Source organism: Protopterus annectens, chromosome 7.part0 (genome assembly GCF_019279795.1).
Source record: "Protopterus annectens isolate FY-2018-M chromosome 7.part0, PAN1.0, whole genome shotgun sequence".
Taxonomy (NCBI): Eukaryota; Metazoa; Chordata; order Ceratodontiformes; family Protopteridae; genus Protopterus; species Protopterus annectens.
The window spans coordinates 211,820,270-211,964,448 of record NC_056739.1 but is presented as its reverse complement, the minus strand read 5'-3'; the positions used below and the strand labels follow the sequence as shown (position 1 = coordinate 211,964,448).

Genomic DNA, 144,179 nt, shown 5'->3' with positions numbered 1-144,179 from the left:
ACGCATCTATAACCACACCTATGACATTAGAAAGAAAGACCCGAAAAGTGCTCTAACTAAACATATTTTGATTAACCCAGAGCACAGTTTTAGGTTTAGAACACTGCAACTGATACATCCTAATGACAGGAAAGGTGACGTTTTTAATGAACTGGAAAGTATAGAGTTACAATGGATTCTAAAGTTTAAAGCACATTATACTCCAGGTCTTAATCAATATGTCAGTGTTAGATCAGTTCTGAAGAAAAGGAGCCTGAAATAACTTACAGTACCTGTTTCTCACACATAAGCAGTCCTTGGACACCCTTTGCTAAACACATTATTCGGGTCTCTCTTTTTGAGGCTATCTACACCTTAATTTAATTATTTTAGTCATTTCAACTTGCTACAGTGAGTTTTACATCCTTATGTCCTATATATACTAGGGTTATACTTATACCTATATAGATAGCTATATATAGTGTTACAAATATTAATAATATCTCTTAATAATATTAAGATCATATTCATATTGCCTAATTTATATGTGACATTGTTGTTCTTTATTAATTATTAATGATTAAACATGTAATTATTTAAACATATTTATATATTTCTTTATATTCATACATATTTTCACTTTTATCTTTATCTATATGATTAGTACCTATTCTATTATAACATATGATATTCTACTCCATATATTGATTAATTATATTATATTTATATACTTTGATATGTATTTCATAAACATATCTGTAAACATCTGGTTGCCATATATCCCCCTTTTTCCTTTTTCTTTTTATATACTTATACATCTATATAATATTCTTAGGATGTTTTTATTATGCGATTGGAATTTTTAATACAATTTTTAATACAACTTCAAGCTGCACGATTTTATACATCTAGGATATGGTTCATCTAAAAATTCTCAACCATTGACACTAAATACCTAATTAATTAATAAACAAATATTTAAACAATCTCTACAAGTAATATCTTATAGAGTTTGTTGTTTCTAGGTAGTTTTATTCTATATGCACTCTAGCTAATATACCTCTTTACCACTAATAGATATTATTTTATAACATGTCCCATAGTTCCTTTTATCAGTGTTCTTTAGAATCTGTGTTTTTTAATGTTCCATGACAAATCGGAGTAGCATTAGCTTTATCGCACACAGACCCTTAGCTCCAACTAGTGCTAGAAACTATGATTTTTTAACAGTCTTGGTCTAGTGAGCTTTATGTGGTTTTTTGAGTCAGGTTATTGTTGTTCTCCAGTAGCGATATAAGTTTTCAACAGCGTTAAGTGATTCCATGATGACATTTCACATTGCTCTGTTTATTTAGCGTACATTGGCTACTGTTTAGTGAAACTTTTATGAAAAGAGCCTATAGAGAGCTGTATGGTATTTATTTATTGCACATGAATTGTCATTTCATTATTGATTTTCTCTACTATGTACACGCACTTTATTAGATGCATTGTTTTTCATATGGTTGTTTTTAGTAGTGGATCAAATTCTGTATAATTCTTGTGTTTAGTTTTTATCAATATGAGATATTATAACCCCTTACCATTGTATTGTGTTTTAAAATAGCTTAGCATATCCCTGTATCTGGTTTTAAGCATAATGCTGCTGTTACAACAACAGGAAATGTTTTTAACGGTCTCATTGAGTAAGCAGCTATCGCTTGAGACAATCAATTTTACATCTTGACTAATTAATTAAGATACTAATTGCTTAATGGACGATTAGAAGCACTATATAAGGTTTGCTCTATTTTATATGAACTAGATCTGAAGAAGCGTACAGTGTGTACGAGAAAGCGCTCATCTTCCTTGTTCTTTGTACTAATAAAGACGAATTTTGTTGCTGCATCATCGTGGTGTTCCTCATCCTTGTTTTTTCAATACTTTTGCCTACCTATATTTTGGAGGTGAGGATCTCTGGAGGTTTATTGCTGGGATTGTGATACACACGTTTGTTTTTGCATTTTATCCTCGGCTAACCACACGCGATGGATGCTATCGCAATAGAGCTGGATTATGCTCCGAACAAGTCAAAAAGGCAATGGAACGGTCTATTGGAATCTAAGGAGAATCCGCTGCTGAATATCAACATGGAACATACAGCTACAACACCAAATACTGATAAAGGTAACATTGACAGAATGAAAGACTTTAATGTTACCTTCCGTGAACTGGAAAACACATTGTATAAACTATATAGACTAATTTGGCAAAGACGCCACTTAGAGGCATGTCTTCACTTTAAATTGATTCCTAGAGGCATGAGGGTTTTAGTTATGCCCTCGTACGGTGAAACTCACCCTGAGCTACTTCGGAAGTGGCAGCAACTAAACCTTGATTTGGGGTTTAGTTATATAAAACTATTGATTGAACATTTTCTCCCCTTAGAGAAAGATCTTCATTCACGAGCTGAATCTCTGAGTAAAAACATCTCTACTAATTATAAGGAGGAAAGTTTTCAGCAGAGACTGGATAATATGTTCAGTCAACTTTTTGCCTATGGTGATAAATTGCAACAAATAAAAACGCGTAAACTACATAGGGATCATATTGACTTTGCCAATAATAATGTCTTTTCCTGGCCAAGATATAGTGAAACCAATACCAATGCGAATGCGTTCCCTACCAGCACAGATTCTAATCAAGGACTTTTTATAAATCAGAGTTATGCCTCAGCAGTAACGAATATCGGTTCCACCTTAAGGGAATCAGCTGATACAACTGCAATACCTTTGGCGTCTTCTTCTCTGACGCATACGCAAAACAACATTATTAGAGACACTCCCCCTTGTAACCAGCAAGCTTTTGCCCAACAAGATGAAAATACACGAGGAGCTAAACCGAAGATTAAACATGGAAATATAGAGGGTTTTTTACCTCTTCCGCTGAAGTTTCGGCGGAATTTTCAAAGCAGGTCAAGAAGCAGAGGTCGTACCAAGAGGAAGTTCTCAGGAGAAGAGATGACTTCAAACAACGGACATCGAAAAAGGGAACAGAGGATTTAGTTTTTAACCTTTCTCAACGGACCCTTACAGAGATTGACTGTAACCTATTAAATAAAGGATTATCCTTTATTCCAGCCCAGGTTAGTAATATAAGTGAAGTGCTTACTGACCTGCGGCTTTTTACTCGCAAAGTTAATTTAAAATGTATGTTTAAGAACAAAGTACAATGCAGTGGTGCTAGTAAAGAACAAAATAAGAATTTTAGAAAGAAAAGTGTTTTTACACCATCACAAACACCTGTCACAGAATGTTTTATTAAGGCCTGCGAAACAGACTTTTATAGATACTTTAACAGTGCGAGAAAAGATAATCTATATACTAATTTGTCACATATTGAATGGGAAGCCCTTTATGCACTACAACATGATAAAAGAATAGTTATTAAGCCTGCAGATAAAGGGGGTGGGATAGTAGTTTTAGACTACACTACTTATAACACATTAATGCTCACTATGCTCAGAGAAACTGATACTTACAAAGAGATCCTTTTTAATGACCTTACTAAAGTTATTTTCTCTGTACATCAAGAATTATATGATTTTTTAATGTGCAGACAGATAGATCAAGATCTATACCAATATTTTTTGATAGAGCAACCGAAGATTCCCTACATAAAAGGATTGCCGAAGGTACATAAAGGGGTAATCCCACCACCACTACGACCTATAGTAGTAGGCGAAGGGTGGGTTACTGAAACAATGTCAGTTTTTGTCGAACAGAAGGTTAGACCAATTATTAATAAAATTAGTTCGATCCTGAAGGATACATACCAATTACTAGAGGTCTTAGCAAGTTTTAAAGAGGGCATCTCTAAGGATACCATTCTCATTACTATGGATATGAGAAACCTCTTTACATCTATCCCTAATGGGTATGGTTCAGAAGCCATTAGACATATTCTGCACAACACTGATTGTTATAGTAATGATGAAAAAATTTTACTGAACGCTGTTTTAGACCTTGTATTAAATAACAATGTTTTTATGTATGACAAAAGGCTATATTTGCAACAATGGGGAGTTGCCATGGGCACTCCCTGCGCAAACACCTATGCAAATCTTGTTGTCTACTACTGGGAATGTATGCATCTGTTTAAACATGCCTATTTTGATAAAATGCTACTATATAAAAGATTTGTAGACGACATTATAATCTTTTGGAATGGTACCCTACAAGAGTTCTTAGACTTGATGGAAGATTTAGAAACCACAACATCCTTTTTTAGATTCACCTTTGAACATTCTATGACTGAAATTAATTTTTTGGATGTCACCATTACTAAAGATGAATATGGCAAATTGAGTCATACTATTTATAGGAAACCGTGCTGGAAGAACACATTATTAGAATTTACCAGCATGCATCCTAGACATATATTCCAGAACATTGTTAAAAGTCAATACATGAGAGTCAATAAATTATGTATTAAACAGGTTGATAAAACAGAACAACTAATGAAACTAGAAAATATGTTCATAGAAAGGAATTATGATAAACGATTGATTCAGCGAGTGAAATCACAAACTGAAAGTATCCCCACCCCCTCTACATCTAGGAAGGGATCCCAGAGGACTTATAATGCACCTAAGTCATACAAGGAAGCTTTACCCTTCCAAACTAGGTACACCAGTGACAATAGCAATATTAACAAAATTATTCGTAAAAATTGGGGTATATTACTCACTAATGATGAGGTGAAGGACATTATAGGTACTAAACCTAACTTTCTATATACTAACAGTAAGAACCTCAAAAGATTGCTATGCATAGAAAAATTAGAACAAGAGACATACAGGACTATTGCCAAGATACAGAAAAATATAGAAGGAGAATCATCTCACTTGATTGAGACAGGCACCTTTCCATGTAATAGATGCAACATGTGCATTTACATTTCAGAAGATATAGAATTTACGCATCCCAGGCTAAATATTAAATTTAAACCAAGATTTAGATCAACCGGCACCAGTTCAAACCTGATATATTTAGCCAACTGTTTGGACTGTGATGCGTTCTACATTGGGATGACTACAAGATCTTTAAAGGAACGCATCTACAACCACACCTATGACATTAGAAAGAAAGACCCGAAAAGTGCTCTAACTAAACATATTTTGATTAACCCAGAGCACAGTTTTAGGTTTAGAACACTGCAACTGATACATCCTAACGACAGGAAAGGTGACGTTTTTAATGAACTGGAAAGTATAGAGTTACAATGGATTCTAAAGTTTAAAGCACATTATACTCCAGGTCTTAATCAATATGTCAGTGTTAGATCAGTTCTGAAGAAAAGGAGCCTGAAATAACTTACAGTACCTGTTTCTCACACATAAGCAGTCCTTGGACACCCTTTGCTAAACACATTATTCGGGTCTCTCTTTTTGAGGCTATCTACACCTTAATTTAATTATTTTAGTCATTTCAACTTGCTACAGTGAGTTTTACATCCTTATGTCCTATATATACTAGGGTTATACTTATACCTATATAGATAGCTATATATAGTGTTACAAATATTAATAATATCTCTTAATAATATTAAGATCATATTCATATTGCCTAATTTATATGTGACATTGTTGTTCTTTATTAATTATTAATGATTAAACATGTAATTATTTAAACATATTTATATATTTCTTTATATTCATACATATTTTCATTTTTATCTTTATCTATATGATTAGTACCTATTCTATTATAACATATGATATTCTACTCCATATATTGATTAATTATATTATATTTATATACTTTGATATGTATTTCATAAACATATCTGTAAACATCTGGTTGCCATATATCCCCCTTTTCCTTTTTCTTTTTATATACTTATACATCTATATAATATTCTTAGGATGTTTTTATTATGCGATTGGAATTTTTAATACAATTTTTAATACAACTTCAAGCTGCACGATTTTATACATCTAGGATATGGTTCATCTAAAAATTCTCAACCATTGACACTAAATACCTAATTAATTAATAAACAAATATTTAAACAATCTCTACAAGTAATATCTTATAGAGTTCGTTGTTTCTAGGTAGTTTTATTCTATATGCACTCTAGCTAATATACCTCTTTACCACTAATAGATATTATTTTATAACATGTCCCATAGTTCCTTTTATCAGTGTTCTTTAGAATCTGTGTTTTTTAATGTTCCATGACAAATCGGAGTAGCATTAGCTTTATCGCACACAGACCCTTAGCTCCAACTAGTGCTAGAAACTATGATTTTTTAACAGTCTTGGTCTAGTGAGCTTTATGTGGTTTTTTGAGTCGGGTTATTGTTGTTCTCCAGTAGCGATATAAGTTTTCAACAGCGTTAAGTGATTCTATGATGACATTTCATATTGCTCTGTTTATTTAGCGTACATTGGCTACTGTTTAGTGAAACTTTTATGAAAAGAGCCTATAGAGAGCTGTATGGTATTTATTTATTGCACATGAATTGTCATTTCATTATTGATTTTCTCTACTATGTACACGCACTTTATTAGATGCATTGTTTTTCATATGGTTGTTTTTAGTAGTGGATCAAATTCTGTATAATTCTTGTGTTTAGTTTTTATCAATATGAGATATTATAACCCCTTACCATTGTATTGTGTTTTAAAATAGCTTAGCATATCCCTGTATCTGGTTTTAAGCATAATGCTGCTGTTACAACAACAGGAAATGTTTTTAACGGTCTCATTGAGTAAGCAGCTATCGCTTGAGACAATCAATTTTACATCTTGACTAATTAATTAAGATACTAATTGCTTAATGGACGATTAGAAGCACTATATAAGGTTTGCTCTATTTTATATGAACTAGATCTGAAGAAGCGTACAGTGTGTACGAGAAAGCGCTCATCTTCCTTGTTCTTTGTACTAATAAAGACGAATTTTGTTGCTGCATCATCGTGGTGTTCCTCATCCTTGTTTTTTCAATACATTTTGTAAAGTGACACATTTCACTGACAACATAACAAAGTACTGTTCCTTGTTAGTGCTTACACACTGGTTATATGATTACAGGGTAACACATGTTCATAAGTGATTTCAAGGTGAACAACCGTAAAGGTCCTTTTTAAGCCTAGCCATGATTCCCAAATGCATTGTACAGTTTATGATACCACTCGACTTATATGGTATATAACTTAAGTAAGAGTGGTTGGACATTGACATGCTTCTTTTCCAGTTGGACATAGGTGACAGACCTGGGGTAAATTTATACTTCCCCATTCACCTATCCAAGCTGTGATTGAATAAGTGCATGGACAATTTCTGCTTCACATGGCAGAGAAGTAGTAGTATCTGAGACACATACCTCTCCCTCTAACATGCCATTTATGTTGCAGATGAGTTATTGGTCCCTATATTGACTGTTTCTGATGCTGTTTGTTTTGTGGATGTACAATATAGGTCCATAAGGGCTGGATCAGATGAATCCTTGGTAGGCCATAGAGAGATCACCTCTCAACAGTCTGTAGGAGGCAGAGTGTAATATATAACTTGTCACAGCACTGTAGTGCAGAAGATGTCTGCCAATTGTTGTACAGAAATTGTTGCAAAGCATTAACGCAACCAAAAGGCAATATGGTTTCCTTTACGCTTGACTGCCACCTTTTACAGAGTGGGTGCCATATTTATCCTTTGTGTACAACTTGCACATTATGGCCAGATGAAGTACTTCCCTTATGATTTCAGTGTTTGTATGATATAATCTCATTACTCTGACAGAATACTGGCATGGGATAGTCACTCTGATCATCACAATTCATAAATAGCAGCATATGAAGCAGAAATGATGACCCGCATGCTGTTGTCATCAGCAACAGTAATTTGTCTGTATGAGCCCTTCCTGGAGGATGTTAAAATCTTGGAGGGATTCGATGACTGCTCCCAGTTTCCAAACTGCAAACTTTAGTCAACCAGATGCCTTTGATATTGGTCTTGACTTCAAAGAAGTACATGCCACTACTGACCAACCTCTTTGTAGAGGTGGACTCCTCTATCCTAACTTTCTAGGTCCTATAGTTGCATAGGTGTATACTAGGATAACAAATACTAGGGCCCTTATAAGCCTAGCCATGCAATCCAAATGTGTGACACAAATTTGATTCATATAGGTGCTGATTTATTGACTGTCCCTGTCCATCAGATATATAGGAGCTAGATGAGGGATGATTTCCAATTGCCCATCCATGGTCCAAGTTGTGCTTAAATAGGGATATGGAGAAAGTCAGCTTCACTTGGATAGGGGACCTTGTTGCAGGGAATGGGAATTCTCTGAGAAACATATCTACCTCTCCAGCATGTCCTGTTTATGTCAAAACCTAAATTTAGGTTGTTTAATTTAGTAGTTCTGATGCTTTTTGAGTCCAGGGATGTCTTGTATGTTAGGCAAAGATCAGCCCTTTGAAGTCTGTATGATACCGAGTAAAGAGACAGGGCTTTGAGACAATCTCTGTGTTTATTCCCTGTATTCTTTTGTAAGGATCCTTTGTGGACATTCCATTTACTGTGTCTGGTCAGGTACATACTGAATGGGACATTATACTCTATGATGGGTCAGATGAGGGCAGAGTACAGTGGTCAGATGACCTCTCTGGACCTAAATGCCATGCCCTTGCTTATGAGCTAAGCAACTTAGATGGATTTTCTTACTACCTTGGACACATGTTGGTTGAAACCTAGGTTATTATCTACATGAGTTCCCTGATCCCTGACCAGTGAATCAACTTTTGTGGGTGTTTTATTGATGATGTAGTTTCCCAGGTGGAAGACTTCTAAAAGGTACAATAATGCATTTCTTGGTATTGAGTTTTAAGCTATGGCTTTGGCACCAAGCATTTGTCTGTATTAGACCTTCCTGAAGGGTGTGCTTATCTTGGTGGATTCAGTGTCTGCTCCCAGTTTGCAATCATCTGTGAACTTGATCAGCCAAAGACTTTTTGCATTTTATTTGACATCTGAGAACCAGATTGCAAAGAGCAGTGGACCCTGACACAGAGTCCAGTGGGCCTCCACTGGTGACTGAACGCTTTGTGAAGGTGGTTTCACCATTTCTAACCTCCTGTGTCCTTTCACTAAGCCAGTCAGCTATCCAGAATGTTAAAAAGGGGGTTTATACCACGTTCTGTAAGTTTGTTCACAATGCCCAAGTGTGAGTATTGTATCAAATGCTTTAACCAGATCTAGGTAGGCAGTATGCAGCATTTTCTCTTTATACATTGTCTTAATGACCTGTACAAAGAAGTCCACCAGATTCATTTAACATAACCTTCCTTTGACAAAGCCAAGCTGAGATGGATCCAGTGTCTGAAGGCTTCCTATGTCCTTGTTGATAATTTCCATGATAATTCTTTCCATGGCATTGCAAATAAGACTAGTCAGACTAAAGAGTGTGTAGTTTCCTGCAGCAGTTGAGGGTCCTCCCTTATTTATTTATTTTATTTACATTTGTTTACCAGGCAGTGCCCCCATTTTCAGTGGAGGCCTGGGAAGAAAAGCTTTATGGTACAGCAATTGAATACAGAAGAATAAACATGATGAGAATATACAAATTATCATATGACATGTTAACATATACAAGTTGTCATATGACTTGCTAAACATGCATGTTAAGAAAACAAAAAAATCACAAAAAGCATAAAACATTATAAATTTACATTTTAAGAAAAAATTCCGAAAGTAGACCCAGCATGTGATGTATGGTGGAAACATTGCTAAAAGAAAGGGAGCTGAAGTGGTGATATATAAAGCAAGGAGAAAGACAGAATTAACATTGCTACAGGTGATGAGGGAAAGAAGCAGATGTAATGGTGAGGGAAAAAAGCAAATACATTTGGAATTAATGCTTTTACAAATTCAATGGGATGTCACTGAATAACTTATAGCCTATGTAGTATGAGAGTGTTTGTGAATGTAGGAGCTGGGTAGGGGAATTGTAGAAGGGCATGTGAGGTTAGTTTAGCCAGGAGATTTGCAGGAACAAAGCCAGTGATTGATAAGGTGCTCCTTTAGTAGTAGCTCGGATTTATGAGCATTTGTGGTGTATAGAATGTGTTGGGGTATTGAGTTGCAGGTGTTAGATACTTTGTTAGAGAACAGAGAATAGAGAAAATAGAATAGCCAAAGGTGTTGGGTTTTGTCACTTTTAGTATAACTTTATTTGAGGACCTTAAGGTTCTGAAGTTGGTGTTTGTCTGAATTAGGCCTTTGAGTGTGGGGCAGTTTTCTGGTTGGTAGCTGATAGGGTGGGCAATGGTTAGTTGATACAGGGATAATAGGTTAGGAAGTTTGATCCAATGTAGTTCTTGTAGTGCAGTGCAGTGGTGTGATTTGTAAGGTTGGTTTCTGACAAATATGGCAATTTTATTGTAGCAGGCCTCTAGTTTACTTAAGTCTGATTTATGAAGGTTGGTAAAAATATGAGCAGAGTATAGGAGGGTGGATAGTAGGTGTGTTCTGGCTGTGGATAGTATGGTGTTGTCAGTAAGGTATGGTTTGGTTCTGTAGCCTGAGCCAAGTTTGATGTGTACATTTTTGATGGTAAGTCCTATGTGTTTATCGACTTTAAGACAGTTGTCAGTTGTGACCCCTAGAAGTTTAGTTTGTTCCACAGCTTCGATCTTAGTTTTGCTGGTAGAGTAGATGATGGGAGGGGAGATTGTTTTTTGGTTTGATGTTAGAGAAAACCATTTGTTTTGTTTTGTTTCGGTTGAGTATTAGCTGGTGGTTGGTGAGATAGTTTTCTATGTCATGGAGATTTTTGTTTTTTTCTTGAAGTTTGAAAAAGGTTGAGGCTAAGCAGATGAGGGAGGAATCATCTGCGTATTATACAATGAAGGCTAGTTGAATGGCAGTGTTGAACTTATTAGGAACTTTGAAAAAGCAGAGGTCCAAGGACAGACCCTTGAGGTACGATGACAGAGATGGGTAGGAGGGGGGAGAGATGGTTATCCCACTTGACTGACTGCTGTCTGTCAGATAGATAGCTGTGAAACCAAGATAATAAAGGATGGGACAGGTTATATGATGAAAGTTCTTTGAGTAGTTTTTGGTGGGATACTGTGTCAAAAGCTTTTGACATGTCAAGGAAAATGGATGAGATGAGTTGACCTTGATTTTTGAGAAGGTTAACAGTATTGGTAAAGCTAATTAGTGAGTTAGTGGTGCTGTGCTTTGGTCTGAAACCGTGTTGGGAATTGGATAAGAGGTTATTATTAAGCAAGTAGTCAAAGAGTTGTTTATGAATGCATTTTTCCAGAATTTTGGCTAGAGAAAGGAGAATAACAATAGGTCTGTAGTTAGAGAAGTCTGTAGAAGGGCCAGCTTTGTGTAGTGGGCTAATGTGAGATATTTTCTAGAGTTTAGGTACATATTGTTCATTAATAGAGTGGTTGATAAGAACTGAGATGGGATAAGAGATGGAGTCTGCAGCCAGTTTGAGAAATTTGTTGGGGAGTAGGTCAGTTGTAGGAGATGAGGGTTTTAATTTGTACAAGAGTTTTTATGTTACTAGTTTGTATGGGCTTGATAGATAATAACTTATGATTAGTTTCTAGGCTGTTTGGGATTGTTAGGGGGGAGATGGTATCACTGTTTATGAGTAATGTTATGGAGTTGATAAAATGAGTATTGAATTGAGATTCTAATCTCCCTGTGATATTTGAGGTGGTAGGTGATGGGGTAGAGGACCGCCCTGGATTAAGGAGTTGTTTGATATATAACCAAAATTTTTGCAGGTTGTTCTGGTGCTTTTGTTGGGTTGTATGGTAATATGACTTTTTATCATTCTCTATTTGCTTTTTGGCTAGGTTTTTTAATTCCTGATATGTGGTAAGGTTGTCTTTATTTTTAGTTCCTTGGTATAGTGACCAGGCTTTGTCTCTCTAATTTAGTAGCTTGGTGTCTTTTGAAAGCCATGGTAGCTGTTTAGCTTTAACACAAATTTTATTGGGAGAGCTAGCTTATTTAATGTATACAGAAATGTATTGTTGAAGTGTTGAACTGCTAGGTCTAACTGGAGATATTTTAGAGGAGACCAGTCACATTGTTGAAGGAGTGTGTTGATGGGGAGAAGTTTTTTTTTTGTTTGTTTCTGTGAATGTGTTTAACTATGATGTTATTTGGGGTACTATGTGCTGGCTAAATAGGAAGGTGGGTAAATGGTCACTTTGCCAGTCTGGAAGGCAGCTTGATTGGTAACCAAGGTTGGGCCTGTTTGTTTGTATCCAGTCGAGGATTGAATGTCTGTTGCTGGGTCTATCTATATGGGTGGATAGGAATATAGTTTGAAAGAAGTTGTAGAGGTTCAATAAGTTGGAGGGGTTTTCAGAGGAGTAGGTGAGCCAGTCAAAGTTAAAGTCACCTAAGATTATTGTTTCTTGGATGAAAGTGGAGAATGACCAGCAGAGGAGGTTTTCAATATTGGATTGGTTGTTTCCTGGAGGAAAGTAAGTTGTAAGATAATTATGATAGTTTTTTTGCGAGTTTATATGTAGATGTGTTATTAATATTTCTAAATCACTGATGGTTGGGGGTTTATACTCTAGTCGATCTAGTTTGAGTGTATTTTTGTACATGATTGCTATGCCACCATCATGCTTGTTGATCCTGTTACATATTATTATGCTATAGTCTTGGTTTAGAATCTCAGTATCTTTTATGTGGGGTTTCAGCTAGGTTTCAGTCAATATGATGATATCAGGTGAGTAAAGAGCAAGGGTAGCATGGAATTCATTTACTTTATTTAGGATACTTCAAAGTTTTATGTTTATTAAAAGATCAGAGTTGTTTAGTTTTGTAATGGGGCTACTGGATGTTGGGTTGCTATTGTGGTGGGATGTGCTGTTTATGAGAAGGGAAGCAGGGTGTTGGGACCTGGGTTAGGGTGTATATCATATTATGGGTGTGGTTAGGTCAAGTATAAATTTAGATGTAGTGGTGATGGGTGGGAATTGGGGATAGGTTAGGAGACTGGAGAAGGTAGACCCAGGCCTCAACATTGACAGCAAAGAGACCAAGAAACAAACATGAACTCATTCCTTCCAGTACAGCTCTTTTGAGTGTATACCTTTAACTCCCACTGCGTGTGGCTTGAGCATTTAAAAATTAAGTAAGTTCTAACAAATACTCATTGACAGAGGTCAAACATCAATACAGTCATGTTTGCCATCAGGTATCTTTCAAGATAAAATATTTTGATACATTGTATGTAAAATGGTTTTGGAATTATTAATGCAAACATAAATAAGCATTTTTGATGCCTAGAGGCAGCACAGTATTAGGTAACTGCAGAAATGCCTGGAGGCGCATTCGGCTATAATGAGCTTTTGCACAGACGTTTGTTTAACTTCTTATCTAACTTCTGAGTTCAATATTAAGGGACATATTATGGAAAAAGAAGAAATTATGTAGTTTTATTTTAGGAAGTATACTGTAAAAATACAAAGGGGTAGCTTAAACACTTTCTATGCAAGAGTCACAATTAGAGAAACCCGCAAGGATGAGTGAAAACAGATAGGCAGGTAATTTAGTATTACATGGTGTTCCTGGCTAGAGACTGTGAGGAATAAGGGTGGTGAGAGATTATAGATTGGTGGGGGTACTAGTAGGGGGGATGAGTTAAACAGCTGTTTCTCCTGGCAGGATACTCGCTGGTTCAACATGGGTTAGGAAAGCCCAGCAAAGGCAGTTGGCAATGGTTTTACATTGATTAATTTAATTCGCTTTTCAAATAAATTCAAATAACTTCACAGTATTATCTAGTCTGCAAAGTGGCCTAGAATTCAGGCACCTACAGAGTAATTCTCTTGGGTTCCTTCTCCTTGCAGACAGTGAGGGTGCCTGGTTCAGAATAAAGTTGTGGTTGGATCTTGGCAGTGCAGGAAGAGGTCTTAGATATGAGGGTGAAACCTGGAGCTTAAGACAAGATGGTTACCCTCTAAATAAAAAGAATAGAGAGAAATAGTAAAATGACATAGGATAACTGGTGGTTATTAGGCCAATATCAATTACTTCAGTTTAGTAGGTCAGCATTTCATGTATTGTTAAAATCAAGTTGCATCTATATAGCAGATTAAATAGCTAGCCAGCAGTTGCAAGTATAACCCTTTAAATTTAAAGAATATCAGACAGCTGAGAGCGTAACTACAGCAGGGCAAACAACAAGCAGTGCTCATACTAAGCAGAAGGATGGTAGTTGTGAGCAGTTAGTACTTTTATAAACACAAGCTAGAGCCATATAACAATAGGTAACAGCCAAGCATGTGGTTGTCTTGTTAAAATTCGATAATCCCCTAGTAGCATTTCTGCAAGTAATTACAGTGAAACAAGCAGGAAGCTTATAGCAAGTAATTAAAAACACTCCCTTACTAGCCTCAGTAAGAAACTGAGATGCCTCATAAAATCCTCCAAAGCTAGTTACGAAAATAAAATTGCCAAAGATTCCAAAGACAACCACAAAGCATTCTATAACTATTTCAAGAATCTAAATGGCAATGCTCAGATCTGCTCTGAGCTAAAACAGAATGGCATTAAATATACTGAGCCGAAGGATATTGCCAATATCCTGGCAGATCGATTCAGTGCCAACTTCACCCCCCTCTCACCCCCTAAATGGCCCATCTCAATACCGGAAAATTGCCAAATTCCAGTAATAATGGCCACACAGGTACAAAACGCACTCTCTAAAGCCAAGAATACAGCATCCATGGGACCAGATGACATCCCGGGCTGTGTACTACATGAACTACAATATGAACTGGCACCTCACCTATGTGTCATGTTTAATCATAGCCTCACCTCAGGTTTTGTGCCCACTGAGTGGTGTAGAGCTACAGTTATCCCAATCCACAAGGGGGGATCCACCTTGGATCCCAGAAACTACCATCCCATCAGTCTGACAAGCCTTATCTGCAAGGACATGGAGCGTATTATCATAGAACTTATAAACAAAGACATTGGCAACCTTCAAACACTGGACCCCACCCAGTTTGGGTTTATGAAGGGCCGATCTTGTCTCCTGAACCTGATTGACTTCTTTGAATCAGTCTCCAGAGCCATGGACAAGGGTAAGGTGGTCCACACAGCCTATCTAGACCTTGCCAAGGCCTTTGACACCATCCCCCACTCTGGAATCATAGATAAACTTACTAAGTTGGGCATTAATCCCTATGTCACCCAATGGGTTGCTAAATGGCTTACTGATAGAACCCACACTGTAAAAGTAGCCGACTCCAAATCCACCTCCAGACAAGTGACAAGTGGAGTACCTCAGGGTTCAGTCCTGGGGCCGCTCTTGTTTGGCATCTACTTCTCTGAAGTACAAGTCAACACTAAGGGACTCTGGCTAACAAAGTTTGCAGATGACTGCAAACTGGGAGCCATTATTGAATCCCCAAATGATGTGGATACTCTACAAAAGGGCCTTACAGAAACAGATGTTTGGTGCCAGAGCCATGGGCTCAAGCTCAATGCCAAGAAATGTATTGTTATCTCCTTTGGGAAAAAACATGTATCCATGAATTACCATATAGGTGGCAGTACACTAAACACAGAAAGTGTGATAAGAGACTTAGGGACACAGGTGGACAGTGGTCTCACCTTCGATAACCACATCGCCACAACAGTCAGGAAATCCTTCTATGTGGCACACCTCATCATGAAGGGCTTTTCATCCAGAAAAAGGAGGTCATTGTCCCACTGTACTCATCCCTCATTAGACCCATTATAGAATACAACGCCCCATTTGGTATGTACCTCTCAAGACATCTGCAACAACTGGAAAGGCCTCAGAAATACCTCACTAAAAGAATCACAGGCCTAAAGCAGATGCCCTACGCTGACCACCTTAAAAAACTCCAGCTATACTCTGTCGCATATCATCTACTCAGAGGCGATCTCTGCTTAACATACAAGGCCATGTCAAACCCAGAGCTGTTGGACATGCTACACTTAAAGAAATCCCAATCCCTCAGAGCTACACACTCCAGGGATCTAAACCTTGTCATCACAATAAACAAAACATGCTGGAGGGATAGGTTCCTGACCCAGAGACTCCCCAGACTCTGGAATAGATTGCCCATACATGTCAAGAAGAGTGCCTCTTTGGACCTCTTCAAGAGGAATCTTGGTGATTGGATGGGAGAAAGGAAATTCACCCCAGGGATCACATCAGTCGCCCTGCTAGACAGGGGTCCAGGAAAGTAAATAATGTGGAAAGAAATAGCCAGGGAATTGTTATGGCTAGGCTTGTATAGGCCCTAGGGCTGATAGCCTAGTACCAACCTATGAACCTATGAACCTATGAACACACTATATATTTATTGTGGATCACTGTGAAATAAACTAGGCAACTTATTGTAGTAGATAAATCTTAATAGGAAAAAATAATACAGTGCAGAGCATTCATTTAGCTCAAGCAGTTCATTCACAGTGGCAATAATAAACAGTTTGAGATTAACAGAAAACTGTGTAAAAAAAGACAGTTCTAAAAGGAAACTAAAAAAACAAGTTATGCCATAAAATCATAAAACACATATTCAATGGAAATTACTAGCTTAAGTAAAAAGGAAATAAAGATGTAGCTGCACTTAATTTGGGGCATGCACTCTGAGGGATACAAATAGCTGATGTGTTTTTTTAAAAATGGCACCCTTAGTTTAAGGAAAGCCGGGTAAGAATTTATTGGTTGAAGGCATGTGGGGGAGGGGCTATTAATACATGAGATTTGGGAGCTATAGTATCCTAGGGGCAAACTTCCCAGGTCTCAACATGGGCAGCAAAGACAAGAAGAATCAGTCATTAAAGCTTTTGCACAGACGTTTGTTTAACTTCTTATCTAACATCTGAGTTCAATATTAAGGGACAAGTTATAGCAGAAAGAAGAAATGGTGTCGTTTTATTCTGAGGAAGTATATTGTAAAAATACAAAGGGGCAGCTTAAGTACTTTTTGTGCGAGAGTCACAATTAGAGAAATCTGCAAGGACGAGTGAAAACAGAAAGGCAGGTAATTTACTATTACATGGTGTTCCTGGATAGAGACTGTGAGGAATAAGGGTGGTGAGAGATTATAGATTTGGGACGGAGTACTTGTGGGGGGGGTAAGCTAAGCAGCTGTCGCTCCTGTCAGAATGCTCAACATTTCAGCGAGGGTAAGGAAAACTCAGAAATGGCAGCTGGCAATGGTTTTACGGTAATTAATTTCATTAGCTTGTCATTAAATTGAAATAACTTCACTGTATTAAGTAGTCGACAAAGGGGCTTGGATTTCATGCACCTACAGTGTAATTCTCTAGGGTTCCTTCTCCTTGCAGACAGAGAGGGTGTCTGGTTCAGAATATAGTTGGGGATGGATCTTGGCAGTGCGGGAAGAGGTCTTAGATATGAGGAGGTTGAAAACCAGAACTTAAGACAAGATGGCTACCCTCTAAATAAAAAGAAGAATGGACAGAGATATTAAAATTATATAGGATAAGTGGTGGTTATTAGGCTACTATCAATTGCTTCAATTTAACATATCATAATTTCATGTATCACTAAAATCAACTTGTATCTAAATAGCAGGTTAAATAGCTAGCTAGCAGTTGCAAGTATAACCTTTTAAATTTAATGAATATCAGACAGCTGAGAGTGTAACTACAGCAGGGCAAACAAAAAGCAGTGCTCATACTAAGCAGAAGGTTGGTGGTCGTGAGTAGTTAGTATATTTAAAAACACAAGCTAAAGCTATATAACAACAGGTAACAGCCAAGCACATGGCTGTCTGATTAAAATTTGATAATCCTCTAGTGGCGTTTCTGCAAGTAACTACACTTAGGAGCTTAAGGCAAGATGGTTACCCTTTTGGGGCATGCATGCCGAGGGATACAAACAGCTGGTGCTTATGAAAAGGGATGACCATTGCAGTTCTCCATTCATGTGACACAAATCTGGTTTTAAGACTATAATGAAATAATGACTCCAGCTAACCTGACAAGTCATATTTTAAAATATTCAGAAGGCATCCTTTTGGGGAGCATTGATGACATTTTCTTGACTTTAGTGATTGCAGCCAGTATGTGCTCTCTAGTTATAGTTGGAGGAGGTTAGGTTTGAAGGTGCTTTTGAGGGGATGGTTAGGGTGAGAGGGAGTAAAGTTGGAACAACATTTATTTGCTAAGTTGGAACAACATTTATTTGCTAACAAGGTTGCTATATCAACATGCTCAGGAAATGTGGCACCATTGACCAGAAGTTCAGGACATTGCTGTCTGCTACCCTTGAGGTTTTCTGACATAGCTTTAAAAGGCCTTATAGTTATGTTTGATGTGGGAGGCTATCTTAGCCTCAAAACTGGCTTTGCTTGACCTAATTAGCACTCTTAGTTGCCTATTTACCTTGATGAACAAGTTTCTGTCTTTACGGGAATTAGTCTTCCTGAATTTTTCTATATATATATATATTTTTATATCCTGTTTAATTTAAGATGCCAAACTGGCAGGTTGTTTCTACAACTAGTCCTGGGCTTACTTCTGGTAGGTAAAGCAGCATCTATGCATCCACTGATATGGTCCTATACAACCTCTGAGAGCAATTCAACTTAGGCTGCTGTGTTCTCTGGGTTTGCAGGGGCAGGGAATTGTGACAATCCATCGTGTAATAAAAGATAATTTGCCTTGGAAAGGTTCCTAACTGTTACGGTTTCATAGTATTATGGAGTTGATTTTGATTTTGAAGGAGGCAGCTTTATGATCAGACCTTCTTCCTTATTAGTTAGCACAAGGTCCAGTATGTTGAATCCTCTATTGGGCATATTCAATATTTGGTCAAGGGTGTTTGTATTAAAGAAGTCTAGGAATCTCTATGCATGCAAATTTGAGGCCATGTTGGTTTCCCTGTCTACAGAGGAGTAATTAAAGTTTCCCGTTAGTCGGGTGTTAGGTTGGATGCAAGTGTCTCCAGTAGGTCCAGGTATGCATTGTGAGCTTTGTGGGACATGGAGGGTGACTGATAGTTGGCTAGGATATGATACGTGATTTTTTTCTATGGTGATCTGCATGTGGATGAACTCCGGCAAATCATCCTGTTTGACCACATTAGGACACCTCCTCCATTAGGCCATGTCTGTGAAGCTGCTAGTCTAAAAATCTGTAAAGCACCAAAAGCTTGCACTTCTGGGCTACTCTGTGCCACTTTAAAGCCATGACTCTGTAACTGCATAGATGTCTATATTCTTGAGTGTGAGACTGTATTTTTTTGGTCAGGGTCCTGCCATTGAGCAGTAACACCATGAGGTTCAGCTGAGTTGATTGTGCTATATCAGTTGGTTTGGCAGTTTGGCATTGCCTAAAGAGGCACTATGGGGGAGGGTGAAGTTTAGATTTTCGAATACTGGCTAAGAGTGGAAAGGAGCAGACCATTCTCTGCAAAGAAAACATGGTCTGTTAACTATGTTCTCCCAAGCTGTAAAATATTGCATCCCTATAGAATGGCACCAGAAAGGCAGTTGTTGAAAGCAATAAATGTTTGTTCATATTGTGGCATCATCCTCATTAATGGTAATGTGCTGCTCAGTGCTAGGCTCATACCATCTTATGACACATAGTCTGAAAGGTACATAATGTCTCTTTTCATATAGTCAAGGGTGTCCTATCTGAGAGCCATCTGCATGTAACAAAGGAAGTGTATGTCTAATTTTGTGACTTTTTTCACAATGCCTGAGTAGGTTATTGTATCAAATGCCTTGGCCAGGTCAAGATAGACAGTATGCACCATTTTGCCATTGTGCATTGCCTTGTTGACCTTTGAGATGAAGTCTAGCAGATTAAATAGTCATGAGCTTCCCTTGACAAAAACAAACTGGGCTAGATCCACTGTCTGGAGGTTTCCAGTGTCATTATTAATCATTTCCATGATAATTATTTTCAATGGCTTTGCATATGAGACTAGTTGGACTAATGGGCATGCAGTTTCTGGGGTCCATGGAAGGCCCACCCATATGCAGAGGGTTGACTAGTGCAGATTTCCATTCATGTGTTACATTGTCTGACTAGAGGCTATGGTTAAATAGTGACTCCAATGTCCTGAATGGCCATGTTCCATGCAATTTAAGAAGCATCCTGGAATTTTATCAGAGCTGAGTTATGCATTGTTCTTGGCCTAGGAGAGTGTGTTTAGGAATTGTTCCCCATTGTGGGTGGGTTGTATGCAGTGGTATTTCTTGGCAGTTGATTGGGGTGGAGTTAGAACTGAAACTGAATTTGTTTGTCATTAGTTTTTTGTATAACTTTTGGCTCCAGATAGGTGGATGAATTCACAATTCCCTCTGAACAGTGTTGTGCCGAGCTTTGAGGTTATGGGCATTGCTAAAGAAAGCCTTGTATTTATCCTTGCCTTGGGAGACTATTTTTATCTCAGAATTGTCTTTGATAGACCGGATTTGCTCTGAGTTGATTTTTTTTTTCTCCAAATCAATGGAACATATCTTCATATATTAATTGTTTTATTAATATGGATGCAGGAGAAGCCACCGGTTCAGCTGATATCTTTAAGAAATCTGTCTGAAGGGGTCAGCAGCTAGAGAGGTTGGTTTTAGTTTCATTCAAATTTCTTGTAAAGTAGAGGTGGAGACTGGGCGGAATGAGAATAAATGTGACTAATACGTCGATTATTGGCAGGGAGAGAGAGAGTGGCAAATTGTTGTTATTTGCAGGAGGTAGTGCTGTATAAAGTAGGGTTTGAACCAAGATATTATAACTCAATATTCTTACAAGTAGAAGGATAGGGTGTGGTGGTTTAGCCTGGGAATTAGGGAGAACATACAATAGAACTAGTTTAGAAAGGATAATCTACTACTGGGCATATGATATATGGTGCTAACATGAGCCAAGACTGCATGCAGAAGGGATGAAAGACCAGGGCCTTGTAATCCACATCCCCCAGTCAAGCTGTGCATCTCACATGTATCAGTTGCCTCAGTAGTATGGCCTCTGCCTCACCTCTCTAGGGTGCATTGTTTATTCTTGGGGTCCATTGACTACCTACTTAAAGTCTGCTTGTTCATCCAGTCTTTGTATCTCGTTGGTAAGATCTCGGCCTCACACTTCAAGGGTCTATATTAAAGTTGAAGGAAACAAGTATGATTGTGGTTGAGGAGGAATCGATAAAGTAGCTGCTGGAAATATGCTATCTGAAGCTCGAGTAATGTGAGATTCGCATGGCTTGATTTGTATTATGGATTTGGAGGAGTGATGGTACAGGTATATCTTGAACCATGCATTTCTTTAAAATGTCATCAAAATCACTGTAGTCTTAATACATAGCAAACAGAGGTCAGAAGAGCTTTGAATAACTGTTGCATATGATGCTGAAGTAACTTTAAAAGTGGAAGCATCCATGTATATTGTAAGTGTGCTATACATACAAAGCCACTGGTATAGGTATTGCGCTTATGACATATTTGAAGAAACTGTAAGTAAAATTGGCTATAATGATGTATTTAAATCTGTTTTTTTTTTTTTTAATGGGAAATGGTCATAGTAATGAATCTCAGCTTGTGACAGTATTACATGTGTTATTATAAACAGAACAGGTATATCACAGTTTATTTAAAAAAGGGCTAATTTATTACTATGCTTCTGATGCTTTTAAGTATATTTTTTGCTGTTAAAGTTGGTACTCTTACTAACTATTGTACACGTAGTACTGTTTTATCATATGGCACTCATCCCATGGTGCTAGGCTATACTAATCAGTTTGCCTGTTGTGCATTACTACTTAAAGTGATTTCACAGTGCCATTGAGAAGTCAACATCAATCAGCACTACTATAGTGGTGGTTGGTGGGATTTTTTCAATTTTCTGAGATGGAACAGTTGGTTTGTGTCTTGCATGTCCTACAAGTTGTTCTTCTAGAAGGCAAACCACCCTCTTCCAAAGATTATAACTCCTCTGGTCTGAACTGTTATCCACTTGTGCTATCTGTCAGGGCCTTCAGATCTTAAACTTATTTGTTAGCATTGTGGCTCCACTGCCTCTTCCCACAAAACCCTCTTTTGGGCAACTGACACATTCTTTCCCCATAAACTGGGGCAAGAGACAACCATGAAAAGACAGCATTTAGGCAGCTATCAGGAGTTGTTTTTTTTTCTCCATATAGCCTAAAGTCCATAGTGCATGGCCAGTACCTTGGGTTCAGCATACAGTGAGAAACAATGAGGGAAGGCTACTTATTGTTTCAGTTTAGATAACTTTTCAGGACAACTCTGCCCCTTTGAAGCCAGTGCACCCATGGGCTTTTCATAGTCCCCAATAGTTCCTGTAATGGGATACTGATACCCTAGTCATATAGTTCCATCACCCCAAGGAGAGGCAAGCTTGCAGTGCCATACCACTCCTCACCTCACCCATACCAGCAAGTGCCCAGATGGCTACTCAAACACTGGTAGCATGACACACAGTCAGGGATTTATGCCTCTGAGCCAGTGGCTCTGACTGCTTGTAGTATCCGAAACATTTTCTTTTCTTTATTATATTTTTTCTTAGCAGAGGAGTCCAAGTCTCTTGGATGGAGTGGAAAGCTATGTTGACTGCTTTCTTTTTTTAGATGGTATTCATGAATAGCAGTTGTGATAGTAATTGGCCTCATTCCAAGTTGCTTGGTTGCCACAACTACTGATGTTAGTCACCTAGATACTCCTGTCTTTCCATGGCTAGAATACCTTGTGACAGCCTTCTGCTGGGTATTCTTTCTGTCACAATATTGTTTTTTATGTCTTTATTTTAAACTCTTTTTGGGAACCCTTGCTGAATAGCAGATGTTTACAGGTTATGGCCAAGTACTAAACAGTCACATTTATAGCCACTCAGCCCTCCACTAAAAATAGTCCACAACCTAGTGAGACAGCCAGTCATCAAAACTGAAGGAACCATAGAGTCAGAATGAAAAGAGTTCTAATTCTAATAAGTATTAGACAATGGACAAACTGTACATCAATACCCTGATTGAAAAACGAATGTTCTCCAGCAAGGTATTAATGTAGTAGTAATGCCCACCGAGAAGAACGAGTCTGCCACTTCACAGCAGCTTATCAAGCCACTGTGGAGCTCGGACTGGGGAAATGAAATGGCTGCCATTATTTTATGCTCATTAAGCAGCGTTTTTGCTGTTTAAAAAAAAAAAAAAAAAAAAAAAAAAAAAGAAATGTGTGATGTGTGTAAGTGTAGAGAGAGAGAGTGTGTGTGTGTGTGTGTGTGTGTGTGTGTGTGTGTGTGTGTGTGTGTGTGTGTGTGTGTGTGTGTGTGTGTGTGTGTTTGTGTGTGTGTGTGAGATGGATGCAGAGAGAAAGAGAGAGTGATGTGTGAGTTAATGCATGTATGTAAGCAGAGGAGACTGCCTGTGAGAGAGATCGAGAGAGATTGAATGTGTGTATGAAAGCAGCTGGAGACTATGAGAGATTGAGAAAGAGGGTGAGACAGATCTTGTGTGAGTGAATGTGTGTATGAAAGCAGAGGAGACTCTGTGTATATGTATGTGTGAGAATGCAGACGAGAATGTGTATGTGTGTATGGGACAGAGAATGGGCTGTTTTGAAATTGTTGTTTCACTTGCTTATTTATTTATTTTTGTTTCACTTGCTTATTTTTTTAAGCACTATATTATTTTATATATATATTTGATGTAAACTGCATCCTCCAACACCATTAACATATACTACAGCAAGTTTGAAACAGTAGGAGGAAGAACTATTTTACATTAAAAATATATATAAAAAATAATCTAGTACTTAAAAAAATAAGCAAGTAAAACAAAAATAAATAAATAAGCAAGTAAAACACAGCAATTTTACAGTGACCCTATTGTCTAAGCACAATAATGCTCTCCAGGGCGTGTGTTAATGTGTAATTAATGCCCTTCCAGGGGTGTAGAACCCTAGGTTGCATTAATTACACATTAACACACACCCTGCCAGGCATTATTGCTTGTATAATGGAGGACTGTGACTTTCTGGCTTTAACTTTTGAAGTACTGTTTTGAAGCACACATGGGCAGAAGACATTCTCCAATGTGGAGTTAATCACAACAGTTTCAAGAAAGTTGTGAACCCCATTTTGTGTAGGCATGTGGAAGCCAACAGCAGTGAAGTAGTGTCATACTCTGTATTTGGCCCTTGCCAGCAAGGATGTGGTTAGAGAAATAGTATTTTATAATCCACTGGGTAACTATAATCATACCAGTACTGATAACAGTGCCTGAACTTTGAAATTATTGTACAAAATAGTGTAATGTCAAATACGTTTAAGAAAAACCCTGACTGTGGGGATTGACAACAGTTATGGTGGGGTAACATAGCCATTGTATGTGTTGCAGTCATGACTGTGGCTGCGATTCTTTAGCTGTCTGCATGCATGGCATTGATGCCTCTGTGGTGTATTAGTGCATAATAGTGAAATTTATTGATTACTGACCCACTTTCTTCTGTCAGAGATGTAGTGAAACAAAACATTACATCACATAATGCTTGTCACTACAGAACTGGTGGCAAAGAGCAGATGTGTTTGATCTAATGCCTGTAATTTAATCCACTTCCTTAGAAAGGAAAAGAAGTCGTATCTGCTCAAAATGTAATTAGAAAAGGTGAAGAAATGTAAGGCATTATTAGGCTGGGCTTACAACGGTTTTTAATCGTTGTATCAAGAAGTGATGGAGGAAATGTACTACGAAGAGGCACCTGCTTTTGTGAAAGAAAGATTTCAAGAAAATAGTAAAAAATATTATTTTTTAGGGTGGCAGAAGACCAGACACCACTGAAGCTAACTGCCTTAGGATGCTGGGGAAAAGGCAAAGGTCAAGTGGGCTATTCAGGATGACAGGGCGCATGTTCTTATTTTTGCTTCAAAAAAAAAAAAAAAAACAGACCATGGTGATGTCATAAATGAAAGCAATTTCTTGAAAATATATAGTGATTGGAGAAAAGTTTGAAAATATGCTCTGAATATTAGACACATGAGCTATGTCATATCATTTATCTGAAAAAGTACTTGGCCAATTGTCATTAGTGATTAAAGATCCTGTTGCAAGGTTGTTCCACATGAATTGATGGTCCTACAGTGGTATTGCAGAAGATAGGGGTTCCCAGTGGTGCTTTATACCTTGTTAGTTATGCATTACAGGTGTTCAGAATGCCCACATACACAGCAGTGGCTTGTCTTCTTCATCATGCTCCTGATAAATCATATAAGTCTGTTGGTGTATTCATCTTCTGGAAGATCAATTTCTCACTAGGTGTGCATATCTGGGGGATTACATTGTGTTTTAAACTGTATCTTGAAGTCAGAATGATACTTCTATGTGGTCTGATGCAGGGAGTGGGGTATTTTAATGACTGTACTTACATACTGTGAGCAATAGTCAGTGTCACCCATAATGCCTGCCTTCCATTTAGTGATGTGTTTTTTTTGACATGACTAGCATAAGCAGTCTGTATGGTACAAATGTAAGGAAACCAGTAATTGATAGATAGTACAACGTGTACGTATGGTACAAATGTAAGGAAACCAGTAATTGATAGTCGGATAGTACAATGTGTCCATATGGTACAAATGTAAGGAAACCAGTAACTGATAGTCAGATAGTACAATGTGATACTGTTATCAACTGTGTTCTTTACTCATTGCATTATGTTGTCTTGCAAGATATTCACATATAAAAAGTTGTTGATGTGGCCTCATCCCCTGTGCTGAATGTGCCAATGTTTTCTTTGCCAGTGAAATAGAGATTATACAAAAACCCATGTATATTTCTTTTGAACTACTTTCTGGTGTCCTGCCAGTGCTTGATGTAACAGTTTTGTGACACAAGCACCATGTGAATAGTATTGTGTATCTTCAGTTTAAAAACTGTTTTCCTCTGTAATACTTCTCATACCTCATCTGATGCTACTGTTAAGATGCCTGTAAACATGCTAAACCATTTTTCTCTGACTTAGGGTTCCCATGTGTATGCCTCACACCTCTTTCTTCATCATCTTTTGCTAGTCGATTGAAGTTATTCCCTGAGGAGTCATGATGTCTGCATAAATAATTCATCTCCTCAGCACCTGTTAGCTCAACTTGCCCCTTACTGTACTGAAAGCCAGGGTCATTGTTTTACATCAGGCTTCACAACTTATGCACTAGTAGCTGCTAAGATACCTAAAAGGTGTCTTATCTGCATAATTAATCTGTCTTTAACTTTAAAGAAACTCTTATAATCTCTGTATTTATTCAGTGTTGTTGCCATGGGCTGTTTGTACATTTGCTGGCATGCCTGTACATGGATGTTGCAGCTCAGCTGTTTAAAACCAAAACTTTGTCCTTTTTCACATGAATAAGTGCTCTACCCTTTTCTTTTTATGAACCCATAGCCCATCCCTGTAGTACATGAGTTGATGTTTGTGTATAATCCTGCTAAATTTTTTAATCACATTTGCTTTCTTGACATTCCTGTGCAAAATAGCCTTTCAGGCTTGATCGCTGCTGTAACAACTAAATTCACATGATAATAGAAATACAACATAGTCACAGTCACACAGTGCACAACTTTCTGCTCCAGTTTTGTCAGGCAACTGGGACTATGATGAACCTTCACTGATATTTCTGCCCATAGGTACAGATAACATCTGCCTTGCTACATGCAATAAAATGAGGTACTTGAGTGGCGTAGAGCTACAGTTATCCCAAGCCACAAGGGGGGATCCACCTTGGGTCCCAGAAACTACCGTCCCATCAGTCTGACAAGCCTTATCTGCAAGGACATGGAGCGTATTATCATAGAACTTATAAACAAAGACATTGGCAACCTTCAAACACTGGACCCCACCCAGTTTGGGTTTGTGAAGGGCCGATCTTGTCTCCTGAACCTGATTGACTTCTTTGAATCAGTCTCCAGAGCCATGGACAAGGGTAAGGTGGTCCACACAGCCTATCTAGACCTTGCCAAGGCCTTTGACACCATCCCCCACTCTGGAATCATAGATAAACTTACTAAGTTGGGCATTAATCCCTATGTCACCCAATGGGTTGCTAAATGGCTTACTGATAGAACCCACACTGTAAAAGTAGCCGACTCCAAATCCAGCTCCAGACAAGTGACAAGTGGAGTACCTCAGGGTTCAGTCCTGGGGCCGCTCTTGTTTGGCATCTACTTCTCTGAAGTACAAGTCAACACTAAGGGACTCTGGCTAACAAAGTTTGCAGATGACTGCAAACTGGGAGCCATTATTGAATTCCCAAATGATGTGGATACTCTACAAAAGGGCCTTACAGAAACAGATGTTTGGTGCCAGAGCCATGGGCTCAAGCTCAATGCCAAGAAATGTATTGTTATCCCTTTGGGAAAAACATGTATCCATGAATTACCATATAGGTGGCAGTACACTAAACACAGAAAGTGTGATAAGAGACTTAGGGACACAGGTGGACAGTGGTCTCACCTTCGATAACCACATCGCCACAACAGTCAGGAAATCCTTCTATGTGGCACACCTCATTATGAAGGGCTTTTCATCCAGAAAAAAGGAGGTCATTGTCCCACTGTACTCATCCCTCATTAGACCCATTATAGAATACAACGCCCCATTTGGTATGTACCTCTCAAGACATCTGCAACAACTGGAAAGGCCTCAGAAATACCTCACTAAAAGAATCACAGGCCTAAAGCAGATGCCCTATGCTGACCGCCTTAAAAAACTCCAGCTATACTCTGTCGCATATCATCTACTCAGAGGCGATCTCTGCTTAACATACAAGGCCATGTCAAACCCAGAGCTGTTGGACATGCTACACTTAAAGAAATCCCAATCCCTCAGAGCTTCACGCTCCAGGGATCTAAACCTTGTCATCACAATAAACAAAACATGCTGGAGGGATAGGTTCCTGACCCAGAGACTCCCCAGACTCTGGAATAGATTGCCCATACATGTCAAGCAGAGTGCCTCTTTGGACCTCTTCAAGAGGAATCTTGGTGATTGGATGGGAGAAAGGAAATTCACCCCAGGGATCACATCAGTCACCCTGCTAGACAGGGGTCCAGGAAAGTAAATAATGTGGGAAGAAATAGCCAGGGAATTGTTATGGCTAGGCTTGTATAGGCCCTAGGGCTGATAGCCTAGTACCAACCTATGAACCTATGAACACACTATATATTTATTGTGGATCACTGTGAAAGAAACTAGGCAACTTATTGTAGTAGATAAATCTTAATAGGAAAAAATAATACAGTGCAGAGCATTCATTTAGCTCAAGCAGTTCATTCACAGTGGCAATAATAAACAGTTTGAGATTAACAGAAAACTGTGTAAAAAAAGACAGTTCTAAAAGGAAACTAAAAAAACAAGTTATGCCATAAAATCATAAAACACATATTCAATGGAAATTACTAGCTTAAGTAAAACGGAAATAAAGACGTAGCTGCACTTAATTTGGGGCATGCACTCTGAGGGATACAAACAGCTGATGTGTTTTTTAAAAATGGCACCCTTAGTTTAAGGAAAGTCGGGTAAGAATTTATTGGTTGAAGGCATGTGGGGGAGGGGCTATTAATACATGAGATTTGGGAGCAATAGTATCCTAGGGGCAAACATCCCAGGTCTCAACATGGGTAGCAAAGAGAAGAAGAATCAGTCATTAAAGCTTTTGCACAGACGTTTGTTTAACTTCTTATCTAACGTCTGAGTTCAATATTAAGGGACAAGTTATAGCAGAAAGAAGAAATGGTGTTGTTTTATTCTGAGGAAGTATATTGTAAAAATACAAAGGGGCAGCTTAAGTACTTTTTGTGCGAGAGTCACAATTAGAGAAATCTGCAAGGACGAGTGAAAACAGAAAGGCAGGTAATTTACTATTACATGGTGTTCCTGGATAGAGACTGTGAGGAATAAGGGTGGTGAGAGATTATAGATTTGGGACGGAGTACTAGTGGGGGGGGGGTAAGCTAAGCAGCTGTCGCTCCTGTCAGAATGCTCAACGTTTCAGCGAGGGTAAGGAAAACTCAGAAATGGCAGTTGGCAATGGTTTTACGGTAATTAATTTCATTAGCTTGTCATTAAATTGAAATAACTTCACTGTATTAAGTAGTCGGCAAAGGGGCTTGGATTTCATGCACCTACAGTGTAATTCTCTAGGGTTCCTTCTCCTTGCAGACAGAGAGGGTGTCTGGTTCAGAATATAGTTGGGGATGGATCTTGGCAGTGCGGGAAGAGGTCTTAGATATGAGGAGGTTGAAAACCAGAACTTAAGACAAGATGGCTACCCTCTAAATAAAAAGAAGAATGGACAGAGATATTAAAATGATATAGGATAAGTGGTGGTTATTAGGCTACTATCAATTGCTTCAATTTAACAGATCGTAATTTCATGTATCGCTAAAATCAACTTGTATCTAAATAGCAGGTTAAATAGCTAGCCAGCAGTTGCAAGTATAACCTTTTAAATTTAATGAATATCAGACAGCAGAGAGTGTAACTACAGCAGGGCAAACAACAAGCAGTGCTCATACTAAGCAGAAGGTTGGTGGTCGTGAGTAGTTAGTATATTTAAAAACACAAGCTAAAGCTATATAACAACAGGTAACAGCCAAGCACATGGCTGTCTGATTAAAATTTGATAATCCTCTAGTGGCGTTTCTGCAAGTAACTACACTTAGGAGCTTAAGGCAAGATGGTTACCCTTTTGGGGCATGCATGCCGAGGGATACAAACAGCTGGTGCTTATGAAAAGGGATGACCATTGCAGTTCTCCATTCATGTGACACAAATCTGGTTTTAAGACTATAATGAAATAATGACTCCAGTTAACCTGACAAGTCATATTTTAAAATATTCAGAAGGTATCCTTTTGGGGAGCATTGATGCCATTTTCTTGACTGTAGTGATTGCAGCCAGTATGTGCTCTCTAGTTATAGTTGGAGGAGGTTAGGTTTGAAGGTGCTTTTGAGGGGATGGTTAGGGTGAGAGGGAGTAAAGTTGGAACAACATTTATTTGCTAAGTTGGAACAACATTTATTTGCTAACAAGGTTGCTATATCAACATGCTCAGGAAATGTGGCACCATTGACCAGAAGTTCAGGACATTGCTGTCTGCTACCCTTGAGGTTTTCTGACATAGCTTTAAAAGGCCTTATAGTTATGTTTGATGTGGGAGGCTATCTTAGCCTCAAAACTGGCTTTGCTTGACCTAATTAGCACTCTTAGTTGCCTATTTACCTTGATGAACAAGTTTCTGTCTTTACGGGAATTAGTCTTCCTGAATTTTTCTATATATATATTTTTTTTTATATCCTGTTTAATTTAAGATGCCAAACTGGCAGGTTGTTTCTACAACTAGTCCTGGGCTTACTTCTGGTAGGTAAAGCAGCATCTATGCATCCACTGATATGGTTCTATACAGCCTCTGAGAGCAATTCAACTTAGGCTGCTGTGTTCTCTGGGTTTGCAGGGGCAGGGAATTGTGACAATCCATCGTGTAATAAAAGATAATTTGCCTTGGAAAGGCTCCTAACTGTTACGGTTTCATAGTATTATGGAGTTGATTTTGATTTTGAAGGAGACAGCTTTATGATCAGACCTTCTTCCTTATTAGTTAGCACAAGGTCCAGTATGTTGAATCCTCTATTGGGCATATTCAATATTTGGTCAAGGGTGTTTGTATTAAAGAAGTCTAGGAATCTCTATGCATGCAAATTTGAGGCCATGTTGGTTTCCCTGTCTACAGAGGAGTAATTAAAGTTTCCCGTTAGTCGGGTGTTAGATTGGATGCAAGTGTCTCCAGTAGGTCCAGGTATGCATTGTGAGCTTTGTGGGACATGGAGGGTGACCGATAGTTGGCTAGGATATGATACGTGATTTTTTTCTATGGTGATCTGCATGTGGATGAACTCTGGCAAATCATCCTGTTTGACCACATTAGGACACCTCCTCCATTAGGCCATGTCTGTGAAGCTTCTAGTCTAAAAATCTGTAAAGCACCAAAAGCTTGTACTTCTGGGCTACTCTGTGCCACTTTAAAGCCATGACTCTGTAACTGCATAGATGTCCATATTCTTGAGTGTGAGACTGTATTTTTTTGGTCAGGGTCCTGCCATTGAGCAGTAACACCATGAGGTTCAGCTGAGTTGATTGTGCTATATCAGTTGGTTTGGCAGTTTGGCATTGCCTAAAGAGGCACTATGGGGGAGGGTGAAGTTTAGATTTTCGAATACTGGCTAAGAGTGGAAAGGAGCAGACCATTCTCTGCAAAGAAAACATGGTCTGTTAACTATGTTCTCCCAAGCTGTAAAATACTGCATCCCTATAGAATGGCACCAGAAAGGCAGTTGTTGAAAGCAATAAATGTTTGTTCATATTGTGGCATCATCCTCATTAATGGTAATGTGCTGCTCAGTGCTAGGCTCATACCATCTTATGACACATAGTCTGAAAGGTACATAATGTCTCTTTTCATATAGTCAAGGGTGTCCTATCTGAGAGCCATCTGCATGTAACAAAGGAAGTGTATGTCTAATTTTGTGACTTTTTTCACAATGCCTGAGTAGGTTATTGTATCAAATGCCTTGGCCAGGTCAAGATAGACAGTATGCACCATTTTGCCATTGTGCATTGCCTTGTTGACCTTTGAGATGCAGTCTAGCAGATTAAATAGTCATGAGCTTCCCTTGACAAAAACAAACTGGGCTAGATCCACTGTCTGGAGGTTTCCAGTGTCATTATTAATCATTTCCATGATAATTCTTTTCAATGGCTTTGCATATGAGACTAGTTGGACTAATGGGCATGCAGTTTCTGGGGTCCATGGAAGGCCCACCCATATGCAGAGGGTTGACTAGTGCAGATTTCCATTCATGTGTTACATTGTCTGACTAGAGGCTATGGTTAAATAGTGACTCCAATGTCCTGAATGGCCATGTTCTATGCAATTTAAGAAGCATCCTGGAATTTTATCAGGGCTGAGTTATGCATTGTTCTTGGCCTTGGAGAGTGTGTTTAGGAATTGTTCCCCATTGTGGGTGGGTTGTATGCAGTGGTATTTCTTGGCAGTTGATTGGGGTGGAGTTAGAACTGAAACTGAATTTGTTTGTCAGTAGTTTGTCCTATAACTTTTGGCTCCAGATAGGTGGATGAATTCACAATTCCCTCTGAACAGTGTTGTGCCGAGCTTTGAGGTTATGGGCATTGCTAAAGAAAGCCTTGTATTTATCCTTGCCTTGGGAGACTTTTTTTATCTCAGAATTGTCTTTGATAGACCAGATTTGCTCTAAGTTGATTTTTTTTTTTCTCCAAATCAATGGAACATATCTTCATATATTAATTGTTTTATTAGTATGGATGCAGGAGAAGCCACCGGTTCAGCTGATATCTTTAAGAAATCTGTCTGAAGGGGTCAGCAGCTAGAGAGGTTGGTTTTAGTTTCATTCAAATTTCTTGTAAAGTAGAGGTGGAGACTGGGCGGAATGAGAATAAATGTGACTAATAAGTCGATTATTGGCAGGGAGAGAGAGAGTAGCAAATTGTTGTTATTTGCAGGAGGTAGTGCTGTATAACGTAGGGTTTGAACCAAGATATTATAACTCAATATTCTTACAAGTAGAAGGATAGGGTGTGGTGGTTTAGCCTGGGAATTAGGGAGAACATACAATAGAACTAGTTTAGAAAGGATAATCTACTACTGGGCATATGATATATGGTGCTAACATGAGCCAAGACTGCATGTAGAAGGGATGAAAGACCAGGGCCTTGTAATCCACATCCCCCAGTCAAGCTGTGCATCTCACATGTATCAGTTGCCTCAGTAGTATGGCCTCTGTCTCACCTCTCTAGGGTGCATTGTTTATTCTTGGGGTCCATTGACTACCTACTTAAAGTCTGCTTGTTCATCCAGTCTTTGTATCTCGTTGGTAAGATCTCGGCCTCACACTTCAAGGGTCTATATTAAAGTTGAAGGACAAAAGTATGACTGTGGTTGAGGAGGAATCGATAAAGTAGCTGCTGGAAATATGCTATCTGAAACTCGAGTAATGTGAGATTCGCATGGCTTGATTTGTATTATGGATTTGGAGGAGTGATGGTACAGGTATATCTTGAACCATGCATTTCTTTAAAATGTCATCAAAATCACTGTAGTCTTAATACATAGCAAACAGAGGACAGAAGAGCTTTGAATAACTGTTGCATATGATGCTGAAGTAACTTTAAAAGTGGAAGCATCCATGTATATTGTAAGTGTGTTATACATACAAAGCCACTGGTATAAGTATTGCGCTTATGACATATTTGAAGAAACTGTTAGTAAAAATTGGCATAATAAGGTATTTAAATCTGTTTTTTATGGGAAATGCTCATGGTAATTAATCTCAACTTGGAACAGTATTACATGTGTTATTATAAACAGAACAAGTGTATCACAGTTTATTTAAAAAGGGCTAATTTATTACTATGCTTCTGATGCTTTTAAGTATATTTTTTGCTGTTAAAGTTGGTACTCTTACTAACTATTGTACACGTAGTACTGTTTTATCATATGGCACTCATCCCATGGTGCTAGGCTATACTAATCAGTTTGCCTGTTGTGCATTACTACTTAAAGTGATTTCACAGTGCCATTGACAAGTCAACATCAATCAGCACTACTATAGTGGTGGTTGGTGGGATTTTTTCAATTTTCTGAGATGGAACAGTTGGTCTGTGTCTTGCATGTCCTACAAGTTGTTCTTCTAGAAGGCAAACCACCCTCTTCCAAAGATTATAACTCCTCTGGTCTGAACTGTTATCCACTTGTGCTATCTGTCAGGGCCTTCAGATCTTAAACTTATTTGTTAGCATTGTGGCTCCACTGCCTCTTCCCACAAAACCCTCTTTTGGGCAACTGACACATTCTTTCCCCATAAACTGGGGCAAGAGACAACCACGAAAAGACAGCATTTAGGCAGCTATCAGGAGTTGTTTTTTTTTCTCCATATAGCCTAAAGTCCATAGTGCATGGCCAGTACCTTGGGTTCAGCATACAGTGAGAAACAATGAGGGAAGGCTACTTATTGTTTCAGTTTAGATAACTTTTCAGGACAACTCTGCCCCTTTGAAGCCAGTGCACCCATGGGCTTTACATAGTCCCCAATAGTTCCTGTAATGGGATACTGATACCCTGGTCATATAGTTCCATCACCCCAAGGAGAGGCAAGCTTGCAGTGCCATACCACTCCTCACCTCACCCATACCAGCAAGTGCCCAGATGGCTACTCAAACACTGGTAGCATGACACACAGTCAGGGATTTATGCCTCTGAGCCAGTGGCTCTGACTGCTTGTAGTATCCGAAACATTTTCTTTTCTTTATTATATTTTTTCTTAGCAGAGGAGTCCAAGTCTCTTGGATGGAGTGGAAAGCTATGTTGACTGCTTTCTTTTTTAGATGGTATTCATGAATAGCAGTTGTGATAGTAATTGGCCTCATTCCAAGTTGCTTGGTTGCCACAACTACTGATGTTAGTCACCTAGATACTCCTGTCTTTCCATGGCTAGAATACCTTGTGACAGCCTTCTGCTGGGTATTCTTTCTGTCACAATATTGTTTTTTATGTCTTTATTTTAAACTCTTTTTGGGAACCCTTGCTGAATAGCAGATGTTTACAGGTTATGGCCAAGTACTAAACAGTCACATTTATAGCCACTCAGCCCTCCACTAAAAATAGTCCACAACCTAGTGAGACAGCCAGTCATCAAAACTGAAGGAACCATAGAGTCAGAATGAAAAGAGTTCTAATTCTAATAAGTATTAGACAATGGACAAACTGTACATCAATACCCTGATTGAAAAACGAATGTTCTCCAGCAAGGTATTAATGTACAAGTAATGCCCACCGAGAAGAACGAGTCTGCCACTTCACAGCAGCTTATCAAGCCACTGTGGAGCTCGGACTGGGGAAATGAAATGGCTGCCATTATTTTATGCTCATTAAGCAGCGTTTTTGCTGTTTAGCGAGTGTAAAATAAAAACAGAAAAAAAAAAAAGAAAATCAGCATGTGTGAGAGTGTATGCAAGTAAGAGAGAGAGAACGATTGTGTGTGTGTGTGTGTGTGTGTGTGTGTGTGTGTGTGTGTGTGTGTGTGTGTGTGTGTGTGTGTGTGTGTGTGTGTGAGTGAGAGAGAGAGATGGATGGAGAGAGTGAGAGAGAAAGAGAGAGTGATGTGTGAGTTAATGCATGTATGTAAGCAGAGGAGACTGCCTGTGAGAGAGATCGAGAGAGATTGAATGTGTGTATGAAAGCAGCTGGAGACTGTGAGAGATTGAGAAAGAGGGTGAGACAGATCTTGTGTGAGTGAATGTGTGTATGAAAGCAGAGGAGACTCTGTGTATATGTATGTGTGAGAATGCAGACGAGAATGTGTATGTGTGTATGGGACAGAGAATGGGCTGTGTGTGAAATTGTTGTTTCACTTGCTTATTTATTTATTTTTGTTTCACTTGCTTATTTTTTTAAGCACTATATTATTTTATATGTATATTTGATGTAAACTGCTTCCTCCAACACCATTAACATATAGTACAGCAAGTTTGAAACAGAAGGAGGAAGAACTATTTTACATTAAAAATATATATAAAAAATAATCTAGTACTTAAAAAAATAAGCAAGTAAAACAAAAATAAATAAATAAGCAAGTAAAACACAGCAATTTTACAGTGACCCTATTGTCGAAGCACAATAATGCTCTCCAGGGCGTGTGTTAATGTGTAATTAATGCCCTTCCAGGGGTGTAGACCCCTAGGTTGCATTAATTACACATTAACACACACCCTGCCAGGCATTATTGCTTGTATAATGGAGCACTGTGACTTTCTGGCTTTAACTTTTGAAGTACTGTTTTGAAGCACACATGGGCAGAGGACATTCTCCAATGTGGAGTTAATCACAACAGTTTCAAGAAAGTTGTGAACCCCATTTTGTGTAGGCATGTGGAAGCCAACAGCAGTGAAGTAGTGTCATACTCTGTATTTGGCCCTTGCCAGCAAGGATGTGGTTAGAGAAATAGTATTTTATAATCCACTGGGTAACTATAATCATACCAGTACTGATAACAGTGCCTGAACTTTGAAATTATTGTACAAAATAGTGTAATGTCAAATACGTTTAAGAAAAACCCTGACTGTGGGGATTGACAACAGTTATGGTGGGGTAACATAGCCATTGTATGTGTTGCAGTCATGACTGTGGCTGTGATTCTTTAGCTATCTGCATGCATGGCATTGATGCCTCTGTGGTGTATTAGTGCATAATAGTGAAATTTATTGATTACTGACCCACTTTCTTCTGTCAGAGATGTAGTGAAACAAAACATTACATCACATAATGCTTGTCACTACAGAACTGGTGGCAAAGAGCAGATGTGTTTGATCTAATGCCTGTAATTTAATCCACTTCCTTAGAAAGGAAAAGAAGTTGTATCTGCTCAAAATGTAATTAGAAAAGGTGAAGAAATGTAAGGCATTATTAGGTTGGGCTTACAACGGTTTTTAATCGTTGTATCAAGAAGTGATGGAGGAAATGTACTACGAAGAGGCACCTGCTTTTGTGAAAGAAAGATTTCAAGAAAATAGTAAAAAATATTATTTTTTAGGGTGGCAGAAGACCAGACACCACTGAAGCTAACTGCCTTAGGATGCTGGGGAAAAGGCAAAGGTCAAGTGGGCTATTCAGGATGACAGGGCGCATGTTCTTATTTTTGCTTCAAAAAAAAAAAAAAAAACAGACCATGGTGATGTCATAAATGAAAGCAATTTCTTGAAAATATATAGTGATTGGAGAAAAGTTTGAAAATATGCTCTGAATATTAGACACATGAGCTATGTCATATCATTTATCTGAAAAGTACTTGGCCAATTGTCATTAGTGATTAAAGATCCTGTTGCAAGGTTGTTCCACATGAATTGATGGTCCTACAGTGGTATTGCAGAAGATAGGGGTTCCCAGTGGTGCTTTATACCTTGTTAGTTATGCATTACAGGTGTTCAGAATGCCCACATACACAGCAGTGGCTTGTCTTCTTCATCATGCTCCTGATAAATCATATAAGTCTGTTGGTGTATTCATCTTCTGGAAGATAAATTTCTCACTAGGTGTGCATATCTGGGGGATTACATTGTGTTTTAAACTGTATCTTGAAGTCAGAATGATACTTCTATGTGGTCTGATGCAGGGAGTGTGGTATTTTAATGACTGTACTTACATACTGTGAGCAATAGTCAGTGTCACCCATAATGCCTGCCTTCCATTTTGTGATGTGTTTTTTTTGACATGACTAGCATAAGCAGTCTGTATGGTACAAATGTAAGGAAACCAGTAATTGATAGATAGTACAACGTGTCCGTATGGTACAAATGTAAGGAAACCAGTAATTGATAGTCGGATAGTACAATGTGTCCATATGGTACAAATGTAAGGAAACCAGTAACTGATAGTCAGATAGTACAATGTGATACTGTTATCAACTGTGTTCTTTACTCATTGCATTATGTTGTCTTGCAAGATATTCACATATAAAAAGTTGTTGATGTGGCCTCATCCCCTGTGCTGAATGTGCCAATGTTTTCTTTGCCAGTGAAATAGAGATTATACAAAAACACATGTATATTTCTTTTGAGCTACTTTCTGGTGTCCTGCCAGTGCTTGATGTAACAGTTTTGTGACACAAGCACCATGTGAATAGTATTGTGTATCTTCAGTTTAAAAACTGTTTTCCTCTAATACTTCTCATACCTCATCTGATGCTATTGTTAAGATGCCTGTAAACATGCTAAACCATTTTTCTCTGACTTAGGGTTCCCATGTGTATGCCTCACACCTCTTTCTTCATCATCTTTTGCTAGTTGATTGAAGTTATTCCCTGAGGAGTCATGATGTCTGCATAAATAATTCATCTCCTCAGCACCTGTTAGCTCAACTTGCCCCTTACTGTACTGAAAGCCAGGGTCATTGTTTTACATCAGGCTTCACAACTTATGCACTAGTAGCTGCTAAGATACCTAAAAGGTGTCTTATCTGCATAATTAATCTGTCTTTAACTTTAAAGAAACTCTTATAATCTCTGTATTTATTCAGTGTTGTTGCCATGGGCTGTTTGTACATTTGCTGGCATGCCTGTACATGGATGTTGCAGCTCAGCTGTTTAAAACCAAAACTTTGTCCTTTTTCACATGAATAAGTGCTCTACCCTTTTCTTTTTATGAACCCATAGCCCATCCCTGTAGTACATGAGTTGATGTTTGTGTATAATCCTGCTAAATTTTTTAATCACATTTGCTTTCTTGACATTCCTGTGCAAAATGGCCTTTCAGGCTTGATCGCTGCTGTAACAACTAAATTCACATGATAATAGAAATACAACATAGTCACAGTCACACAGTGCACAACTTTCTGCTCCAGTTTTGTCAGGCAGCTGGGACTATGATGAACCTTCACTGATATTTCTGCCCATAGGTACATATAACATCTGCCTTGCTACATGCAATAAAATGAGGTACTTGGTGTTCATTGATTTCCATACAAAATTGCAGTTACTGTGCAACCCATACCTCTCAATCATACTGAATTCTTTGGTATTTACCAGTTTTGAGGGCAAAATAACTGGGTGCCATGAATTCCTGAGTGGCCCCTTTAATTCCAGTTTTTTTTTGGCTGATGTCATCACGCATCAGCTTCCTGAAACACTCAGGTAGACTACCAGCCAATCTGAGACACTGGGACTGTGTTTACAATACCTTATCACATTGCCACACTGCTGTTTGGATCTGCTGATCTGGTAATTTGGAAACTGGAATATAGCAGGGCAGCAGTGTGTATAGCAGGCCAGGCATCAGTGAGCGAGCAGACTCAATGTTTTGCAGTTTAAGTTTAACTTTACATTTCTGTCAAGCGTCCAAGTCAAACCCAAGTTGGCAAACTTACTTCTGCAGACTGCAGTACAGAATCTGGTCCGCACTCCCAGTCCCAGGATGAGAAAATTTACTTTCTCTGGTGGCTCGAGTTTGACCTCTGGCTCCAGGTAAGTAAAAAAATTTTAAAAAAAGAACGTAATGCCTTAACTTATTGCTTAATGGAAACTGTCTGGGTGCCTGTGTGTAGAGAAAGCAGTAACGATTATATATCTGTATTCTGTAAAGTGGTTGCTGCTTATCGCAATGGAATAACTGGTTACTGTTGTCCTTGCTGTAAATACACCCTCAGTTCTCAACACTAGAAATTCAAATGAAATAACTGATGTTATTTGATCCAGACTAGTTTGTTAAACCGACTGCTGATGTCCTTTGCATTCTGTTTAAATGTAAAAACAACTGGTGAAGAGAAATAGAGGATTAAGGAGGAACTTTTCTGCAGGTTTCAGCACAAGGAATGCAAAGGCCCTGCTTGAGCTTGTTGTTTGAATACAGTAGTGTACTACTTTCTCTGCATGCAATCTAGAAGTGTGTAAGGATGTGTGTAAAATCAGGAGAAGACCTAATAACCTTTCCTACATCAGTCCCTTCTCATCTGATAAGCCCCATCTATATATGACAGCTGCAATGGAGATTTTAGTTTTCTCATTGTATAAAGATGTAATATTTGCAAAGAGACTAAAGGAATTTGGGAATATTGAAAATACTCAATGCCATTCTAGCTTCTTTCAAAGTTAACTGGTCATTCAATTGTGAGAATGGCAAATCATGTCTGCCAGGGTATGGTTGCTAAATTTTGTTTTTTTTTAATGATATTGACAGGTTCTTATTTATTAAGTAGAATATCGCATAAAACTGCTTAGTTTGGTCTGTCTGAGTGCAGTTTTTCAAACTCTGGAGAAAGGCAACCCTTTATTTCTTGCAACTGTAAAATATAAGGGTTTATTTTCCATTTAAAAGCTTTAGGGATAAGTATTGAAAAAACATAAACCTTCATCTAAACTCATTATAACTACAGAATGTTCTGTAAATAAAACCAGTCCTATGTGGAATGCTACGAAAGGAATGTGGACTAAAGTAGAATCGGAAGAAATTACACTGGATATAGTCTTGTATGAGAATCTAAGGGGGTGAGTGGTGAAAAAGTTAATGAAATAAATTGAATATGTTTTCATATGTGTGTGTGATAGTATATGTGTAAAGTAAGATGGAGAAGACTATATCTGACTGATTGTGACAAAAATGTTTTGGTTGTGATACAAGAGTGAGGAGAATGAATAAAACTGTTTTTATGAAAATGTAAAATAATGTACAAATATTACATTTTTAACAAAGCATTATTACTGTTTTTGGTAAGGCATGGAATCCAGCTCAGACAGATGGAGACACTACTAAATGTCTCATCTGAAGGACAGCACTTTCAGGAGTGCAACATTTCCTTTATTCTGCAATGGAGTGTCAGTAATGGAAGTTAAATCCAAGTAACTTGTGTGGGAATACAGCCCATAGTCTTCTGGTCATCTGCCATCAAAGGCAATTATGTTACCTGTTGAACCAGTGACACTAACAGCCTGTACTCTGGCGTAACTGCTAACAGCCTGTACTCTGGCGTAACCACTGACACTAGCAGCCTATACTCTGGCATAAGAATTGTAATCTACTTAATGATTCTTGTTTCTTTCATTTTTCTGTTTTCATTGTTCTTGATCTGTTGTTCATATGCTATTGTTTCCTTATGCATGAAATATGTCTTTCTGGGAATAAATTATTTCCTTCTCTCATCTTTTTTGTTTGTTTTTTTAGTCGACAACATGTGCTCACATGTTAGTACCTGATGACACACTTGCTGCCATTTGGTCTAAATGGCAAGTGGCCTAACTCCTACCTGCCTGACCCTGCTTAATTGCCTAGACCTACCAGTGCCCTAACTCCTAAGTATAACTCCTAGCTGGTCTCTAACCCTAACCATAGCACTGCTTTCTGTTCCCAAGCCATAAAGTCCCCAGTCACTCTTTAAACCTAAAAATCCACTCCCAACTCCCTAAACCTAAATTCCTTAGATTTATGAAACTAAAACTCTTCTCTCCTACTCCTTACCCCTAAACTGCCCTCCTGCTCCCTACTCCCTAAACCTAAAACTTCCCTCCTCTTCCCTAAATCTAATGAGCCAAATTTTTCTCTAAGCTAAAATTCTCTTCCCATGCCCCAACCCTAAAACTCCCCACCCCTAAATTTCTATTCCCCTCCGAATTGCTGCCTGAAACCTTAAACTCCCTCCCCTTTCTCTCTTCCGCCCCACAGCAGCAGCATTTACCTTGCTTGAACTCAGCTGCTACATTCTGCAGCAATACCACTTTCTCTACATGTCTGCCGCACCTTATCTGAAAGTATAGTCAAGTTCAAACATGAGCAGAAACCCATGCAAACTACAAGATGCTTGAGTCTCTGGCTTTTAGACAGAGGTCTTTGAGTACTTGAGACTTAGGCACTTGTAGTAGACCCCCTTTTTTCTGTATTGCTATTGTGATTACCTGGTTAGGGTTCCTAACTGATTATTATCAGGGGAGCCATGCACACACGCACATACACACACACACACACACACACACACACACACACTCACATATTTTGAACAGAGGCATAAAATCCTTTATAAAGGGAAAATGCTGTTCTGGAAAGACCTTATGAAAATTTGAAATAAAAAAGGTACAATTTAATATGCTAGAAGTGAAAGATATAATTTGCTATAGAAATAGGAATTTTGGATGCTTAAAAAGGTGTACATTTTTCAGAATAATATATAGGGCATACACAGGAAAATATAAAATTTATAGAACATACCCAAGAAAATACTAGATTAATTTACTATTACACTGTTTATTTATCTAACAATGCTGAGTTCATTTTGGAACACAGCTGATTTATTTCCACTGTAGAAATCTGCCACCAGTCATTATAATTACAAACAACAGACACTGGATCAAGCCAAAGTCTGGAATCTGACAGCTAAAACATAGTTGTTGTTGTTCTTTTGGCTTTTCCTGGTTATGGGTCGCCACAACAGAATTCCGGTCCGCTAATGATTGGTAGTTGATTTTTACATGCCGAGTTACCAGCCCTGATGCACAACCTTCAACAAAGGTATGTCCATTCACGCATGTCTCCACGCAGAAGACGCTCTAGCTGAGAATCGAACCGGACAGTGTCTTACTGTGAGGCAACAACGCTACCGCAGCACCACCACTAAATATCCTAGAAGGGTAACACATTTCACACAAAAAGCATGGATTAAAATTTGTGATAACCTCTTTCTTGGAATAAAGTAGAATAATTTAATGTATCAAGTGACAGCAGCATCCCCATAATAAAACAAATAAAATTATGTCCCAAGGACTCTACATGTGTGCATTATGAAAGGTAATATCCCTGGTAAATTAATAACGGTGTATAGTAAACTTGATGGTGTTATAACCATATCTGAAGCTTTTATACTTTACCTTTTTGTTAGCTATTGGTATCCCACAATTCCATTGGAGTGGGTGGGGTTACATGATTAACTATATAAATTGTATATTAAACAGCATGCAAATTTTTAGCAAATTGTTCACACTTTTCATGGGCCTTTGTCCAGACTTTTGATGTTTCCAGGTTGAGAGGTATGGTGCAATGCCACTTCCTCATCTCATTCTAATGCTCAACTTATCAATTGTTTTGTTTCTGTACAGCTGTTTGTAGAAGGGCAGATAAAGGTATCTTTTAGTTACAATAAGAAATTTCCTAAATCTTATAAGAATTCCACTGCTTTCCTGAAGCTCTTCATTCAAAATGAGCTCGAAAGACATTTTTCATGCATTTGCACAAACTGATGCATCATACCTCTCAACCTCCAGATCAGAGAATCAGGGACTAAGGACCTTAAAATCAGGGACATTCAGGGGCACCTAATTAACATAAGATATGCATATTTAAATAAGTGCATTAATGGCCACGCCCACTCATTCATTCAATTACACAAAGACAGGGCATCATTTTAAGCATTTTTTATTAGAGAATTATATACATTGGCATGTCAAAATAGAGGATTATTCATATTTTTCAGAAAACTGTATAAAATTAAAGTCAGACATGTTCAACTCACCCCCCATCCCCTCACAAATACCCTTAAAAAACGGTGCTTATATGGAACAGAAGCAATACATGAAATAAGCCAAGTAGATTCATACTATTGATTTAACTTCATCATCTTGGCAGGCAGAGGTAGTTTCTGCAGCTGATGCCGTGGAGGAATGTTCTTTGTTGTAAGCAGCTGTTGTTTTTCTTGCTGCTTGCAGCATGTCCTCAGGATGTTTGACACAGTAGCAGTCATTGTCCTCATTCACAGTAGCAGTCATTGTCCTCATTCACAGTAGCAGTCATTGTCCTCATACATCTTTATTGCTAATAAAGAGTCTAATGTTTTTGGGCCAAGTGACTGTCTGAGCTTAGTTTTTACATTGCGAACCATGCTGAATGCCTGTTCTGCTTCACTGTTTGAGTGCGGTAAACAGAGAATGCTTCTCATTAACTTTTGAAAAGTTGGGAGGTCTTGTACTGGAGAGCTCCCAAGCACCATCGACCAGTACTTTAAAAAATTAGATGTGTCACATCCATATGACCAGTCAGTCATCTGATATACTGAAAACTCATCTATCAGTTTGCATCGCTCCACTTGTGAACTAAAAAAATCGAGACGCGTGCCAATATCTGCTATCCCAGCTGAAGAAAGATGCGGTTTCATAGTTGGATCCAATAAACTGGCCATGTTCTGCAGCAGGGGATCTTTTGCAGGGAAATGCTTTTTCATTTTTAATAGCGCTGCAGAGTAAAATTGTTTGGCTCTCTTGAATAGTTTCTGCTCCACTGTAGTACCCCTGATATCATCCGAATTTTTGTCCAAATATGTTTCGGCATCAGGACTAATACAAATTTTGCTGTCTTCTAAGATATTGTCCTGTACTTCAAGAATTGCATCAATACTACTTATATTGCCAAAGAACTGCTTTGCAGTTGGTGGTTTCAGTACCCTACTGGCATATGCCTGCAGTACTTTGTGGATTTCATTATGCAATGTGAGAAATTTGCTTTCCCTGCTTTGCATTAGCATATTGAAGTTATGCAGTGGTTCAGTGGCATACTGCAGAAAGAAGAATGTCAGCTTGATATCATGGCTCTGCAGTCTGTCAGCTATTAGATCAACTTTAACAGACCATGGTTCATATGACAAGAAGTATGATCTCAGGGCGGGCCACAAGGCAAGGATTCTTTTTATGACTTTTGCCAAACTCAGCCATCGGGTGGGGGCATATCTGATAATTTTGAGAGGTTCAGTATCCTCAAACAGTGTAAATTCCTTCAGCTTCTGCTGATACTGTGCACTGCTGGAAAAGTGACAATAAATGTCAGATATCAGTTCCTCTACAGGTAAGCCATTGCCTTTACACCAGATTTAATACATACATCGGCAATGTAGCACAAGCAGCCCATATTGAAAATATGTGGATTAACCTCTTTTAATCTGGATAGCACCGAGTTCCACTTGCCAATCTTGGATGCAGCATTGTCTGATGAATAAGCCATGATGTTGGTCACAGGAATGTCAAACATGCTCAGAGTTTCCATTACACAGTCATAAATGGCTTGGCCAGTTCCACTGATACAAGCAGGCATGTCAAGGAATCTTACAACATTTTTGCCTGTTGCATGGTCAAAAAAAACAAGTAAAATCACAAGCAACTTGTCATCCCCCAGATCTGTACTTTGGTCAAGGTACAAACAGTATGGCATTTTCTGACAAGCTTATGCAACATTCTGCTGATACTTTGGCCCTATTACATCTCTTAAAATACAAACAGCCTTTGTTAGTCCACAGGTCATTTTTTTGTACCACCTTTGAATCCATGCAGTACCTCTTCATGTACTTCAGGAAATGATCCCCAGTCATAAATGGCAAGTTGTGTTCAGCAAGTAGGCCCATAAAGGCTACTTTATCCTCCAACACTTTAGCATTGGTTTGCTGAATGGCAAACATTTCTGTCACCTTCCTCCCAGTCGAATGCTTGGTGCTCAACTTGTGCTTCTCAGTGTCCATATGCCACTGCAAATCATTCCTCCCTCCATGTCTGACATTAATATTAGTAGCACAAGTCTTGCAAAATGCATAGTCTGGACCACATCTGCTTTCCATTACCCAGTCAAAGGTGACCTTCCAGCTACTTTGGAATATGGTCATTCGCTTCTTCTTCTTTTCAGAGGCAGCATCTTCAGAGAAGAAAAAAGGGGAGTGTAATTAGAAGGCTTCAATGTAATTCCCAGGTGTGCTGTGACACTATACTTTTACTTACAATAAACAAAGCTGGCAAAATGGCAAACAGCAGTCAAAAAAATTCTTACCCCTTCTGAGTTGTTGCACTATGTGCAGGAAACTTTGTGTTGCACCACCTTCCATTGTGGCTTGTACCATGCTGTTCTGTGATTCAGCCATGCCTTTGCTTCTGAAGAACATTAATGATTTAGATAAAAGATGAGAATGCAATCTAGGAACCTCTAAACGTGTGTGCAGCTCAGTAACACTGAGTAATACACAGCACCGCACATACTCAAAATGCGAGTAAGCATTATTGGAAAGCAATAATGCTTCCAGCAAAAAAAAATATTCAAAATAACTCATAATGCGTCCAAGAAAAAACTTATTAATGCAAATAAGTCATAACGTAACCAGGAAAATCTCATTACTGCAAACGACTATGGATCCAAGTAAAAGGACATTCCTGCAAATAATTCACAATGCACCCAAGGTAATTGGTGCAAATGATTCATAACATGTCTAAGAAAATGCTTATTGCAAATGACTTATAAGAGACCCAAGAAGAAGTTCATTACTGCAAATGTTTCATAACATTTCCAAGAAAAAGCTCATTATTGAAAATGATTCATAACATGTCCAAGAAAATGCTTATTGCAAGTGATTCATAAGAGGCCAAAGAGAAAGCTCACTATTGCAAATGATTCGTAATGCACATAGGAAGCGCAGACAAGAAGCATGTTGTAAAACTGACAAATCATGGATACGACGCTGCACAGCATCAACATATTTCTTATTGCCAGAAATCAGGACCCTCCTGTGAATCAGCTAAGAACCCATGTTACTGTGCCAGTTTCGCCAGCAACTGGGTCCATATTTCAACTGTTCAGATTTTCATAGAATTTCCAAATGTTTACCCCATATTTTTTGTCTGTTCCTCTTAAAAGTTGTGGTTTTCATGATTTTTGAGGCAAATCAGTGAGGACTGAATTCACTAAATAGTGACAACCATTTCAGTTTCATATGTCATATCCTTCAGAAAATGCATGTTAACACAATAACTTTTATTCTTATTGTAGCAACTGTATCATTTTATAAGACCAATACTTAAAATTTGTCACTCCCCCACCCCATTATTTTTGGATTTGACCAGATCTTTTCAATATAAAATAACTTTTAGGAGCAATAAATAGCCTTGCTAGAGAAGTCACAGGAGTATAACGTTTGTTAATAGTACATGACGATCAACAGTCCCAAAGCTTATTTTGTTTGCTTTATCCAGTTGCTGGCCACAGTCCCACTGTCAGTAGAGTTTAAAACACAGAGACCGTAACCAGAGGTGGATCAAGAGTTTTTCAACAAGTACATCATGACACTAGCAAATTAGTAATCCATTCTTCACTAAAACTGCTAGATAAGATGCAATATTTTTTCTGCAACAATGTAAGCAAGTCACCTGAAAAAAATGCCATTCAGAAAGGACACACATCATCACTGTAAAACATCATACAATGTATCATCAGTAAAATAAAAATATTCAAATTTTCTAATAACCACAACCACCACAGAAAACTTAACTAAGCATACATAGTTAAAAATAAAAACCTATGTAACAGACAACCACTCAGCAAAAAAATGCAATAAATGCTTAATTATGAAAACCCTGTATAAGCCACACTACAGAGAAAAAGTGCAATATCTGAATTTGAAGAAAAGTTAGCAAGACGTCAAGAAATGATCTGCATATTCCAAAAAATGTGCTACTTCTCTTCCTCAACAATGATGTTTAGTAGGTAAAGAAAAATTACCACCCAGAAGTTGTCTCTCAGACACACACACACACACACACACACACACACACACACACACACACTGTCTGAAAAGACAGCACTTCACTTTTTTCCCCAGATAAATATGTCAATGCAATATTTATAAATATTAATGGAAACTTCCCTCTCCATAAAGGTGGTGCTTCAACGGATCCTGGAAACTATCACCCCATAAGCCTGACTAGCTTGGTCTGCAAAGCTATGGAAAGGATCATCATGGACCTCATAAATAAAGATATTGGGGACCTACAGACACTGAATCCTACCCAGTTCAGTTTTGTTAAGGGCAGATCCTGCCTCTTAAACCTGGTTGATTTCTTTGAAACAGTCACCAAGGCCATTGACGAGGGGAAGGTGGTCCACACAGCCTACCTGGACCTCACAAAAGCCTTCGATACAATACCCCCTTCGGGCATTATAGATAAGCTCACCAGCTTAAATATAAACCCCTATGTCACTAGATGGATTGCAAACTGGCTCAAGGACAGAACCCACATGGTTGGAATTGCTGGAGCCATGTCAGACTCCAAACCAGTTACAAGTGGCGTCACACAAGGCTCAGTCCTGGGACCTCTCTTGTTCGGTATATATTTCTCGGAGGTACAGGCCAACACGGAAGGACTGTGGCTGACCAAGTTCGCAGATGACTGCAAACTGGGCACCATAATCGACTCTCCAGTCGACACAAGCATCCTATAAAAGGGCCTCATAGAAACAGACAACTGGTGCCAGAGCCATGGCCTCAAGCTAAATGCCAAAAAGTGTATAGTCATCCCCTTTGGCAAAAACAAAGTGCCCACAAATTACCACATAGGTGGTAATCCATTACGTACAGAAGAAGTAATTAGGGACCTGGGGACCCAAGTTGATAGCAATCTCTCATTTGACAACCACGTGGCCAAAGTGGTTAGAAAAACATTTTATATAGCCCACCTAATCATGAAGGGATTCACATCTAGATCAGGGGAGGTCATCGTGCCTCTTTACTCATCCCTCATCAGGCCCATAATTGAGTACAATGTCCCTTTTGGGATGTACCTTACCAGACACCTGCAGCAACTGGAAAGACCCCAAAAGTACCTCACCAAGAGGATCAAAGGGCTCAAACAGATGCCATATGCTGCCCGGTTAAAGAAACTCCAGTTCTACTCAGTGGCATACCACCTGTTCAGAGGTGATCTGTGCCTGACGTATAAAGCTATGTCCAACCCAGAATTAATGGACATGCTGCACCTCAGAAAATCCAAATCCCATCGAGCTACGCGCTCGAGAGACTTGAACCTCAGCACTGAAATAAATAGGACATGCTGGAGGGACAGATTCATAATCCAGAGGCTCCCTTCACTCTGGAATAATATCCCAGTCCAGGTTAGGCAGAGTCCCTCATTGACTCTCTTCAAGAGGAATCTTGATGAGTGGATGGGAGATCATAGGTTTACCCCAGGTATCACTTCTGTGTCACTGTTAGACAGAGGCACAGTATACTAACCTCGAAAAAGGGCATATCAAAATAAATTTAAAATGGGTGGCGTAAGCCAAACACATCCTGGCTAGGCTTATAAATGCCCTAGGGCAGATAGCCTAGTATGAACCTATGAACCTATATATTGACTTATTTCAATTTGTTTAGTTAAGCAGAGTACTACTTAGCCAGTAGTCTACTATGAACCACAAATTCAAAAATGTTTTTACAGCAGTAAATCATAAATCCTAGGAAACATAAAGATTGTTAAATTCATAAAACACAAGACAGAATAATTGTAATGTGAGATCTATGGTACTGAGAAAACAAATCTTGACTGCAACCCCATTATTCCAAGTTATATCACATGCCACAATATTTGGAAGAGCAAAACAACCAGGCTGAAATGAATGACCATTGCAGGCTGACCTGTTGTAGTGGAAGGGAGAGTGGCAGAAAGACAGTGTTGTACTAAATAAAGATCAAATCACATGGGGGTACAGGCATGTCTGTGCAGAAAAACTAAAAGAAGGTACAACCTCTTGAGAAAATGCTTGGTCACTCTAGGTTCATAGGTGGGTACTAGGCTAATGGTCCTGGAGCCTTCACAAGCCTAGCCCATAGGATTACCCTGACGTTTTTCAGGTCTGACCATAAGCTAATCACCCTTAACATCCACATCCCACCCCACCCCCCAGTAAAGAAACCACCATAAAAAACTTCTCCAAAGCCAACTTCATGCTACTCAAGTCAGAAGTGACAAACTTCATAACACCCATGCAGACGGGAACTGAAAGTTCAACTGCTGAATCCTACACTAAGGCACTGTACGAGCACATCCAGTCATGCATGAATCGTGCCATCCCAAATAGAACCAAAATGCTCTCATCCAAAAAAAAGAAGCCAATCTGGTGGTCCCCTGCCATAAACAAACTTTACAACAAAAGGAAGAAACTTTTGCAGAAAAGAGGAAAATCCCAGGATGCAAAAAACTCCCTTACTAGCCTCAGTAAGAAACTGAGATGCCTCATAAAATCCTCCAAAGCTAGTTACGAAAATAAAATTGCCAAAGATTCCAAAGACAACCACAAAGCATTCTATAACTATGTCAAGAATCTAAATGGCAATGCTCAGATCTGCTCTGAGCTAAAACAGAATGACATTAAATATACTGATCCAAAGGATATTGCCAATATCCTGGCAGATCGATTCAGTGCCAACTTCACCCCCTCTCACCCCCTAAATGGCCCATCTCAATACCGGAAGATTGCCAAATTCCAGTAATAACGGCCACACAGGTACAAAACACACTATCTAAAGCCAAGAATACAGCATCCATGGGACCAGATGACATCCCGGGCTGTGTACTACATGAACTACAATATGAACTGGCACCTCACCTAAGTGTCATGTTTAATCATAGCCTCACCTCAAGTTTCGTGCCCACTGAGTGGCGCAGAGCTACAGTTATCCCAATCCACAAGGGGGGATCCACCTTGGATCCCGGAAACTACCGTCCCATCAGTCTGACAAGCCTTATCTGCAAGGCCATGGAGCGTATTATCATGGAACTTATAAACAAAGACATTGGCAACCTTCAAACACTGGACCCCACCCAGTTTGGGTTTGTGAAGGGCCGATCTTGTCTCCTGAACCTGATTGACTTCTTTGAATCAGTCTCCAGAGCCATGGACAAGGGTAAGGTGGTCCACACAGCCTATCTAGACCTTGCCAAGGCCTTTGACACCATCCCCCACTCTGGAATCATAGATAAACTTACTAAGTTGGGCATTAATCCCTATGTCACCCAATGAGTTGCTAAATGGCTTACTGATAGAACCCACACTGTAAAAGTAGCCGACTCCAACTCCACCTCCAGACAAGTGACAAGTGGAGTACCTCAGGGATCAGTCCTGGGGCCGCTCTTGTTTGGCATCTACTTCTCTGAAGTACAGGTCAACACTAAGGGACTCTGGCTAACAAAGTTTGCAGATGACTGCAAACTGGGGGCCATTATTGAATCCCCAAATGATGTGGATACTCTACAAAAGGGCCTTACAGACACAGATGCTTGGTGCCAGAGCCATGGGCTCAAGCTCAATGCCAAGAAATGTATTGTTATCCCCTTTGGGAAAAAACATGTATCCATGAATTACCATATAGGTGGCAGTACACTAAACACAGAAAGTGTGATAAGAGACTTAGGGACACAGGTGGACAGTGGTCTCACCTTCGATAACCACATTGCCACAACAGTCAGGAAATCCTTCTATGTGGCACACCTCATCATGAAGGGCTTTTCATCCAGAAAAAAGGAGGTCATTGTCCCACTTTACTCATCCCTCATTAGACCCATTATAGAATACAACGCCCCATTTGGTATGTACCTCTCAAGACATCTGCAACAACTGGAAAGGCCTCAGAAATACCTCACTAAAAGAATCACAGGCCTAAAGCAGATGCCCTACGTTGACCGCCTTAAAAAACACCAGCTATACTCTGTCGCATATCGTCTACTCAGAGGTGATCTCTGCTTAACATACAAGGCCATGTCAAACCCAGAGCTGTTGGACATGCTACACTTAAAGAAATCCCAATCCCTCAGAGCTACACGCTCCAGGGATCTAAACCTTGTCATCACAATAAACAAAACATGCTGGAGGGATAGGTTCCTGACCCAGAGACTCCCCAGACTCTGGAATAGATTGCCCATACATGTCAAGCAGAGTGCCTCTTTGGACCTCTTCAAGAGGAACCTTGACGATTGGATGGGAGAAAGGAAATTCACCCCAGGGATCACGTCAGTCGCCCTGCTAGACAGGGGTCCAGGAAAGTAAATAATGTGGGAAGAAATAGCCAGGGAATTGTTATGGCTAGGCTTGTATAGGCCCTAGGGCTGATAGCCTAGTACCAACCTATGAACCTATGAACCTATAATCATACCACCTGACCTTAGTTTCCAGTGCCTCTGTCGAGTAGAGCCACTGGAGTGATCCCTGGGGTGAATTTTCTATTTCCCATCTACTCATCAAAATTTCTCTTCAATAGGGCCAATGAGGTGCTCTGTTTGACATGGATGGGAAGTCTATTCCATAGCATGGGCAGTCTCTGGGTAATGAACCTGTTTTACACCACTGGATGGCTAGCCTGCCACAGTAATTCTTCCACACCATGCATTCATACAAACACACACACCTGTGGTCAATTTAGAGTGCCCAATCCACCTACTGTATGCCTTTGGAAAGAAACCTGCACAAACCCATGTGAACACAGGGATGATATGCAGAGTCTGCACAGAAGGTGCTCTAGCCAAGAATCAAACTGAGGAACCTCTTGCTGTAAGGCAACAACACTATTCGCTGTATCACTGTGCTGCCTTAAATCTCCACTATGTATACATCTTTATTAAAAGAATCAATAACTTGCTTCTTACCTACAAGGGGCATATCTACTGTATCCATAATTTCAGAATACAAACTATACTGAAATCACTAACGGTCATCTTCATCTAAATGGTACAGCTCCTTAAGGAAAAGGGCATTGAAGGAAATTGTTTAAACATTAATTGAACAATTTAACTGAAATGTGTGTTCCATGTATTATGAAGTTCAACATATCAAACAGAAATGAGCAGTGCTCAGATTAAACAATTATAATATAAAACAAGACACATACATGTGATTGCAACTAAATACTGTACCACAGTGCAAGCAAAATTAGATTGAAAAGTTTCTGGGAGGATAAGTAGAAATTAAGTATTTCAGTCCAAATATAAAAATTCCTTCAGTATATTATGCCCACTAAAAGGAAGGCCATATTTAAATTTTATAAATGCTGCAATCTTGTCTCAGGAAATGCATTTTAAAATATATGAAGACATGCATATACATCAGTCAGAAGAAGGGAAAGTGGAATGCAAATATGTGGCAGCATATACCATCACTATGGACCTAGGAAGTTAAAAGACAGCAAAAGAAGTTTCACAATGTGCTGCATCTGTATGACCATCTCAGGAAAAAGACAGCAAAAACAATTATACTGCCAAAACCACCCCCTGCACATAAACCCGCATTTTTTTTAACAGAGCAGCAGCAGCAGCTTACTTTTTAGAGCAGTTCACTTACCTGTAGGCTGTACTGTAGCAAAAATAAAAAAAATCCTATTCGCATGACGAACTCCACTACAAACATCAGACCACTTGGGAAGACTTAATTCCACAGCAGTCAACATGAACCATGACAAGGCTGCTGGTCGGAGCTACAATTTCCTTCCTCCTCACAAAACGATAGATGATGGGATCAGCAAACCTAATTCCAGACCACTGCCACGACTCTCCCAGTCCCTCAAACTCGATAGATGATTCTTGAGTCTTGACTACACGCAGATCTTCTGTCAACACTAGCTATCCCCATGGAATGTTAATGTCCATGCCGATGATGCTGTCTTGATATGCGGACTGCACGGACCTAATTGAGCACTTCATCCATACCAGGTCTGTTGCATCCGCTTCCGCATAATACAGGAAATTAAACATTCTAGCTGCATGCAAAACAGATGCAGTAAAGAAGTGGTCTGATTGGCTGAGACATCTACAGCCAGAACAGAGCATGCTTTACTGCAGATTTCGGGTGAAGTTGCACCCAAATCGGGCACTCAGGAACGCAGCCTTATTGAAGTTCTAAAATGGGTACTTGCAGTTATTTCAGGATTATTGAGAGCTATGTGATGCAGCATGCATGCAAATAATCAAGCTGAAGTTGTGTTGAGTTCTTTCTCTTTATACTGTGCTCTTCATAGCAATTGGGCTTGTGAGACATTTTTTTCATGCAATTGCAGCAGCTGATGCATCATGCATGCAAGTCACCAAGCTGAAATTGCAAAAGATTCTTTCTCTTGATAATGTGGACATCTTGCAGAAAGGGTAAACTAGTGCTATTACACTGTAATCTCCATGTGTAGCTAACAATACTTGGATCAGTCAGGGGGCATAGCAGTTGTTGCTTTTACTTACTGAATGTCTGATTAACATCATAGATCGCGTTAGGCACCCACAGAACCTCTGCAAATGAGGGCCCCCATGCAGCAGCTGCATGTTTCTCCATCTCCTCTCTTCACTCCTTAGCACTTTCTGGACGTCCGCATGGCTCTGTGACATCACTGTGCGATTGCAAACTTTTTTCTGTTTTTTTTTCTTTTTCTTTTTTTTTCATTTTTCTGTAAGCTACACTCGATTAGGTCTGCTTCAGTGAAGCAAGGGACCTGATTGGCTGCAGCACCCAGGGAAGTAATTATCTCTTCTTTAAAGTGTGTGTGCTTCAAAATCATCTCTGTTACCCAGTGTCCTACCTAGCATCTCTGACTCAATCTTCTCCTTTACATTTGCTGCAAGCAATCGACACAGCCTTACAGCACACACAATATCCTCCTCCTTCTCCCAGTCTTCTAGCCATGCATTATCTCATTAAACTTCTGTGTACTGTACACTGTGCATGCCATTACTGATGTAATCTTGCTAGTCTACTAAATTAATAAACTGAACTATAAATGCGTTTGCATATTAATGGACACTATTTTATCCTCACTATTTCTGCACTGCAACACATTAGACATTGCTTCTAATTTGTGTATATATTTCCCTCAGTGATTGCCTAATAAATACTTTTTACTCAATTTTTGTCTTGATAGTTCTACTGAATTTTACTCTGTTCTCTTACTTTAGTAATAACCTTTGCAATACCATTCTACTTGTTATCTGTTTGGCAGTTTCATCAATATGTTTCCTACAAATGGTTCACTAACCGAATGGAACACCTAGGTTCACAATAATTAATAATACATATACGTTTTTCTTGAAGTACGCAGTAGATATAGACATCAGAATGCTTTGTTATTTCACTAAAGTTTCTGCTCATAAAGTAATTATGTATTATAGATGGATGGATGGATGGAAAAATAAATAATTCTAAGAAGTAAAACATAATGGTACCCAAAGTAAATTTGCCACCTGACTTTAGATATGTCAGTACACTATACTCCTCTTACAACAAACATATTTAACATACACAGAACTAGAGGTCATTTATGAATACATTATAATCAATATTGTCTATAAGTGGTACTTGCTAATTTATTTCAATTGTTTACTATTTTTTTTGTTAACCAGGTAGGACGATTCATCTGAGGGCCCTTTTGATACATGATCTGACCTTGGGCATATGCACTAAGACATACATCATAAGTGAATACAGGATTAATAACACAAAGTATTTAAAAACATATTATAGGAAAATGGTCCTATTACTTCAATTGTAAGAATAACCAACATAACGTACAGAGTGAAAACAGGCAAATATTGCACAAAGAGGATATTATTTGATGAATTGATTGCATATAATTGCAATTCAAATGGTGTACTTATACTTTATTAAAATAGAATTGTTATAGCATTACTGGGTAGTCTAAACAAAATGTCAGTAAGGAGACTAGCCACTGTCACTATAGCACTGACAGTATGATGTTTATTTGTGTGTATAAAGACAGAATCAGTGGATTTAAGTCAAACAGTGAAAAATAGTGCATTAGATGAATTTAGCTCAATTACTCCAACATAACATAATGACATAGATACATATTAATTAATTAATAAATACAGTATAAATAAAAGTTTATTCATAAAACATCATTGAATAAAGGGAAAACACTTGAATTAATGCCGTATCTATCAAGCTGCAAATACCCCGTTTTTTTCTCTTTCAGGAAAACTATCCAAATTGAAACTAATAGTGCTAAGGCAGTATATTTAAGGAAGAAACTAACTAAATTTTCAGATCATCCAAAACTGTTGTGAAAACAAGAAGAACAGACTCCTCACAATCAACCTGCAAAGACCAAATGACTTACCTTATATTTACCAATGACTTGAAAAACTACCTCTTAACCGCCAAAATATAGCTCTGATACATCATACCCCAACACCCAATCATCTACCAGATACTACACTTACAGAAACTGAACTGTATCTCCTAAGTGACTATACAACCACCTTTCACTTTAATGTAATAGTAAAGGAAACCAAATATCGCCTGTTAAAACTTTCTAATTCTGGGTCTAAATTTAGCAAATGGCATTCAAAATTCCTCAAACTGCAAAACCTGTAACTTATTTACCTAATCTCTCCATCACAACAACACTACCATCAAAATTCAAAGATGCAACAATAATACCTCTGGCAAAAGATACACACAGGCATAGTCAGTCATTAATGACAGACATTAAAGTTTAATATGTTTTATTGTTCAAAAAGTCCATCAATATGCAAGAGGCAGCACTTCATAAGTCATCATTTGCTATAGATGACTAAGGCTATGCTTAGGCACACATATACATACATATATATTCACATTCCCACTGTCATCTTTGAAAATAATGAATGAAGGCAAACATTTTTCTGAGCTAATTAATCCTTAAACATGAGTTAACATTTCACTGGCATTTTCAGGGAAAGCATATGGCCAGTTAGTATAAGCTCCATGGAATGCCTCAATTGCATGTTGGCTGGCCAACGAGATAGCTGACCTTGATAATTTTACAGACCGCGTAAGATCACAGTGTAGTGCCTGTCTCTGAATCAGAAATGGTCTGAATCAGAAATGGTCACAGTCAGTGGTAGCAGCCAATATTACACCGTTTCATAACTCAGCCCGCAGTCCTATGTTTCTTCTTGAAGGAGTACAGCATCTAGAATTTTACCAGCCTAACAGTAATGTCTATCATTGGCATCATGCTCCTGTAACTTCCAAGGTAATCTGGATTGTCTTTAATTTCATCATTATGATTCTTCTCTAGTCCATAGAAGGAAATTTTAAATCCCAACTGATAATCATATTATCTCAGAGTATCCAAAAGAGTTCCTCTATCATTTTGTCTAGTATCATTTTATTTGCTTAATCTATTTACAGGTACCACACAAAAGTTCAGATGTTTCTTATAAAATCCCATATAAACACCAGAACTCTTCCTCCCCTGGATGTGCTATATCTCTGTGATCAGCAATGCTTAAACAGACACTACAACCACAGCTCAGCTCTCTTTATACTGTAACCATAGTTCTCAACCTTTCATCTCTAAAGCATAGAGCACTTCTTCCCATAATGTGGAACTAATGGATAAAATGTGGATCCCTTACTAATAGCTTCACCAAGGAAGATTCCACCATGCTTAAAATGTGCTACTTTATACTTCTAAAAAAGTTATTTTGATGATTTAATATGATCCAGTATTATTTACCATGGATATTACTTAAAAAACCTTGAATGAATGTGTGATAGACCCTTGAAATTTGGAACAGTGAGGAACATTGACTTTTTAAGCTCAAAATGAGGAATGTTTCTCATAATGAGGTACACTTGAGAAGTATGCCCGTAACTGTCATTTTCTTCTCTGTAATACGTCTTCCCATTTTTGGTCACCAGTAACAGAGTCTATCATGTCAGGGCTTCATTATGTTATCATGTTAGAAGCTGTATTTCTGCCTGTTGCCTGGCAGTTCTAGAATGTAGCTGACATCACTTACCTCTCTTACAATAAAGATAGCATGCTTTCATTCATTCATTCCAGTGTGTTTAAAAGGATTATTCCCCATGACTTCTTATCCAACAGAATACTCTCTGCCCCTGGCTGTCCAGATATGCCAGACCTTGTGCTGTATTGCTCTTGAGATCACTAAGCCTGGTACAGAACTTTATGGTATACTCCCCAACAGATTCCTTGTAACAACGACAGTCCTACCACATTTAATGAATTAAATTTGTGGGCACTCTTTTCTAAGTGTGCCCCATGGCTGTCTTGTCTGCCTCTGCAGTGTGACTGTTCTGCATCTTCTGCATGTCAGTAACTGTGTGTCTTGTGTGATGAGGTCAGTTTATCTAATGCTGCTTGTGTGTTTGTCTTGCCATAGTGCTGTCATTGTCTTGTGTTTGGGAGTTTGAGTATGGTGTCTCAGTTCTGTCCTGTGGTAGTGCTGCCTTTGTATTGCGTGGGTCTCTGATCAGTGTTGCAGTAGATTTGTCCTGGTCTTGTGTATCTCTGTCCTGTGCATGGGAGTCGGTATGGCTGTTCAGTCTTGCTGTAGTGCTGTCTTTATCATGTGTGTCTGTCCTGTTTGTAAGAGTCTGTGTAGGTGTGTGTCTTGCGTGCCTTTGTTTTATGTGAGAGAGTCTGTGTGGATGTGTCTCTGTTCAGCCTTGCTGTATTGCTCTCTTTGTCTTGTCTGTCTGTGCTGTGTGTGGGAGTCAGTGTGGGTGTCTTTGTGTACCTCTGTTGGACTGACTACCCTGATGCTCTATAGAAGCGTGTCGTAATTAACAACATTGCTACTAAATGACAGTCAGTCATAGCTCTCAATCTCTTGGCACAAAAAATCTAGACAAAGCCAAAGATAATGGGGACAGCCCCAAAAATTGGGACAGATTTTAAATATTGTTGTTATAAACTTAAAAAATTATTAGAATAAAAGGTCTTGTGTTACCATGCATTTGCTGAAGGATATGAAGTCTGAAACTCAAATGCCTGTCATTATTTAGTGAATTCAACCCTCACTAATTTGCCACGAAAAATCCAGAAAACTACAAATTTTGAGGAATAGACCAAAAATGAGTCAAATCTGGACATTCTGTGAAAATCTGGGCAGTTAAGGAGTAGGTAGTCAGTGCGCATACACCTCTGAGTGGCTACCTTGCTGTGGTACAAGAGCTTCTCATAATGTAGCATTGGAATTAAATGCCAGTCAAGGTGTCCATGTACCTCTGTGAGTGGCTACCTTGCTGTGGTACAAAGGCTTCTCATAATGTAGCATTGGAATTAAATGCCAGTCAAGGTGTCCATGTACCTCTGTGAGTGGCTACCTTGCTGTGGTACAAGAGCGTCTCATAATGTAGCATTGGAATTAAATGCCAGTCAAGGTGTCCATGTACCTCTGTGAGTGGCTACCTTGCTGTGGTACAAAGGCTTCTCATAATGTAGCATTGGAATTAAATGCCAGTCAAGGTGTCCATGTACCTCTGTGAGTGGCTACCTTGCTGTGGTACAAAGGCTTCTCATAATGTAACATTGGTACTAAATGCCAATCAGTGTGTACCTTGGCACATCAATTCTTAATGATCTGAATGTAATAACTATAGTGATCATTAAATTGTGCTGGATGAGCTTGACAGGAAAGGGGGTGCAATGGCAATGTAGTCACACTTTATATTCTCCTGAGTAGAACCCCCAATTTGAAACTTGCTGTGGGTCCCCAGATTGCTAACACCGGCCCTGATTAACATATAAGTGCAGTGTAAAAACACTTTCAGCCATGACCCTGTCTGCTATGACAAAACCAGTGGACATTCGAAATAAAGTAAAGCAGAAATATACACTACAATTCAAATGAAACATCAGTGACATGAAAAAAGAGAACTGTTAAATGCTTTGAACTTAATAGTATGCAGAATGGTATGCAGGACAGTGTTGTGAGGAATTAGTCACATGAGAAAAGAGGTGGGTACCATTACTTATAACCTTTTGAGGTACAGTACACCTTGAAGAACAGTAATGTACAGGAAGATAGTATAGCCATATGACATACAGTGCAATCCTCCATAATCCCACACATCCAGCTACCTATATCCTGCTCTTCAAACCTCTGTTATACTAACCTTTTCCTCTGTGAAGTTTCATACCTACAAGATTCTGAATATTATATTTATGACTATATTCTCTGAGTGGAAAAGTATTTTGCTGTGTATCTTTATTGTATGTTAATTCACTGTGCATCAAAAAATTCACACCATACCAATGCCTCTGTACCACTTTAATGTAGATATATTTTTGTATTAATTTTGTATTAGCATTGTATTTTTTGTGGAATATTCGAATGTTGTGGAGCTTTTCTCCCCGGGTCTCCACTGAAAATGGACCTCTGACCCAGTGGACTTTCCCGGTTAATAAATAAATAAATAAATAAATATGATATGATATGATACACAAACTTATTTGGGAAAGTATGGACATGAGATGGACAAGCCACGGTGGTACTGCAGTCGCGTTGTTGCCTCACAGCAAAAGGTTCTCCTGTTCGATTCTCGGCTGGAGTGCCTTCTGTGTGGAGTCTGCATGTCCTCCCCACAGTCAAGTGGCGTTCGAAAGACATGCGTAGAATGGGCGTGCCTTCACTGAAGGTTGGACATCGAGCTGGCACCTCGGCACCCATAAAAAGTCTACTGCCAATCATTAGCAGACCGGAGTTCCGCTGTGGCGACCCCTAACCGGGAAAAGCCGAAAGAAGAAGAACAACAACATGGACATGAGATGGACATTACAATGCTATGTTAGAGCGGTATTAATTCTCAGTCTCAAATAGTTGTCAGTTCTGCTGTTGTCATATGAAATTAGTAAGGGAGACAAACAGTCCTCTTTGAGATCAGTTATCTTACCGATTCAGTGCATGAAAACCAGCAGTATGAAGACACATGAACAATAAACTGTACAACACATGATAAGCTATGGTCTATAAAACATAACCAGGGGACAGATCTGCCATGCATAGATATTAAAACGTAAAGAAAAAAATAGAAACCTAGAATGCAATTCTGAATTTTTAAAATACCCAAAGTGGGTCTAACAGTATGAAAGCTTCCAAAACATACATAAGCCTGAACAAAAGAAAATAAACAAATGGCATGCATATTCTGTATACAAAGAACAAGAGGCAGAAATTCACGTGTTGTGTGCATGCAAGCAGAAAGAGATGATTGTAAGCATATACTATTACTGTGGTTAGTGTCTATAATTATTTCAGGAAAAGGATGATCATTGCTATGGATGTAGATGGTATGATTATGTAGGTACAGAGCAGGAGCATAACCAAGACTTAGGCAGGTATTGTTTTTCTAGTTGTCGTAGTTTGATCAGTGTGGTGTTCAAAGTTTAGTGATATAACTTGAGTAAATTGAGTCACCAGCTGTGTTTTTAAATTTACTAATAAGTATGCTATATTTAGTTCACAAATGTAGTTTCCTTGTAAATGAGTAGTGCTGGCAAATGTGGTTTTAAGGAGGACAGTTTTTGAGTTTATAATTTTGGTTGTGCGTAGTAATGATTTGTTGTTAGGAGACAAATACTGAAAACTCAATCCAATGTAATTGTTTATGGGCAATACAGTGATGTGTTCAGGATGGAAGATTAAATGCAAATTTTGCAATATTGTTATAACTACATAATGAACTTAGTTGACAGTTTGCTATGTATCCCTTGTATGAGTTCCAAGCAGTGTCTCTGTATTGTCCATAAGGAATTGTGTCTGAGATGCAAGCCTGCGTAACTCCAGGCAGTCTACATGCTTGCCACTGTCCACAGGTCATGTGATGACTCTTAGTATGGTCTACTAATGTTTGTATTGACTCCCATTTTAATGACTGTAAGTCTTCACTTTAGTGCTGTCTCAGGCATGAACTTGCTTTGTTCATAGTTCATAGTTCATAGTTTAGTAGTAAGCTAACTGCCCTGGCGAGCCATTTTAAGCTTAGCCAATTATCCCTTGTGAGACTCAAACCCTGCACCTTGTGTTTGTAAGGCAAGCACCTTAGCCATTAAACCACCCTCCCAACCACCTTTGTTGTTGACACCTTTACATATCTAATGCTCAACAGACCAGAATCACACCATCTGCACCAGGCTAGTTATTGTGTTGTGATCATAATATGATTGATTTTATAAAGATGCAAAGATAGGGTGAGAAAAAAGGGGTTCCAGGTACAAAGTGTTAGGGGAGTGTGATTAGCAGATGATACTGAAATTCATTTCCAAGATGTCATTTCCCATGTTGATTCTGTGGTCCTGATTGGAGCAATTGCGCCTCGGCTTTGAGAGTGTGTGTGTGTGTGTGTGTGTGTTTTTTTTTTTTGCTCCTCACTTAGATGTGGTGCTCCTCCTTTAAGTGCCAGATTTGAGAATGTAGTTTTCTTTTGGGGGGATTGTCAATGATAGGAGTTTGCCAGATTGGTAAGCAGCGCAGGGTGCTAGATGACCCAGCAATGGCTCTGTTTTTGAAGACCCCTCTAGTGGTGAACATGCTATCCTTAGAAATCTAAAGTCTTCTCAGAGACAAAATGTGTTTCTAAAAGAAATTTGGAGGAAACTCTGACTGATTTATTATGTTTCCAATATACCCTTTCCAGCAAAAATAAGAAAATATCCATAAGACATCACACTCTAGACTATAATGGCATCAGGTTTGTTGCTAAGGCCATTAATAGTATTGCAGGATGATGACATGATGGCATAGTTTCTGTACAGTGTTTTGTTGAACACTGGATGGACTGCTCACAAAAGATTAAACAGTACAGTTAAGATTCAGCAAACAGACATATCACGTTTCTTTGATGTTGCATTTCAGATACAGGCACTTCTCCTTGCTCAGCCTTGCATAATGGCAGCCCATTACATCTTGACATAACTGCATCTCATTGTGTTTAGGTCCACATGACTGCAAAATCTTTTCAGCTGTTGACACAGACATCTACTGCCTTGCTACCCCCTTCCTATAGGAAAACCACTTCATTGTTATTCATCTGGTAATCTTACTTATGCATACATTCTTCTCTTCCTTCAGTTCACACTAACTGGTCCTCCTTTCTTCCTTTCTACAATGTTGTTAGCATAGATTTATTTTCCAGGCAAGGGTGTACTTTCTGCAGTTTAAAGATTATGACTAGCAAAGTGTAACTATCATTTCTTAGAATCTATTAGAATGCAAACTTATCACATTTTTCTTGTGTTTTGCTAACAATCAGCATGGTGTTGTACTTGTGTAGTTGAGCAGATGTATTAATGTTTAGAGCTCTCTGAGAAGGCTAATTACCGTATCAGTTCTGCTTAGTAGCCCTGAGCCTGACATACGCAGGTCTTCAGTGGCACAGTATCAACTCATATTTACTACATGCAAAAAAACACTGTTATCAGACCATCTAATGCAAAGTAACAATAGTAATACACCCTATCTGCATCAAGCTAAGCTCAAGGGACATTGTAATGTTTCTCAGTGTATATCAAACAAGATATACATGAGTAGTTGAAAATGTGGCTGTTATGCTGGTTGGTTAGAGAATATTCATTGTATGTCTGTCAAAAATGAATTAATGCCAGTTTGTACTGTGACAATACAGTACACAGTGGCATCACTGCTATTGGCGTGACACCAGTCAAAGCTAATGTAATTAGCGATTGGCAGTTGTTTACTGGGAAGGTCCAAGTGGGATGAAAACTATGGTTCAGTGTAGGCCCAAAAAGTACAGCTCCCACAAATTTGCAAGCATATGTCAGTAGACAAAAGTACAAATGTGTAATGCATTTGAATACACATGCACGATGCATAGATGAGATGATTGCATAGTGCTTGTTTACAAGGAAATGAAAGATATCCCTAAATTGTACAGTGGCACTCAATGTAACAGTAGCAGTTATATGAGAGAGTAGAGTATTTCACATTTTTGAGACAGAGCAGCATACCACCTTACAGTACAGTGTATTACCTACTGGAAACTAGCATGGTATTTTTTGGATGCATGATGTTTGGAAAAGGATGTATTGAATTGAGGCTATACAGCGACTGGAGTTTTAAGTTATTAGTCAATGCGGTTTAATGTAATTGCAGTACATTTTAGATATGAGTTAAAGGTAGTTTACAAGATATGGTGCAGGTTTGAGTAAAGTTATCATGATTTGTGCTTTTAGCATTAATGTGGTTTTGCTGTACTGCAAGTGTACAAAAAGTAAATTATGGTGTAAGAGGTACCTCAAAAAGAAATCAGCAGAACAGCTGACATGACAGAGTATGGGCATGGCTGGTGTGCACCAATCTAAGGGAACAGCAACACAAGCCTGAGTCCTACTTTCTTCCTCCTAGTTTTAGCTTTCCTATTCATTTTCTTGCAGCCTTAAATATTGTGGCGTTTCATTAAGGTTACCACAAAGTGCGGACTATGTGTACACCGACTCCAATATTTCTTAGTGACTGGAAAGCACAAGCAATGCAGTAGGGATGCTCTTTAGCACAGCTTGTGTACACTTGATGTAGGTGTCGATTAATATGGCCTGAAGTCTTTATTTTTTGCTGTTAGCATGGTCAAAGAAAAAAAAGTGCACTCAGTAGGAACAGAGGTGTGCACTAAGGGCAGGACAAAGGTTGTCATGACAAGCTGTTAGGTTGTACTGATTCCATAACAAACTGTGTGCTTCCTGATACATATCATTGCTTGTAGTACAGCACTGTGCAGACTTGTATGCTGGAGAGGAAGAAATGATCATTGTTTCTTTATTATTTTTGTTTCCAGATGAAAGTTGGAATATGAGGGGGATACTGGACAAATGTTGGTAGATGTTACTCAATGACTGGACAGTCTACAGGTTGCTATTGCTCATCTCACATACTTATTCTGGTGATTTATATCTAGATGGTTTTATATTCAAAACTTGTGATGATCGCTTCACTGTGAGGCTTGTCGACAACATCTGATCAATAGTTACTGCTAGGTTATTCTTATGCAGTTGAAACAGGTATGACATTGTAGAATGGGTATGAATGACATTGATTAAGTTTGTCACAGAAGACACTGATGCAGTGGAAAAAAATGTAGGCATCACTGAGTTTTAACAAAAATTGTTGGAAAATGTACCCTTATTGCAACAGTTGTTATTATAATGTTATTTTTTCACTGTATGATTGTTAAGAGATTTTGTGGCTGGTACGCATGATATGATTGTTGAAATGTTTAAAGGCACATGGTCTCAGCACATTTGCATTAGGCACAATGTGGCACCTTGTATATATTACCGAGAAAGAGAAGTATGCGTGATGATATTTTGAAGACTACATCACTATATCATACAAGATGTAAATTTAAGGCATTGGCCAGAACCCTTACAAAAGTGAACATTGGGAAATTTAGGCCTCGCCAATGATATTGCTAAGAAACTAGCTGCGTACAAACTCTAGTTTATACTGCTTAAATATAAGTAGTGTATTTGTTTCACATCAGTGTGGAATGCAATAATGTGCATAACTGTTAGGTGTAGTTAATGTGGACATACAGTGAGAGAGCGTAAATATAACATGCAGTAGTGAGTTATTATCATAAATATGGTGCAGACATTTCAGAAAGTATAGTAACTAAACTGATAATGGTGTCTAATTGCATCTCATTTTTATCATGTGTAAACTTAGCAGGTTTGAAAATGCAAGACTTATAATTTTTTGACTGAGGCAGAAAGTAGAACAGGTTAATGATATATTTAAGAGAATGACTCTGATTTTTCCTTTCTTTTCTCAGGAACATTCTTCATCACAACATGCCCACTGTTTAAACGATGCATGTGCCACACACGCTTAATGACTTGAGGATGGCGTGTCTGTACATGCCTTCCCCAGGGATGTTCACCTTTGTACTTTGTGGGTGAGTCAATGTGAACCAACGTGGGACACATACCATTATTTGTCAAGGATGTGATACACAGCAAGAGAGCCAAGTATTACTTGTGCTAAAAGCATTTTGAGGATTGCATGTTTGAAACTAATCTGATGAAGAAACTTCTTCCCAAAGGCCTGCTGAAATGGCAGACTCATCGACATTTGAAGAGAAATGCACTGCCTACAATTTTCAGTTTTTCACAGAAAGAAGACAGAACATCATCAAGTCAGAAAATTGCAGTACAGGAAAAGAAAAAGGTAGGTAGCATGCAATCTTTTGTTTTTAACATGACTAGATGTTTTGAAAATTGAGGGTAGTTAGCTGAACAAAGGAACGTGACAGCCATGGCGGTACAATAAAGTGTTACAGCAGTCACTGAGTGTCAACAGTTAGTGGCTCACATACTGTGAATTGGTGTTACTCATTTTGAGACAGCTTGGTGTCTTGCTGTTATCTTTAATCTATAGTGGATTGGCTGGTGACAACAGCATGTGGCTCATCCAGCATGTTTCAGGCAGGTGATCTAAATGATGAGGCACCGTTTGTTCATCTTGTATTTTTTATTTCATGTGGAAAGCAATGTCAATGCAGTAATCTGAATTGTTTTTCTTTGCCTGTACAGCTCCTGTAGCAGTTGCTCTCTTCACAGCTGAGTACATTTCAGTTGATAGCACAGCAGGTGGATGATAACCATGCACAGGTAAGCAGCATACTTCATCAAACCTTTGATGTAGATTCCCATGGTGGATAGTCAGGTCATACTATGTGTTTGTTTGCAGCATGTGGTGACACACTATATGGAAGGGACTGGCCTAATAGTTAAGGACCTTTCCTCAAAAATATAAGGCACAAGGTTTGATTCTGACCTCTGCTTACTGAGCAGGCCTGTAATAGTCTGGTGACTGACAGCCTAACATTTAACGGAAGGAGGAAATGACATAATGGTTAAGGTACAGAGTGCAGGGTTTGATTCTCTTCTTTGAGGGGAAATTTCTAGGCTTAAAATGGCCAATAACTGTGGTCATTCTGAGCCATTGAAGCATTAAAGTTGTGATGACGTGGGCAAAGACCAACTGTTACAGGGCACAGTATGTGTATTTCTGCCCCTCAGTATATGTGTCTTGTATATGCAGGATAGAATGGAAACATATTTTGCTTGTTTGTGTTATGTTTTTTGTTAACATATGTCTATCACTGCATATATAGTGATGCATTTTTCACATAAATAGTATTTCAATCACTGGATAACATATTTTTCACATTCTGTCATATATTATTGTGGCTGCATAACTGAAATCAGGTGGATGATAACCATGCACAGGTAAGCAGCATACTTCATCAAACCTTTGATGTAGATTCCCATGGTGGATAGTCAGGTCATACTATGTGTTTGTTTGCAGCATGTGGTGACACACTATATGGAAGGGACTGGCCTAATAGTTAAGGACCTTTCCTCAAAAATATAAGGCACAAGGTTTGATTCTGACCTCTGCTTACTGAGCAGGCCTGTAATAGTCTGGTGACTGACAGCCTAACATTTAACGGAAGGAGGAAATGACATAATGGTTAAGGTACAGAGTGCAGGGTTTGATTCTCTTCTTTGAGGGGAAATTTCTGGGCTTAAAATGACCAATAACTGGGGTCATTCTGAGCCATTGAAGCATTAAAGTTGTGATGACGTGGGCAAAGACCAACTGTTACAGGGCACAGTATGTGTATTTCTGCCCCTCAGTATATGTGTCTTGTATATGCAGGATAGAATGGAAACATATTTTGCTTGTTTGTGTTATGTTTTTTGTTAACATATGTCTATCACTGCATATATAGTGATGCATTTTTCACATAAATAGTATTTCAATCACTGGATAACATATTTTTCACATTCTGTCATATATTATTGTGGCTGCATAAGTGAAATCAGATGTGATACTGTAATGCATGATGTAGACTGTGTATTTGTGTATTCATGACTGTGATATGTAGAAATTACATGCAGAGGGTGTGTGTGTGTGTGTGTGTGTGTGTGTGTGTGTGTGTGTGTGTGTGTGTGTGTGTGTGTGTGTGTGTGTGTGTGTATAAGAGAGAGAGCTGGGACTGCAGAAATTGTACCCTTTTGGTGTGGTCTGTCATTGTTTCTTTCTTATGTCTGTGGATGCTGTAAGTATGAAGTGTTAGATGTTGATAAATTACATGCTAACTGTTGCATTGCAGTGGTGTGTTGTCCTGACTTTTTGGTGCTTGGTTTGGGCATTACAGTTGTTATAGTAAAGAAGTGTATACTAGCTTTTTCTTGAGTGATACAGTGTTTGTATGTGTGTGTGTGTGTGTGTGTGTGTGTGTGTGTGTGTGTGTGTGTGTGTGTGTGTGTGTGTGTATGTGTGTGTGTGTGTATGTGTGCATGCCCACATGCACTGCAGAACAGAGCTACAGGAACACCTACTTGATGTCCATTGTTTGCAGTCTGTCAGCAGTGTTTCTTTACTGCTACAGCTATGTGTGGCCACAAAGTGAGAAGATCTGCATAAGACACAAACCAGGAACCAGGAACAACAAATGCAGACAATCCAAAAACTGAAGGTACTGAAGACACCATCAGGCCTGCAATAAATTTAAAAATGTATTAATAATGAGCCAACAAGATTAAGCACTTTCATCGGTCTATAACCAAGACTTCATCAGAATCTAATTTCACTATATTTTTCTAACTGACTGAAGAATTACTGTTCCCTAGTTACTTACTAAAGCAAGGCACGATAAACGGGGATGAGTGTCTTGTCAGGTCCAAAAACAGAGTGCACACCTCACATCTATCGCTAGTATTCAAATACAGTTTCAGTGCTGGCTACAGAATGACATCATATCAGGTCACATGACTGTCGTTCCACACTACTCCTTCACTAGAAACTAAGCCAGGATCTGGCACTGATGTGTAACAATGCACACACAGAACTTTAACTAAGGTTTATTACAACATCTGGAAACTGTAAAACAAATCCAACACTTCCACCCTTCCTGCAGAAACTAACAGGCTATTCTCTGGCAGCATTCAGACGTGTGAGAAAAAATCTTTACGGCCTAAACCAAGTTATTTAATTTCAGGCTCTTTTCTTAAGATTAGCTAGGCTGAGGTTAACCCCTTCCCTTCCAATATCCTTTGTTAAAATATATGCATTTCATCTGTTACAACAATACAGTCTGACATTTGTCCAGCAGGACCCACTGTTGACACATTTTTAACACAAGCAACTTTGCAAATACATTTTAACACAAGCATCTGTACAAATCACTTTGATATTCAAATGAGATATAATTCTTTACACAACTCCAACTAGCTATGCTGGCATATGCTACATCTGCACTGCCCTCCTCCCCCCCCCCCCCCTGCACAGCTGGCACTTCCTCACATCATCACAGTAGGCACTGCTGATGTTTTCCTTGTTTGAAGATGGACTGTGAGAGGTTCACATAGACACTTTGGAATAGTGTTAAACAGTGAACATTTGTATGTCTGTCTGATTTTATTACTTCCAATGGATATCTGAATAGGGTCTATGGTATCTGAGTTACAAGAAGTGCACAAAGTGATAACAGCTCTGAGTGGGGGATGATGAAAACTGTGAATACAAGTGATACGCATGAGGAAAAAAGTTAACAGGAATTACAACAGACTGTACTGAAATTGTTACTTAATCAACTGCAAATTGTTTCAAAAATGCTTGAGATATAAAACATACTGGTAGAGGTAGACATGCTTATCTAGCTTCTGAAGGAAATATATGAAATTTTGGATATCAGTTAATAGAAAAGTGTTTTTGTGGCAGCATGCACTGGAAAACACTTTTGACTGAGCAAGGACAGTATACACACTGTTTGGAACAGTGATAGTAGGCACAGCACTGCATGAAGGAAAGAATATATTAAGTTGCATCAAAAAAATCATAACCCCAATGAATATGTGCATACTAAAGCAGTAGCACTTACAAATATAGGGTGAAATCACTGGTATGACTAAGAGATAACAAGGCAGAAGACTGCAATTCTATGTATTCTTTATGATCAGAGTAGTAACTAGCAGATATAGCTAAATCTGTGAGTGGCCAAAATAAATTGTAATCTGTGTATATTACAGGTATAGGTTCGTAGGTTCAGAGGTGCATACTAGGCTATCTGCCCTAGGGCATTTATAAGCCTAGCCAGAGTGTGTTTGGCTTTCGCCACCCACTTTAAATTAATTTTGCTATGCCCTTTTTCGAGGTTAGTATACTGTGCCTCTGTTTAACAGTGACACAGAAGTGATACCCGGGGTAAACCTACGATCTCCCATCCACTCATCAAGATTCCTCTTGAAGAGAGTCAATGAAGGACTCTGCCTAACCTGGACTGGGATTTTATTCCAGAGTGAAGGGAGCCTCTGGGTTATGAATCTGTCCCTCCAGCATGTCCTATTTATTTCAGTGCTGAGGTTCAAGTCTCTCGAGCGCATTTTCTGAGGTGCAGCATGTCCATTAATTCCGGGTTGGACATGGCTTTATACATCAGGCACAGATCGTCTCTGAGCAGGCGGTATGCCACTGAGTAGAGCTGGAGTTTCTTTAACCGGGCAGCATATGGCATCTGTTTGAGCCCTTTGATCCTCTTGGTGAGGTACTTTTGGGGTCTTTCCAGTTGCTTCAGGTGTCTGGTAAGGTACATCCCAAAAGGGGCAATGTACTCAATTATGGGCCTGATGAGGGATGAGTAAAGAGGCACGATGACCTCCCCTGATCTAGATGTGAATCCCTTCATGATTAGGTGGGCTATATAAAATGTTTTTCTAACCACTTTGGCCACATGGTTGTCAAATGAGAGATTGCTATCAACTTAGGTCCCCAGGTCCCTAATTACTTCTTCTGTACTTATTGGATTACCACCTATGTGGTAATTTGTGGGCACTTTGTTTTTGCTAAAGGGGATGACTATACACTTTTTGGCATTTAGCTTGAGGCCATGGCTCTGGCACCAGTTGTCTGTTTCTATGAGGCCCTTTTGGAGGATGCTTGTGTCGGCTGGAGAGTCGATTATGGCACCCAGTTTGCAGTCATCTGCAAATTTGGTCAGCCACAGTCATGTTTTCAGGAATACTTAAGACACCTTTATGTTAAGGCTTGATAAAAGCATTTTTGTAACATGATTTACTATGAAAGTGCTACACTTTTACTGGCACACCAGACAGACTGAAAACAAATGTGTTTCATGTGTATTGTCATGGAAAGTTGACTAATTAGCCAAACCTAGCAGGGTTGAAATATGATAGATACTCTTGCTAGCTGAGGGTTGGAATATGAGAGGAGTAAGTTGAAAAGGAAGTGAAGTAGATCAAAGTTGAACGTCTAAAAAAGTTTGTTATCTCGGCAATGAGCTCGTAGTTCTGGAAGCTTTTTTCACAGAATGTGTAACACATTAGTAGGAAACACATTTGTAAAAGGCACTGCGTAACAGTAACTGATACAGTTACTGAGGCCTCTCAGAAGTAGCTGCCCTTCCCATTTCTTGCATTCTAAGTGAACGGAACTGTCATGTGACAGTCCAGCCATGGACACTGTAATCTCTTAAACTGTGCACTTACAGTGTATCATGGAGAAGATTTTTCTTTAGAAGAAAACAAATTCTCATCAGGATGTCTGCCCCAGGACAACGTTCAGGGTTACAAACAGAATAAAATTAGTAGTGACTTCTATCTGGAAAATACAGGGTTGTAATGAGCCAAACTTAAGATATAGTTAAAATTTTTCCATTGTGGTCCTTTAAAGAACCACTATATGTGTGTCTTTGTTTCCTCATTTCCAAAATGCTTTTCTTCCCTGTCTTTGATTGTGCTAATGTAGAATAGTCAGACTGCTAGACTAAATCCAGATTCTGAATGTTTCTTTCATATCCCAATCTCACAGAGCAGTAGAAACTCTAAGGGCACTGGAATGGCTAAGTAATAATGCCCTTTGTTATTTTCCACTCTTTCCTCTGTTGCTGCCAAAGGACCAGCCATAAACTGCCTTCTTCCAGTCCTTTTGCCCAGGAAATGCCTCCATTAATTATCTATGCATTAGATATGTTAATTTGCCTTCAGCGTCAGATAAAAATGAGATTCTGAACAAGTATGGGAATTATTCTCCTAAGTGTAGTTGCCGGACACATCTATTTTCTTGAAGGATTACATTTTGTACCTGCTTATCATGGAGCCAGTGTTCTCCAGTAAGAAATACTTTTTCTGTGATATCAATGTGTATCATCTTTCTGCTCCATACAATTAGGTGTGTCTGCTTTTGTGACTATTTAACCTTCCCTAATGTGATTGCTTGCAAGTATCTTTCATGATGTATGCAACTACCTTTTTTGATAATACAGTCTACTGGCAGCTATTTCATGTGCTTAGATCGTAGTCATTGCTCTGTATTATGTTCATCCTTGCCCGGGCATTTTTTTTTTTGTAATCACACTTCTGTCATGGCTCTTTTTTGGTGAACAAACATTCTCCAGCAGACATACCTCTCAACCTCTTAGTTCAAGAAATCTGCACAAAACCAAAAATAATAGGAATAAAATACTGTCTGTGTATATGCGTGTGTGTGTGTGTGTGTGTGTGTGTGTGTGTGTGTGTGTGTGTGTGTGTGTGTGTGTGTCTGAATGTGAGTGCACAAGAGTGCGAGTGAACTTGATCAAGTCATTGTTTTATGCTGGCAAAGCAGCGTTTTTGCTGTTTAGTGAGTGTAAAAGTAAAATAAGCATTAAAAAGAGAGGAGAGTATGTACGTCTGTTTGTGTATATTTGTTTTTCTGTCTGCGTGTGTTAGTGCATACATGTTTCCATGAATGACAGCTAAAGTGTGTGTGTGTGTGTGTGTGTGTGTGTGTGTGTGTGTGTGTGTGTGTGTGTGTGTGTGTGTGTGTGTGTGCTTGGGAACCATAACAGCAATGCAGCAATGGCAGCAGGACCAGCAGTTAAGACCTTTGCATACTTTTAGCTTGAAATATCCGGAAAAAGCCTAAAATAAACAGGGCCATCTGAGCACTTCTTGGAGTAAGAAATCTGGACAATTCCTAAAATAATGGGGCTCAAAAATATGGACAGAGTTTAAATGTTCTTATAAACTTAGAAAGTTGCTAGAATATCAGGCTATGTGTTAGCATGCTTTTTTGGAAGAATATGAAGGCTGAAGCTCAAATAAATGTCATTATTTAGTGACTTCAATCTTCAGAGATTTTCCAGAAAACCACAAATTTTATGTGAAACAAGCTAATAAATAATATGATACAAAAATCTAGGGATTCTGCAAAAATCTGGACAGTTAAGAGGTATGAAGGGGGCACTAAGGTTCAAGAATAGGAAGAAATGTTAAATATTACTCATAGCAAAGTTGCTTGAATAACAGGATTTGTGTTAGCATGCATTTTCTGAACTACAAATGTATTTGGGGGAGAGTAAGATTGATCTGTCAGTGGCAGCAGTCAAGAGGTTTGTGGACGTCTTGACCTCATAGCTCAAAAAATCTGGATAAAGCCTAAAATAATGGGGGCACAAAAGTTCAAAAATAGGATCAAATTTTAAATATTACTCCTTTAAAATTAGTAAGTTGTTTGAATGAGAGGATGTTTAGCATGCATTTTCTGAAGGAAATAAAGTCTGAAACTCAAATGTATGTCATTATTTGTTGACTTCACTACCCAATGACTAGAACAAACAACGCATTTTAGCAGTAAGGAATGAAAAAAAAACACAAAGTAAATATCTGGATATTTTTTGAAAAATTTATATTCAGGATGCAAAATACTTCCTGAAACACCATGCACATATACTACACCAAGTTTGAAACATTAGGTGGAAGAACTACTTTACATCAAAAATATATATTAAAATAGTAATAGGTTCATAGGTGTGTACTAGGCCAACAGTCCTGGAGCCTTTACAAGCCTAGCCCATAGACATGCCCTAATAGTTTGTTCCAGTGATCAGATTTTGCTGATCCCTGGGCTTTGTCTTGGTTCCTGTTTTCTCCATTTTCCTTGTTTGGTCAAGGGGTAGTTTCTTTACTCACTAGTGGGAGTAGGGAGTACTGAGCTGCCTGTTTGTCCTCAGAGGAGTGGTTTAAAGCAGTAACTTGTAGTTTATTGGCCATTTTGGGTCATTTCCTGTCTTTTCCAGCCCCCTGCTATAAAGCACGCTTTGGCGCGAATTAGCGCGATTTAGCGCGATTTAGCACGGAGCTGCCACTGTTGCACACTAGGGCAGCGCCGGTTATGCAGGTTTAAACTATTCGGGCTACCTAAAGTACACTCTTCAAATTTTCCCTTAAAACTACCTTCCTCGAACTATACTACTGATCAAATCAGCGCATCCTATAACTAAAAAGATCATCTCTACTTGACTCCAAGTAGACTATTCTCTATCTGTTAAACCTAGCACTTGCTCCTACAGTACTTATTACCTTGATACGGCACTCTTGTCATAGATAGTACCCCAAAAAGGCAACCCCCCATTTCTCAGTCACCCATGTCCCCCGGAATCTTTTTTAAAGTTTTTTGTCTATCCTTCTAGCATGTCGAGGATCAGTTGCTAGTGTCCTCTCCTGCTCAGCTGGTGAACCTGGGAATATTGAGGCAATGTTACAATTGCCTCATGTACACAGACAACCCTCTCCTCCTCCCACAAAACACAAATACATGCGAGAGATGCAACTATATGGCCAAACTGGAGGCTGAGCTCTCTCAACATAGGACTGGCAAGACCAGTCAGGAGGAGAAGGTTACCACACACACTATAGACCCAGTCTCACATAGTACCATTACAACCTCAAATCATACACATAAACACACAAAGACATACTCGGAGGCTCTGATCAAAATCTACCAAAACAGCAGAGGCCACCAAAGCAGACACCCAAACAACCACCACCTCAGAACACAACACCTGCAACACATAGACCTCACAGTCAGAGTGTCAAACAGTCACAGCCCTTAAGGCCAAACACAATGCCAGACACACTAGTCATTGGTGACTCCATAGTCAGACACACTGGCGTCCCGCTCACCAGACTGAGTAAGGAGAAGGTCACAGTAAGCTGCCTGTTGGGCGCTAGAATCCGCCACATAACGCAAGCACTCAGGTCTCTCAACAGCAGGTACAAATATGACTCAGTCATTGTCCACGCTGGTGTAAACGACCTGAGACGTACCTCCTTGGACTACATGAAAAGAGACATTGAGGAGCTCTCTGATTATGTAGCCCAGGCAGGTATGACCCTGACCTTGAGCAGTATCCTACCTTCACCAAGAATGATGCCACAATACAGAGATAAGATGATCAGCTTTAACAATTGGCTTAAACACTGGTGTCATTCAAAGGGGATCCAGTATCTGTCTGCCTGGGATGACATGCTGGACAAGCCACGCTGCTTCGCAAGGGACGGCTTGCACCTGTCACCCTGGGATTCGGATATTGGCAAAGGCTCTTGCCACCCCATAGTGCCTTTTTAGGCAAGGCTCAAATTCTAAACCTACCACCCTAGAACACAAAAAGGAAAAAACTAAGGGTAATGCTGCTCAATGCCAGAAGTCTAAATCTCAAAATGCACGCACTCGAGGCCCTTCTCAGTATGGAGAACATCGATGTCTGTGCTGTGACAGAAACCTGGTTCAAGGCTCCTGAGAGCACCCCAGCGCTATCAGGTTTTACCTCATATCATGCGTTCCGGCCCCAAAATCCGGACAATACCAAGAAAGGAGGGTATCCATATTCATCAAGGACACCCACACCTCAAGACTGGTGGCAATGCACGATGCATCGGAGACCATCCAGGTGCAATTAACCGTAGGCAAGACTGCTCTGCAAATTGTAGCATGTTACAGGCCACCCTCACAAACTCAGGAACCTCACATGGCCTTCCTGAAAACACTAGAAGGGATAAATGTATCACCAAACACCATCATACTAGGTGACTTCAATTACCCTAATATAGACTGGGAACACTACTCAAGCCCAAACACCCTAGCCCAAAAGTTCCTGGAATTCATAAACTCAAATGCCATGGAACAACTAGTCACCATCCCCACAAGAGGAGATAACATACTTGATCTCATCATCACGAACATGGGAGCACAATGTTCAACACCGGAAGTATACCCCTCACTGGTGAGATCAGATCACAAACTAATCTCGCTGGAGGTCCTCATCCCACCCCACCTGAAATAAAAAGACCACAGTAAAGAACTTCTCAAAAGCCGACTTCACACTTCTAAAGACTAGTGTGGTCTCCTTTAAGGCCCCGAGGCGGAAAACAGTACTCAAGCCGCTGAATCACTTACAAATGCCTTCTACCAGCACCTGCAGGACTGCATGGATAAGGCAATCCCAAGCAAAACAAAGACTCTTTGTACCAAAGGCAAGCGTCCAGTCTGGTGGACCCCAGCCATAAACAAACTCTACAACAAAAGGAGGAAGCTACTACAAGATAGAGCAAAATCCTTAAAAGGTAAGACACCCTTGATCACTATAAGTAAAAACTAAGAGCTCTCATAAAATCATCCAAAGCAAATTTCGAGAGAAAAATAGCTAAAGACTCAAAAGACAATCATAAGGCCTTCTTTAGCTATGTTAGAAACCTAGGAGGAAACTCCCAGATATGCTCAGAACTAGTTCAAAATGATGTGAAGATTACTGATCCTACAGACATTGCCAACATACTGGCTGACAGGTTCAGTGCAAACTTCTCCCCTCCCCAAAAGGAGAGATATCTATACCAAGCGATTGCAGCCCCCAAACATCTCCAGCGCCCAAGTGAGAACTGCTCTCTCCAAAGCAAAAACACAGCATCCATGGGACCTGATGGTGTCCCCGGCTGTGTGCTCCATGAACTCAATGAGGAATTAAACCCACAGCTAGGACAGCTGTTTAATCAAAGTCTTACCTCTGGATACGCACCAGGGAGTGGCGCACTGCAACTGTGGTCCCACTTCACAAATGCGGTGCCTCCACCGACCCTGGAAATTACCGCCCATTAGCTTGACAAGCCTTATCTGCAAAGCCATGGAGAGGATCATAATGGACCTCATAAATAAAGACATAGGGAATTTGCAGACTTTGGATCCAACCCAGTTTGGCTTTGTCAAAGGCAGATCATGCCTTTTAAACTTGGTTGACTTTTGAAACAGTCACCAAAGCCATTGATGAGGAAAGGCAGTCCATACAGCCTACCTCGACCTGGCTAAGGCCTTCGATACAATACCCCACTCGGGTATCATTGAAAAACTCATCAGCTTAAATGTAAACCCATACATCACAAGATGGGTTGCAAACTGGCTGAGTGACAGAACCCACAGGGTCAGAGTTGCTGGCGCCATGTCAGACTCAAAGCCTGTCACAAGTGGTGTCCCACAGGGCTCAGTCCTGGGCCCACTCTTGTTTGGCATCTACTTTTCCGAAGTACAGGCAAACACGGGAGGGTTATGGCTGACAAAGTTTGCAGATGACTGCAAACTGGGTGCCATAGTCGAAAACACATCTGACACAGATATCCTTCAGAAGGGTCTCACAGAAACGGATAACTGGTGCCAGAGCCATGGCCTAAAGTTAAATGCCAAGAAATGCATAGTCATACCCTTCGGGAAAAACAAGGTTACCCCTAGCTACCATATAGGTGGCAATCCACTGAGCACAGAAGAAGTTATCAGGGACCTGGGGACCCAGGTTGATAGTAGTCTGTCATTCGACACCCATGTAGCTAAAGTAGTTAGGAAGACCTTCTACATTGCCCACCTTATCATGAAGGGATTCTCATCTAGATCAAGGGAGGTCATAGTCTCCCTTTACTCATCACTCATCAGACCAATGATTGAGTACAATGCCCCATTCGGAATGTATCTGACCCGACACTTGCAGCAGCTGGAGAGGCCACAAAAGTTCCTCACCAAAAGGATAAAGGGTCTCAAAAATCTGTCCTATGCTGCCCGACTGAAAGAACTCCAGCTCTATTCAGTCGCCTACCGCTTGCTCAGAGGTGACCTTTGCCTAACATACAAGGCCATGTCAAACCCAGATTTGATGAATATGCTTCACCTCAAAAAATCTAGATCCATCAGAGCCACAAGGGCAGGAGACTTAAACCTCGACACGGCTATTAATAGGACGTGCTGGAGGGATAGATTCATCACCCAAAGACTCCCTATGCTGTGGAACAAAATCCCGGTACATGTGAGGCAGAGCACCTCGCTGGCCTTGTTCAAGAGAAATCTTGACCAATGGATGGGAGATCGCAGATATACCCCAGGGATTACCTCAGTGTCACTGCTCGACAGAGGCACAGCAAAATAATGGGTATAGTTCCCCATACTAAAGGGGTGGCGTAAGCCACAAAACGATGGGCTAGGCTTGTAAATGCCCTCGGGCAGATAGCCTAGTATGAACCTATGAACCTATGAACCTATGAGCATCATGCCGTCGTTAGTTCCCAGTGCCTGTGTCAAGTAGAGTCACCAGAGTGATCCCCAGATTGAACTTTCTATTTCCCATCCACTCATCAAGATTTCTATGGAAAAGGGCCAGTGAGGTGCTCTGCTTGACATGTATGGGAAGTCTATTCCAAAGCATGGGTAGTCTCTGGATTATGAACCTGTCCCTCCAGCATGTTCTGTTGATTGTGGTAATTCGGTTCAGGTCCCTGGAGTAACTGCTAGGTAATGCTTGTGCAGGTGAAAAAGGTATAACATTGTGAAATGGGTACTAATGACATTGATAATTGTTAGGTAATTCTTGTGCAGATGAAAAAGGTTTGGCACTGGAGAATGGGTGCTAATGGCATTGATAACTGCTAGGTAATTCTTCTGCGGGTGAAACAGGTATGGCATTGTAGAATGGGTACTAATGACATTGAGAGCTGCTAGGTAATTACTGTGCAGGTGAAAAAGGTATGGCATTGCAGAATGGGTACTAATGACATTGATAACTCCTAGGTAATTATTGAGAAGGTGAAACAGGTATGGCATTGTAGAAGAGGTACTAATGACATTGATAATTGCTAGGTAACTCTTCTGCAGGTGAAACAAGTAAGGCATTGCAGAATGGGTATAATGACATTGATAACTCCTAGGTAATTCTTGAGAAGGTGAAACAGGCATGGCACTGCAGAAGGGGTAGTAATGACATTGAAAACTGCTAGGTAAGTCTTGTGCAGGTGAAACAGGTAAGGGATTGCAGAACGGGTACTAATGACATTGATAACTCCTAGGTAATTCTTGAGAAGGTGAAATAGGTATGGCATTGTAGAAGGGGTAGTAATGACATTGAAAACTGCCATGTAATTCTTGTGCAGGTGAAACCGGTATGGCATAGTAGAATGAGTATTAATGACATTGATAACTCCTAGGTAATTCTTGTGCAGGTGAAACAGGTATGGCATTGTAGAATGGGTTCTAATGACATTGATAACCCCTAGGTAATTCTTGAGTGGGTGAAACAGGTATGGCATTGCAGAATGGGTACTAATGACAATAAAAACTGCTAGGTAATTATTGTGCAAGTGAAACGGGTATAGCATAGTGGAATGGGTACTAATGACACTGATAACTGCTTGGTATTTCTTGTGCGGGTGAAACAGGAATGGCATTTTAGAATGGGTACCAATGACATTGATAACTGCTGGGTAATTCTTGTGTAGGTGAAACAGGTATGGCGTTGTAGAATGGGAACTAATGACATTGATAACTGCTAGGTAATTCTTGTGTAGGTGAAACAGGTATGGCATTGCAGAATGGGTACTAATGACATTGATAACTGCTAGGTAATTTTTGTGCAAGTAAAACTGGTATGGCATTGTAGAATGGGTGATAATGACATTGATAACTGCTAGGTAATTCTTGTGCAGGTGAAAAAGGTATGGCATTGTAGAATGGGTATTAATGTCATTGATATCTGCTGGGTAATACTTTTACAGGTGAAACAGGTATGGCATTGCAGAATGAGTACTAATGACATTGATAGCTGCTAGGTAATTATTGTGCAGGTGAAAAAGGTATGGCATTGCAGAATGGGTACTAAGGACACTGATAACTGCTAGGTAATTCTTGTCCTAGTGAAACAGGTATGGCACTGTAGAATGGGTACTAATGACATTGATAACTCCTAGGTAATTCTTGAGAAGGTGAAACAGGTATGGCATTGTAGAAGGGGTAGTAATGACATTGAATACTGCTGCATAATTCTTGTGCAGGTGAAACCGGTATGGTATAGTAGAATGGGTATTAATGACACTGATAACTCCTATCCTAGGTAATTCTTGTGCAGGTGAAACAGGGATGGCATTGTAGAATAGGTTCTAATGACATTGATAACTCCTAGGTAATTCTTGTGAGGGTGAAACAGGTATGGCATTGTAGAATGGGTACTAATCACATTGATAGCTGCTAGGTAATTACCGTGTAGATGAAAAAGTTACGGCATTGTAGAATGGGTACTAATGTTATTGATAACTGCTGGGTAATTCTTTTGCTTGTAAAACAGGTATGGCATTGCAGAATGGGTACTAATAACATTGATAACTCCTAGGTAATTCTTGAGAAGGTGAAACAGGTGTGGCATTGTAGAAGGTGTAGTAATGACATTGATAACTGCTAGGTAATTATTGTGCAGGTGAAACAGGTATGACATTGTAGAATGGGTACTAACAACATTAAAAACTGCTAGGTAATTCTTCCGCAAGTGAAACGGGTATGGCATTGTAGAATGGGTACTAATGACATTGATAACTGCTAAGTAATTCTTGTGCAGATGAAAAAGGTATGGCATTGTAGAATGGGTACTAATTACATCGATACCTGCTAGGTAATTCTTGTGCAGGTGAAACAGGTATGGCATTGGTGAATGGGTACTAATGACATTGATAAATGCTAGGTAATTCTTGTGCAGGTGAAACAGGTGTGGCATTGTAGAATGGGTACTAATGATATTGATAACTCCTAGGTAATTCTTGAGAAGGTGAAACAGGTATGGCATTGTAGAAGGGGTAGTAATGACATTGATAACTGCTAGGTAATTCTTGAGAAGGTGAAACAGGTATGGCATTGTAGAATGGGTACTAATGACACTGATAACTGCTACGTAATTGTTGTGCAGGTGAAACTGGTATGGTAAAGTAGAATGGGTATTAATAACATTGATAACTCCTAGGTAATTCTTGTGCAGGTGAAACAAGTACTGCATTGTAGAATGGCTACTAATGACACTGATAACTGCTTGGTAATTCTTGTGTGGGTGAAACAGGCATGGCATTGTAGAATGGGTACTAATGACATTGATAGCTGCTAGGTAATTACTGTGCAGCTGAAAAAGTTATGGCATTGTAGAATGGGTACTAATGTTATTGATAAATGCTGGGTAACTCTTTTGCAGGTGAAACAGGTATGGCATAGCAGAATGGGTACTAATGACATTGATAACTCCTAGGTAATTCTTGAGAAGGTGAAACAGATATGGCATTGTATAAGGGGTAGTAATGACATTGATAACTGCTAGGTAATTAATGTGCAGGTGAAACAGGTAAGGCATTGCAGAATGGGTACTAATGACATTGATAATTCCTAGGTAATTATTGAGAAGGTGAAACAGGTGTGGCATTGTAGAAGGTATAGTAATGACATTGATAACTGCTAGGTAATTATTGTGCAGGTGAAACAGGTATGATAATGTAGAATGGGTACTAATGACATTGATAACTGCTAGGTAATTCTTGTGCGGGTGAAACAGGTATGGCATTGTAGAATGGGTACTAATGACATTGTTAACTGCTAGGTAATTCTTGTGCAGGTGAAAAAGGTACGACATTATAGAATGGGTACAAATGACATTGATAGCTCCTAGGTAATTCTTGTGCAGGTGAAACAGGTATGGATTGTAGAATGGGTACTAATGACATTGAAAACTGCTAGGTATTTCTTGTGCAGTTGAAACATGTATGGCATTCTAGAATGGGTACTAATGATATTGATAACCGCTAGGTAATTCTTTTACAGGTGAAAACGGCATGGCATTGTAGAATGGGTACTAATCACATTGATAGCTGCTAGGTAATTCTTATGCAGGTGAAACAGGTATGGTATTGTAGAATGGGTAGTAATGACACTGATAACTGCTGGGTAATTCTTGTGCACGTGAAACAGGTATGGCATTGTACACTGTGTACTAATGACATTGATAACTGCTAGGTAGTTATTGTGCAGGTGAAACAGGTATGGCATTGTAGAATGGGTACTAATGACATTGATAACTGCTAGGTAATTCTTGTGCAGGTGAAACAGGTATGGCATTGTAGAATGGGTACTAATAACATTGATAACTGCTAGGTAATTCGTGTGCGGGTAAAACAGGTATGGTATTGTAGAATGGGTACTAATGACATTGATAACTCCTAGGTAATTCTTGTGCGGGTGAAAAAGGTATGTCATCTTTAAATGGGTACTGATGATATTGATAACTTCAAGGTAATTGTTGTGTGGGTGAAACAGGTATGGCATTGTAGGATGGGTACTAATGACATTGATAACTGCTAGGTAGTTCTTGTGCGGGTGAAAAAGGTATGACATCTTTGAATGGGTACTAATGATATTGATAACTTCAAGGTAATTGTTGTGTGGGTGTAGCAGGTATGGCATTGTAGGATGGCTACTAATGATCTTGATAATGGCTACTTAATTCTTGTGCAGGTGAAACAGGTATGGCATTGTTGAATGGGTAGTAATGACAGTAGATCCTGGAACTTTCTTCCAGATAATATTACCTTACTTTCCACCTTAGGTCAATTTAAACTAGACTCAAACAACATTTGTCACTTAACTGGCTAGGTCACTGTATCAAGCCTGGCAAACTCTCTCTAGAATGTGTAAAAGTCTGTTAACCAGTTTACTGTGTAATTTAATTTAATCCTGACTAACGCTCGGGATTAACTCTAACCTGTGAAACTTATTTAAGTTGCTTACTTATGTCATCTCTGGAAATAGTCTGTTTGTAATATGTAATGCTGATATTATGTAATGCTATATCTACTTACCCTTGGAGCTTTTCTACCCAGGCCTCTGCTGAAAATGGAAATGCATCCAGTCAGACTATCCCAGTCAACAAATGTAAAAAAAATAAATAAATGAATAAAATAATGACATTGCTAACTGCTAGGTAACATTTGTGCTGGTGAAACAGATATGGCACTGCACAATGGGTACTAATGATATTGATAATTGCTAGTAACTCTTGTGCAGGTGAAACAGGTATGGCATTGTAGAATGGGTACTAATGACATTGCTAACTGCTAGGTAACTCTTGTGCAGGCGAAACAGGTATAGCATTGTACAATGTGTACTAAAGACCTTGATAACTGCTAGATAATTCTTGTGCAGGTGAAACAGGTATGGCATTGTAGAATGGGTACTAATGACATTGCTAACTGCTAGGTAACTCTTGTGCAGGTGAAACAGGTATGGCACTGTAAAATGGGTACTAATGACATTGATAACTGCTAGTAATTCTTGTGCAGGTGAAACAGGTATGGCATTGTAGAATGGGTACTAATGATATTACTAACGCCTATGTAACTCTTATGTAGGTGAAATAGGTATGGCACTGTACAATGGTACTAATGACATTGCTAACTGCTAGTAATTCTTGTGCAGGTGAAACAGGTATGGCATTGTAGAATGGGTACTAATGACATTGCTAACTTCTAGGTAACTCTTGTGCAGGTGAAACATGTATGGCACTGTACAACGGGTGCTAATGACATTGCTAACTGCTAGTAATTCTTGTGCAGGTGAAAATGCTATGGCATTGTAGAAGGGGTAATAATCTCATTGATAACGGCTAGGTAATTCTTGTGCAGGTGAAACAGGTATGGCATTGTAGAATGGGTGATAATGACATTGATAACTGCTAGGTAATTCTTGTGCAGGTGAAAAAGGTATGGCATTGTAGAATGGGTATTAATGTCATTGATAACTGCTGGGTAATACTTTTACAGGTGAAACAGGTATGGCATTGTAGAATGAGTACTAATGACATTGATAGCTGCTAGGTAATTATTGTGCAGGTGAAACAGGTATGGCATTGCAGAATGGGTACTAATGACACTGATATCTCCTAGGTAATTCTTGAGAAGGTCAAAAAGGTATGGCATTGAAGAAGGGGTAATAGTGACATTGATAACTGCTAGGCAAGTCTTGTCCTAGTGAAACAGGTATGGCACTGTAGAATGGGTACTAATGATATTGATAACTCCTATGTAATTCTTGAGAAGGTGAAACAGGTATGGCATTGTGGAAGGGGTAGTAATGACATTGAATACTGCTACGTAATTCTTGTGCAGGTGAAACCGGTATGGTATAGTAGAATGGGTATTAATGACATTGATAACTCGTATCCTAGGTAATTCTTGTGAGGGTGAAACAGGTATGGCATTGTAGAATGGGTACTAATCACATTGATAGCTGCTAGGTAATTACCGTGTAGATGAAAAAGTTACGGCATTGTAGAATGGGTACTAATGTTATTGATAACTGCTGGGTAATTCTTTTGCTGGTGAAACAGGTATGGCATTGCAGAATGGGTACTAATGACATTGATAACTCCTAGGTAAATCTTGAAAAGGTGAAACAGGTATGGCATTGTAGAAGGAGTACTAATGACATTGATAACTGCTAGGTAATTGTTGTGCAGGTGAAACAGGTAAGGCATTGCAGAATGGGTACTAATTACATTGATAATTCCTAGGTAATTCTTGAGAGGGTGAAACAGGTGTGGCATTGTAGAAGATGTAGTAATGACATTGATAACTGCTAGGTAATTATTGTGCAGGTGAAACAGGTATGGCATTGTAGAATGGGTACTAATGACATTGATAACTGCTAGGTAATTCTTCTGCGGGTGAAACAAGTGTGGCATTGTAGAATGGGTACTAATGACATTAAAAACTGCTAGGTAATTCTTCCGCAAGTGAAACGGGTATGGCATTGTAGAATGGGTACTAATGACATTGATAACTGCTAAGTAATTCTTGTGCAGATGAAAAAGGTATGGCATTGTAGAATGGGTACTAAATACATCGATACCTGCTAGGTAATTCTTGTGCAGGTGAAACAGGTATGGCATTGTAGAATGGGTACTAATGACATTGAAAACTGCTAGGTAATTCTTGTGCAGGTGAAACAGGTATGGCATTGTAGAATGGGTACTAATGGTATTGATAACTCCTAGGTAATTCTTGAGAAGGTGAAACAGGTATGGCATTGTAGAAGAGGTAGTAATGACATTTATAACTGCTAGGTAATTCTCGAGAAGGTGAAACAGGTATGGCATTGTAGAAGGGGTAGTAATGACACTGATAACTGCTACGTAATTGTTGTGCAGGTGAAACTGGTATGGTAAAGTAGAATGGGTATTAATGACATTGATAACTCCTAGGTAATTATTGTGCAGGTGAAACAGGTACGGCATTGTAGAATGGGTACTAATGACATTGATAACTGCTAGGTAATTCTTGTGTGGGTGAAACAGGCATGGCATTGTAGAATGGGTACTAATAACATTGATAGCTGCTAGGTAATTACTGTGCAGCTGAAAAAGTTACGGCATTGTAGAATGGGTACTAATGTTATTGATAAATGCTGGGTAACTCTTTTGCAGGTGAAACAGGTATGGCATAGCAGAATGGATACTAATGACATTGATAACTCCTAGGTAATTCTTGAGAAGGTGAAACAGATATGGCATTGTATAAGTGGTACTAATGACATTGGTAACTGCTAGGTAATTAATGTGCAGGTGAAACAGGTAAGGCATTGCAGAATGGGTACTAATGACATTGATAATTCCTAGGTAATTATTGAGAAGGTGAAACAGGTGTGGCATTGTAGAAGGTGTAGTAATGACATTGATAACTGCTAGGTAATTATTGTGCAGGTGAAACAGGTATGACAATGTAGAATGGGTACTAATGACATTGATAACTGCTAGGTAATTCTTGTGTGGGTGAAACAGGTATGGCATTGTAGAATGGGTACTAATGACATTGATAACTGCTAGGTAATTCTTGTACAGGTGAAAAAGGTACGACATTGTAGAATGGGTACTAATGACATTGATAGCTCCTAGGTAATTCTTGTGCAGGTGAAACAGGTATGGATTGTAGAATGGATAGTAATGACATTGAAAACTGCTAGGTATTTCTTGTGCAGTTGAAACATGTATGGCATTCTAGAATGGGTACGAATGACATTGATAACCGCTAGGTAATTCTTTTACAGGTGAAAAGGGCATGGTATTGTAGAATGGGTACTAATGACATTGATAACTGCTAGGTAATTCTTGTGCAGGTGAAACAGGTATGGTATTGTAGAATGGGTAGTAATGACACTGATAACTGCTTTGTAATTGTTGTGCACGTGAAACAGGTATGGCATTGTACACTGTGTAGTAATGACATTGATAACTGCTAGGTAATTATTTTGCAGGTGAAACAGGTATGGCATTGTAGAATGGGTACTAATGACATTGATAACTGCTAGGTAATTCTTGTGCAGGTGAAACAGGTATGGCATTGTAGAATGGGTACTAATAACATTGATAACTGCTAGGTAATTCATGTGCGGGTAAAACAGGTATGGTATTGTAGAATGGGTACAAATGACATTGATAACTCCTAGGTAATTCTTGTGCTGGTGAAAAAGGTATGTCATCTTTGAATGGGTACTAATGATATTGATAACTTCAAGGTAATTGTTGTGTGGGTGAAAGAGGTATGGCATTGTAGGATGGGTACTAATGACATTGATAACTGCTAGGTAGTTCTTGTGCGGGTGAAAAAGGTATGGCATCTTTGAATGGGTACTAATGATATTGATAACTTCAAGATAGTTGTTGTGTGGGTGAAGCAGGTATGGCATTGTAGGATGGGTACAGCTGATCTTGATAATGGCTACTTAATTCTTTTGCAGGTGAAACAGGTATGGCATTGTTGAATGGGTACTAATGACATTAGATCCTGGAACTTTCTTCCGGATAATATTACCTTACTTTCCACCTTAGGTCAATTTAAACTAGACTCAAACAACATTTGTCACTTAACTGGCTAGGTCACTGTATCAAGCCTGGCAAACTCTCTCTAGAATGTGTAAAAATCTGTTAACCAGTTTACTGTGTAATTTAATTTAGTCCTGACTGAAGCTCGGGATTAACTAACCTATGAAACTTATTTAATTTGCTTACTTATGTCATCTCTGGAAATAGTCTGTTTGTAATATGTAATGCTGATATTATGTAATGCTATATCTAGTTACCCTTGGAGCTTTTCTCCCCAGGCCTCCACTGAAAATGGACATGCATCCAGTCAGACTATCCCAGTCAACAAATGTAAAAAAAAATAAATAAATGAATAAAATAATGACATTGCTAACTGCTAGGTAACATTTGTGCTGGTGAAACAGATATGGCACTGCACAGTGGGTACTAATGATATTGATAATTGCTAGTAACTCTTGTGCAGGTGAAATAGGTATGGCATTGTAGAATGGGTACTAATGACATTGCTAATTGCTAGGTAACTCTTGTGCAGGCAAAACAGGTATAGCATTGTACAATGGGTACTAATGACCTTGATAACTGCTAGATAATTCTTGTGCAGGTGAAACAGGTATGGCATTGTAGAATGGGTACTAATGACATTGCTAACTGCTAGGTAACTCTTGTGCAGGTGAAACAGGTATGGCACTGTAAAATGGGTACTAATGACATTGATAACTGCTAGTAATTCTTGTGCAGGTGAAACAGATACAGCATTGCAGAATGGGTACTAATGACACTGATAACTGCTAGGTAATTGTTGTGCAGGTGAAACAGGAATGGCATTTTAGAATGGGTACTAATGACATTAATAACTGCTAGGTAATTCTTATGCAGGTTAAACAGGTATGGCATTTTAGAATGGGTACTAATGACATTGATAACTGCTAGGTAATTCTTGTGCAGGTGGAACAGGTTTGGATGGCATTGTAGAATGGGTACTAATGGCATTGATAGCTGCTAGGTAAATACTGTGCAGCTGAAAAAGTTACGGCATTGTAGAATGGGTACTAATGTTATTGATATATGCTGGGTAATTCTTTTGTAGGTGAAACAGGTATGGCATAGCAGAATGGGTACTAATGACATTGATAACTCCTAGGTAATTCTTGAGAAGGTGAAACAGATATGGCATTGTATAAGGGGTACTAATGACATTGATAACTGCTAGGTAATTATTGTGCAGGTGAAACAGGTAAGGCATTGCAGAATGGGTACTAATGACATTGATAATTCCTAGGTAATTCTTGAGAAAGTGAAACAGGTGTGGCATTGTAGAAGGTGTAGTAATGACATTGATAACTGCTAGGTAATTATTGTGCAGGTGAAACAGGTATGACATTGTAGAATGGGTACTAATGATATTGATAACAGCTGGGTAATTCTTGTGCAGGTGAAACAGGTATGGCATTGTAGAATGGGTACTAATGACATTGATAACTGCTATGTAATTCTTGTGCGGGTGAAACAGGTATGACATTGTAGAATGGGTACTAATGACATTAAAAACTGCTGGGTAATTCTTCCACAAGTGAAACGGGTATGGCATTGTAGAATGGATACTAATGACATTGATAACTGCTAAGTAATACTTGTGCAGATGAAAAAGGTATGGCATTGTAGAATGGGTACTAATGACATTGATAACTGCTAGGTAATTCTTGTGCAGGAGAAATAGCTATGGCATTGTGGAATGGGTAATAATCTCATTAATAACTGCTATGTGATTCTTGTGCGGGTGAAACAGGTATGGCATTGTAGAATGGGTACTAATGACATTGATAACTGCTAGGTAATTCTTGTGCAGGTGAAAAAGGTACGGCATTGTGGAATGGGTACTAATGTCATTAATAACTGTTGGGTAATTCTTTGCAGGTGAAACAGGTATGGCATTGTAGAATGGGTACTAATGACATTGATAACTGCTAGGTAATTCTTGTGCAGGTGAAACAGGTATGGCATTGCAGAATGGGTACTAATGACACTGATAACTCCTAGGTAATTCTTGAGAAGGTGAAAAAGTTATGGCATTGAAGAAGGGGTAGTAATGACATTGAAAACTGCTAGGTAATTCTTGTGCAGGTGGAACAGGTATGGCTTTCCAGAATGGGTACTAATGACATTGATAACTCCTAGGTAATTCTTGAGAAGGTGAAACAGGTATGGCATTGTTGAAGGGGTAGTAATGACATTGACAACTGCTAGGTAATTCTTGTGCAGGTGAAACAGGTATGGCATTGTAGAATGGGTACTAATGATATTGATAACTCCTAGGTAATTCCTGAGAAGGTGAAACAGGTATGACATTGTAGAAGGGATAGTAATGACATTGATAACTGCTAGGTAATTCTTCTGCAGGTGAAACAGGTATGGCATTGTAGAATGGGTGCTAATGGTATTGCTAACTCCTACGTAACTCTTGTGCAGGTGAAACAGGTATGGCACTGTACAATGGCACTAATGATATTGCTAACTGCTAGTAATTCTTGTGCAGGTGAAACAGGTATGGCATTGTAGAATGGGTACTAATGACATTGCTAACTTCTAGGTAACTCTTATGCTGGTGCAACATGTATGGCACTGTACAACGGATACTAATGATATTGATAACTGCTAGTAATTCTTATGCAGGTGAAACAGGTATGGAATTGCACAATGGGTAATAATCACATTGATAACTGCTAAATAATTTTTCTTCAGATGAAACAGGTATGGCATCGTAGAAGCGTACTAATGACATTGATAACTGCAAGGTAATTCTTGTGCAGGTGAAACAGATACAGCATTGCAGAATGGGTGCTAATGACACTTATAACTGCTAGGTAATTGTTGTGCAGGTGAAACAGGAATGGCATTTTAGAATGGGTACTAATGACATTAATAACTGCTAGGTAATTCTTATGCAGGTGAAACAGGTATGGCATTTTAGAATGGGTACTAATGACATTGATAACTGCTAGGTAATTCTTGTGCAGGTGAAACAGGTATGAATGGCATTGTAGAATGGGTACTAATGACATTGATAGCTGCTAGGTAATTACTGTGCAGGTGAAAAAGTTACGGCATTGTAGAATGGGTACTAATGTTATTGATAAATGCTGGGTAATTATTTTGCAGGTGAAACAGGCATGGCATAGCAGAATGGGTAATAATGACATTAATAACTCCTAGGTAATTCATGAGAAGGGGAAACAGGTATGGCATTGTATAAGGGGAACTAATGGCATTGATAACTGCTAGGTAATTATTGTGCAGGTGAAACAGGTAAGGCATTGCAGAATGGGTATTAATGACATTGATAATTCCTAGGTAATTCTTGAGAAGGTGAAACAGGTGTTGCATTGTAGAAGGTGTAGTAATGACATTGATAACTGCTAGGTAATTATTGTGCAGGTGAAACAGGTATGACATTGTAGAATGGGTACTAATGATATTGATAACAGCTGGGTAATTCTTGTGCAGGTGAAACAGGTATGGCATTGTAGAATGGGTACTAATGACACTGATAACTGCTAGGTAATTCTTGTGCGGGTGAAACAGGTATGACATTGTAGAATGGGTACTAACAACATTAAAAACTGCTAGGTAATTCTTCCGCAAGTGAAACGGGTATGGCATTGTAGAATGGGTACTAATGACATTGATAACTGCTAGGTACTTCTTGTGCAGGTGAAACAGGTATGGCATTGCAGAATTGGTACTAATGACATTGATAACTGCTAGGTAATTCTTGTGCAAGTGAAACAGGTATGGCATTGTAGAAAGGGTACTAATGGTATTGATACCTGCTAAGTAATTATTGTGCAGGAGAAATAGCTATGGCATTGTAGAATGGGTAATAATCTCATTAGTGACTGCAACGTGATTCTTGTGCGGGTGAAACAGGTATGGCATTCTAGAATGGGTACTAATGACACTGATACCTCCTAGGTAATTCTTGAGAAGGTGAAAAAGGTATGGTATTGAAGAAGGGGTACTAATGACATTGAAAACTACTAGGTAATTCTTGTGCAGGTGAAACAGGTATGGCTTTCCAGAATGGGTTCTAATGACATTGGTAACCCCTAGGTAATTCTTGAGAAGGTGAAACAGGTATGGCATTGCAAAATGGGTACTAATGACACTGATACCTCCTAGGTAATTCTTGAGAAGGTGAAAAAGGTATGGCATTGAAGAAGGGGTACTAATGACATTGCAAAACTACTAGGTAATTCTTGTGCAGGTGAAACAGGTATGGCTTTCCAGAATGGGTTCTAATGACATTGATAACCCCTAGGTAATTCTTGAGAAGGTGAAACAGGTATGGCATTGTAGAAGGGGTAGTAATGACATTGATAACTGCTACATAATTCTTGAGCAGGTGAAACCGGTATGGTATAGTAGAATGGGTATTAATGGCATTGATAACTCCTAGGTAATTCTTGTGCAGGTGAAACAGGTATGACATTGCAGAATTGGTACTAATGACATTGATAACTGCTAGGTAATTCTTGTGCAAGTGAAACAGGTATGGCATTGTAGAAAGGGTACTAATGGCATTGATACCTGCTAGGCAATTCTTGTGCAGGAGAAATAGCTATGGCATTGTAGAATGGGTAATAATCTCATTAATGACTGCTACGTGATTGTTGTGCGGGTGAAACAGGTATGGCATTGTAGAATGGTTACTAATGACATTGATAACTGCTAGGTAATTCTTGTGCAGGTGAAAAAGGTATGGCATTGTAGAATGGATACTAATGTCATTGATAACTGTTGGGTAATTCTTTGCAGGTGAAACAGGTATGGCATTGTAGAATGGGTACTAATGACATTGATAACTGCTAGGTAATTCTTGTTCAGATGAAACAGGTATGGCATTGCAGAATGGGTACTAATGACACTGATAACTCCTAGGTAATTCTTGAGAAGGTGAAAAAGGTATGGCATTAAAGAAGGGGTACTAATGACATTGAAAACTACTAGGTAATTCTTGTGCAGGTGAAACAGGTATGGCTTTCCAGAATGGGTTCTAATGACATTTATAACTCCTAGGTAATTCTTGAGAAGGTGAAACAGGTATGGCATTATAGAAGGGGTAGTAATGATATTGATAACTGCTACGTAATTCTTGTGCAGGTGAAACTGGTATGGTATAGTAGAATGGGTATTAATGACATTGATAACTCCTAGGTAATTCTTGCGCAGGTGAAACAGGTATGGCATTGTAAAATGTGTACTAATGACATTGATAACTGCTAGGTAATTCTTGTGTGGGTGAAACAGGTATGGCATTGTAGAATGCATACTAATGACATTGATAGCTGCTAGGTCATTACTGTGCAGGTGACAAAGGTACGGCATGGTAGAATGGGTACTAATGTTATTGATAACTTCTGGGTAATTCTTTTGCAGGTGAAACAGGTACGGCATTGCAGAATGGGTACTAATGACATTGATAACTCCTAGGTAATTCTCGAGAAGGTAAAAGAGGTAAGGCATTGCAGAATGGGTACTAATGACATTGATAACTCCTAGGTAATTCTTGAGAAGGTGAAACAGGTATGGCATTGTAGAAGAGGTAGTAATGACATTTATAACTGCTAGGTAATTATTGTGCAGGTGTAACAGGTATGACATTGTAGAATGGGTACTAATGATATTGATAACAGCTGGGTAATTCTTGTGCAGGTGAAACAGGTATGGCATTGTAGAATGGGTACTAATGACATAGATAACTGCTAGGTAATTCTTGTGCGGGTGAAACAGGTTTGGCATTGTAGAATGGTACTAATGACATTAAAAACTTCTAGGTAATTCTTCTGCAAGTGAAACGGGTATGGCATTGTAGAATGGGTACTAATGACACTGATAACTGCTAGGTAATTCTTGTGCAGGTGAAACAGGTATGGCCGGGAAGAATGGGAACTAATGACATTGATAACTGCTAGGTAATTCTTTTACAGGTGAAACAGGTATGGCATTGTTGAATGGGTACTAATGACATTGATAACTGCTAAGTAATTCTTGTGCAGGTGAAAAAGGTATGGCATTGTAGAATGGGTACTAATGGCATTGATAACTGCTAGGTAATTCTTGAGCAGGTGAAACAGCTATGGCATTGTAGAATGGGTAATAATCTCATTGATAACTGCTAGGAAATTCTTTTGCAGGTGAAACAGGTATAGCATTGTAGAATGCGTACAAATGACATTGATAACTGCTAGGTAATTCTTGTCCAGGTGAAACACGTATGGCATTGCAGAATGGGTACTAATGACACTGCTAACTCCTAGCTAATTCTTCAGAAGGTGAAACAGGTATGGCATTGAAGAAGGGGTACTAATGACATTGATAACTGCTAGGTAATTCTTGTGCAGGTGAAACAGGTATGGCATTGCAGAATGGGTACTAATGACATTGATAACTCCTAGGTAATTCTTGAGAAGGTGAAACAGGTATGGCATTGCAGAAGGGGTACTAATGACATTGATAACTGCTAGGTAATTCTTGTGCAGGAGAAACACGTATGGCATTGCAGAATGGGTTCTGATGACATTGATAACTCCTAGGTAATTCTTGAGAAGGTGAAACAGGTATGGCATTGTAGAAGGTGTAGTAATGACATTGATAACTGCTAGGTAATTCTTGTGCAGGAATAACAGGTATGGCATTGTAGAATGGGTACTAATGACACTGATAACTGCTAGGTAATTCTTGTGCAGGGGAAACCGGTATGGTAAAGTAGAATGGGTATTAATGACATTGATAACTCCTAGGTAATTTTTGTGCTGGTGAAACAGGTATGGCATTGTAGAATGGGTACTAATGAAAATGATAACTGCTAGGTAATTCTTGTGTGGGTGAAACAGGTATGGCATTGTAGAATGGGCACTAATGGCATTGATAGCTGCTAGGTAATCACTGTGCAAGTGAAAAAGTTACGGCATTGTAGAATGGGTACAAATGACATTGATAACTGCTAGGTAATTCTTGAGAAGGTGAAACAGGTAAGGCATTGCAGAATGGGTACTAATGATATTGATAATTCCTAGGTAATTCTTGAGAAGGTGAAACAGGTGTGGCATTGTAGAAGGTGTAGTAATGACATTGATAACTGCTAGGTAATTATTGTGCAGGTGAAACAGGTATGACATTTTAGAATAGGTACTAATGATATTTATAACAGCTGGGTAATTCTTCTGCAGGTGAACCAGGTATGGCATTGTAGAATGGGTACTAATGACATTGGTAACTGCTAGGTAATTCTTGTGCGGGTGAAACAGGCATGACATTGTAGAATGGGTACTAATGACATTAAAAACTGCTAGGTAATTCTTCCACAAGTGAAATGGGTATGGCTTTGTAGAATGGGTACTAATGACATTGATAACTGCTAAGTAATTCTTGTGCAGATGAAAAAGGTATGGCATTGTAGAATGGGTACTTATTACATCGATAACTGCTGGGAAATTCTTGTGCAGGTGAAACAGGTATGGCATTGTAGAATGGGTACTAATGACATTGATAACTGCTAGGTAATTCTTCTGCATATCTGTGAAACAGATATGGCATTGCAGAATTGGTACTAATGACATTGATAACTGCTAGGTAATTCTTGTGCAAGTTAAACAGGTATGGCATTGTAGAATGGGTACTAATGGCATTGATAACTGCTAGGTAATTCTTGTGCAGGAGAAATAGCTATGGCATTGTAGAATGGTTAATAATCTCATTAATAACTGCTACGTGATTCTTGTGCAGGTGAAACAGGTATGGCATTGTAGAATGGGTACTAATGACATTGATAACTGCTAGGTAATTCTTGTGCAGGTGAAAAAGATACGGCATTGTAGAATGGGTACTAATGACATTGATAACTTCTAGGTAATTCTTGTGCAGTTGAAACATGTATGGCGTTCCAGAATGGGTACTAATGACATTGATAACCGCTAGGTAATTCTTTTATAGGTGAAAAGGGCATGGTATTGTAGAATGGGTACTAATGACATTAATAAGTGATAGGTAATTCTTGTGCAGGTGAAACAGGTATGGCATTGTAGAATGGGTAGTAATGACTCTGATAACTGCTGGGTAACTCTTGTGCATGTGAAACAGGTATGGCATTGTACACTGTGTACTAATGACATTGATAACTGCTAGGTAATTATTGTGCAGGTGAAACAGGTATGGCATTGTAGAATGGGTACTAATAACATTGATAACTGCTAGGTAATTCATGTGCGGGTAAAACAGGTATGGTATTGTAGAATGGGTACTAATGACATTGATAACTCCTAGGTAATTCTTGTGCGGGTGAAAAAGGTATGTCATCTTTGAAGGGGTACTAATGATATTGATAACTTCAAGGTAATTGTTGTGTGGGTGAAACAGATATGGCATTGTAGGATGGGTACTAATAAAGTTGATAATGGCTACTTAATTCTTGTGCAGGTGAAAAAGGTATGGCATTGTTGAATGGGTACTAATGACAGTAGATCCTGGAACTTTCTTCCAGATAATATTACCTTACTTTCCACCTTAGGTCAATTTAAACTAGACTCAAACAACATTTGTCACTTAACTGGCTAGGTCACTGTATCAAGCCTGGCAAACTCTCTCTAGAATGTGTAAAAATATGTTAACCAGTTTACTGTGTAATTTAATTTAATCCTGACTGACGCTCAGGATTAACTCTAACCTGTGAAACTTTTTTAAGTTGCTTACTTATGTAATCTCTGGAAATAGTCTGTTTGTAATATGTAATGCTAATATTATATAATGCTATATCTGCTTACTCTTGGAGCTTTTCTCCCCAGGCCTCCGCTGAAAATGGACATGCATCCAGCCAGACTATCCCGGACAACAAATGTAAAATAAATAAATAAATGAATAAAATAAAGACATTGCTAACTGCTAGGTAACATTTGTGCTGGTGAAACAGATATGGCACTGCACAATGGGTACTAATGATATTGATAATTGCTAGTAATTCTTGTGCAGGTGAAACAGGTATGGCATTGTAGAAAGGGTACTAATGACATTGCTAACTGCTAGGTAACTCTTGTGCAGGCGAAACAGGTATGGCATTGTACAATGGGTACTAATGACCTTGATAACTGCTAGATAATTCTTGTGCAGGTGAAACAGGTATGGCATTGTAGAATGGGTACTAATGGCATTGCTAACTCTTATGTAACTCTTGTGCAGGTGAAACAGGTATGGCACTGTACAATGGTACTAATCACATTGCTAACTGCTAGTAATTCTTGTGCAGGTGAAACAGGTATGGCATTGTAGAATGGGTACTAATGACATTGCTAACTTATAGGTAACTCTTGTGCAGGTGAAACATGTATGGCACTGTACAACGGGTACTAATGACATTGATAACTGCTAGTAATTCTTATGCAGGTGAAACAGGTATGGAATTGCAGAATGGGTAATAATCACATTGATATCTGCTAGATAATTTTTCTTCAGGTGAAACAGGTATGGCATGGTAGAAGCGTACTAATGACATTGATAACTGCAAGGTAATTCTTGTGCAGGTGAAACAGATACAGCATTGTAGAATGGGTACTAATGACACTGATAACTGCTAGGTAATTCTTGTGCAGGTGAAACAGGAATGGCATTGTAGAATGGGTACTAATGACACTGATAATTGCTAGGTAATTCTTGTGCGAGTAAAACAGTTATGGCATTCTAGAATTGGTACTAATGACATTGATAACTGTTAGGTAATGCTTGTGCCGGTGAAATAGGCATGGCATTGTAGAATGGATACTAATGACATTGATAACTGCTAGGTAATTCTTGTGAGGGTGAACGAAGTATGGCATTGTAGAATGGGTACAAATGACATTAATAACCAGTAGGTAATTCTTCTGCGTGTCAAACAGGTAGGCATTATAGAATGGGTACGAATGACATTGATAACTGCTAGGTAATTCTTGTGCAGGTGAAACTGGTATGGCATTGTAGAATGGGTACTATTGACATTGATAACTACTAGGGAATTCTTGTGTGGGTGAAACAGGTATGACATTGCAGAATGGGTACTAATGACCTTGATAACTGCAAGAGAGTTCTTCTGCGGGTAAAACAGGTATTGCATTGTAGAATAGGTACTAAAGACCTTGATAACTGCTGGGTAATTCTTGAGCAGTTGAAACAGATATGTCATTGTAAAATGGCTATGAATGTTATTGATAACTCCTAGGTAGTTCTTGTGAAGGTGAAACAGGTATGGCATTATAGATTGGGTACTAATGACATTGATACCTGCTAGGTAATTCTTGTGCAGGTGAAACAGGTATGGCATTGTAGAATGGGTACTAATGACATTGATAACTGCTAGGTAATTCTTGTGCAAGTGAAACAGGTATGGCATTGTAGAATGGGTACTAATGACATTAATAACTGCTTGGTAATTCTTGTGCAGGTGAAACAGGTATTGCATTGCAGAAGTTGTACTAATGACATTGATAACTGCTAGGTAATTCTTGTGCAGCTGAACCAGGTATGGCATTGTAGAATGGGTACTAATGACATTCATATCTGCTAGGTATTTCTTGTGCAGGTGAAACAGGTATGATATTGTAGAATGGGTACTAATGACATTGATAACTGCTAGGTATTTGTTGCGCAGGTGAAACAGGTATGGTATTGTAAAATAGGTACTAATGTCATTGATAACTGCTAGGTAATTTTTTTGCATTTGAAACAGGTATGGCATTGTAGAATGGGTACCAATGACATTGATAACTGCTATGTAATTCTTGTGCAAGTGAAACAGGTATGACATTGTATAATGGGTACTAATGATATTGATAACTCCTAGATATTTCTTGTGCAGGTGAAACAGGTATGGCATTGCAGAATGGGTGCTAATGACATTGATAATGCTAAATAATTCTTCTGCAGGTGAAACAGGTATGGCATTGTAGAATGGGTACTAGAATCATTAATAACTGCTAGGTAATTCTTCTGCAGGTGAAAACAGTATGGCATTGTAGAAGGGTAGTAATGACATTGACAACTGCTAGGTAATTCTTTTGCAGGTGAAACAGGTACGGCATTGTAGAATGGGTACTAATGACATTGATAACTATTAGGTAATTCTTGGGCAGGTGAACAGGTATGGCATTGCAGAATGTGTACTAACATCATTTGTAACTGCTAGGTAATTCTTCTGAAAGTGAAACAGGTTTGGCATTGTAGAATGGGTACTAATGACACTGATAACTGCTAAGTTATTCTTGTGCAGGTGAAACAGGTATGGCATTGCAGAATGGGTATTAATGACATTGATAACATCTAGGTAATTCTTGTGCAGGTAAAACAGGTATGGCATTGTAGAATGGGTACTAATGACACTGATAACTGCTAAGTTATTCTTGTGCAGGTGAAACAGGTATGGCATTGTAGAATGGGTATTAATGACATTGATAACTGCTAGGTAATACTTGTGCAGGTGAAGCAGGTATGGCATTGTAGAAATGGTACTAATGATGTTGATAACTGCTGGGTAATTCTTGTGCAGGTGAAAAGGGTATGGCATTGTAGAATGGGTACTAGTGACATTGATTGCTGCTAGGTAATTCTTGTGCAGGTGAAACAGGATTGCCAATGTAGAATGGGTATTAATGACATTGATAACTGATAGGTAATTCTTGTGCAAATGAAACAGGTATGGCATTGTAGAATGGGTCCCAATGATATTGATAACTGCTAAGTAATTCTTCTGCAGGTGAAACAGGTATGGCATTGTAGAAAGGCCACTAATGACATTGATAACTGTTAGTAATTCTTGTGCAGGTGAAACATGTATGGCATGGTAGAATGGGTACTAATGATATTGATAACTGCTAGGTAATGCTTCTGCAGGTGAAACAGGTATAGCATTGTAGAATGGGTACTAATGACATTGATAACTGCTAGGAAATTCTTGTGTAGAAGAAACAGGTATGGCATTGTAGAAAAGCCACTAATGACATTGATAACTGTTAGTAATTCTTGTGCAGGTGAAACATGTATGGCATGGTAGAATGGGTACTAATGACATTGATAACTGCTAGGTAATGCTTGTGCAAGTGAAACAAGTAAGGCATTGTAGAATAGGTACTAAGGACAATGGTAATTTCTAGGTAATTCTTGTGTGGGTGAAACAGGTATGGCACTGCAGAATGGGTAGTAATGAAATTGATAACTGCCCGGTAATTCTTCCACAGGTGAAACATGTATGGCATTGTACAATGGGTACTAATGACTTTGATCACTGCCAGGTAATTCTTTTGCAGGTGAAACAGGTATGGAATTGTAGAATGGGTACTAATGACATTGATAACTGCTAGGTAATTCTTGTGCGGGTGAAACAGGTATGGCACTGTAGAATGGGTCCTAATGGCATTGATAACTCCTAGGTAATTCTTGAGAAGGTGAAAAAGTTATGGCATTGAAGAAGAGGTAGTAATGACATTGAAAACTGCTAGGTAATTCTTGTGCAGGTGGAACAAGTATGGCTTTCCAGAATGGGTACTAATGGCATTGATAACTCCTAGGTAATTCCTGAGAAGGTGAAACAGGTATGGAATTGTAGAAGGGGTAGTAATGACATTGATAACTGCTAGGTAATTCTTGTGCAGGTGAAACAGGTATGGCATTGTAGAATGGGTACTAATGATATTGATAACTCCTAGGTAATTCTTGAGAAGGTGAAACAAGTATGACATTGTAGAAGGGGTAGTAATGACATTGATAACTGCTAGGTAATTCTTGAGAATGTGAAACAGGTATTGCATTGTAGAAGGGGTAGTAATGACACTGATAACTGCTACGTAATTGTTGGCAGGTGAAACCGGTATGGTAAAGTAGAATGGATATTAATGACATTGATAACTCTTAGGTAATTTTTGTGCAGGTGAAACAGGTATGGCATTGTAGAATGGGTACTAATGACATTGATAGCTGCTAGGTAATTACTGTGCAGGTGAAAAAGTTACGGCATTGTAGAATGGGTACTAATGTTATTGATAAATGCTGGGTAATTATTTTGCAGGTGAAACAGGCATGGCATAGCAGAATGGGTAATAATGACATTGATAACTCCTAGGTAATTCATGAGAAGGGGAAACAGGTATGGCATTGTATAAGGGGTACTAATGACATTGATAACTGCTAGGTAATTATTGTGCAGGTGAAACAGGTAAGGCATTGCAGAATGGGTACTAATGACATTGATAATTCCTAGGTAATTCTTGAGAAGGTGAAACAGGTGTGGCATTGTAGAAGGTGTAGTAATGACATTGATAACTGCTAGGTAATTATTGTGCAGGTGAAACAGGTATGACATTGTAGAATGGGTACTAATGATATTGATAACAGCTGGGTAATTCTTGTGCAGGTGAAACAGGCATGGCATTGTAGAATGGGTACTAATGACACTGATAACTGCTAGGTAATTCTTGTGCGGGTGAAACAGGTATGACATTGTAGAATGGGTACTAATAACATTGATAACTGCTAGGTAATTCTTCTGCAGGTGAAACAGGTATGGCATTGTAGAATGGGTACTAATGACATTGATAACTGCTAGGTAATTCTTGTGCAGGTGAAACAGGTATGGCATTGCAGAATGGGTACTAATGACATTGATAACTGCTAGGTAATTCTTGTGCAAGTGAAACAGGTATGGCATTGTAGAATGGGTACTAATGACATTGATAACTGCTAGGTAATTCTAGTGCAGGTGAAATAAGTATGGCATTGTAGAATGTGTACTAATGACATTGATAACTGCTAGGTAATTCTTGTGCAGGTGAAACAGGTATGGCATTGTAGAATGGGTACTAATGACATTGATAACTGCTAGGTAATTTTTGTGCAGGTGAAACAGGTATGGCATTGTAGAATGGGTACTAATGACATTGATAACTGCTAGGTAATTCTTGTGCAGGTGAAACAGGTATGGCATTCTAGAATGGATACTAATGACATTGATAACTGCTAGGTAATTCTTGTGCAGGTGAAACAGGTATGGCATTGTAGAATGGGTACTAATGACATTGATAACTGCTAGGTAATTCTTGTGCAGGTGAAACAGGTATGGCATTGAAGAATGGGTACTTATGACATTGACAACTGCTAGGTAATTCTTGTGCAGGTGAAACAGGTATGGCATTGTAGAATGGGTACTAATGACATTGATAACTGCTAGGTAATTCTTGTGCAGGTGAAACAGGTATGGCATTGTAGAATGGGTACTAATGACATTGATAACTGCTAGGTAATTCTTGTGCAGGTGAAACAGGTATGGCATTGTAGAATGGGTACTAATGACATTGATAACTGCTAGGTAATTCTTGTGCAGGTGAAACAGGTATGGCATTGTAGAATGGGTACTAATGACATTGATAACTGCTAGGTAATTCTTGTGCAGGTGAAACAGGTATGGCATTGTAGAATGGGTACTAATGACATTGATAACTGCTAGGTAATTCTTGTGCAGGTGAAACAGGTATGGCATTGTAGAATGGGTACTAATGACATTGATAACTGCTAGGTAATTCTTGTGCAGGTGAAACAGGTATGGCATTGTAGAATGGGTACTAATGACATTGATAACTGCTAGGTAATTCTTGTGCAGGTGAAACAGGTATGGCATTGTAGAATGGGTACTAATGACATTGATAACTGCTAGGTAATTCTTGTGCAGGTGAAACAGGTATGGCATTGTAGAATGGGTACTAATGACATTGATAACTGCTAGGTAATTCTTGTGCAGGTGAAACAGGTATGGCATTGCAGAATGGGTACTAATGACATTGATAACTGCTAGGTAATTCTTGTGCAGGTGAAACAGGTATGGCATTGTAGAATGGGTACTAATGACATTGATAACTGCTAGGTAATTCTTGTGCAGGTGAAACAGGTATGGCTTTGTAGAATGGGTGCTAATGACATTGATAACTGCTAGGTAATTCTTGTGCAGGTGAAACAGGTATGGCATTGTAGAATGGGTACTAATGACATTGATAACTGCTAGGTAATTCTTGTGCAGGTGAAACAGGTATGGCATTGTAGAATGGGTACTAATGACATTGATAACTGCTAGCTAATCCTTGTGCAGGTAAAACAGGTATGGCATTGTAGAACAGGTACTAATGATATTGATAACTGCTAGGTAATTCTTGCGCAGTTGAAACAGGTATGAACATTGTAGAATGGGTACTATTGACATTAATAACTGTTAGGTAATACAAGTGCAGGTGAAAAGGCATTGCATTGTAGAATGGCCTCTAATGACATTGATAACTGCTAGCTAATTCTTGTGCAGTTGAAACAGGTATGACATTTTAGAATGGGTACTAATGACATTTATAAATGCTAGGTAATTCTTGTGCAGGTGAAACAGGTATGGCATTGGAGAATGGGTTCTAATGACACTGATAACTGCCAGGTAATTCTTGTGCGGGTGAAACATGTATGGCATTGTAGAATGGGTACTAATTACTTTGATAACTGCTAGGTAATTCTTGTACAGGTGAAACAGGTATGGCATTGTAGAATGGGTACTAATGACATTGATAACTGCTAGGTAATTTTTGCACGGGTGGAACAGGTTTGGCATTGTAGAATGGGTACTAATGACACTGATAACTGCTAGATAGTTCTTTTGCTGGTGAAGGGGGTATGGCATTGTAGAATGGGTACTAATGACATTGAGAACTGCTAGGCATAAATTGTGCAGGTGAAACAGGTATTTCATTGTATAATGGGTACTAATGCCATTGATAACTGCTATGTAATTCTTGTGCTGGTGAAGCAGGTATGACATTGTAGAATGGGTACTAATGATATTCATAACTGCTAGTTAAGTTTTGTGCAGGTGAAACAGGTATGGCATTGCAGAATGGGTACTAATGTCATTGATAACTGCTAGGTAATTCTTGTGTGGGTGAAATAGGTATGGCATTGTAGAATGGATACTAATGACATTGATAACTGCTAGGTAATGCTTGCGTGGGTGAAACAGGTGTGGCATTGTAGAATAGGTACTAATGACATTAATAACTGCCAGGTAATTCTTATGAAGGTGAAACAGGTATGGCACTGTAGAATGGGTACTAATGACACTATCTGCTAGGTAATTCCTGTGCAGGTGAAACAGGTATGGCATAGTGGAATGGGTACTAATGACATTGATAACTGCTTGGTATTTCTTGTGCGGGTGAAACAGGTATGGCGTTATAGAATGGGAACTAATGACATTGATAACTGCTAGGTAATTCTTGTGCAGGTGAAACAGGTATGGCATTGTAGAATGGGTACTAATGACTATGATAAATGCTAGGGAATTCTTGTGCAGGTGAAACAGGTATGGCATTCTAGAATGGTTACTAATGGCATTGATAACTGCTAGGTAATTCTTGTGCAGGCGAAACAGTTATGCCGTTGTAGAATGGGTACTAATGACATTGATTAATTTTGTCACTGATGACATTGATGCAGTGAAAAAATTAGTAGGCATCATTGTGTTTAAAAAAAATGGTTGGAAAATGTACCCTCATTGCAACAGTTTTTATAATGTCATTTTTTTCACTGTATCATTGTTAAGGATTTTTGTGTCTGGTATGCATGACATGATTGTTGACATTTTAAAGGCACACTGTCTCAGCACAGTTGCATTAGGCAGAATGTGGCACCTTGTATATATTACTGAGAAAGATAAGTATGCATGATGATATTTTGAAGAATACCTCACTGCATCATACAAGACACAAATTTAAGGTATTGGCCAGTACCATTAGAAGACTGAACATGGGGAAATTCAGGCCACGCCAACAATATTGGTAAGAAAGTAGCTGTGGACAAACTCTAGTTGTTTTTTTATACTGCTTTAATTTAAGTAGAGTATTTCTTTCCTATCAGCATGAAATGCAATGATGTGCATCACGTTTAGGTGTAGTTAATGTGGCCATACAGTGAGAGAGCATAAATGCAACATGCTCTATTGAGTTACAGTCATAAATATGGTGCAGGCATTTCAGAAAGTGTAATAACTAAACTAACGGTGTCATCTATTTGCATCTCCTTTTTAGTATGGGGAAACTTGTCATGTTTGAAAATGCAAGCCTTATAATATTTTGACAGAAGCAGAAGGTAGAACACGTTAATGATATGTTTAAAAGAACAACTCTGTGATTTTTCTTTCTTTTCAAAGGAACATTCTTCATCACAACATGCCCCACTGCCTAGACTGCATGTGCAACACAACCTGGACAACTTGAGGATGGTGTGTTTGTACATGACTTCCTCAGGAATATTTGCCTTTGGACTATGTGGGCAGTGTGTAACCAATCTGGGACATACACCAACATTTGTCAAGGATGTGATCCACAGCAAAAGAGCCAAGTATTAGTTGTGCCCCAAGTAGTTTGAAACCAATCTGATGAAGAAATTTCTTTGCAAAGACCTACTGAAACGGCAGACTCACTGATGTTTGAAGAGAAATGCACTGCCTTCAGTTTTCAGTTTTGCACAGAAAAGAGACAGACCATCATCAAGTCGATGAATTGCAGTGCAGCAATGGAAAAAGATGTGTAGTATGCAATTTTAGTTTGTGACCATGATTGCATGTTTGGAAGATTGAGGGTAGTTAGCTGAACAAAGGAACGTGACAGCCATGGCGGTACAATAAAGTGTTACAGCAGTCACTGAGTGTCAACAGTTAGTGGCTCACATACTCTGAATTGGTGTTACTCATTTTGAGACAGCTTGGTGTCTTGCTGTTATCTTTAATCTGTAGTGGACTGGCTGGTGACAACAGCATATGGCTCATCAAGCATGTTTCAGGCAGGTGATCTAAATGATGAAGTTCTGTTTGTTCAACTTGTATTTTTTATTTCATGTGGAAAGCAATGTCAATACAGTAATCTGATTTTTTTTCTTTCACTGTACAGCTCCTTTAAAAGTTGCTCTCTTCACAGCTGAGTACATTTCGGTTGATAGCACAGCAGGTGGATGATAACCATGCACAGGTAAGCAGTATACTTCATCAAACCTTTGATGTAGATTCCCATGGTGGATAGTCAGGTCATACTATGTGTTTGTTTGTAGCATGTGGTGACACACTGTATGAGAGGGGCTGGCCTAATAGTTAAGGACTTTTCCCAAAAAATATAAGGTTATATTTGCCTTCATCAATGGCTCTGGTCATATTTTCAAAGAAGTCCACCTGACTTAACAAGCAGGATCTTCCCTTGATTAAACCGAATTGGGTAGGATCCAGGGTTTGAAGGTCGCTATGCCATTATTTATGATGTCCATAATGATATGTTCCATGGCCTTACAGATGAGGCTGGTCAGGCTTATGGATCTGTAATGCCCCAGGTCTGTTGCTAGGACACATTTGTGGAGGGGAACAACTTTTGATGTTCTCCAGTTGGAAGGAACAAAGCCAGTGGTTTGGCTATGATTGAAAAGGGTACTTAGTGGTGATGCTAGTTCATGTTTTAGCTTGTTTAGAAGACAGGGTGGGATGTCATCTAGTCCCATAGAGTCTGTGTGCGTTGCTTTGGACAGGGCTTTGAGGACCTGCTCTGCAGATATGTAAGGTGGGGAGAAGTTTGGGGGAGGGTTTGTTGTAAGTTAGAACGGAATAAGGGGTTAGTGTGTGTGATACTGTTAGTCAGTAGTTCTGTACATGCTTGGGTCCTACCCTTTAGGTTACATACATAGCTGTAAAAGGCCTTATGGTTATCCTAGGCAGTATTTGTTAGGTTTCTATCAAAGGAGCTCTTGGGGGATCTGACAAGTTGTCTTATTTGCCTGTTAAGCCTGAGGAGGGTGCTTTTCAATTGTTGGGTCCTTGTCTGTTTTCTTGGACAGCAACTTTTTGTGTTTACTGTAGAGTTTTTTGATGCTGCAAGTCCACCATGGTAGCTTGATTTTACTTGAGGCACTGGCTTTGATTCTATCTCTTACAGCCGAGTTTATACACTTATGCAAGTCATTGTACAGGGCTTTAGTGTAAGCTTCAGCAGAGTTACCACTTTAAGCTTGGGGTGGAGCTTGGAATGCATTTATACCTTCACTTAGGAGGGTATAGTTTGCCTTGGTGAAGTTTTTTCGTCTGATTTCACTTTTTTTTTTGAGTTCTGGTTTTAGTGTCAGTTTGAAGGTGACTGATTTGTGGTCAATTTTAACTAATGAGAGTCCAGCAGTTCCCGCAATGTACCTGTTTGGCATGTTGCTGAGGACCAGATCTAGAATGTTTGTTCCACCTGTTAGGGTATGGTCAATTAGCTCCAGGGCATTTGAATTCACAAAGTCAAGGAACTTTTGTGCTAGAAAGTTTGGGTAGAGTAGGTTTCCCAGTTGATGGTGGGTTAATGGTTGCATACGCTCAAATGCTTGCATAGGACAGGTATGCATTCTGTTTATATATATCTAAAAATATTTTATGTGCTCAGATGTTTAGAACTTCAAGATATAGAACTGATGATGTAATAGTTGATCCACAATTAGATAACCAATTATTTAAAAGTAGAGGTTACAACCATAATTGGCTAGTACAGACTAAGGTAAGAGCTAGAAAAGGGAGAATGTGCTGGACTAGACCCATATTTGGTACACACAGGGTGACTGAGAGTGCAGCCATACTTGCTGGTTATAGTGGAGATGAGAGCCAGTTTTAGGTTTTGGTGAACTATAATAGGTAAACCATTATATGACATATGTAAAAAAAGTTGGTTAATGCTATGCTTCTATATGGCTTTTGTTGTTCTAGTAACTTGAAACGAATGCTTTGCTATAAGTAATCAGAATGTCTCAATTCATATTTGTTTAACTTGAGAGAGTGCATAATATGGCTACGAATCAATAAAATCCTCAACACTCGTACTAACTGCTCAACTCAGGTCGGTCAATTATTGCAAGAGTGAGAAAATGTGATTCAGAGACAGGTACAGAGACAATAACAAAGCCTTCATTATGTCTGCATTACCACATCTCTGAATCAAACACTAGTGTTGTCAGACCTGACCATGTTAATATTCTAACTAGTGGCTCAAGCATCTCATTAGAAAAGAAAAAACAACACACACACACACACACATGCAAACCCATGTACACGCACACACTCCGAAATATTCCTGCACATACCCACATGCACTTATCAACAGTCAAGCTACCTTATATTCCTAGAAACTCTTCGCCATACATTTGCATACACACATGCAACCACATCCTCTCATCCCCTACTTAACCCTCTAATGAAACTATGCACGCAGACACACTTGTGCAGCCTGATTCATGCACACACACACACACACACACACACACACACACACACACACACACACACACACACACACACACACACACACACACACAAACACACGCACACACAAACACACACACATACACACACACACACACACACACACACACACACACACACACACACACACACACACACACACACATGTTACAGTCCCCACCACCACCAGTTCTTCATTGAACTTTCCTATACAGTAAGGACTCCCATAGAAGTGAATAGGTGACTACCATTACTTCACAGCATTCACCTTCTCCCCTAAGAATAACATTTTACTTAGCAAATTGGGAGCTGCAGACATTTCTGGGGTAGAACACACAGAAAATCACAATTAGTCACACACCTGGACTGGTGCATTAGAAAAACCTCAGCAGTAGAGCATTCTCTGAATTCAAAAAACTTAGAGCAAGTTAAGGCTTCTGTGCCACGTTGAGCCTTTCTAAATCCCTGGGCACGTTTAATGCAAGGTAAGTACAGTTTTGGTGATTGTTTTTCATTCTGTCAGAAAAAAGAACTACAGTAAACTTTCGATTAACCGGCACCCAAGGGGATTGGTAGATGCCAGATAACTGTAGTTTCTGGTTGCTTGAGAGTTACTATTAAAAATAGGCCTGACGAACTGTGTACTCTATACTATTTGTTTGGTTTGACTTGTTCTTTGGTTGGGGAGAGGTCCTGTCTTCCTAAAACTCTAAAAACATAAGGTATGTTTCTGTGTGTGTGTGTGGGGGGGGGGGGGACAGAAAGTGCAACACATGAAAATTGTACCAATTATTTTTCTGGTTGCTTGAGAGTTCTGGTAGCTTGAGTTCCGGTTAACTGAGAGTTTACTGTATTCCTTAAATGTGTCCACTACACTTGATACTAAGAATATTGTTTGCTACAAGTTGTACACAGCATTTTATGTTGGAAAATGTAACAGAAGGTTTAAAGCATATTAGAAAGCATTGCTCAAGACATTATAAAGGAAATAGATACAAATGCATTACTTAAACACACTGCAGCAAAAGGGCTAAATCGTGAATTTGTATTTAATGTTCCTGAAATGATTAGATTTAATAGAATGGTTGATGTTCTCACTTCTCAGTCAAATTGATTGAATCATTTGATTTTAATGTTTAGAGTGGATCAGCCGTTGAGTTTAAGTGATGCCTGTAGCAGTAAAGGAGGTCATTGAATTTAAAAATTCCATTTAGTGTATACTACAGTTTTTTTGCACTTGATAAAACACTTATGTTGACAACTTAATTTAATAAAAATTGTATTATTTATATAATATTTATAATTTATTTTATGTATTTAATAAATACATTTGATTCTTGGTTTCCTGAGCTGGTTTTCCTTGATAGACTCTCTTTGATGTCTGGATTGAATTTCACCTGCTTTGCACTGCCTGTTTTGTTTTTCCATTTTGTATAATATCATCACACCCCAACATTTCACAGGTTGTTAAAAAGACGACATCAAAAGATATTTCATGCTATAAAGCTTTAAATATTCATCCTTTATGTAAATTCATGTTTGTAAAAAACACATTAAACTACATATTTAATTGACTTAAAAATAAACATTTTATTTTAAATGGTGATTTGGTTCTATTAACATTTATTTAGTTAGTTGTTTATTTAGGAGAACCAAGGAGAAAAGTGGTACTCAGCTGTTAACACTTTGTATTTAGAAATGGCAACAAAGAACAGAGATTAACAGCAGTACAATCTTGTGTAACGGCACATACAATAAAACTTTATTATGATAAACGTATTGCATAATGAATTATACAGTAAGGTCCAGGATTATAAATGCAGACTAATAGCATATAATAGACAGTTAACCATGATACAGGGTAAGAAAACTGAGCATTGTACATTCAGTTGATGCCTAAGTTACATGACTACAAAGTGATTTTTTATTTTTACTTATTTAAAAGCACATGCTTCTGTTTGAGCCCAAACATAAATCTGTTCCATACTTTTCCAGCATATACATAAAATATATAAGCTTCTAGGCCCAGAAGGTTAAATCCCATATGGAAACCCAGACAACCTGAATTCACCTAGTGACTTGGATGCTGCAGGATCTGCCTGGGTTGAGGTGGAGTAGGAATATGCAGCCAGTCCTGGCTTACCCATCCTAGGGGAGGTAAGTGGTCATCCCTCAGTAATGCCATCAGTTATTGGAGACAGAGGTGCAGTGCTTGCAGCATATGGGCAAGGGTCATGTGCTCAGCTCTTCCAAATTTGTCACCATGGTATCATGGCTTGTGTAAAGAAAACACATGTCCTCCATAGGGGAGGCATAGTAGCCATAATGTTTAATTAATTTATATATATATATATATATATATATATATATATATATATATATATATATATATATGTGTGTGTGTGTGTGTGTGTGTGTGGGTATATATATATATATATATATATATATATATATATATATATATATATATATATATATATATATATATGAGTTTCTGTTACTTCCACGAAAATCCACATCCCAATGACTGGATTGCCGAGACAAGATTGCCAACACCGCACATCCCCGACAATGGTGAGTAGTGTGGGATGGGATGTATTCCCATTCCCACAATGTGGTACGATCTTGGAGTTGGTATATTTAAGTAGATGGGTTATGGGGGGGGTGCAGAGGGTCTTGCCCCCCCCCGCTATACAAGTCTTTGTTTATGTTTTAGGTGTATTATGGACACAGGAATAGGTTCCATGCCGTAATGCATACACTTATCTTTGTTGGGGATGTGTGGTCTCGGCGATCTCGTCTCGGCAATCCAGTCATTGGGGATGTGAGTTTTCGTCAATGTAACATGGATCCATATTTATATATTTATATATATCAAATCTCCATGGTTGTAATAGTATGAAGAGTATAAAAATCAAAACCAGGGAATCGGTGCTGATGATGTAATAGAAACAGCACCGGCAGTAATTCTGTAGGAGAATCAGGCCTCAGTGAGTTGAAGCTCCTCCAAATGGGATCAGTACATTGCAGCATCATCTACTTTAACCCAGTTACTGATAAGGACATCATCACAGGCCCAGTCCTTGCCTTTACCTGAGTCTGTCTACAGTCTGTAGAAACCTATAGCAGAATAGCTTTATTCTGCCATCCACTCTTGTCTCTGTGATTATAGTAATTAAGAAAGCTACTTCATAAGTAGAAAATTATATGTAAAAAAGTTTATGTCAAGGTTATGTATCCCTCAGTTTGATGGAGGCACAAAGCTATTTAAAATTGATGTAATATGTAGGTCTGCAGATGTGGGGTGGTGTAGACATTTGTTGCTATCATACGATCCAAATACTTAAAATGTTGCACACCATGAAGAAATCCAGTCTAACAGGACATCCTTGCTCATATTTCAGGATCATTTTGGAAAAAAGTAGATGGAGAAAATATTTCAAGTGTGTACAAAAACAGGCAGGAAAAATAGTACAATGACCATGACACGAAAAAAAAAAAGAAAATAAAAAAAAAATAGAAAAGCACACAATTACCAGTGACAAGTATTGTCAATTACTGCAAAAAGGGGTGACTCCATAGTTAGACACATTGGCTCTGCACTCACAAGACTAGACAATAGCAGGGTGACACAGAGCTGCCTTTTACAAGTCATGATCACTGCTGTTTCAAAGGCCCTGAGGACCCTTAAACCTGAAGAATAAGATGACAAAATGGTGGTGGTCCTTGGAGTAAATGACCTGGCGCACAAAACCTAGAGAGATATGCAGAGACTTGACAGAGATCTCAATGCATGTCACAAATGCAGGATAGACCTTCGCATTGAGCGGAATCCTTCTATCATTGAGAATGATGCCAACATACAAAGCAAAGATGATTGACTTTAACAACTGGCTAAACAGCTAGTGAAATTCTAGGGGAATCCAGTATTGGAAAGGATGCTTGACAGCTGTATTTGTTTTACAAAGGACGGTTTACACCTTTAATTCCAAGGCTTCCCCATACTGGTAAAAGATTTTGCTGCCCCCATTGTGCCTTTTTCAGGCAGGGTCCAGCTAATGGACCTGCAAACCTAACTTCCAAACCAGACCAACCACTGAACAACTCAGCTAGAAACCTAAACAATAAACTACTAGACTTTGAGGCCCTCCTGCATTTGGAGCACATCCATGTTCTTTTTTAATTTCTCCAACTCTTTTGGGTTTCTAATACCATGATGAGAATGAACCCCATTTTTAAGTCAAAGTATAATTAAAGTTCAAGAAACTAGTACTGTTTCAGTCTTTGATGTTAGCCAGAAGTGCTCTTCGCAGCACCCGCAATGTGCCCAGTAATGACTCCTGCAATTCATATGGAGTTACATGTATCGGTAACATATCTAAGTACGATTGTAAATTCCTTTTTATAAGATCCATTGCTCCTACTACTATTGGAACCATCTAAGTATTCTCCATTCACATTGCCCTCATTTCTGCCTGCAGATCCTGGTATTTTCTGACTTTGCGTCTGTCTGTACGGAAGACACTATAGTCACTGGGTGTAGCAATTTCAATGATCAGTGCTACTTTTGTCTTCTTTTCATGAACTACTATATCTGGTTTTCTCACATCTATTTTTGAACTCTTGGTAATGGGTGATCTCATGTGATATAAACATCATTTTCTATAATGCTTTCTGGTTCATGTTTTTCAGCCACTTCAATACCATAATGTTTACACAATCCCCAATGCAACAGTGTTGCCACATTTTTATGCCTTTTAGTTAACAGTCCTTCTGCCATTAGTGTATCACAACCAACAACAAGGTGTGCGACTGTTTCCAATTCTGTTTTACAAAACCTGCATTTGTCTGTTTCTCCCACATGTTCAATGTATTTGTAAATCAATGTGTAGAAAGTCTACTACCTTGGGCCACCAATATTAACCTTTCATTTTTTGGATTAAATTCACCTCTCCTTAACCATTCCTGCATTCAAGCCTGATCATCATGAGGTTGTTCCAAGAGTTTTCTATACTTGCAGCTATATGTATGCATTTTCCACATTTCTTGCCTTCTCTGATCCTTCACCTTATATTCTTTCTTTTGTTATTTGGCACATTCAGTTGCTGTCTGATTCTTATCTAGTCATCTTGGACTTATTCTCCTCATATTTCAAAACTTTCACTATGTTTGGGTCTTGTGAAGTCAGCAGATATGTATGCAGTCCCACGACTGCAGACCTATACATGTAATCAGTTTCATAGAGACCCATACCTCCTTCAGTACGGGGAATATATAATCTTGTTATGCTCTGAATTTTATAAATCATTTAATGAGCATGAAGCATCCTTCTTGTTTTCCTGTCTAACTTATCCAACACCTTTTGGGGCCAGTCAATCATTCTAAAACTGTAAGTTAGGACAGGAAGAGCAAATTGGTTTATAGCTTGGACTTTGTTCCTAGATGTCAACACTGTTTCAGTATTAATTTAAGTCTTTTAACATATTCCTTACTAAGTTTTATTTGCATTTGTTCATGTTTTATTACTGATCCTTCATCAATTCACAAACATTTATACACTCCCTTTTCCTCTAGTTCTTTTATATCACATTCTTGTCCCAAACTGATGTCATCTTGGTGCTGCAGCTTTCCTGTTTTAAAGGTTGCTTTTTGCACATTTATCAAGACCAAATGACATTCTTAACCAATTTTCTTGGGTGGCGAAAGCCAGGGAACCTTTTTGGCTAGGCTTATATAGGCCCCAGGGCCGATAGCCTAGTACCTACCTATGAACCTATAAACCTATATCATCTGAAAAGGTTTTGACCCCTTGCAGTTGTGCTTTCATTTCCTCATTTGTTGAACTATACAGTTTTAAATCATCTACAAAAAGAAGATAAGAAGTCTTTACACTTCGCTGATTTCTGGAAGCCAAACTGTAAGCATGACCTAATCTGTTAAGCAGACAGATTAATGGGTTAAGGACAAGACAAAAGTTTAGCAGTGACACAGTCACCCTGAAATATCCTCCTTTAAATTTTTGTCCCTTGAATAATGACTTGTCTTTTATCATGGCTTAACTGTAAAGTGGCTTGTGACTGTTTCATGGTCATTGTAATGTAATCGATCAGTGTAGGGTGTATCTTATACATTTTTAAGTACTCTTTTATCTATAAATTTGGGATACTGTCAGATGCTTTTTTGTAGTTTATCCATGGCATGCTTAGAGTCATTCCTTTTTACAATTCTCCATTATGACTATTTAACAACAAATTATCATTTTTTCCATATTACTTTTTTTCTTACCCTTTTGTTCTATTGCCATAATTGATTTTTCTTCTAAATGACTATAAACTCTGCCGGCATCAGTTCCAGTGTATAGTTTATACATCAACAGAAGGCAAGCTATTGGTCTATAGTTTTTAGGATAGCCTGCAGGTTTGCTCTCAAGTAGGAGCATTGTTTTTCCTGTTATTAACCAGGCTGGTGTCTGTTCAGGGCTCGCATATAAATCATTCTTCCTCATGGCTAAATCTTCATCCAAAGATGTTAATACATTTCGCTAGAAGTTAGGTACTGCGTCTTGACTTGGAGGTTTTCCAATTAGCCAATTTTCTTAACTTTGTTTCAGTCCCTCTGGCCGATACTTCATCCCATTTCATATCCTGTACATTTGAACTTCTTAGTCTTTCTTTTACTTCTTCAATCCATTTTGCATCTTTATATTCCACAGGATCATCATAGAGATTTCTCCAAAATGTATCTATTTCTTCTTTTTTCGGTGATTTTTCAGTCCCTTTTCCCTTGTTACCCAGTTCTCTATAAAACTTTTTTGATCATCAACAAATTGCTTATTTTGTACTTTTCCTTTATATTTATCTACATATCTTCTAAGTTCTTCTACCTGTGCTGAAATTTTTAGTTTATTATTTGCAATAGTGCACAATAGATCCTGATCTATTGATTTGTATCACGTCTGTCTTTCTGAGTATTTCTCTTGCTCTGTTCCCTCTTCTCTACTCATCTAACAGTGACACTTCTCTTCTTAATTGCTTTATAGTTCTCTCTATTTAATACTTCCATGGTGGCATTCAATTTCTCCCCGTCATTTCTCTTACAACCCTGTGTTCTTGTGGTAAGACTTTATCTGTTATTAATTTAGCTGCACAGTAATATATCTTATTTACTTCTGTTATGTCACATGAATCTCTATGGACAGTCCTAATTACTGTTTTAATTTGTTTTATTAAACATCTGACTTTTTGGGTTTTATTGACCTTCTGTAACCTATTTCTTTCATTGATCTTAATATGTCTGTCCACCTCAATTAAATTAAGCAACTCTTCTCTTAAATCATTTCTTCTAAACTGAGGGGACATTCTTTGTTCTGCATTTCCTGGGGGCATTCAATAAAATGTTCCAGAGTATCTTCCTGTGCCACATTTTCTTCAGTTTCATCATGTGTCATCCTTTGCCCTCTTTTATGGGAACTCACTAGCCTATCACTCTACAACAATGACTGCAAATAGTTGCCACAGTTTCCTGTTTCTTCCCTTGCTGACCAACTCCAACTGAACATTTGTACTGGTTTCCTGTGGAAGGCTCTAAAGTATCTTCATACGGCAACTGGACAGATGCTTCCTGCTCCACTGGTTTCTCCTTAATTTGGGTGTCCATTGCTCTATCCTGCTGTGAAGCTATCGGAGTTAAATTTTCTACACTAAATCCTTTACTTTGTAGGTAATCAATAATCTCATTTTCTATTTCTTTAACTTCTTCATTAGAAATCCTTTTTTCTACTTTTTCTCGGGTCTATATGAGAACATCAAATATTTAATAGTTCGAATTACTAAAGGTCGACCTTTAGTGACCGGACTGTTAAAACATCGAATGTTCAGAAAAAAAAAACAACAACAAAAAAAAATCTAAAGGGTGTAGGCAGGGGAGCAAGCCCCCCTACACCCCATAAACCCCCAGCTACTTAAATATATCAACTACGAGACTGCACTACATTGAAGTAAACGGAAATCTCCACTTATGGAGATTTCCTTTTACTTGTTCGATGTTCGGCAGTTTCCCTATTCTCGTGTTGACAATGTCAGATTCAACATTGTTGGCTTTCGAGAATCTAATATAGACCCTTTTCCTTTTTGTTTTCTGATTTTTTGTATTGTAAAATTTTCAATGTCTCGATGCCTTTGCCTATATTTCTCTTCAAATATCTTTGGTGCTGCTCTTTTTGTATTGATTAGTTTTGCTTTCTCCTTTGCATAAATACTGCACCATATTAAACCTTTTTCTTTCCCATGTCCATATTTCTTCTTCAGATGTCTCCTGCTCCTCCTGTTTCTCCTTACTTTGGGGACTCGTTGTTCCATCATACTGTGATGTAATCTGTGTTAGACGTTCTACACTAAATCCTTCACCTCACAAGTATTCCATAACTTTAGCTTCTATATTTTTTAACTTCTACTTGACTAATCTTCTGTTCTATGTTCCCGCTTTGTCATCTCATTTTTTTATTGTACAATTGCCCATATCTGGATGCCTTTGCTTGTATTGCTCTTTGAATATCTTTGGGGCTGCCTGTTTTTTGTTGATTAATTTGGCTTTCACTTTTGCATAACTATTGCACAATATCAGATCTCTCTTTTATCCCAAGTCCTTATTTCTTTTTATAGGTTTTACAAATCTCTAGATTTTGTTATTTATATTTTCACACTTCCTCAGTCTCTTCGTTTTCCAAATAACTCAAGGTTTATTGGTCTATATAGTGTTTTTCATGGATGTGTTTTATTAATGAACACAAATTTGCATTTGAAGCTTCTGACAGTTTTTCTTGTGGAAGTATTTTTCTTTCCTCTAATTTCTCTCTCAGTCTGTTCATATATCTTCTATCTGGAAATTCTGGGCTTCCTGCATAATAGTAACAACACATAATTTCTTTCTTACCCTCAATAGTCTACTCTATCGTCTGTATGGCTCTTTTTTGGCCTATCAGTTTTTGTGATTTTTGTGGACTGCTACTTCTTTCTACAACAGGGGGGCCATTCTCCCCCAGGCCTGGCCTAGTCCCACTGTAGGAATGTTTCCATGTCTTGAGGATTCTACGCTGTCATTTTTTCCAGTTCTGGCAGGATTGGGAACTTTTTTATCCTGGTTCTTGTGCACCCAGCTATCTTTTTTTTATTTTTTAACCTACTTCTGTCCATGATATATGCTGTTTAAAATACAGTCTATATATCAGTGTCATCTTGGTGAGAATTTGTGAAAAACAGGGTCTACCTCATGAAAGTACTCACCAAGACTTCAGGATGAAGTCAATTCCAGTGATACAGCTCTCCTTTGCTTGTTGCTTTATCATTTCTCCATTCAACCACACTGAATAACTTAGCGCTACAAACCTAAACAACAAACTACCAGACGTTGAGGCTGTCCTGCATTTGGAGCACATCCATGTCTGTGTGGCCGCAGAGATGTAGTTCAAGACCACAGAGAGCACTCCCTCACTGCCTGGATTCTGTGCTTACCACTCATCAAACCTGGTGGGAATTGTGATGGTCAGAGACCACATTTACTCTGGACATCCACCGGGAGACCCACAGGTGGACTTTAATAGAGATTCAAATCACAATAAATAGAATCAAGTATCAGATTACTGCATGCTGCAGGAACTCTCCATGCCCCCCCCCCCCCCCCCCACCACCAAAAAATGTATAAGATTCCTAAATATTCTTGATTAATTCACAATAAACAGAAACACTATTATCCTTTGATAGTTTGACTATCCAGTGATAAACTTGGAAGCTAGGGCAGGATGAGAGGGGCAACTTCCCCAGGCACAAAGGTGTTGGGGGTGATTAGCCAATCCTGATCTCTTTTTAATGCAGTACATCATAGATTCATAGATTGTTACTAGGCTAATGACGGGGGCCTTTCTAAGCCTAGCCAAGTTTTCCCAAAAGAATAATGATGTCCAGTATCAGAATAGGTTATTGAGAGCCAGGCATGTATAAACTACCTTTGTCCATAAGGGGACATAAGGTGCCGGGCCCAGTATAAATTTCATACCCTCCCTAAAAACAGGGAAAAGACCAAAACTGTTATCTCTAGCTCTGATTATGTCATCTAAGAAGACAACCAGGGCATCAGTTGTGCTATGGTATGAGCAAAAAACATGTTGTGTAGAGATTAGCAGATTTTCTTGAAGAAGGTATTGTAAGAATTCTTGATGTATACACTTTTCTAGAATTTTCGAGAGGGTAAAATAGTGAAATACCTAAAGTTTGTTATATCGGGGAGCTACCACCTTTGTGAAGAGGTATGATGTAGATTTTTCTTCCAGAGAGATGGGACATGTGATTCTTGAATGGGTCCAATGATCAGAGAAAGTATATAAGCAATGGAAGTAGCTCCAAGCTTTAGATATTCTATGGTAGGTTGTCAACAGAGGGTAAACAGGCCTTGAGTTTACTGAGTAGGAGTTTTATATATAAAGCAGAGTGATTTTAAGGGAAAAAAGGTTTATTGGATGTGGAAACTTCATCACAGCAATTGCAAGTTTGAGATTTTCTGTTACAGTAGCAATAGCCAATAAAATGGGAATTAAATTTGTTAGCATTTGCTATGGAAGAGCTGTCTGGGCAGGGGTTGGGAGCAGTAGGAGTTCCAGGGTATAAGATTTTGCTAATAGTAGACCAAAATTTACTTGGGATTATTTATGCTTTATTTGTGGCTGTAAGTAATATTGTTTTTCATCAGCAGTGGCTTGTTTTAGCAAGATTACAGACATGCTTATAAGTGTGACTGTGGGCAGGAGGTTTAGTTCTTTGCCAGGTTTGTCAAGTTTGTCTCTGTTGTACATTAGGGAGCGAGTAGTTATGGGATAGCCAGACAGTCTGGGTGGATTTAACACATTTTCTTCTGATGTGGTCAAGGCTATTTATGTTATTGAGAAATAGTGAACTGAATTTAAGTACTGCATCATCCAGAGATAATGTATAAGGACTGGACCAGTTAAGGGACTGAAGAATATTGGTGAAAACATCAGGTTTAAAGTGGGTAAGTTTGCAGCATTCTTTAAGAAGTTAATCTTTGGAGTTGTGGTTTATTAATCTCTGGGCATAAATGGGATAGTGATCACTGAGTGAGTCTGGGAGAGTAATGGGGGAGCTGTTTTATTTAGGTTTTGAAACCAGGATCCAGTCTCTAGAATGGATCCGGAATTTGAGGTTTTGTTGGGGTAATTATGGGAGGTTGTAAGTTGTATAAATGCATATAGGTTGATGCTATAGGAGGGACAGACTTTTGAAAGGTGCTGCCAGTCATGTTAATACCACCCGGGATTGTAATCTCATAGAATATGGAATCTGATATCGATTTAAGGACATCTTCCAAGTTAGGGATATTTTTACCTGAAGGGATATACAGGGCAATGATACATAGATTTTTTATGATATGACTGTGATATACATGTGGCTGAGAGTCAAAGTATTTAAAGACATTATAGTGTAAGGTTGTTACATCAGTGTTTGGCCAATTACACTATACAAATATATGAGGAGCACAGGAAACATGAAATGCGAAGAAGTATTGAAAATAATGATCACGCCGGATAATCAAATGGCAACTGCAAAGTAAATAGAAACAATAAATATATTGTAGTTGAAAAAGGATAAAATAGTGCTACATGCTGTAGCTAAAGGAAAAAGAAGAGAATCTACATTAATTACTGAAACAGCCACACCTGCCTACTATGGTATTCTGCACACCGAGATATAAACTTAAAAAATATGGAGACATGTAAGCAGAAACCAGAGCAAGATGGAACAAGAGCACAAAACTGCAGTAGTAGTTGGAGGAATTGGACTAATAAAAAAAAAAGAATTTCATCAAGTACTCTTCCATTATAAATAATCTGATATGAACTACAAAATGAGGCACTTTTGGATACATTTTGGAGGATGAAGAGAGCACTCATGAGAAACATCAAAGACTGAAGCAATATTGATAGCATGAACCTGCCCTGAATTAAGAAATAAGTGTTTTTTATCACAGTATTAAAATACTTAAAGATCTGAAAAAAATGTAAGAAAATGAAAGATCTGCTGTAAATAGGTTACTTTGCATGCATTTCTTTGTTAAATGTGCACATTAAAATTCACCCAAAAATCATGTGACAGTGAAGCTCCTACTTCTATTCATTATAGGCTCTGAGCAGGCAGGATTTGTATTGTATTGTTCTAATACTGATCAAGTAAGATCTTTAGTTACTTTAATGCAGAACACTACATCTCTGCAAATTCAGGCTAATGTAGATTCTTGTCAGTTCTGTCATGGCCTTAACCTTGGGATCTTATAGTAATCCTTAGCTTCCTAAGAGGGTTCATCCAGTTGTTAAAATACCTTTATATCTTCCCTTATGATACTTACCAAGTTTTGAACTTGGAGATCCTTATGGGTTATATAAAGAGACCAAAGGCTTCCCTCTCTCCAGCCCTCATGCTGTTCCTCCTTTTAACTAAGCTCATGAGTCACTGGATCTCTATACTTTCTAACACCACCTCCAGTTGTCCATTCAGTTGTTTTTGTTGTTCATGCCCTTCTCTTAGTGGGTCTATATTACCAGATCAAAACTTTAGTTACTCGACTACCTAAAGATCGATCTGGTAATATCGAAATCCAAAAACCACAAATGGATTTCATGCAGGGAAAGAATTCCCTTGGCCGTTATGCAGATTATGCCCTTTTTTCCAATGTAGAGTGATCTCGGAGTTGGTATACTTAGTTGGGGGGTGTGGGGGGCAAAGCCCCCTACTTGATTTGTGTTTAAAAGTTTTTTTTTTTTTTATATGGCCAAGGGAATTATTTCCCTGCATGAAATCGGCTGTTCGCAGTTTTTGGATTTCGATATTACCAGATCGGTCTTTAGGTATTTGACTAGATAAAGTTTCGATCTGGTAATATACACCCGCTCTTAGCAGATAGTTGTCTGTTTCTCACTGAAAACCTGAATGAAGACATCCAACTCATTTTTTCATAGTGACTGAACTTTGCCAGACCTTCTGATACTTATGATCTCTCATAGTAGAATCTGGAAGAATCATACTAATTCATACGATTTGTAGTTATTACTAGATTAGAATTCATCTGTGAATTGGTAATACCTTTGAGCTTGTTAGAGGTGTTTGTGTGCTTTGAGTCCATTCATTTTGTTTGATGTTAAAATGTTTGGTTGACTTTAACAGACTTGCAAAGAAATTGTGGATACATTTAGTTTAGTGGCTTTGGCATTTCCACTGAGGTTTTGGGAAGAGGTTTTTGAGGTGGGAGGAGGAGACCAGGGTGCTCACTGTCAAAACGGTTATTTTTATTGATGATGAAGTACTGTTATAAAGAAAGTGTTAAGGCAAGCAGTGGAAAATGGGAAAGAGAAAACATATTTCAGACTGCGGGTGGCTAAGTATTATTTTTTATTTATTCAACATTTGTTAACTGGGAAAGTCCAACTTAGAACAAAGCCAATTTTCAGCAGCGGCCCTGGGAGAAACACTCCAGATGCATGCCTTTATAATTAGTATAACAGCTTATAATGATTGACAGAAGATTAGACAGCAATTGTGGAACTATTAAATTGCAGTGTGATAAAAAGAAAACTATGTTGGAGAGACCGTGACAACAGACGGGTGTAACCAATATGACTAGTGACACTGCAAGATAGAGCTGCAGGTAGCAATAGAATGGGTGTTGCCAAGTACAATGAAGGAGGAGTACATGGTGGGGGTGTCATCTTTGAGCATACTAGTATTTTAAGTTAATAACGGGTCATGTGTCAGTGTACATGCTAAGTAGCCGTTTTGCAGCAATAGTCTTACTTTTCACATGGAATAAACATGGAATCCAGCAGCAGTCTAACAACATTGGATTCTGTGTTTTTTACCCTGTCATTCGGATGTCACCAGTATTATTTCACGGTGGTGAGTGGCTATCAAAGACTTTTTCTTGGTCTTCAGACTTCATGCTAAAGCTAAGTTGAGAAAGGGAATGCAACCATTTGAAATGGTTTAATCAGGCTATAAGAGCCACACAAACCCAGAAAAAACAAAAGATGTGGATCTGGACAGGCAAAAAGTTTAAAGTTGATTTATTTGAAGTAAAATCCAAAAAGTAAACAGTAAATGTTCAAACACACATAAGGATAGGCGCTTTTGTTTGTAACTATGACAAACTTCTTCCGATAAATTAAACATAATTTCCTGTAGTTTAAAAACCTTCTCGTGTTTGCTAAACACATTCTCACAATGAGAAAGTGCTTATCCTTATGTGTGTTTGAAGATGTACTGTTTACTTTTTAGATTTTAAATCAAATAAATCAACTTTAAACTTTTTGCCTGTCTGGATCCACGTCTTTTGGTTTTTCTGAAATGGTTTAATTGCTTATGCTTTGACACCTCAAAACCCATTATGCCATTGGGTGTACTAAAGTTATTTAGTCCTGGATGGAATGATATTGCTCTGTCACACAACAAAAATACACACACACACACACACACACACACACACAAACATAGAACCTGCCTGTCTACCTGACATGTCCTTTGGATTTGTGAAGGAAACCTGAGACGTGGCAAAAATCTGAAGAATATGCAAACTCCATACTGAAAACATTGAAGATAGGAGCCAGACTGATCCACAAACCACCATGTGATGATAATGTTAACCAATGTGCTGTACAAAACAAAATTACCAAAACTACTGTTCTCATAAAAATACACTAAAACACAGTGGGGTATGCTACCAAATGACAGACTAATAAGACAGCTGAAATTGTTCAAATTTGTTTTATAACACAGAATGTCCTGTTATAAAAACAGTAATAAGATGCAGAAGACAACAAACCACCACAAGCACCACTCCACAAAGAATTATTGAACACATTTGTCTTAATAAATGTCAGACTTCTTCAGAATAAACAATACATCAAGTGCAGCACTTCATATACACACTCCTGCCACTTCATTGGTCAAATCAACACAACAGTCCCCTCCCATGTTCCCCAACATAAAAACACAAATTCTTGAAATACACATAAAAAATGGCAACCATTTTAAAACCATACATATAGATAAATATATATATATATATATATATATATATATATATATATATATATATTACTAACAGAGAAAAAAGTCATAATTTTAGGTATTCCAAAAATAGTTGGAATCCGTGGGTGCAATGTCTCCAAAAATGCATGTTTGTCTAACTGGAGGGTATTTAGAATGGACCCTGAGATTCACACTTTACTGGGGGATAAGCCAGTTATAGTTTATAAGAAAGAAATCTCCCTTAAGGGAATGTTGGAGAAAAATGACAAATGGAGGCAGTTTTAAATGTGGCAGATGCCCCCAGTGCCAGCTTATGGTGAACCAGAAAAAATTTAAAATGAAGAACTTTGGCACAATTAAACCATTAAAGAAATACTACTGTTATTCTAAAGGTGGAGTCTAAGTGGAATTGTGTCAGTCCTGTGATGAGTTCTACATGGGGAAGATGAAAAGAGCATTTAGACAAAGAGTATATCAGCATATTTACAATATAAATGACAAAAATGATAATAATGCCCTCTTTAAGCACATTAGTGTTCACCCCACGCATGTGTTTAAATTTTGTGCCATTGACCATGTAGATTTGAGACCCCAGTGAGGACCTTCTGATGATTTTCTTGAGTTTAAAAAATTAAAGTGGCAGATTAAAACTAATACTTGTGAATCGCTTGGACTGAACGACAGGTTGTCATTAGGTCCATTATTGAAGCTTAAATCTGCCTATTTTTTATAATAATTATAAAAATTACTAAATCATTTATATTATTATGTATTAGTAATATATGCTTTTATCTATATGTATGGTTTTTAAATGGTTGTAATTTATTTTTTATGTGTATTTCAAGATTTTGAGTTTTTATGTTGGGGAACATGGGAGGGGACTGTTGTGTTGATCTGACCAATGAGAGGGCAGGAGTGTGTATATGAAGTGCTGCACTTGATGTATTGTTTATTCTGAAGAAGTCTGGCATTTATTAAGATGAAAGCAATCAATAAATCTTTGTGCAGTGGTGCCTGTGGTGGTTTGTTGTCTTCTGCATCTTATTTCAAGTCGTTGGTGTTTTTTCTGTGGTTTTATAAAAACATTAAGAAAAAATCCAGTAGAAAAGAGTGCATGTCTTACCGCATACAATAAACAGGAACATATTACAACTGACCTCATAAACTGTGATATCAAAAATCTTGTTAAACTTGACCCCAGCAGTTTGGATTTGTGAAGGCAAGATCCTGTTCATCTAAAATGGTAAATTTATATGAAAGGGTTACATAGGCTGTGGATGATGGCCACACAGTAATGCAATATATCTTGATCTGGCTAAAACCTTGGACAATGTTCTCTATGTCGGCATGAAACAAAAGCTTAATGCTTTAAAAATTGGCCCGTATATGGTAAGATGGGTGGCAAACTGTCTGAAATAGAGAACCTACAAAATAAGAACTGCAGATGCCTCATCAGGCCTCAGGGCTCCATGTTGGGGCCATGCCTTTTTGGTATTTACTTCTCAGACCTCCAAACAGAGAGCCAAGAACTCTGGCTAACAAAATATGCAGATCTTTGTAAAGAGGGGATTACAACAGTCTATGATACTGAAACTCTCCCTAGTAAACTCTTGATTTACTAAAAATAGGCTCAAGCTAAATGCTAAAAAGAGTAGTGTCATCACTTTTGGTAGACAACCCCCCCCCCCTCCCCTTACCATAGTGCAACACACTCCTACAAAATGTAAATGTAGTTAGGGACCTAGGTAATTGGGTTTATAGCTTCTTCTCTTTTGACCATGGTGTAAAATGGTTTCCAGGAAATCCTTTTATTTAGCCCAGATAATTGCTAAAAGAATATCATCATGGTTTAAAGAGGTAATCACTCTCTTATACACAGCATTGACCAAGCCAGTTGTCAAATACAGTGCTCCTTTTGGTATGTTTCTCACTAAAAGCCTTAAACAATTTGAAAGACCCCAAAGGTTCCTAACCAAACAGATCATAGGCCTAAAGGCCCTGAGCTACTGAGACAGGCTAGATGCTCTACCCCTTTATTAAGTGTCTTTTATGACTTGTGAGGGACGTGTCTCTATTATCATGCCATTAGAGATCTGATTGTCCCTGACCTCTTGTTTCTCTGTAAGTCCAGTATCTCTACTAATACTGGAACCAAGGACCTAAATCTTCACTAACAGGTAAAACATGATAGAGAGACAGGTTTGTAACTGAAACCCTCCCAAACCTCAGGAGTAAACTTCCCCTTTAAGTTAAGCAGTGCAACTCACTATCTTCTTTTAAACATAACTGCATGACTTGGTGGTTATCCACAAATTCTGTTGTAGCCCTCCTGGAGAAAGGACTGGCTGCCTCAGGAAGGGTACCATTGAGGTGAGAATGGTCCTGAGACTGTATGGCATTGGTATATCTATGAATCTATGAACTACTGTACTTGTAAAACAAAATTATGGTTATGCCTTGCATGATAAATTATTGTACTAGTAAAACAAAATTTCATCTGTGATCATCTTTAGGTAAAATTCATATAAATGAACACAGCTGCCTATATACAAACATGCGTTGAGACAGAATTAGTATTTTAGGGAAGTATTGATTGAAGGATATGGCATTCCAGGGGAACAGTATTAGCATAAAATTGCCACACTTAAGAATCAAGCATTGCAACACACCTGTGATGTATCATAGCTAACACATGGCATACTTTTTGGTCAGTTTTTGTGATAATGATAATTGTATTCTGTTGCAGAAAAATCGGTGTGCCTGGTACAGGGCATTGATCTACAGAAAATTTGATTGCAGCAGTACTTGTTTCAAAACAATGTTAGTCCAAGTAATCTGGTACAATCCCCCAGCAAGCTATACCCCCACCAATAAATTATTTTTCAGAAGAATTGTATGAGCTGGCATGTGATAATTGAAACGTGCAATCTCTAATTGATTATTAACTTCAATTAGATGGATTATAATCCTATGTTTTTATCACAGAAGTTTTTGGTACAGCAAGACTTAGAGTGCACCTCTTAACTAAGTTGCATATTCATTGTCAGTCACTTAATGCACCTCTTCTTTACCTGTCCATGCCAGATATTCTGTGAAGATCAGACCTGCATATCTGTGAATTAAAAATGAGTGAAACATACAAGCATAGTCTTTAGTATGAATTAATGATGTTTATTGAAAAAAGAAATAATGCAGAGACATGGGGGTTAATCAGGCTATGGCCAAATGAAGTAGTAAAATGTATTGCTCCAGCAGTCTTGAGCTATCCAGTTCTGTTTGGTGAGTCATGAACTACACAGGGATGTGCTGCATGTACACTTTCCACCAGTGCCAGCTCTGATGCCATTCAAAACCTGCATTCCAGCTATAGAGGGTCATTTTCCTTGGCCACCCTTGGAAAGCATACAGACTCATAGGTAAATACTAGGCTAGCCACCCTTGCAAGCCATCTGTCACAGTCCTTGAAAAGAGACTTTATCCAGACCAATAATAAGCATTGTGACCATGTCATTAGAACAGAGACTACTTACTGAATGCTTAGGTCAATGATGGTAATGAACTGACATCTTAAGACCATTTGCTGATGAACTGAATCTGATGTGCAGGAGAGGTAGTGAATGCATCCTGGAAACATCTAGCCGATGTTGCTGTTTTTAGATGACTTCAACTCCAGAAGATCATTTCACACATACTTGGATAGGTCAGGAATATGAAGTCTGAATGGTACCCTGTGCAAGATCTTATTAGCTGAGGCAGCAACAAAGAGCTGTAACTAAAATGAGGTCAGTTCTTGTCATGGCAGTGACTTTAGGATCTGCTGGTTCACGGTCACTGTAAAGGAATACTAGCTAAGGGAGACCTTCCATGCAAAGCTAGCTGGGATGTTCCTGGATTTGACAGGTACTAACAATCCAGAAAGGTTGAAGCTGCAGCAGTTACTGAAGTTAAGGCCAAAATGTGGGAGGAGATCCACAGCGTCAAGAAGAATGACTTTTGGATGATTTCAAAGATGCTCTGACAAACCAAGTTATTCAGGAGAAATAGACAGAATATTGCCCAGTCTGTACTCAGTAAGTATGTTGAAATACTGACATGCTATCATTAGCTGAGGATATTGTTAAGACATAGAAGAAACACTTACAGGAACTCCTGAATCCATTGATCATGCCCTCCTCTGAGGAGGCAGTGCCAGAAATAAATGAGAGAATTGGATGTACTTTGGTAGAGTCAGTTATTGCAGCAGGTAATTTCACTATTGCAAGGCTGCTGGAGTTGAGATTCTACTCAAAATCCTGAAAGTATTGGGAACTATTTAAGGATTTTTCAGTTTTGCTTGCAAAGTATTAGCATATCGGGTTAGTAATTCCCCATTGCAAAAAAAAAAAAAAAGAAATAATATGAAGCTCTATGCAGTTATAGAGAAGCACCTTCTCCGATTCCCAAGGAAAACAAATGCCAGAGTACTGGAAAAGAGATCTTGTCCAACAATCAAGCATCTGATTCATGATGACCAATGCAATTTCCAGTCTGGCCATGGAACAATTCTTTTTCCTTGCACAGAAATTGAGGTGGGGGTGTCACAGAGGTTTGCTAGTAAAATCTCTGTGCTTCATGGACTTGAGGCATATGACTGGGCCCTAGATCATTTTATGGGAAGTACTACTACTGCACAGGGCACCAGACCCACTGCTGCATGTCATTCAGTCCCTGCATAAGAGAAGTGAGAGTTGTGCCCTCATCTTTTGCACATGTTCATCGTAGTTGTAGGGCTTTGCCAAGGGGTTGTTTTGTCTCTTTGTTTGTGATCTATTCTCTGAACATGAAGGTTCATCTCTGATGTTTGCAAATGACATTATCCTCTTAGCCACAAGTGACTGTGATCCCCAGCATGCATGATAGGTATTCACTGTCGTATGTGAAGTTGGGATTCAATCGGCACCTCTATGTCAGAGATTATGGTTCTATTTCTTGGAAAGAGTGGCTTGTTGTCCACTGGTAATGGAGATCTGTTGCTATCCAATGTGAAGGACTTTGAGCATCTTAATGCATTGTTTAGAAATGAAGGTAGAGGGTATTAAGAGGGGACAACCAAGCCCCTCATGGATAGGGAGAATAAGTAAATGTTGCAAAATAGCCTTGTTCTGCCCATCTCTAGGTTATGTGTATGCAGCATATACATGCTAAAACTACCATGGGAATGTAAGGTTAGGCTTCTTAGGTTTCTGACAGATCAGTAGTGTAGTAAGTACCTATGAAGTGACTGACCCTGTGAATGGGTGCAGCTACACAAACATTACTCAAGGCATTATACTCGGCCACAGTAGTAAAGTAAAATAATAAAGTTCTCACTTTCCAAGGCATCCTATGTCATCATCCTCAGCTGTGATCATGAGCTTTGAGTTTGTGACCATAATGAAGAGGTCCTTTAATACAAGCATCAGCAGAACTGCTGTTCCTTCATGGAGTAGCTAGACTCATTGTCCATGACAAAGTGAAATAATCAGCAGTGAGGGAGGATCACAGATACCATCACTGTTTCTCCATTTGAGATGGAGTGATTAAAGTGACTTGTGCACCTTCTGAGGAAACCCCCCAGCTGCCCCCCACAAATGGTGTTCAGGAATGGTCCAATGGGTGGATCAAGACCCATTTCAGGGGCTGTAGCTCTTAACTTTCCTGGGATAGTTAAAAAAGAAACTAGAGCGTATTGCTAAGGGCAGAGAAGTCTGTAAATGACTTCATAACTTAGTAAAATAACAACCCCCACCCAAGGGTGAGTTAGAAAATGGATTGATGGATAGATGGGCAGATGGATGAATAAATAGAACAGACAGGTATGTAAGAGAAAAAGCCAATAAAACAAAACAAAAGTTAAAGAAAAACAATGTGAACTAGAGAAACAAACTTGTAGCATGTATAAATGCCACAGAAAAGAGCTGGAATTCTAAAATACAGTTGCAGATACTGTAGTAGAAAGTGTTCTCCTATGGAAGATTGCTCAGAGTTAGGAATTTTATTGAAAATGTGAGAAAATTAATTATTTTGCTTGAGTGTACAGAAGCACGAGTCTACATGAGCAATAAAACAGAGTTAATGGGTACTAGCTCTGTAGCATAGAAGGAGGAAGTCCTGACTATGACCCCGTGATCCGATTTCAAGTAGCAGCTCAGGTGCTGGACGAACCAGGCCCTGGAAGTTGAGAGTGAGCATCATGCCCTAGATTGCCTACCCTCAGGGGAGAAAAGCAGTCAACCCTGTCAAACTGATACCAAGCAAGCTAGGTGTGCATGACAACGGTTGCCACAGACTGTGAGCTGTGGACTTTGCATTCCAAGCCAATAATGGTATCCCTCACAAGCACATGTTGTGGAGCAAACACATATCAGGGAGGGTGCAGAATGCCCTTGCAGGGGCAAAGTTGCTCATGTCCACCACCAAGAGACAGAGAACCTACCCAGAAACTCCCTGATGGCTGCATACATGACAGCTCCTGAGAAAGCATGGATGATAATCAGAAGGCAAGATGGAATAAAAAAAAATGATAAAAAAAAAAAAAATGAGAAAACAGGTTTAATAGACAAGCAACAAAGCAGATTAACATTAATTATGTACAAAATATACAAAAGAATGATAGAAAATAAATATAGTGAGCAATGTATATTCAAGTGGAAGTGACAATCAGGGGTGGTGCTAGATGGCGGCACACGGGGACATGTGGCCCCAGTGTGAAGCTTCCCCTCCATGAGTGCCTCAGACCATGGAATTATAAAACTTTTAAATGCCCTCTTCTTTTAATCAATACCCATCCACTACCATTCAGCTGTGCAAGTGCAGTCGCTGCTTAACTGACCAAAATGTGCAAATGCAATCTTTTCTTCTCTGTTGACTTTCTTTAAGATGAGCATTAATTATGGTCTGGCTGTTTAGCAAGCATGGTCTTTTTAAAGCTTTCTAGCACCCAGAACTGCCAGCTTCTTTAGAGAGACTTGGGGAGAATTAGCTTAATCATAAAACACCAGAAAGCATACACTGAGCACTGCAGTGGGGAATAGAACAGCCCACCCAAAAGGTAACATGGGCAGAATGCAAAACCATCTTAATTTACACTTTTATTGCAGAAAAAAATGATTAGTAGTGTGTGTGTGTGTGTGTGTGTGTGTGTGTGTGTGTGTGTGTGTGTGTGTGTGTGTGTGTGTGTGTGTGTGTGTGTGTGTGCGTGTGTGTGTGTGCGCGTGTGTGTGCAAAAAAATCAGCTTCGCACTTTTTGGATACAATGAATGCCATTTACTTTGTGGGGTTATCAAGTTAGTTTTATTTTTTATTTTTTGGTTATTTATTTGTTTGTTCATATGTAGGGAATTCAGAATTATACCTAGATATTTATATTGTCATGTTTCTGCTTCAGTTTGCTTGTGTTCCAATAAAAAGTGGAGGATATTGTCTGCTTGCTTTGCTTGTAATGTTCTGATTCTTCAGTAAGTCACCCTAAAAGTAAAACATTTTTAGAAAAGCTCATAACACACAATGAAGAACTTTGAAGACTATCTCATGAACCAAAAAGAGACAACATATCAAAGAAACAGACTGATAAGGGTCCTTGGTTTGCCTAAAAGAAATTAGTTTTCTTATTCTGCAGTCTGCTACACCTTAATAAAGCAATGAAATGAATAGTGACTGTAAATATTTTCTACTCCTCCACCTCCATCTTTCAATAGAAAACATATTTTGTGCATGCAGACCCTCCTCTCTTAAAGGAATGCATACGTGTCAGAAGAACCCCAAAAATGATATGCATATATGCAAGCTTCCAGCGGGGATATCAATCAATTTTTTACAACTACATCCAGGGAAAAATGAAAACTCACTACACCAAGTAAAATATTGTTTTGATAAAATTAAAAACAGATTTCACACTGAGACGCAGGTTCACTTTCATAGGTTAGGCTGCCCAATATTTTAAAGTATTTCTTTCATTTGATGTTGCTGACTTGGGTGGTCTGGGCTGGGTACATGCCACATACACATCCTTAGTACAATCTAGTAGTTGCACTGAAATTGTAATATGCTTCGACTAAACTCAATAGCACTACTTTCATTGATCAGAATTTATCAGTAAGAAATGTGATGGGGAGACTAAGTGGGCTTGGGGTGGCATATAGCCTGCTGAAATAATGCTAGCAAAATAGTGCCAAGATAGCCTTAGTCATGCAAAAATGTGATAGTTAGAGCAGAAGATTAAGGCTATAATTTGTCTATGAGATTTATCCTATTGTCTAGGGTTTGATTTCCTCAGCTTCTTTTTTTTGCATATTATGTCAATCTGAAAAAAAAAACATTCCTGAATAAAACAGGAGGTACCTGATTATAGTATAAAACTGCAAAAATAGTATCTGTTAATGAGCCATGGCTAATCTAGTCCTTGAATCTTTATCAGGGACACAGGGATCTAAAATCAGAGATGATTCATTCTGTCCTGATCATTAACTGCTGCCTGTTAGAAGAGCAGACTGTAATGCTCGACAAAATGGGATGAATGGATGAAATGTCTAATCGCGCTCAGTTGTTGAATATGTCACTATTCCCTTTTATGCAATTGTGTGCTCATAAATAGTCCTCATCCTGAGGGAATCATGTAGGTATTCAACAAATAGATGAAGATTTGGACCAACTTCTATTTTCACAGGTCTATATCTGCATTGCTGTCTAAACTATCTGTTCTTATCCTGCATAACCAGGTCAAGTCCACAGTAAAGTATCCATGATCAGAGGAGCAGACAGATATGTAGGTAATAGCTTTCAACCAGTTAAGTCATTCATTTGGGGTGTCCATAAATAATCAGGTACAGTAATTTTTAAGCATTTTCTGTTAAAAGACCTATGTATCTGTAGTGTATGCACATTTAAAAGACTTAAATCTGGTTCCACACTGGTTTGTCATAAACAAATATTTTATGAGAAAAGTAGCTCAATTCTAAGGCAAAATTAGGAACCTTCCTCAAATGGGGAATAGGCATAAGGTCTGTTTTTTGGAAGTACAGTTACACTCTTTAGATATAGTCCCTTTAATTTTCTTGCTAGGGGCTATGATGATGATGTGTGGGAAGGAGCTACAAGAGATATCAGTCATGTTCGGAATGATCGGGCGAGGCCCTACTTCTCGAATAGTACATGTGTTAAGTCCAATCTGACCCATAATAGACATGGTGGTAGGATCATTTTGACCTATACCAATGATATTGATATGGTCTGTGATATTATTCACAAAAATTGGCCTGTGTTGATGGCTGATGATGCCATCAGGGAGATAGTAGGGTCCCATTCCACTTTTAGTTTTAAAAATAATCCTTCTCTTAAGAAAATGTTGTGTTATGGCTATGAGAGGGTCCAATGACGACCTTTGTCTTCCAGGTTAGGCACATATGCTTGTAGGGCTTGTAAAGCTTGTAGATATATATCTGAGGTGAAGACCTATGAGCATCCGATTAATGGTTTTATGTTCATTCCTAGGTTTTATGCTGATTGTGGCAGTCATAACTTAGGTTACCTGGCATGTTGTAGAACTGTGCCTGCTTCTATGTAGGTAAGACCAACCATTCTTTGAGCGAATATATTTTGGAATGTTATAGCTATATAAGAAGGGAGGTTGCAGCAAGTGCACTATATAGACACATTAAGTCCTATCCAGATCACACTTTTAGTTTTTTGGTTTTACAACTTGTAAACACCGGATTTCGCAGTGGTGATATAATTAGTAAAGTAGAAGTAGCTGAGACCAGATGCATTACTACCCTTCAAGCGCATAGGATTCCTGGCTTGAACAGAACTATACCTTTAAAACCTGTATTGAAGGCAAGGGGATTCTTTCATTGAATCTTTTCTATGATTTGTTAATTGTTTGATTTTTTTTTGATTATTTAAGGCTGTGTTGATCTGTTGCATTATGGTCTGATGAAGTGCATGGCGTATGCACAAAAGCGCTTCCTATTTTGTTATTTTAATAAATATTCAGCGATTTTATTTCCTGCTGTGTTGAACAGTATATTTTTGTTTTTTTGCGTTTGATATTTTGGTACTATCATTCTTCATTCACTTGGTCTGCTTCGTTTGCTCTAATTTACAAATCTTATCTAGCAGAGTATCACTTTAGTAAGTGTGCACATATTTTCTGACTGCACCCACAGCCCCACTATAATCATGCTAAACAAAGCAAGTTGCAGAAAATACAAGATGCAACTTCTCTAATATTTTTGCTTACTTTTAACATGCTAAAATGAAATACTTTTTTGCAATGCAATATATAGGAAAAAGGAACTGCTGTACAATTTGGATGAGCATACTTGCTTCATAGACTGTGTGTGTGTGTGTGTGTGTGTGTGTGTGTGTGTGTGTGTGTGTGTGTGTGTGTGTGTGTGTGTGTGTGTGTGTGTGTGTGTGTGTGTTTTCAGATGCAAAGACGTCCAGAAGCCCAAGTGGTTTAATAACTAAATCAGTAAAGTAAAGTAAACCAGTAAAACCTGGTCATTACTAACATGGGCGACTGTTGCTCTACACCACTAGTCAACTCCTCCCTGGTTGGATCCGACCACAAATGAATCACCTTGGAAATCCACATCCCTCCCACTCCCCCTCCCCACAATGGTAACCACCATGAAAAACTTCTCCAAAGCAAACTTTGGGCTCCTAAAAATAGAGGTGACTAACTTCACGGCACCCATGCAAATGGAGAATAGTTGCATGACCACCAAATTATAAACCAATGCACTGTACGAACACATACACAAATGCACCAATCTCGCCATGCCCAATAGAACCAAGACACTCTCTTCCAAAAAAAGGAAGCCAATCTGGTGGCCCCTTGCCATAAACAAACTCTACAGCAGAAGGAGGAAACTGATGTGGAATAAGGTAAAGTCCCAAGACTGGAAAAACCCCCTTATCAGCCTCAACAAAAAGTTGAGATCCCTCACCAAATCCTCTAAAGCTAGCTATGAAAACAGAATTGCAGCAGATAGTAAAAACGACCACAAGGCCTTCTATAGTTATGTAAAGTATCTCCACGGCAATACTCAGATTTGATCTGAGCTACTGCACAATGGTACCTCCTACAGATATTGCCAATATACTGGCCGAAAGATTTAGTGCCAACTTTACCCCTCTCCCTCCCCAAAGGACCAGTCACAATACCAGTAGATTGCCAGGCATGCAATATTACTGCTGCACAGGTTAAAACATCACTGTCCAAGGCCAAGAATACAGCTTCTATGGGACCTGAAAATATCCCTGGCTGTGTCCTACATGAACTACAGACTGAACTGGCACCTCTCCTGTCTACCCTGTTCAATCACAGCCTCACCTCAGGCTTTGTCCCTACCAAATGGTTGGTGCACTGCTACAGTCATCCCTCTCCACAAAGGAGGAGTGACTACAGACCCTGGGAACTATCGCCCCATTAGCCTGATGAGTCTGATATGCAAAGCTATGGAATGCATCATCATGGACCTAATAAACAAGGATATAGGAAATCTCCAAACTCTGGATCCCACACAGTTTGGTTTTGTGAAAGGTAGATCATACCTGCTCAACTTGGTCAACTTCTTTGAGTCAGTCACCAGAGCTGTGGATGAAGGCAAGATGGTTCATACAGCCTACCTTGATCTCGCCAAGACCTTTGATATCATGCCCCACTCAGGAATCATAGAAAATCTCACTAAGCTAGGCATCAACCCCTATATCACTAGGTGGGTTGCAAACTGACTCACAGATAGAACCCACAGTGTGAAAGTAACTAACTCCAAGTCAGACTACCGACCAGTCACTAGTGAAGTCCCACAGGGTTCGGTCCTGGGTCATCTCCTGTTTGGTATCTACTTCTCTGAAGTCCAGGCCAACACGAAGGGACTCTGGCTGACAAAGTTCACAGATGATTGTAAGTTGGGAGCTATTATTAACTCCCCAAGTGATGTTGACATCCTACAGAAAGACCTTACTGAGACCAATGACTGGTGTCAGAACCATAGCCTTAAGCTCAATGCCAAAAAATGTGTCATCACCCCCTTTGGGAAAAACCCAGTTCCCATTAATTACCACACTGATGGTAGTCTACTGAACACAGAAGGCGTTATAAGAGATCTGGGAACACAGCTTGATAGCAACCTCTCTTTTGACCACCACATTGACACTGTGGTCAGAAAGTCCTTCTATGTGGCACATCTCATTACTAAGGGTTTTGCATCCAGGAAGAAAGATGTCATTGTCTCCCTCTACTCTTCCCTCATTAGGCCAATTATTGAGTACAATATCCCATTTGTCATGTACCTCACTAAACACCTGCAACAACTGAAGAGGCTGCAAAAGTACCTCACAAAGAGGATCCTAGGTCATAAACATTTGTCCTGTATAGACAGACAAAAAACTCCAACTATTCTCTGTCTCATATCACCTACTTATTAGAGACAATCTCTGCTTGTCTTACAAAGCCATGTCTGACCCAGCTCTGTTAGAAATGCTGCATCTAAAGAAATCCCAAGCCCTCCACACCACATACTCCAGAGACCTCAACCTCATTACCACAATCAACAGAACATGCTGGAGGGACAGATTTGTAACCTAAAGACTGCCCATGCTATGGAATAGACTTCCCATACATGTCAAGTAGAGTACGTCACTGGCCCTCTTCAAGAGAAATATTGATGAGTTAATGGGAAATAGAAAATTGACCCCAGGATCACTTCAGTGGCTTTACTCGACAGAGGCACTGGGAACTAAGGTCAGGTGGCATGATGCCAGGGTAATCCTATGGGCTGGGCTTGTAAAAGCTCCAGGGCCATTAGCCTAGTGCACACTTTGAACCTATAAATGTCCGTTATGACAACTCACTTGTCATTACTTTCATTTATAGAACACATTTATTTTTGCACAGAAGTGCTGCATGAAGCACTGTTTGCTTAAGTCACTTTGCTCAGAGTGACACAGTAGACAACGGAGGCAGGAAGAATCAAACCCTGTATCCTTAACTGCAGAAGGCAGCTTATTAAAAGATTGGAGTCCTCAACACCAACTGCCAGACCTCCATTAACATCTTTTTTGGGAAATCACTGATGATTACTCTGTCAATGTCATCCATTAGAGTTTCATAGTTTTCATTGTTCAGAAAATGTATGTCCATGCAACAGCTGTTGTTGTTCTATTAAGTCTTTAAGTGCATTAGAGTTGCCTGGCACTTAAGACATTGAGCTAACAAACTGCTTGCTCTAGCCAAAAGTACAGAGTTTGAATACTCCCACCCCCAATTTGTCTACTGTGTGACAGTCAGCAAGTCAGTCTTACAGTACACCTGGGTCAGCACTGAAAAGAGATACTTTTCCAGTGGGTTTACCAGGTTAACAAATACATAAAAAAATAGTATATAAAGTGTCCCTTTTGGATTCTTTGTCCTCCCTGCCATTATTTTTTTATTTGTCCCAAATTCTTGATTTGCAAGTAAGTTGAGGATTATTTTGGTCTGTTTCTTCTAAAAATGTGTGGTTTTCTATCAAATTATTGTCGATTGTAGTCAATGAATAATGTCAGGTATGTGAATTTCAGACTGTCTTTTTCAGAAAATGTTTGTGAATGCAACTTTCTAAGTATATAAGAGAAAGATAAAAAAAAAAATGATTCCTGATTTCTGGTTCTTTGTCTCCGATTCTTGAGCTGAGGTTGGAAAAGCACGAAAGGTGCATGGTGATGTACTGTATGGTTCTCACAGTAGTGTGCTGAAACACACTTCGCTGTCATTATTTATGCATTTGTTAAATTATTTTATTGCAAGAAAATATCTGAATGTAATCTCTACAAGGGACTGTAATTGATGGTCACATCTGTGTGTGTGTGTGTGTGTGTGTGTGTGTGTGTGTGTGTGTGTGTGTGTGTGTGTGTGTGTGTGTGTGTGCGTGTGTGTGCGTGTGTGTGTGCGTGTGTGTGTGTGTGTGTGTGTGTGTGTGTGTGTGTGTGTGTGTGTGTGTGTGTGTGCACGTGTGTGTGTGTGTGTGTGTGTGTGTGTGTGTGTGTGTGTGTGTGTGTGTGTGTGTGTCTGTGTGTGTGTGTGTGTGTGTGTGTGTGTGTGTGTGTGTGTGTGTGTGTGTGTGTGTGTCTGTGTGCATGTGTGTTTCTGCTTTTGTGTATCCTCATCCCAGACTAGTTGTACTGTAGAGGAAGGAATTGATTGTAACAAACAGCAGCTTCATCATAAGAGTCATGTGTTGGGGCATACTTCTAAATTGTCTACATTTTCAAAAAATGCCTGAATTTTTGCATCCCATTGTGTCTGTTCCTCGTAAAATTTGAGATTTTCTGGTAAATCACTAAGGATTGAAGTCCCTAAATATTGACATACATTACAGTTTCAGACTCCATATTCTTCAGAAAAATGCATGCTGATTCAAAACCTGTTGTGCTAGCAACTTTCTAAGTCTGCAAGGACAATATTATAGCTTCATAAGATCATAGGAGATTACTAGGTTATCGACCCAGAGATCATTTTAATCCTAGCCACTCCAACTCAATGTAATACTGTAGAGGTACCACTCAATACCCAAGATTGCATTTAGTGAAGACTGCCCATGTCCAGGAGTGTTCCCTGGAAAGAATTTGCAGTGCCTCATCCACTCATCCAGGTTCCTCTTGAACAGTGTCATAGAGGTGCTCTGTTTCACATGTATTGTTAGCCTGTTCTAAATACGTGGCAGGCAGTGAGAGATAAATCTGTTCCTCAAGCATGTCCTACTTCAGTCACAAGCCATATTTAAGTCCCTGGAATGGGTAGCCCTAGACCCATTTGATTTATGGATATGCAGTAAGTTCATTAGGTTTGGGTATTGGATTGCTCTGTAGGCCAGGCATAAGTCTCCCCTAAAAAGTCTATATGATACGGAGTATAGTGACCGAGATTTTAGTCAATCAGTGTAAGGCACATGCTGGAGGCCCTTGATCTTCTTTGTTAGAAACCTCTGCGGTATCTCTGATTGCTGTAGATGCTTAGTATGGTACATACTGAATGGGGGATTATACTCAATTATGGGCCAGATAAGTGCCGAGTATAGGGGGGTTATAGCTACTTTTGCTCTCAAGGTGATGCCTTTACTAATCAAGTGAGCTACATGGAAAGCTTTCCTTACAATGGTAGACACATGGTGGTCAAAGTTAAGGTCGTCATCAACCTGTAATCTCAGGTTCCTTACCACTTCATGGGTACTTCAAGGGTTGGGAGGGTGGCCTAATGGTTAAAGTGTTTGCCTTACAAACACAAGGTTCAGGGTTTGAGTCTCACAAGGGATAATTGGCTTGGCTTAAAGTGGCTCACAAGGGCAGTTAGCTTAGCACTAACCTATGAACCTATATTTATTTAGGGTATTGCTATTGATTTGATAGTGCGAAGGGACATTGTTTGTGCCAAAAGGAATGATGATGCATTTCTTTACATTCAATTTGAGACCGTGACTAATAAATCTGTGTGAGACCCTCCTGGAGTACACTGACATCATTTGGGGATTCAATGATTGCACCTAGTTTGGGGATTCAATGATTGCACCTGGCAGATCGATTCAGTGCCAACTTCACCCCACTCTCACCCCCTAAATGGCCCATCTCAATACCGGAAGATTGCCAAATTCCAGTAATAACGGCCACACAGGTACAAAATGCACTCTCTAAAGCCAAGAATACAGCATCCATGGGACCAGATGACATCCCGGGCTGTGTACTACATGAACTACAATATGAACTGGCACCTCACCTAAGTGTCATGTTTAATCATAGCCTCACCTCAGGTTTCATGCCCACTGAGTGGCGCAGAGCTATAGTTATCCCAATCCACAAGGGAGGATCCACCTTGGATCCCGGAAACTACCGTCCCATCAGTCTGACAAGCCTTATCTGCAAGGCCATGGAGCGTATTATCATGGAACTTATAAACAAAGACATTGGCAACCTTCAAACACTGGACCCCACCCAGTTTGGGTTTGTGAAGGGCCGATCTTGTCTCCTGAACATGATTGACTTCTTTGAATCAGTCTCCAGAGCCATGGACAAGGGTAAGGTGGTCCACACAGCCTATCTAGACCTTGCCAAGGCCTTTGACACCATCCCCACTCTGGAATCATAGATAAACTTACTAAGTTGGGCATTAATCCCTATGTCACCCAATGGGTTGCTAAATGGCTTACTGATAGAACCCACACGGTAAAAGTAGCCGACTCCAAATCCAGCTCCAGACAAGTGACAAGTGGAGTACCTCAGGGTTCAGTCCTGGGGCCGCTCTTGTTTGGCATCTACTTCTCTGAAGTACAGGTCAACACTAAGGGACTCTGGCTAACAAAGTTTGCAGATGACTGCAAACTGGGAGCCATTATTGAATCCCCAAATGATGTGGATACTCTACAAAAGGGCCTTACATAAACAGATGCTTGGTGCCAGAGCCATGGGCTCAAGCTCAATGCCAAGAAATGTATTGTTATCCATTTGGGAAAAAAACATGTATCCATGAATTACCATATAGGTGGCAGTACACTAAACACAGAAAGTGTGATAAGAGACTTAGGGACACAGGTGGACAGTGGTCTCACCTTCGATAATCACATCGCCACAACAGTCAGGAAATCCTTCTATGTGGCACACCTCATCACGAAGGGCTTTTCATCCAGAAAAAGGAGGTCATTGTCCCACTGTACTCATCCCTCATTAGACCCATTATAGAATACAATGCCCCATTTGGTATGTACCTCTCAAGACATCTGCAACAACTGGAAAGGCCTCAGAAATACCTCACTAAAAGAATCACAGGCCTAAAGCAGATGCCCTATGCTGACCGCCTTAAAAACTCCAGCTATACTCTGTCGCAGATCGCCTACTCAGAGGCGATCTCTGCTTAACATACAAGGCCATGTCAAACCCAGAGCTGTTGGACATGCTACACTTAAAGAAATCCCAATCCCTCAGAGCTACACACTCCAGGGATCTAAACCTTGTCATCACAATAAACAAAACATGTTGGAGGGATAGGTTCCTGACCCAGAGACTCCCCAGACTCTGGAATAGATTGCCCATACATGTCAAGCAGAGTGCCTCTTTGGACCTCTTCAAGAGGAACCTTGACGATTGGATGGGAGAAAGGAAATTCACCCCAGGGATCACGTCAGTTGCCCTGCTAGACAGGCGTCCAGGAAAGTAAATAATGTGGGAAGAAATATTCAGGGAATTGTTATGGCTAGGCTTGTATAGGCCCTAGGGCTGATAGCCTAGTACTAACCTATGAACCTATGAACCTATAATATTCAAAGTCTGTCCCTGGTTTTGGGCATTTGTTTCCCCATTAATTTTGGCTTTGTCCAGATTTCTTGCTGTTAGAGATTGAGAGGTATGTCTTTGCATATGATCCTTGGTTGCTTGTTTTGTTGACTATTATAGTGTGTCTCTTTGGCTATGAATCAAATGGACAACATGACGTCTATGAGCTTAATGTTAAAATATTAATTATGAATGCATTTTTATTGTAACTTGTTTTTTTACAGGCACACATATGCAACATGCATGGTTGGGTTGCAACATTCTGGTACTTAATACAGATGAATAAGGCTATGATCAGTTAATGAACTGCTACCTATAGTACAAGGTTTGATTCCCTTAACCTCTGTTTGTCTTTGTTGTGACTCTGTCCAAGTCACTTCACCACTCCTGGACTGCTCCTGAGAAGGGATATTTGTATCCAGTGTACTGTCCCAGGCTGTTACGAAATACACTATACATTTGCCTTTTGAATTATTGCACCTTTCACATAGCTGCTAATTGCTGCTTCACTATACGCTATTTAAATATTAATCCCAGCAGGTCTCTTGAAGTTTAACATGCTTTCAGCTTAATTCATGGGAGCTTCAAGGGGATAGGAGTTTACTGTTGTTCATGCTAAGTCTGATTTCGGTATTAAAGTATTTTATTTAGTTAACGGCTTTGTTTTTGCTGTAAAATGTTTAATACATTTAAATCCAAATTTCTGATCAGTGCAAAACACGTACAACTTCGAGATTCATTTTCTCCTTTTATTATTTATTATGGCACAGATATCTTTGTGGCATTCTCTCACTTTTTTGTATTGTTAGCTACTAAGTTGGTCTGTTAAACTGTAGCATACTAACACTTCCACAATCCTTGCACAAGAAAAATTTAGATTTCTGTGTTCTATATATTGCCAGGATATGTAAAATACGTAAAAATATTATTAGACTGTTGCATTTATTGGCATTTGTTCTTTCAAAGTAAATATAGGGAAATTGTCATTGATTATCAATAACTTGTGGGTGAATTGTTACCATGCATGATATACTTTGTGTTTTAGGGGGGGGGGGGTCTCCATATGTCCTACATGTGCCCCACCAGATAACTACCGTGTCCCAACAAGAAAAGAAACCAGAGACCACTGCAAGTGACAACTCAGACCAGAAATAAGAAAGATAATATTAAACAACAATAAAATGGTGACAAACCCAATACCATCATTAATAGGTTAACAGATTCTATGTGCAACAAACTTAGGCTAAAACCAGAAGTGCAGAATGCCAAGAGAAGAGAGTTCATGTGCAGTTCAAAAAAATCACAAATATTTAAAGGCTGTTTCGAAGAAAAGGCCGTGTGATTTGCTGAATAATAATCCTTCATGTAGAAGAAATCCTATATGAAGTATAACCAGCAAAAATGTGAAATAAGATAAATGTCTTCCTTCAGAAATGAGAAAGCACTATAAAGGAATGAGCACGTTATTTATGTAACTGAATTTATTTGTAGACATAAGTAGAAGGTAAAAGATAAAAACAGTGTTTGCATATAGTAACATTTACGTAGGAGAAAGGGAGGTAAGAGCGGTAGAGGTGGATTAAAGGGGAGGACACAAGATGGAAAGAGTAGTGGTAGAGTGGTAGAGCAGGAAAAGGGAGGAAAGAGCGGTAGAGGTGGATTAAAGGGGACGACACAAGATGGGAAGAGTAGTGGTAGAGCAGGAAAAGGGAGGTAAGAGTGGTAGAGGTGGATTAAAGGGGAGGACACAAGATGGAAAGAGTAGTGGTAGAGCAGGAAAAGGGAGGAAAGCAGTGTGAGGAAGATGGAATATCATCAGTGTGTTAGCGATGAAAAAGGATGACGTATATCATGGATTGTTCTTTAAATCACAAATCTTGCTGATTTAGTCAGGTAGCATTTAAGGACAGTTCTGCATTATTTGCAATTGTTTACATCTTTGATGGCTGGTGTAGGAATTTGCAGAGTTTAGATGCTTGAAATAGTAGCCATTTAGAATTAGAAAGGACAGAACTGTAGCTTTGGCTTCTTGGGACTAATGCACTAAAGCAGAAATGTTTATTGTTCATGTATGTGAAAGCTTGTTTTTCATGAGAGGCAGATACTGTTAGACACCATAATGTAGTTGGTTTTAATCGCCTTATTTATTTTTTTTTTTGTGAAAGAGAACACATTATGGTAGTTTGGCCACATGCAGAAAAGGAGGTGTTGATTTGGTGAAGTAGATTTGAGAAACAGGAAGAAGGCACTAGGAAATGAGGTCATCCTGCCAACAAATTGGTAGATTTCATGCAAGAACACCTACATCAGTCAGGCATTACTTTTGAGGATGATAGGACACCCCAACCACCCATAAATAAAAATAAAAATGAGCTAAAGGATTTGTTGATGATAAAGACTAAAACTGATAAAACATTATAGGTGAATATGAATTGCCAAATGGTGAGACTGTTAATTATTCTGAAATACATTCTGAACCAATACATAGAAAACCAATTATCTGAATGGATAGAGGGGTCCAAATGGGGAGAAACTAAATCAGCAAGCAAAGGAGAACAGTATTAGGTTCATAGGTGTGTATTAGGCTAATGGCCTTGGAGCCTATATAAGCCTAGCCCAAAAAGATTCCCCGGCATCATGCTGGAATTTTAATTTATCATCAAGTCTTAGTGAGTACCTTCATGAGGTGGACCCTGTTTTTCACAAAACCTCACCAAGATGACACTGATATATAGACAGTATTTTATATAGCATATATCATGGACAGAAGAAGGTTAAAAAAGAAAAAAAAGCTGGGAGCACAAGACCCAGGATAAAAAAGTGCCCAGTCCTGCTAGGTGCACTGGTGGCAGGACTGGAAAAAATGACAGTGTAGAATCCTCAAGACACAGAAATATACCTACAATGGGGCTAGGCCAGGCTTAGAGGGGCGAATGCCCTCCCACCCCATTGTAGAAAAAAGTAGTAGTTCACAAAAATCACAAAAAGTGATAGGTCAAAAAGGAGCCATAAAGACAATAGAGTGGACTATTGAGGATAAGAAAGAAATTATGTAGTGTTACTATTATGCAAGAAGCCCAGAATTTCCAGGCAGAAGACATACAAAAAAGATTAAGAGAGAAGGTGCAGAAAAGAAAAATACTTGCGCAAGAAAAACTTTCAGAAGCTTCAAATAACAATCTGTGTTCATTAATACAACAGATTTATGAAAAACATTATATAGACCAAGAAACCTTGGAACATTTGGAAAAAGAAGAGAATGAGGAAGTGTAAACATACAAAAGAACAAAGTCTAGAGATTTTTTGAAAGATTTAAAAAAGAAATATGGACATGGGAAAGAGAGAGGTATCTGGTATGGTGCAACATTTATGCAAAGGAGAAATACAAATTAATCAATACAAAAAAGCAGCCCCAAATATGTTCAAAGAAAAGTACAGGCAAAGGAATCCAGATATGGAACATTTCACAATACGAAAAATAAGATCACAAAGAGGGAATGTAGAACAGATTAGTAAAGTAGAAGTTAAATAGAAGCAGAAGTTATGGAATACCCGCGAAGTGAAAGATTTAGTGTAGAAAGTCTAACCGAGGTTATAGCACAACATGGTGGAATAACGAGTCCCCTAAGCAAGGAGAAACAGGAGGAGCAGGAGACATCTGAAGATGAAATATGGACATCGGAAAGATAAAAATATTTAATATGGTGCGATATTTATGCAAAGGAGAAAGCAAAACTAATCAATACAAAAAAAGGGACACTAAAGATATTTGAAGAGAAATACAGCAAAGGCATATGGATATGGGACATTTTACAATATGAAAACAAAGAGGAAAAGTAGGAAACATGATTAGTAATGGAGAAATTAAAGAAATAGAAATTGAGGTTATGGATTACCTGTGAAATGAAGAATTTAATGTAAAGAATCTAACTTTGATAACACCACAACAGGATAGAGCAATGGATTTCCAAATTAAGGAGAAGCCAGTGAAGCGGGAAACATCTGATCAGTTGCCATATGAAGATACTTTGGAACCTTCCACAGAAAACCAGTACAACAATTCAATTGCAGTTGCACAATAAGGGAAGGAACAGGAAACTGTGGCAACTCTGATGCAGTCAATGTTGTGGTGTGATAGGCTAGCGAGTTCCCATATGAAAGAGCAACAGATGGTCCGGGATGAAACTGAAGACAATGTGGCATAGGAAGATGCTCTGGAACTTTCTGTATAATGTACGCAGGAAATGGAGAACAAAGAATGTGCCCTTGGTTTAGCAGAAAATGATCTAAGGGTTGCTTGATTTAATAGAAAAGGACAGACATATTAGGATCAGTGAAAGAAACAGACTACAGAAAGTCAGTAAATGCCCTAAAAATTAGAAGTTTGATAAAACAAATGAAAACAGTAATTAGGACTGTTCACAAAAATTCATGTGATATAATAGAAGTAAACAGGGTATATTACTGTGCAGCTAAATTAATAACAGATACAGACTTAACACAAAAACAAAGATCATTATTTATTTTATTTTTTATTTTACATTTGTTGACCGGGCTAGTCCAGCTGGATTTATGTCCATTTTCAGTGGAGGCCCGGGGAGAAAAGCTCCAGAGGTAAAAACAATTTTAAAAATACAAATAATTCATAGTACAAATGTGTTATGCAATGGGAAAAATAAAATGTAATCACTTATATTATAGATCTTAATGAACTAAAAAAGCTAACTTAGAAAGTGAGGCTTGGGGAGAAAAACTCCAGAGGTAAAAACAATTTTACGAATACAAATAATGCATAGTACAAATGTGTTATGCAATGGGAAAAATAAAATGTAATCACATATATTATAGATCTTAATGAACTAAAAAAGCTAACTTAGAAAGTGAGGCCTGGGGAGAAAAACTCCAGAGGTGAAAACGATTTAGGGAAAGGAAGAGGAGAAGTCAAATGCCATCATGGAAGTATCAATAGAGAAAACTACAAAGCAATAAAGACAAGAAGTGTCACTGGTAGAAGAATATAGAAGAGGGAACAGATCAATAAAAATAGTGAGAAAGACATGATAAAAGCAGTGCACAGTATCAGAACAGATCAGGATCTATAGTGCAGTATCGCATATAATAGACTAAAAATATTAGCATAGGCAGAAAAAGATAGAAGATATGCAGATAAGTGCAAAATAGGCAATTTATTGATGACCCTAAAAAGTTTTATAGAGAATTGGGAAACAAGGCAAAAGGTATTGAAACG

The 144,179-nt window shown here is 38.8% G+C and overlaps 1 long non-coding RNA gene across 1 annotated transcript; it reads left to right on the top strand.

Annotated features, from left to right (window-relative positions):
* Positions 1–38,789: 38,789 nt before the first annotated feature.
* On the top strand, positions 38,790–103,849 carry LOC122805799. The gene is made up of 4 exons (XR_006365451.1): positions 38,790–39,075; positions 64,961–65,355; positions 65,721–65,798; positions 103,425–103,849. It is a non-coding gene; the product is annotated as an uncharacterized LOC122805799 (long non-coding RNA).
* Positions 103,850–144,179: the final 40,330 nt, after the last annotated feature.